Below are 144,179 nucleotides of genomic sequence, written 5' to 3'. Positions count from 1 at the left end.
CCTCTACACGTGTACACAAACACGTACAGCACACACATGTATGCAACACCACCGTTTTATGACACTTTTGGGAGAGGTGTGAAGAAATGTCTACTCAACCCAGATAGGGAAACGATAGACCAGAGTAAGGATACCGCCGAAGCCCAGTGTGGTGAAGCAGTGCATTTACCGGGTGACCGAAGAGCCGCATCACCAAAGCTCGAGCAGCATGGACAATGTTCTGGAGTCTACGCAGCTAGCAGGCAGCCTGACAAATCCGTCTTGTCGGCATTTCTCACTGCTGTTGTTGTGCCTGAGTTGCAAGACCTCCAAGCAAGACCACCACAGAGCCAATATCCAATGCAAAACACAAAGGGGTTTATTGATAACCAGCAAGCTCGGGCTTGGTCCATGTCCAACATCTGACACAGCGGGTGGAGGAGAACGGCCCGAGCACTCACTGTGAGGGGTTTATATAGGAAAGGTTTGCATGCAGCTTAGGATTGGACCAGGGGCCTAGGGGTGAGGTAGTTCTTTGAAGTTACTGGTTGAACTATAAGCGTGAGGTCACTGATGGCTAACAGGATGCAGGGTATCTACAGAGACATACATTTTTACTCCCTATGTCCTGCTTTTGCTGAACCCAGAATATATACATTCAGATTTATTGTTCCAGTCCTATTCTACTCTGAGTTCAATTTCTGGTCAGTTGAGTCCATTACTCCCCATATCCTGTTTTACCAAGTCCAGGATATATAGATTTATTGTTTCAGCCTTATCCTCCCATGAGTTCAACTTCTGGTCAGTTCTAAAACTGCTGGTCAGCAAATACCTTTAGAGGAGGGGGGGAGGGGGGAGTGTCTCTCAAGATGGCTACTGATTTTTCCCTTTCACTGTAACCCTGGGGAGGAAGAGCCTTGTGCATCTGGTCAGTTCCAGGAGCTTGCTGAGATTTTTGAGTTATTTCCCAAATCCTAAAAAAAAAAAAAAAAAAAAAACAAAACCCAAAAAACCTCCCTTTAGAGCAGTGGTTCCCAACCTGGGGGTCGTGACCCCAACAGGGGTCACATATCACATATTTACATTACAATTTATAATAGTAGCAAAATTACAGTTATGAATTAGCAACAAAATAATTTTATGGTTGGGGCCACCACAACATGAGGAGCTGTATTAAAGGGTTGCAGCATTAAGAAGCTGAGAACCACTGCGTTAGTGCTTCCTGAGTCTTTTCTTTTTTTTTTTTTTTAAGATTTATTTATTACATATACAGCATATATGACTGAAGGCCAGAAGAGGGCACCAGATCTCATTACAGATGGTTGTGAGCCACCATGTGGTTGCTGGGAATTGAACTCAGGACCTCTGGAAGAGCAGTCAGTGCTCTTAACCTCTGAGCCATCTCTCCAGCCCAGCGCTTCCTGAGTCTTAATGAGCATCCCTCCGGTATGGAAGTTTTCAACGGGGGAAATTGAATCCACTCCTCTAGAAGGAACCAAGGAGATGGCACCTTGAATCTGTACAGTGAGTGGTCTCTTATCTAATGGAACCTTCTGTAATAACACCAGGAAATGGTTTCTCTGGGGAACCTCACTGGTGTGCACGAAGGTTTTCATTGTTTTTAAATGAGCTGCTTCAAACCGTGACACTCTGAGCACACATGCAGACACACCACCATCACCACCACGACTCTTGTCCCCACACAGGACCCTTTCAGCTGTGTCTTGGTTCTATTCCATGAGTTTTGATTGTCAGAAAAATGTTATTCTGTTTCAACCCAGGCCAAGTTTGTGGCTCTCGGAATCTGGAAAGCTCGCCACAGCCCTTCCCCCTTTTCTCTCTGCAGTTATGGTTCTTTTTTAAAGAATATGCTTATTTGCCTTGCTGGGGTCAGACCCTGGTGTCAATCAGAGCTACATCTCCAGCACTTAAAGCTTTGATGCTGGTGTAAGGAACTGGTCACAGCAAGGCTGTTTTGCCTACCACTGCCTCTCTGCTCAGCTCTTGCTGGGTGTAGAGCAGTCCCAAAGACATGGTGTTTTCACTGTCAGTTCAGAAGCCCTGACTAGATTCTCAGACTCAGAAATCTGACTTAGCCCTTAACTTTCAATGTCACTTAGTTACTGTAGGTGACCAGGTACTGTGACTGTGTACCCAGAGGGCAGCTCTCTAGAATTAAGCACTAAAAAACATAATAGGTATAAGGTAAATGATATTTGAAATTACTAATATAGTTATTAGAAATGACTATAACTGAGCCATGAATTAGAGTTTTAAATTTAAGTTTTTAATTGTAAGATACTTGAAGCCTCTTTGGAGCGGTCCACGTTTATAAACTGAGATATAATAGATAAGAATGTATTAAGTTGTGGGCTGCAGAGAGGGCTCAGCAGTTAAGAGTACTGGCTGCTCTTCCAGAAGACTCAGGTTCAATTCTTACTATCCATGTGGTAGCTCACAGCCGTCTGTAACTCCAGTTCCAGGGGATCTAATCTGTCTCTGGCGTCCTCGGGCACTAGGCACACAGGTGATTCAAGGCAAGGCAAAACACTCACCCACATAAAAGAAAATGATTCTTTAAAAGGAGGTATTAAGTTGAACCAAGTTATGTAGGAGGACATTATTACTTTTGCTCCCAGTATTAAATGTTATATATTCTTTAGGATTAATGAGGGAGATGGAGTATAAACATAGTTAATAGTGAGAAAACCAGGCTTTAATACTATTTATAAATATAAGGAACTTGACACTTAAGTTTCAAGCAAGCAGACACCTTTCTGAAATGGCTTGAAGAAAGGTTTATTGGAAGACACTGAGAACTTAGAGAGAGAGTTACAGGACATAGTTTCAAGGACCTCAGATGCTAGTGTGAGGGTCCATTGCCATCCTCCCTCTCTCTCACCCCCCTCTCAGAGAATTGCATGAGAGTAACACTTCCAATATTTGACAAGAAGAGTAAACATTACCATTCCAGATGGAGGCCAGATAAGATTGAACCACAGGCAGGTAAAAACCCAGCAGGGCAAATGCCAAACCATACAGCCTTGGGTTTATAGTATGGGGTTTGTAGTGGCATCATCTGAACTTCAGTGAGCTTGAGTAGCTCTATCCTTCTAGGTTTTCTACTTTAGTATAGTCTCTCTCTCTCTCTCTCTCTCTCTCTCTCTCTCTCTCTCTCTCTCTCTCTCTCTAACTTTCTTTGGTACATCTATGGTCTTGGCAACTACAACATTTTAGAATCTTTGTTGCAACTTAGACCTTATAGATTCATACTGTAGCCTCACAGGGCCTCCTTGCAGGGAATCTGACCCTGCCACATGTTAGTAATCTTCTGCAACCTTGGTGCAAGTCTCCACTACCCCTTCCCACTTGGATTTCCATGCATGCAAAGCCAGCGCCATGTAGACAGTTCTGCAGAGTTCTGCTACCAGGTCAAGATGTCTGGTTCCCTTCGACCACAGCTGCAGTGTAACACAAATGGTGCCAGTAGAGTCCTTGTTCCCCTCTGACACCTCAGGAGCCAGTCTTCCACTGTCTGCATTTATATTGGCATATTAATCTTCTGATCTCTCCCATAATAGCCCATTAAGCTCTGCTTACAGTATTCTAGGGCTTCTGTAGCTCACAACTCTAAGCTTTTTCACGTTCTTCCTAAAGACCAGTTCCAAAGGGTCATGAGTCACATGGTTTGGTTTCTTACGGAATGACACCATGTCTTGGTACAATTTTCTGTATTAGTTGCTCTTCTCACTGCTGTGATAAAAATTCCAACTTAAGCAACTTGGGGAGGAAGGGTTTGTTTTGGCTCAGAGTTTGAGGGTGCAGCTCATCATGTCAGGTGTATTAGTGACTTTTCTGTTGCTTTGATAAATCAGTATTGCCAAAGGCAAGTTAAGGAAGAGAGTTTATGTTGGCTTATGGTTCCAGAGGGAATAGAGTCATTCATGCTAGGGTAGAGAATGGCAGCTAGTGGCAGGCATGGAGTCAGAGCATGAGGAAGCTGAGAGAGCACATCTTTAACCACAAGTACAAAGCAGGAAGTCAGCTGAAAGTGGGGCAAGGCTTCAAACTCTCAGAGTCTCTCCCCCATGTCCCCAGCGACATTTCCACCATCAAGCCTGCTCCTCCCCATAACTGCTCCAACCAGTGTCATTACCAAGTAGGGACCAACCAATTATTCAAATATCAGGAGCCTATTGGGCACATTTCTTATTCAAACTACCACATTCCACTCTCTGGCCCTCATAGGCTCATGGCCATATCATAACATGCAGTTTGTCCTACTTTAAAACTTTCCATAGCCGGGGAAGCATGGCGGTGGCAGATGAGTGAGGCACCTGGTCACATTGTGTCGAGTCAAGCAGAGAACGATGGATTCTGGTTCCCACAGGATGACGCTACTCACCATTAACCATCACAGTAGGAATCTCTTGTATGTTTGAGACAAAAGGATATTTCAGAAATGATTCTTATTCAGTTATTTAATTTTGGGGGAAGAAGTAAGAAAAATAGAGAAGACAAATAGAGCAAGACTGGAAAATGAAGGTCATCAGGTCATGGTCACTAATTGGTCTTGAAAAGTAGGCTCTACTCTGGGTGTCCTGCTAAAGAAAGGGAGGAGGGATTGTAGGAGCCAGGGAGGTCAAGGTCATGACAGGAAACCCACAGAGACAGCTGACTTGAGCTCTGGGAGCTCATGGACTCTGGACCAACAGTTAGGGAGCCTGCATGAGACCAACGTAGGCCCTCTGCATGTGTGTGACAGTTGTGTAGCTTGGTCTGTTTGTAAGGTTCCTAGCAGTGAGATCAGGACCTGTCACTGGTGCTTAGCTGGCTTTTGGGAACCTATTCTCCATGCTGGACCTCGCCCAGCCTTGATGCAGGGGGAGGAGCTCGGTCCTGCCTCAACTTCACGTGCCATGTTTTGTTCAAGCCCATGGGAGGCCTGCCCCTTTCTGAATGGAGACAGGGGAGGAGCAGATGGAGAAGGAAGTAGATAGGAGGAGGGAGGGGAAACTGTGCTCGGTATGTAAAATAAATGAAAAAAATGTTAATTAAATTTAAAAAAAAAAGAAAGAAAGAAAAGTAGGCTTGATAACTCACGCCCAAACCAGGAAAAACTGAGAAGGAGATGTCTACAAATAAGTTTACAGTAAGGATGCTGGGTGGTGAGGTCTTCCTGATAATAGTACTCTTGTCAGTGAGAGAAGGTAGACGGCCATCGGTTTGGAGAGGAGCGTGAGGGAGAGCAGAGTTTTGAAAGGAACATAGTCACAGAAACTCCCATACGTTACTCTCTTCTATTCCTTGGGAACATTGGAAATAAACTGAACTTATTTAAAATTACTTTAAAAATTATTTTATTTTGATGTGTATGGGTGTTTTGCCTGTATATATGTCTGTGTACCGTGTGTGTGTGTGTGTGTGTGTGTGTGTGTGTGTGTGTGTGTGTGTGTATGTGTGTGTGTGCCTGTCTGTCTGTCTAGTGCCCAAGGAGGCCAGAAGAGGGTGTCAGATACCCTGGGACTGGAGTTGCAGAGCATTGTGAGCCACTATGTGGGTGCTGGGATTCAAACGTGGGTCCTCTGAAGGAACAGCCTATGCTCTTAATCATCTCTCCAGCCTTTACTTAAAATTCTCATGTGTTAGGTTTTTTATTGCTGACAAAATGCCTGAGCAAATTAAGATTTAAGAAGCTTAATTTTTGCTTGTGGTTTCCACGCCTGGGTAGTTGACTTGCTGCTTTTGGATCTGTGGCAGGGCAAATCGTTATGATGGAAATGTGTGATAGAGAAGCTTCTCCCCTTGTCATGGCTGTGAAGAAAAGAGAGTAAGAAAGAGACAAGGACACCAGTATCTCCTCAGGTGTGTGTGTCCTCTCCAGTGACCCAGCTTCTTCCTTCTAGGCCCCACCTCTTACAGGTCCTATCACCTCCCAGTAGTGCCACAGTCTGGCAAGTCTTTAACTCACAGGCGGTTGAGGGACACTCAAGATCCGAGCAGTCACATCCAAAAAGGTTGTACTGCTTTATTCCACTTACTTTGTAAATATTTTTCTTACTCAGTGTAATTTTCCCCTTTACAATCTATGCATTTAAAAACCACTTATTTTTCCAAATATTTGGTTATAAAAATTACCAAACAGAAAAGTGCTGGAAATTATATAGAGAGGATTTAGCTGCTCATGTGGATTCTACAATTTATTTAGATTTAGGTCAATTTCATTTTGAGTTGTCTTAGTTCAGGTTTTTATTGCTGTGAAGAGTCACATGACCATGGCAACTCTTATAATGAAGACTGGTTTACAGTTTCAGAGGTTCAGTCCATTATCATCATGGTGGGAAGCATGGTGGCATGCAGGTAGACATGGTGCTGGAGAGGTAGCTGAGAATCCAACATCTTACAGGCAGCAAGAAGTTGACTAAGACACTCTGCAGTATCCTGAGCATAGGAAACTTTAAAGCTCTCCCTGACAGTGACACATTTCCTCTAATAAGGCCACACCCACTCCAACAAAGCCACACCTCCTAATAGTGCCACTCCCTATGAGCTTATGGGAGTCAATTACATTCAAACTACTACATACCACTCACTGGCTCCCATAAGCTTGTAGCCATATCATAATGCAAAATGCATTTAGTCCAACTTCAAAAGCCTCCATAGTCTATCACAGTCTCAACAATGTTTAAAAGTCCAAAGTTCAAAGTCTCTTCTGAGATTCAAGCAATCTCTTAACTGTAATCCCCTATTAAATCAAAATAAAAAAAACCCCACATACTTCCAACATATAATGGCACGGGATATTCATTACCATTCAAAAATGTAGGGAAGGGGGCATAGGAGGAAATACTTGATCAAAGCAAGACCGAAAACCAGCTGGGCAAACTCCAAACTCTGCATCTCCATGTCTGATGTCAAAGCGCTCTTCAGATCTCCAATTCTTCAGCTTTGTTCAGCTTTGTTGACTGCCATCCACTTCTCTCTCTTGGGCTGGTAACTCCCTGTTAGCAGCTCTCCTCGGCAAGTATCCTATGACTCTGGAATCTCTAACATCTTGGGTTCTCCAAGGTAATCCAGACTTTAACTTCACAGCTCCATGTAATGGCCTCTCTATTAGGCCTCCATTCAGGGACACCCCTGACACATTCCTGGCCTCAGTGGCTTTATTCCATAACTTCTTTCTTCTGTCTGTAACTCTAAACTCAGAACCATGTGACTGAAGCTGCCAAGTTCTGCTGCTTGCCAGGGCTGGAACATGGCCCCCTCATTCAGTTACTTCTTCACTAGCTTTCTGTCTTTCAATGTCTAAGCTTGGCTGTCCTGAAACTGGATCTGTGGACCAGGCCTCAAACTCAGAGATTTGCCAGCCTCTGCCTTCCCAATGCTGGCATTAAAGGTGTGCCAAGCATACTCACTCTCTCAGGATGATGTGATCCTCTGCACAGTGATGGTGACACAAAATTGTCACCCCACCCAGCTCTAAGCTTTTCTTTAGTTTATTTCCTCAAGCTGGAAACTTAGCTGGGTGGGATCTTGCCCTGAGGTCACCACCTCCTTTACTTAATTTCTTAATCCATTTATCTCCTTGAAAACAGGATTTAGCTCCATTCCACTTCCTGGTGCTCTTTTTGTAGGGAAAAAGGGCCAGCCAAAGAAACCCACTCTGGCCCCAAGACAATGAAAGAAACAATTTAGCCCTGAACCCAGAACCTAAGAAACACACGCTGACTCTGAGACCAGAGCCAAAGAAACACACTTCGGCCTTGGAACCAGAGTGAAGGAAATGTACCATGGACCTGAAACTAGAACCAAAAGGTTAAAAATGGCCAGTGAAAGAAACACACTTTGGCCCTGAAACCAGAGCCAACTCAGCCCCTGACCAATGAAACCAACCAGTCCCTGAGCAGGGAAACCAACCAATCCCTGAGCAGAAAATCTTCTCTTTGGAGAAATTCTGCCCCTAAGAAGCCCTATATAAGCCCCTCTGCCCGTTCAGCTGTGGGCTGTCCTTTCCCACCCTGGCAGAGGCAGCCACTCTCCTGGACTCCTCCTTCCCAAATAAATCTCTTTCTTAAAACAGTCTTGGGTGAAGATCTTCATTTGCCAGCACAGAACCGAAAAACCTTGCTGAGATGTCCCTTAGGGGACTGAGCAAGGCTGAGCAGAAAAAATAACAACTTCTTGCCAGAGCCAAAGGAGATTGCTACACTTCTGCAGGACTTTCTCCTTTAGCAGAGTGAAGGCAAAGAAGCAACATCTTGGGCCTGTGAGAAGAAGCAGGGCTCTGCTGGGAAGTCCCCTTAAAGTGGGGTGGATCAAAGCTCAGCTTGTAGGAGAGGAGCAGGATTGTTTTATCCTGCAGGGAGACCATCCCCCACCACACCCCAGCTTCAGATATAGCCTGACTTCCTGACAAGTCAGGATACCTTTCCCTACTGACAGAGCTGTAACACACTTTTTCTTCTCAAAATCCACATTGTGAAATTTACTGTGCTCAGCTTGCTTTTTTTCATTATAAATCTTCATTAGAGTTACCACTAGTATCCACATAATAGGGTCTATACCAGGCTGTTTTGAGGTTTCTTCTGCCAATGGAATTAATCTAATACTCTGCACTTTAGGCAGACTCTTTCATCACAAGAATGATCTCTAGGCAACATACTAAAATTCTTCTCTCCTGAAATCTCTTGAGGAAGCCTCCCACTGTTCATCAATTGACACTCAGCATCACTATCTTCCATGTTCCTACTAGCATGTCCCATTAAACAGCTCTTGAAGCATTCCACTGCTTTCCTAACCCAAATTCCCAAAGTCTAAATTACTCCAAACAAAATCATTGTTAGGCCTATCACAGTAATACACCAGTCCCTGGTATCAACGTCTATCTTAGTTAAGGTCTTAATCGCTATGAAGAGACACTGTGACCATGGCAAGTCTTATAAAGAAATCATTTAATTGGGGTGGCTTGCTTACAGTTTCAGAGGTTCAGTCCATTATCATCATGACGGGGAGCATGGTGGTGTGCAGGTAGACATGGTGCTGGAGCTGAGAGTGCTACATCTTGCAGGCAGCAGGAAGTCAACTGACTCACTGGGTAGTATCCTGAACATACGAAACCTTAAAGCCCTCCTCTGCAGTGACACACTTCCTCCAACAAGGCCACACCCACTATAACAAAGCCACACCTCCTAATAGTGCCCCTCTTTATGAGATTATGGGGGCCAGTTACATTCAAACTGCTACAGTGGGGAAGGTCGGCTGCTTTGTTCTGTTGAGGCCTTCAAGTCCTGGATGAGCCTGCCTTCGTAATGGAAGCCAATCAGCTTTACTCACCTTGATGCCCTAAAAGCTAATGACATCCAGAGCATACTCACACTCTCGGGATGATGTGATCCTGTGCACAGTGAGGGTGACACATAAAATTGTCACCACAGCCTCGAGGTGCCATGCCATAATCACTGCAAACGGCCCCTCTCTGCTTCTCCCACCCCACCTACAGGAAACAAGAAATGTCCTCAGTAGCTGATATTAGATTTAACTTCATGGAGAGGAGAGGTGGTAGGTTCAAGGAGGAGGTGATGAGGTGAATTGTCCTTTGTGGAGAGAGCTTTATTAATGCCACATAGTGCAGAGGGATCTGAAGAGGGAGTTTCCAGTCTCCCTCTTAAAGGTTTCCAAAGGAGAGGGGAGGTCCCATATCATGAGATAGCAGGCATGGTTACTAAGTAGCCTATACTACACTGCCTACGGTCAGGTTGCCTCTGGTTCCAAGACACCAGGGGGAAGGATTTGTCACTTCATGACGGTGGGCCAAAGCAGCTTGCGTCTCTCTGGTAGCAGGTAGCACCTTTGCAGGGGAGAAAGACTGGGGACACCAAGTGGCTCAATGTGTGAGGCTGTGACCTGTGACTTGACAGTTGTAGGTATTGACACAAGTGGACTTAGTTTTTATACAATTGTATCTTTTTTTTTTTTTTTTAGGTATCTTTAAATTTTTTTTTTAAATTTATTTATTATGTATACAGTGTTCTGTCTGCATGTATCCCTGCAGGCCAGAAGAGGGCACCAGATCTCATTACAGATGGTTGTGAGCCACCATGTGGTTCCGGGGAATTGAACTCAGTACCTTAGGAAGGGCAGCCAGTGCTCTTAACCACTGAGCCATCTCTCCAGCCCCAACAATTGGATCTTTTTAATACAAATACAGAAAGAACTTTCAAATCCCCAATGGAATAGAATAGAAACATACATACACTGTTAATATCAATTAAATGTTTAAAAATTCTAACTATTGTTCTTTTCAATTGAAAGCTGTCTTTTAGATCTTAAATTGGTTGGTGGGTTTTTTGGCTAATTCATCCTCAATGTTTTATTTCCTTTGTTTATTATTATTATTATTATTGTTTTTTTGAGGGTTTTTTTGTGTAGTTTTGGTGTCTATCCTGGATTTCACTCTGTAGACCAGGCTGGCCTCGAACTCACAGAGATCTGCCTGGCTCTGCCTCCCGAGTGCTGGGATTAAGGGCGTGTGCCACTGCTGCCTGGCCCCCTTATTTATTTTAAAAGATTTACTTATTTTTATGTATGTATGTGAGTGTCTGCATGTATATATGTGCACTATGTGTGTGCCTGGTGCTAGGGGAGGCCAGAAGAGGGCATCAGATCCCTTGAAACTAGATCACAGGTGTCTGTGAGCTGCCATGTGGGTGCTGGGAACTTAACTCACATCCTGTGCAAGAGCAGGCAGTGCCTTAACCACTGAGCGTCTCTCCAGCTCCTGTCCTTACTTATTAGTACAACAGGAAAGGCTTGGATGGTTCTTAAAGTTTTTTTTACTTGTTTTTCATTTCGTGGTTTGAAAGACAATAAGCACACACCAAGTCCAATGAATCTCAAGGCTTTAAAATTCACTTTGTCATTTATTTCACTAATTTATTCATTGTGAATTTGGGATAGCTGGGAAACAAAGATGAATAGCAAGTGGTTCATGACTTTAGTGGAGTCTCAGTCTTTCAAAAGAACTGAGCTAATCCCGAAATGTCAGTTTAGAAGATCTTTCTTTCTGGTCACTCACCCTACTTGCTTCTCCTTCTACAGGTGGAAATGGAAACCAACCAGTTGGGCAGACTATAATGAGTGGATCGCCCGGCAAGAAGGACTCTATCCAGTTGACCACATCTGTGAGTGTGTACCTGGCTCCAGTACAGCCTCAGAGAAGAATGCAGCTGGGCACACTGACTGGCACTGACCCCTGCATCACCTCCAAGCCTCCCAACAACCACTGCATTTTATTTTTCTCTTAAATGTGCGTGTGTGTGCGTGCGTGTGTGTGTGTGTGTGTGTGTGTGTGTGTGTGTGTGTGTGTGACACACGCGCATGTGTTCACACAAATAGAGGTCAGAAGAGGGCATCGGAGCCCCTGGAACTGGAGTTGTAGGCATTTGTGATCCACTCAACATAGGTGCTGGGAATGGAACCCTGGTCCTTCACAAGGGCATCAACCTTGCTTACATGTTGAGCCATCTCCCTAGACTGCCCACTGTGTTTTAAAGTCACTCTTTTTTTTTTTTTCCTCAGCAAGGAATGTTTCAGATATTTCTCATGCCTCCAACTTCATTGCTTACCTGTCCTTAATCTTCATAGGTGACTTTCTTACCTCATACCTCCCTTCCCCTGCTTACCTACCTCCAAAGGACTACATGCCCAAATACTCTGCCACCTGAGAGAATTGAGCAGATGCCATAACAGGCTGCTCAATCTTCTCTCAGAGATCAGGTCTCAATTTCAACTTCCTGGGACTTAACAAGCAGTTTCTGAGGGAGCCACAAACAAAACACAATCCATCTTCAACGCCCCTGACAGCAGGGACAAGGGAAATAAACATACCAGGCCTGAGCCAGCCCCCATAGTCCGCATGCAACTAGGCTAGCAAGCCTCCACAGCAGCTCAAGGACAGGGCTTGGGACTTGTCCAGGACTTCCCCAAAATGGAAAATGGTAGCCCTGACCAGCCCCTGACCAGCCCTGGCCGATTAGAATGTGCTAATATTGCCACTTGCTTAAGCCAATCTTATCTAAAGTGACCTAATGCTCTAGGAGCTCCCTGGGCTGTGCTTAAAGGGAGCCTGAGAGCACTCCTCTCAGAGTCATCCCCATTTTACCTTTGTGTAGAATGTTGCTCCAGAATGCTCTTGTTGATTGCATACATGGATGGTGATCTTTTGTGGGACTTCTCCAGGACCCTATCACCACCAAAAGTGCTTCTTTTCCCTTGCAGAGATCATCTGTGAGATGGTGTGCAAGGTTGGGTCTTACACCTCCCCAGTTGTCCACTCTTCCAGCCAGCACATCTTTCAGATAGTTTTACTTTCCCGTAGTTCATTTCTGTGAACTGAAATGTACGGCTAGCCACTGGGGTACAATGCTCTTCATGGGGCTGGGGGTGCATAGTTAGATTGGATGTGCTGACTAGTTTTATGTGTCAACTTGACACAAGCTAGAGTCATCAGAGAGGAAAGAGCCTCAGCTGAGGAAATGCCTCCAGCTGTAGGGCATTTTCTCAATTAATGATCAATGGGGGAGGGCCCAGCCCATTGTGGGTGGTGCCATCCCTGTGCTGGTGCTCCTGGGTTCTATAAGAAAGCAGGCTGAGCAAGCCAAGGGAAACAAACCAGTAAACAGCACCTCTCCATGGCCTCTGCATCTCTTCTTGCCTCCAGGATCCTGCACTGTTCCTGTCCTGACTTCCTTCAGTGATGAACAGCAATGCTGAATGAAGTGTAAGCCAAATAAACCCTGTCCTCCCCAACTTGCTTTCTGGTCATGGGGTTTTGTTGCAGCAATAGAAACCCAAACTAAGACAAGAAATATGAGTCTCTTCCAACAGGCTGTCCCAATTTTAAAACTGGAACTACTGTGTGGAATAGAAAAGGTTTAAAACTTGCCGGGCGGTGGTGGCGCACGCCTTTAATCCCAGCACTCGGAAGGCAGAGCCAGGCGGATCTCTGTGAGTTCGAGGCCAGTCTGGGCTACCAAGTGAGTTCCAGGAAAGGCGCAAAGCTACACAGAGAAACCCTGTCTCAAAAAAAAAAAATTAAAAAAAAAATTAAAACTCTGCACTGAATGGGCTTTGAGCTCTCTGTAGCCTTCTTTGCCTGAGGGCTTTCTTGCACCCTGGGAGCTTGCTTTGCCTCACATTGGCAGGGTGCTGGAATGAGTGTGGGTTTACCCCCAGAAGGCATGTGTGAGAGATAAAAATCAAACTGTTCCTTCTCAAAGGTGACTTGAGCCAACTTACGTCCAACTACAAAAAACAGAAAACACAGACCCTTGCCAATGCCTTCTCTTCAAGTTATTTCCCCCACCCAAACCTAGAAGTCTAGAGCAGAAACTTACAGCCAAGCTCACCTGCATCCAATGAACTATAATATAAACAGGATGTAAGTAAGAATGCAGAGATGAAAACACACACTGTTTTGTTGGGGGAAATACAAACAGAAGGAAAGATAAGAGCTAGACGGTGTGTAAGATTGTCTGTCCTGGTTATTAAAAAGGAAGGAAGGGCCGCACATCGTGGTTATGAACCTCTCTGCACTCAGCATATCTGCCGTTCTAGGCTGATGCCCAACTTTGCAAGGGCATAAACTGCTCTGGGTCCCACAGCTCTTATGAAGTGAGGGTGGTTGTTTCTCACACATGTGGAAGTGGACTCAGTCCCAGCTGTGTTCTGCTTGGCTTCAGAGGACCTACGTTCAGCAAGGTTGGTTCCCCATCACCAAATGGGGCAGCCAACTGTGTCTAACATGCTCCTCCCGGGCGTCCCTCGCTTCCTGCTTTCTCCATTCCTACATCTGTCCTTGTCAAAATTACCGAAAAAAGTAAGTGTTATAACTTCAGTCCTTGACCCAGATTCTTCTTCTCTTTTTCCAACAGAATTTTCCTGGGTACATTAACCACACTTAGGATAGGCCTCATGCCCAGAAGTACATGGTAGATGGCCAACACAAAATGAACTCCATGATATTTTTGTAGACATTTTATCTCAAATTGCTTTGTTTGGCCATTTTTTGTCTTATTGGTCTTTTGCTTTGGTTTCGGTGTTTGTTTTTTTGTTTTGTTTGTTTTTATTTTTAAGAGAGAAAGAAAGGGCATGGTTGGTGGAGAGGTGGGAGGATCTGGAAGGAGTTGGGGGAAGGGAGAGTTGTCATCAGAATGTACTGTCTGAAAAAATTGTTTTCAGTAAAAAAAATAGGACACACAGTTGAGTAGATGGGATGGGGGCAGATCTGGAGGAGCTGGGAAGTGAAGATGACCAAAATACTACATACAAAAATTTCAAAGAATTAATAAAAATATTTTACAAAAAGAAACTCAAACTAAGACAACACTGAAAATAGGATTCTTTGGGAAGGGTATAGTGTTCATGAGTTCTAGGCTAGCCAGGACTACATAGTTAGACCAGATCTCAAAAAGAGAGGAGGAGGAGGAGGAGTCCTCTGATTTGAGAAATGGATCCTCAATATGAGGTAATATTGGGAGATGGAGAAAGGTGGGAGGCAGGGCCTAGTAGGAGGATTTATTGGGGGTGTGTCTTTGCAGTTATATTTCATGTTGACCACTTTTCATTTGCTACAACTTTCTCTGCTTCCTGTCCGTGTTCCCGGTGCCATGATATTCTGCCCAAGCACATGGGGATAGGTGGTTTTTACGGCGCTCTTGCCCCAAAGGAAAAGTCATGACACATAACAGAATCCACTAACAAGAGTTTTATCAAGACAAAGAAAAGGGATAGATGTGATCAGGCCTGTGGAAGGACATGTGCAAGAGAGAGGAGGGAGGGAGAGGGAGGGGGTGGGGAACATGACGCTACCTTATAAAGGCCAGGATGTACCTGCGCACACAGGCCCACGCGCAGAGATCACAGGTCACTTCCACGCAACTACGTGACCATGTAACCATGGGGTGTGGGTCACACAGGACATGTGACCCGGAAATGACTAGGCAGAGATGACTAAGTGTCCTGCCAGGCATGCGTGACCATGCCTGACTGTGGGGTCGTGGTGGGAATTTATATCAATAGGACCCTCTGGAACCGAAGGCTAAAATAAGCCTTCATTCCCTTGAGTTGTTCTGTCATATATGGGGTCACAGCAACGAAAACCAAACGATAGAAAAGGTTCTGTGTAGCTGGAGTCCCGGAGACCCTAAACTATCGCTCCTGTTTTCAGGCCTGTTTTTGTGTTCAAAACTCACAAACTGAGGCTGGGGATGTAGCTAAGCAGGCAGAATGCTTGCCTAGAATGTGTGAAGCCCTGGCTCGGATGCTAGGACCTCAGAAGCTGGGTGTGGAGGTACATGCTTATAACCTCAGCACTCAGTGGTAGAGGCAGGCAAAGTTCAAGGTTAGCCTCAGCTACATAGTGAAGTTGAAGCCAGCTTGGGCTAAAAAGAAAGATATTCCAAACTGTTTCATAGCATCATGCCCCAGATTTAATTCCAGCCACGGCCTCAGTTATCAATTCTCTGTGGATCAGTCCAGCTTCCTCCAGATACAACCTGATCAACTTGGCCCTACTTGAGTCAAATCACCTTCCACCTTAGGTTGGTCCATTGTGTTCTCTCCCAACTGGAAAGAGCTTTTCAGCAGCTGGGGAACTGGATGATGATGATGATGATGATGTAGCAGTAATTTCACTAATGAATAATGGACACACAATTTAAAAAAAGAGATTCTGCATTTAATCTCTGATTTTTCACGATTAAGGCATTTTTAACCTTTTTTTGAATTTATGTATGTATTTGTGTGTGTGTGTGTGTGTGTCTGTGTGTGTGTCTGATGAAGGTATTTTCTCAGTTGAGGTTCCTCTTCCCAGATGACTCTAGTCAAGTTGTGTTAAGCTGATGGAAAACTGAACACACTTGGCTCATGATTTTCATTTGTTTTGGAGTATGTGGCAATTAGCTCACCATGGTGAGAGCATGTGGCAGAGGAAGCTGTTTAAGTAATGGAATCACAAAACAGAGAGGAGGGAGGGAGGGAGGGAGGAAGAGAGAGAGAGAGAGAGAGAGAGAGAGAGAGAGAGAGAGAGAGAGAGAAACCAGGGTCCCAACATCCCCAATAACCCTTAAGGCCTCCAACTAGGCTCCACTTCCTGGAGTTCTTACAGCCCACCGGTTGCACCACAGGCTGGAATCCAAACCTTTCTAGGCACACCATCGAGGACCACGAGTGCTAAACTATGACAGAAAGTTTTTCATGAGTCCGCATCTAAGTCCACCCAAGGACACCGTGGTTCAGTTCCCTCAGCAGAAGATTGGTAGTAACCACAGTGTTCTATTGAGACTGTATACACTCATCCATCTTTTTGGATAGAAGCACATGGTCCTGGATGTGTAGAAACTAGGAAGTGAGTTTATGAAGTACTGTGGGGGAGAGTTCCTTTCAGCCTGGTTGAGGGTGTTTGGCAAGAGGAGATGTCCAGAAGCCGGACAGTGTCTGGATGTAAGACAGAACTGAATTTGCCCCTTCGCAGGGACGGCCTGCGCTTGGCCGAGGCACACCAGTGGGCACTGACTTACCCTCCCTCAATTTCCATGGTATCTAAAACTGGGGAGTATCTGTGTGTCTAGTAAAAAGTTACAGTTCTTATAACGGCATCTGAAATGTATACTGAAAAAATAGTAAGTAAAAAGATGCTTAACTCTCATTTAAAATTGAAAAGCTTATTCCATTTTTGTGTTATCTAACCTAGTTGGTAACCAGCTTAGTTATAACCCAAATTAGATAACACACATGGAAACAGTATGCAAAATGCTACATGGGAACTCTTCTATTTAAAAGCTTTTTTTTTCTTCTCTAGAGGGAATAATTTTGAACTGCTAAGCTTTTTTTTTTTTTTTTAACAATTTTTTATTTTCATCCACATAAATTGAAACCTAATTGGCTAACGGGCAGACATAGCCCCAAACTGATCCAATCTGGCACATTCTCCCACCAGGCCAAACTTTCTGCTACAGGCTGGTGTAGGCCTCACTTATTAGGGTTCTAGCTTTTAGACATAAGGAACACTGTTTATTACTTGCTGCAGTATTAGGCTCAATCATGTTAGCGTTCTCAGTAGTGCTTGAAAACCCTAAGAAAGGATAACTTCAAAATTATTCTAGATAAGAAAGAACATTAGCTTACTCTTGGGATCTCCTCCAGAGGAAACAGTGTGACATTTTAGGTTCTTGGGAAAGATTCTTTCTTTCTTTACATCAGATATTGATGACTTCCTAACTACTTACCAGCAAAATTTGTTACCAGACTCAGTAGCCCACTATCTGCAAACTTTGGGGTAACTTTTCAAAAATTAACATTTATTTATTTTCTTGAGAATTTCACATGAGTACTGTATTTACATCATGTTCATGCTCCTTCTCCTCCAGTTCTTCCTATGTCCCCCCTCCTCAAAAATTCATGACTTCTTTATTGTTTTACACACACACACACCTACCTTACTGAGTCCATTTGGTATTGCTCCTTTGTACATGTTTAGGGCTGACCACTTGGGACTGACTGGTTAAATCCTGTTTGCAATTCTCCCACAGAAATGTGGATTGAAGTAGGCATGTCATGTCATAACAAATGTGCATTAATTGCTTACCTGTGTCAGTTTCTGATCTTACAGAGTTTGTGTCTTAGGAGAACAAGACAATAAATTATATATCTCTCATCTTTTCAAAAATGTAAATGAACTCAGGAGAATAAAACAAGCCGGACACAGGAAGACAAATGCAGCCCACTCTACAGATGTTGAGTTTGTGGAAGTGAAGCATACGGTGTTGCAAGTTATCTAAGACTGGGAAGTGAGGAAGGGAAATGGGAAATTCCAGTCAAAGGATACAATGTTTTAGTAAAGTAGGATGGGAGGAATATGTTCAAGAGCTCTGCTGTCCAACATGGTAAGTGTAGTAAATAATGATACACTGTTGCATGAGACCAAATAACATTATGAAGGAAAGAGATTCACTTTCTTCATAGTTCCTGAGGCTTAAAGGCACATATGGTAATTGCCCTTTTTCATTTTAAGATTTATTTATATGCTTATGTGTGAACCTTAGTGAATATATATGTACCACATATGTGCAGGAGCCCACAAAGGCCAGAAGGGGGCAGGGTCCGCTGGTACTGAAGTTACAGACAGTTGTGTACAGCAATGTGGGTGCTGGGAACTGAACTCAGGTCCTCTGTAAGAGCAGCCAGTGCTCTTCACCACTGAGCCAATCCCCAGACTCTGATAGCAACCTTCTTGCTGGCAAATTCCAAGCACAAGTTATCACATGCTAAAGGGATTATTATGGTCATGTCTGGGGAGGAGCTGTCTTGGTTGCCTTGTACTGATGTGGGAAGATCCACACGAATTGTGGTCCACACATTCTGATAATGGCCAAGATCAAAGTCATGAAGGACGCAAACTCGCTTTTTCTGTTGCCTGGCCTTCATTCTTGCAGGTGAATTCAGTGGCTACCCTGGTTGTTCTGTCTATTCTAGTGAGGGGTCCTAGATGAGTAGGGTACAGGAAACAGAGGATGGACCTGATGGGGAAATGGATTGTGGTACAGATCACATCTCCACTCAGGAAGCAGAACGAGGGTGGGAGGGACCGGGCTTGCACCTTTTATGACAATATCTCATCAGACCTTAAGGGGTCACACGAGAGCTACCAAGGGTGCATGTGAATACATTATACTACAACTGACCTAAAGATCACCAGGATGCCTCATCCCCTAAAGGTTTCACCATCTTCTGGTGCTACCACCTGGGAAACAAGTCTTTGATAGCAACTACATAGCCCTTTCTCCCTCCCTTCCTTTTTCTTTCCTTGTAGCAGGAATCTTTAAAGTTCTTATTAATAAAATCAAACCTGAGGCCAGTTATTGGGGTGAACACTGGAAAATCAAAGAGCCAGAACAAGCCACAGCTACCTTACCTCGCCGGATCCTCAGCTGGTCTTGTTTCTTCAGACTGGAGGCCTCCGAGTCCTCATCCAGAATGGGTCTCAGCTGAACTGTGCTGCTAGAAGCCTGAAAGCTTAACCAGCGAAATGCTTCTAGTTTCTGGTCTCCACGCCTTATATATCTTTCTGCTTTCTACCACCACTCCCTGGGATAAAAGGCTCGCTTTCTGGGATTAAAGGCATGTGTCACCATGCCTGGCCGTTTCCAATGTGGCCTTGAACTCACAGAGATCCAGAGAGATTTCTACCTCTGGAGTGCTAGGATTAAAGGTGTGAGTGCCACTATTTTCTAGCCTTTGTATCTAGTGGCTGTCTGTTCTCTGACCCCAGATAAATTTATTAGGATACACAATATTTTTCTTTCTTTTATTGTGAATTACTGAATTTAACTAGGGTTGCTTACAAGAACATGAATGGAGGGGCATTATTTACAGAAGCATAAGCACCTTACCTGTGGTTAAACCATGGAAGAAAATATCTCTCCCTCCCCTATCAATCATTAACCGCATTATGTCCTCAGGGAGAGTGAGGCCTTCTCCTCCTCCTCCTCCTCTTCCTCCTCCTCCTCCTCTTCCTCCTCTTCCTCCTCCTCCTCAGTAAGAGAGTGTTAATGAATTGCTGAGACCTTGAGAGTATAAAGAGCATGTCATGCCTGTAAGAAAGTACTCCACAGCCCAGCACCCCTCCTCTAACTCTTCCATTCTCCCCACCCTTCTTCTGAGATGTTCCCTGAGCAGTCTTGAGAAGGTGATGACCCATTTAGGGTTCTGCTTTCAACATTCAGTTATTCTCAACATTTTGGCCAGCTCTGAGTCTCTGCAGTGACCATGACTCACTGCAAAATAATAAGCCTCTCTGGCCGAAGATGACAGTAGCTCTGACCTATGGGCACAAACATAATTTTTTTTTTTGGTTTTTGAGACAGGGTTTCTCTGTGTAGCTTTGCGCCTTTCCTGGAACTCACTTGGTAGCCCAGGCTGGCCTCGAACTCACAGAGTTCCGCCTGGCTCTGCCTCCCAAGTGCTGGGATTAAAGGCGTGCACCACCACCGCCCGGCAAACATAAATATTTAGAAGGCAGTTTGACAGGTATATCCTGTCCACTTAGTAAAACAACAGCGACGGTTGGCAGTGGTGGCACATGTCTTTAATCCCAGCACTCGGGAGGCAAAGGCAGGCGGATCTCTTGTGAGTTTAAGGCCAGCCTGGGCTACATAATGAGTTCTAGGTCGGACAAGTTTACATAGTGAGACCCTGTCTTGCAGCTCAAATTCCTAATTGGTCTTTTAATAAAAAAAAAATGGGAGCCAGATATTGGGGTTAAATGCTGAAAGATCGGAGACACAAAGGATCAAGCCACTGCCACGTCTCACCTCACCAATTCCATGAATCCTCTGTTTGAAAGCCTCTGAGTCCTCAGCTGAAAAAACTCTCTAGCCCAAAGGCCTCTAGCCAGAAAGGCTTCAGCCCAAAAGCTTTAGTTCCTGTCTCCTCATGCCTTATATACCTTTCTCTGCCCAGCCATATTACTTCCTTCCTAGTGCTAAGATTAAATGTGTGTGCCACCACTGCCTGGCTCAGTTTCTCTCCTAGACTGAGTCAATCTCAGGTAGTCCAGGGTGGCTTTGAACTCACAGAGATCCAGAGGGATCTCTACCTCTGGAGTGCTAGGATTAAAGGTGTGTGCCACCACTGCCTGCCTCTGTGTTTAATCTAGTGACTTGTTCTGTCCTCTGATCCTCAGGTAAATTTTATTAGGGTACACAGTATGTCACCACACTGTCTCTGAAGGAAACCAAAAGCAAATGAACAGCAGCAGCGGCAGCAGCAGCGGCAGCAGCTTCAGCAGCGACATCCCAAGCCAGGAGTTTTTGACCAGGTTTACCTCGTCAGATATGAACTCCTTCTTGTGGAGCAGGGGTCTCAGATCCAGTCAGAAAGCAACTGGTTACTCCCATGACCCACTTGTACTACTGCACCAGAGAGCATGTCCGAGAAGCTGCTCCTGGCTTCCGCAGCCCAGCCCTTAGACAGGGCGTATTCTAACAGTTACTTTTCGAAATGCCATCAATAGATACCTCTGTACACACAGACACATGAAGGTTCTAGTCTGTGGTAAAAACAACCTTCCCAGAGAGAGGAGGCAGGTAGACTGTAACCGCTCTCCTCCCTGAGTGCCACCAGGCTGTGGTGGTGCCTCTGAGACCCCAACTTCGCTGGGCTGTGTGCCTCCCCGCCGCAGGCTGCTCCTCTGCTTTCTTGCTGGTACCGCTCCTTTTCTTCTTCTTTTCATGGTAACTTTTTTATACAGCCCGAACGATGAAATTTCTTTTCTCCTGCTCTCTGCTCAGCACCTCCTGTCCAGTTGCCAAGGGAAACCAGATAAGCCCTAAGTGCAGTGGTAATTTAATATCTTGGGCATGATGTTTGTGGCATCTCTTTGGCACTGGTGTCTTCCTGCTTTCCATGCAGGCTCTTATCAGGCCCTCAGATGTTCCACGGTTGAGGTTCCTGGGGTCTGTGCTTCAGAGGTGAAGCCTCAGACAAGATTTCTGAGGACCAGACAAAGCAGCAAGGCATATTTAAGATGGTCCTAATTTTGAAAAGGCTTCACCACGAGTATGGCTGGGCCTGAAGTTATTTGTCACTTGTCTGAACAGCTTCTTCTATTCATTCCTGGTTCTCAAAAAGAACTTGTGGAAACACAGGCTGAATGAAGTCCTGAAACTCTGTCCTGTCCATCCTTCCCCTCAGACACCAATTACCAGTATCTCTCAGTCCTGGGATTTTGATTTGCCTTTTTATTTTGTGACTTAATAATTTCTGTCCCAATCTCATTGTCCTGTCTTGTGCCCTGTGTTGCTGGACTGTGAAAACTACCAAGTTATGATAATATGGATGCTAGAGGGAGAAGGCAGGGCTAGAGGGAGCCCTTGCTCCCTCTCTTCACTGGGGCACCCCGCGGAGTCTTCCTCTCCATACAGATAGTTGAAGCTTGGCTAGCACTGAGCACCATTTGAGCTGTTGGTGATTTTGTCACATCACCTTTCTATGCAGCTCCAACCCTGGCACCAGCTGACCCATGAGCATCTCTCCTGGGGGCCCTGGTTCCAGACTGTGCATTTTGTAAATGCAGCATCTCCCTTTTGTTCCTACACCAACAGTTTGCTTCCTGCAGTGACTGTCCAGCTTCCACAGTTTTTCAGTTTTCAGTTCTCTGTCTTCTATGTTAAAATCTCTCTTTGAAGTAACTTTTGTAGTTTCTCTTTGGAGCTGGACCCTGACTGATGCACACACGCTACTCTAGACAAGAGCTACTGTTAGGTTTATGGTACCCAGCAGCTGCACAGAGGGTGGCCTTCATTTCTGTCAATGAATCAGAGTGCTCGTGTTCTAGGGGGAGGAGAATCTCTGCTGCACAAGGCTTCCCTGTTCCCATGGGAGCAGAGCAGTTTGTGGAAACTGGTCTGGAACATAGATTTCTGAATGATAATCCTCCTGGTGGAAAAGGTGCGGCGGGTCATGGCCCACTCCATTAAGTGTCTTCCAACATTTCAGCTTGTTCCATGAAGCCGGGTAAGCACAAAAGCTAGGACATAGAGACAAGAAGCAAGTAGATGGAAGGAGAGAGGAAAGGATGGAGAGAGGGAGAACAAGCCACCAAAAGAGGTCAGACGTTTGCCACTTTATCATGGAAGCAATATTCTGTTAGCTTTGTTGTATTCTATTAATTGGAAACAAATAATCGGGTGTTCTGGTTTGAATATGAAATGTTCCCCCAAAGCTCATGTTGACTGCTTGGTCCTCAACTGTTGGTTCCAATTTGGGAGACTGTGCAAGCTTTAGGAGGATTGTACCTGGTCAGCAGACCTACCCCCTGCTTCCTGTCTGCTGTGATGATAGATGCTCCACAGTGTCCTGCCCAATCTCATGGGGCCAATCAACCATGGACAGACCCTCTGAAGCTACAAGCTCGAGCCAACGTTTCTTCCTTTGTGTGGTTTATGGCAAGTCTTTGCCATATCGACACAAAGACAAATACAGTTGGTTCAGCCTACACGCTGGAGCAGAGGGTGGATCAACGGGAGCCGTGACTATGGATGTCTGGACATGGCTTTCCTTGTATTTACTCTACTTGGTGTTTGTTGAGTCTGTAATTTATGTTTTTCACCAAATTTGGGAAATTTTGTTGCCATAAATTCCTCATATATTTTTTCTGCCCCATTTCTCCTTTTGACTTTTGTGTTTCCAGTTGCCTGCATGCATGTCCTTCTCACATGATCCCTTAGCACCTAAGTCCTTATTAACTTTTAAAATACGTTTTTATTCATTCTTTGAGAAGTTCATACATGCATACAATGTATTTTATCATATTCACCCCTTTCCCGAATTCTATCTCCTGGGTCCCCCTCCCTACATCTCTCTCCCAACTTCATGCCTCTGTGTTTGGTTTGTTTCAATAACCTACTGAGTTATTGAATAACTGATTAGTGCTGCCCATACATGGATGAGTATGGGACCATCACTGAAGTATGGTCAATCTACCAGGACCACACCCCTAAAGAAAATGAAGTTTTCCTACCCTAGCAGGCATTAGCTAAAGCCAGAAATCCGCGGAGTCTGCTTAAAGGGCAAAAGGATTTATTTAAAAAGGAAAACTCACGACAGAACAGAGGAATTATTGTGGGTGTCCTGGAAAGGTGAGGCATGGTCCCATGCTGCTCTTCTGCCTGGAGACTGTCCCAGCATCCAAGTCCCAGGAGGGAGCCAAGAGAGGCCCACGGTGTGCACTTCAGGTCTTAAAGGTAGCCCTGAGCCATGCCCCAGAGGCAGGTGCTTAGGGCAGTTACCTGCTACATCTCTAGGGGTGGTGCTTCAAGATCATAGACAGAATAGCTATCTACTACATCTCCCCCTTTTGTCTAAATAAGGAAGTTCTAACCTAATACAAACTACATAATAGGAATAACATAATAGGTTGTTAAGTGTTGTTTAGGAGAGGGGAAAGGCAATAACATAAACAAAAATAGAAATACAACCAGTAAGAACAACATCAAACAAGAGACACATACTAAAATTCAGAAATGTCCAGAACATACGTAAATGGTATGTTATAGAGATTACTCCAATAGCTGGACTATCCTGAAGAATCTAACTTTAGTATCTAAAATGTTCTTAGCTAAGATATGAGAGGATTATAACTGTAACTATCTAAATCTTCAACCCCATTAAAGACCTGAGAAGGAACATAATATTATCTGAGACAACAGGAAATGCAAGCAAGCAAATTCTGAAAAATTGAGAAAATAGACAGAGACAGCTGGCACCCTCGACAGTCACCTAAAGTTTCTCAGCACCATTGGGACATTCATTTTGGCTGTAGGCCTAGAATATCTGACAGACCATTTTCAGAAGCAGGAATTTTGAAAGACCATCTTACCCTGTCTTGGTAAGTTTCAGTAGTCACTTTTCCTTGTGTCCTGCTCATCCGGAAAGCACAGCATTCATACTGTCAGCAGTCGAGGCAAGGGAAGTTCTTTGCCCAGCAGGCCACTTTGTGTCAAGAAGACAAACTTCCAAATGGAATGTCTAGAATATCTCTCGAGATCAGATCAGTGCTGCCAGGAGCAATTGTGTCTCACATCAACAGAATTCTAAGTTATCAAGACATTTAAATGCCACATTCCCTAGGTCTATGAAGTGTTTGAAGATTACCTGTCCATCTGACATGTTTCTGTAAATCTGAGAACCTAACAAATATAACTATAGAGATGACAAGCATGGATGACTATAAATCTGTAAGTCTTATCTACCTAAATGACCTAAGGACTAAGGCTTCATATTAACAAAGTAAACGGTCTGTAAACAGACATATAGTATAAGGACAATGACCTCAAAATTGTGACAATACACAAAATATCTTAAATGGAGGTAGAAATGTATAGCGCAATATGATAACAATATCCCTAATATATATCAATATATAAAATTTCCTAAATGGAGGTAGAACATACATACAATATGGTGAATATAATTTTACATTTGTATCAATATACAAATTATCTTAAATAGGAATATAAAAATAGTTTACATTTTTATCAATAGACAAGTACCCATATCAGTACAAATTATCTAAGGCTGATAGTTTGTTAAATTAGTTTACTAGTAGATACACGTGTACACACACAAACCCATGAAAAGAAAAAAATGGAAGCAGTTAAGCCTCATAACATTTGGAAAAAAAATCACTGTCTAGAAGATATTCAACAATGTACAGTTTTCTAGGACCCTAACTAGAAATGCCATTTACTGTAAAAGACGTGTCTTAACACCCTGTGTAACCTGCATGACCCATGCTTTTATCTTATAAGACACAGTTCTGTCCAAGGCACTGCTGGAGACAGCTTCTAATATCACTGTCTACAAGGGAGCAGAGATGGTAGGGAGGGGGAGGGGGTGGGGGTGGGGTAGTCCCTTAGAAGCAAACTGAGCAATTCAGTTCCAAAAGCTCCCAATATACCATTGATACTAAGATACTTGGGTGTGTCGGGGTCTCTCCTGTGAGGCCCGCACCCTTCTTTAGCGTGCCTCATCCTTCCCTGAGCACCTGTCTTTCTATTAACCTGGTGTTTAAACCTGTTTTAAATTTCCTTCTTAATGAACTCTGCTTCAAAAAGCTTCCCCTGGGCGGAGGGCTTTGTGGGGAATTTCCCGGCTGCTGGTGGCAGTTCTCAGCTCTGTCTCCCATTCAGGGAACATGGAGTTGTATGGCTAGATTCAGATACGGAGTAACTCCCTGACTTTTAAACATTTGTTTCTCTTTCTACTTTGATAGCTGGGCTTTGAGTTTGCTTTGACTTCCATGGGAGAGCAGAGTCAGGCTTCTAGAAAAACCAGAGACAAGCATGATTCCCCACTCTGGCTAAGGAAGCAGTGGGGAAAATAGCTATTGAGAACTGGGGTTGCTCAGGAGAGGAGGAAGAAGATGTTTACAGGCTTTGAAGGGAGCTCTGGGGAGGAGAGAGAGAGAGAGAGAGAGAGAGAGAGAGAGAGAGAGAGAGAGAGAGAGAGAGAGAGTAAGGGAGAGAGAGAGGAGAGAGGGAGGGAGAGAGAGGGAGGGAGAGGGGGAGAGAGAGAGAGAGGGAGAGAGAGAGAGAGAACAAGCTTAGTAAGTCTGACTCAGAGGGCAGACTCAGGGCCACTGACAATTCATCTGGCCTGTTTTCAAATCCCTCTGTCATACAACCAAAGAAGCATGGGGTGTGCAGGGATTGCAAGGTAAAGCCACTTCCCCTCAGGTGTTGCGTTCGTAAAATGTGCTGAGGAAAACGAATCAACCAAATCAGAATGTACAAGAACACAGATTTCTAGTACATTTCAGGGACTGGACATTTCTTTTCCAGTCTGCATCTCAAACACACCTCTTGCCCATCTTTGGATGGAGACTTGTACTCCAGGCTGTGAAACACAGAGTCCTGTCAGGTACAAGGCATCCCAATTTTAGTTGCAAATTTGACCAATTTGTTCCTTGTGTGGATGATTAAGAGTGCCAAGCAGGAAGTGCAGAACAGCTTGAAATGCGATGAGAATTACAAGAAAATCAGAGTCACTGCCCCAGTTTGCTTCTCTGTTGCTATGAAGCCCCACAAGCAAAAGCAATTTGGGGAGAAAAGAGATTATTTCATCTTCCACTTCCGGTCACAACTCATCATTAAAGGAAGTCAGGGCAGGAACCTGGAGGCAGAAACTGAACCAGAGACCACAGGAGCACAACTCCTACTGGCTTACTCCCTCTGGCTTGCTCAGCCATTTTGCTTTTATAACCCAGACCTACCTTCCTAGGGATGGTACCACCCACAGTGGGCTGGGTCCTCCTACATTAATTGGCAATCAAGAAAATGTTTCCATTTACTATAGTAAAAGAAGGACCACAGTGCCTTTCTCCTAAGAACTCACAGGGTGAATGTAAATGAGCTTATTTATGTAAAGTGCATAAATGGCTGGTACAGAGCACAGAATCCACAAAAGCACCAGCTGAGGTGGCTGCTGTCATTAACCCATTCATCAATAGTGCAGTTTGCATTCTCACAAAGTGACAATAGTGATATCATGGGTGGTCCACGTACCAGGAGTAGAAAGAACCTCTGCCATACAGATTCCAGGTGCTGCCTTCCAGGGTTTGTCCCTCTAGACTCTCCCTTTGCTTTAATTATTAATTAATTTTTTTTTTTCAGAGCTGAGGACTGAACCCAGGGCCTTGCGCTTGCTAGGCAAGCGCTCTACCACTGAGCTAAATCCCCAACCCCTATTAATTAATTTTTGAGACACAGTATTGCTATGTCACCCCAGAGGCCTGGAACTCCCAACCCTGCCTCCTGAGGTCTGGAAAGCAGGTGTGCACTGTCGTGCCTGGCTCCCCACAGTGTCTTCCTTCCATGGCACTGCTGTCCTGCCTGATGCCTCATGCAGTGAACATGCCTCCCCACCCTAGAGGGTGCAGTGGGTTGGAGGGGATGGGGCAGCTGAGCGACAGAGCTCAGACCCCAGCCAGGATCCTGAGCTGGGCAAGGTGTCCCCTGCTTCCATGGACTCTCACCACTGGCCCTGAAAACCGTTATAGCCCCGACTTTAACTGCATTAGCTCTTTTCTCATCCCTAAATCTAACGAGGCATTTCATTAAGCCACGCTACAGTGCGTTCTGGCTGGTTTTCTGTCAACACAAGATAGAGTCCTTTGGGAAGAGAACTCAATAGAGAAAATGATCCCATAAGGTCTGTCTGTGTGTAGTTAAGTGAGTAATAAGTTTTCTCAATTAATGATTCATGTGGGTAGGCCTAACTCATTCAGAGTGGTGCTGCCTCTGGGCAGGTGGTCCTGGGTGGGATAAGAAAGCAGATGGGACAGGCAATGGGGAGCTAGCCAGTAAGCAGCACCCCTCCACAGCCTCTGCTTCAGTTCCTGCCTTGAATTCTGCCCTGAGTTCCTTCTGTGATGGGCAGTTGCCTGAAGTGTAAGCATATAAACCCTTTCCTCCTCAAGTTTCTTATGGTCATAGTGTTTTATCACAACAACAGAAACCCCAACTAAGACACAGTAGAACTTAACAAAGGGATTCTATTTTCCTTTGAGACAGGGTCTCACATTACAGTCTAGGTTGGTCTTGAACTCCACATGGAGTGGGACAATTCTGAATTTTAATCTTGTTGCCTTATTTCCTCCTCAGTGCTGGGATTGCAGGCAAGCACCACTACACACAACATGTGAGGTGTTGAGATGGACCCCAGAGCTTTGTGCATGCTAGGCATTCACTCTGCCAGCTGAGCCACCTCCCAGCCCCACAAATTCCTTAGGAGAGAAAAAAAGCAAATGATGTCTCATACACACTTACATAGATTTGAGATTTATTTATTTAAAAATTGTATGTATGAGTGCTTGTGTATCTGTGTGTCTGTATGAGGGTTTGTGCTCCTGCATATGGCGACTGCAGAGGTCAGAGACATCAGATCCTCTGGACCTGGAGTTACAGGCAGTTGTGAGCTGCTGGATGTGGGTGCTGGGAATGGAACTTGGGTGCTCTTCAAGAGCAGTATGTGCTCTTAACCTCACCGTAGTCCTGATCTCATGTTTTTAAACTTAAAAGTTGTTTAACTTTAAACTCTTGTTATAAGTTAATTTCTGTGAAAATGTAATTTTAAAGCCATAAAATCACATATATAAAAATCTATATCATACATTGATAATTTATATATACAAATCACACACACACACACACACACACACACACACACACACACGAAGACACTTGGGTGTGACTCTTCTTCCCTGGAAGCCCACACTTATGCCCTGGGTTTGTGTGCTATTGTTTCTTCCCTCTTCTTTCCCTCTTCTCCTCCCTCCCCAAAGCCTCCTTTTTAAGCCCTTTCCTTCCTCCCCACTTCCTGCCCCCCCCCCCCGTGGTAGTTTGAATGAAGATGGCCCCCACAGGCTCATAGTGAGTGGTATTATTTTAAAGGATTAGGAGGTATGGGCTTGTTGGAGGAACTGAGTCACCGGGGTGGGCTTTGGGGTTTCAAATGCTCAGGCCATGTTCAGTGTCTCTCTCTTCCTGCTGCCTGCCATCTTATGGATGGAAGCCATTTTGTTGTAAGGTCAGAACAAATTCTTTACTGTTTGCTGCAAAGTTCCAGTTGATTGTGCTTTACCCTGTCTCTGGAATTTGACGTGGTCCCCACCCTGTGGAGTTTGACTCACACCTTGGATATATCCTGGTAGATAAGATGTTCTGCCAAACAATTTAAAAATGTTCAGCCAAGTTCTCATGTAACCAAAATTCCTCTGAAAGTCCCCTAATCCTTGAAAACCCCTAGCCTTGCAAGATTTTTTAAAAATTATTTTTAATCCCACTGGTCGAGAATAAGACCACCACCACAATTTAAAGCCAACTTTGAATCAAGCTTTAATTAAATGCTGGCGAGGAGGATGGGCTGGCCAGGTCCATATCTGGATTTCCAGAAAATGGCCAGGAGTCATGTTTTGCAGGGGCTAAAAAGGCAAAACCCACAATTGACCGTATTTCCCATCAGGTCCAATCAGGGGCAAGTATACATCCTGATGGACCTCCTGCCCACATGTGATCAAGTGTAAGTGTAAGTGCACATGGGTTAAACAAACTTGGTTAGGGGAGTAAAAGCATGAATACCCTCCAGCATTTAACTTTGGTCCTCACACTATATAAACCCTACCTCTTCCTGTGTTCAACGCTATATTTTCAAACCCCACTCTAGGGAGATAGTTCTGTCTGGCAGAAAATAAAGCTTGCTTAATTTGATCAAAGAGTTTGGGTAATGGTCTTTACTCTTGTTTGGTGAGATTAACACCAGATGTAGAACTCTCAGCTACTTCTCCAGCAATATGTCTGTCTGCATGCTTCCTGCTATGACGAAAATGGACTAAACCTCTGAAACTGTTAAGCAAGCCTCAATTAAATGATTTCTCTTATAAAAGTTGTCATGGTCATGGTGTCTCTTCACAGCAATAGAAGCCCCAAGTAAGATACTCCCTCTGCTGTGGGATGTTTTGTATGGCAAATGTGTTGCTCTGATTGGTTAGTAAATAAAACACTGATTGGCCATTGGCTAGGCAGGAAGTATGGGCGGGACAAGGAGGAGAATAAAGCTGGGAAGTGGAAGGCTGAGTCAGAGAGACACTGCCAGCCACTACGATGACAAACAGCATGTGAAGATGCCGGTAAGCCACGAGCCATGTGGCAAGGTATAGATTTATAGAAATGGATTAATTTAAGCTGTAAGAACAGTTAGCAAGAAGCCTGCCACGGCCATACAGTTTGTAACCAATATAAGTCTCTGTGATTACTTGGTTGGGTCTGAGGCTGTGGGACTGGCAGGTGAGAGAGATTTGTCCTGACTGTGGGCCAGGCAGGAAAACTCTAGCTACATCCCTCTGTCCACCTGTGCTTACCCTGGAAGTTTGTACTACCCCTTAGATCTGTTAAACAAACACAGCAACTTTGCTTCACTCTGGTTTGTCCTGAAATTCTTTTCTGCAGTGTGCTCAGAATCGAGCTTTATCTCCTCAAGGGAGGACTCCTCAGGCTGATATGGGCAATGTCTCCACATTATTGTTGATGTGTGTGTGTGTGTGGGGTGAGATGAGAGAGCCAGCCAGAGAGAGAGAGACAGAGAGAGACAGAGACACACAGAGAAAGAGAGACATAAAGAGAGAGATAGAAAGACACAGAGACAGAGACAGACAGAGAGACAGAGACAGACAGAGATTTCCGGTATGGGTCAAGCTTCCTCCCCTTCGTGTCCCTTATAAGCCTCTCCACCTTGCTGCATTCTGAAGTCAACAAAGCACTGTCAAAGGATTTGAAACAAGCACTTCTGCATTTTTATGCTGAGTTGTGTGTTTTCAAATAACTGTTTGCAGCCCGCAAGGACTACAGTTGTAGGTCATACTGAACACTGGCCCAGAGGGCTTATGGGATTTTCTTATGATCATCTGGAAAATTCTGAGCTTTTCTTCTTGCTATCAATCAGTTGTTAGACTTTAGCTCTTGTCTGTTTGCATCTGTTTTTAAAACTCATTTGGGAAACCTTCTCTGGCCTGAGACTTATTTATGCATATTATTGCTGTGTCACTGTGAAGAGCAGATGGCAGTGCATTTTCATTTGATTTAAGAACTCAAATTTCTGTTGCTTGTATAGATTGTAATTTTTAATGCTGCCATACCTTTTAAAGTTGCTTGCTTGTGACCTCTGAGAGCATATGATTCAAGTCTGTTTCCTACATCTGATCTAGCACTTATGGCCAAATATAGATATTAGCAGATAGAGTGGGAGCTCCCAAGTTAATTACAACTGGCTTAACCCCTGGCTCTTCAAGAAATAGCTGAAGGTGTTTGGGTACCTTTTTTTGTCTGTGAAATATTGACTGTCCTCTCACCAAAGACCACCAGAACGCAAACAAAACCAAACAAATCTAAGCATATTAGACTTAACTGTAGTAAAGGAGCATATATACTTGAGAGAGACTTAGTGATGTCACAGATGGAAGAAGCCACGGGAGGATAATTACAGAGTGTGGGCTAGGACATGTGTGTTGGTTAGCTCTGTCAACTTGACACAATCCGGGGTCACCAGAGAAGAGAGTCTCAGTGAGGAATTATCTAGATCAGGTTGGCCTGTGGGGCGTTTCTGTGGGGGACTGTCATGATTGTTAACTTATCCAGCCCACTGCAGGCAGCACTATTCCCTATGCTGGACCCTGAACTGTGTATGAATATATAAAGCTGGCCAAATATTAAGCAAGCAGATAGCACAGGTGCCTTCATTTTTATCTGCTGTTGTCTGTGAATATGGGGTGACTAGCTGACTCAAGGTCTTAAATTTTTTAAAAATTATTTTAGGTATGTAGGTGTTTGCTTGAATGTATGACTGGGCATCATGTGCATGCCATGCCCCAGGAGGTCTGAAGAGAGTGTAGGATATCCTGGAAGTGGAGTTACAGATGGTTGTCAGCCAACATATAGTTGCTGGGAATTGAACTCTGGTCCTCTGGAAGAGCAGTCAGTGCCCTTGCCTGTGGAACCACCTCTCCAGCTCGCGGTGTCAGGCTCTTGCCACTGTGACTTCCTTGCAATAATGGACTGCAACCTGGAATAGTAAGTCAAATAAACACTTTCCTCCCTAAATTGTGTCTTATTATGTTATTATATCACAGCGATACAAATGAAGCTAGAACAGCAGGGTCAACAAGGCACAGAGCTGCTTGAGATTGGGCAAATGTATGACATCAGAGCTTTATACTGAGGCCAGCATGTGATCACACGTAGTGGCTCATGGTCTGGTAGCTGGGTATTTTGTTTGTTTATTTGTTCACAGTGTTGACTACAAATAGGGGTAGCCATCTCTGGATTCTTTCACACAGGAATGGGGAATTTTTTCTGATTTTAGTTTTTATTGATTGTATTATGCTGAGATTACTATAGGCATGAAATACAACAGTGTACTGGCAGTGAATATGTGCTCATTATGATATTGGCATCCTTTCACATTTTGTTTTGTTTTGAGACACAGTTTTATACTGTATCCCAGGCTGGCTCAGAGCTATGTAGCCCAGGCTGGCCTTGAAATCATAGCAATCCTCTGGTCAGCAGTGAGGGGACAGAGACATGACTTCACATTCTTACTCTGACTATGAACTTGATTCTTCTAAACTTGTTAATTTATTGTCTTACTAAATGCAACTTTCTCATTAACTACTGCTAGATGAAGACAGTTAAGTTCTGGGAGTTTAAAGAAGTTTAGATTTAGATTTCAAATATTTAGATAAGTTATTTACCTTTGTTATTTCTCGTGATGCAACAGGCCCCCAGACTTCAGCACAACTAACGCCATGTTGGAGGCAGCATTCTAATCTGAAATCCCAGCTCGAAGGCCTCAATACCTGCCCAAATAGAAACAAAGACCTAATCCATCAGAGACCTAGTCCACAGTTTTGGATTCCAGGAAAGTCCTTAAGCGTACCAGTCCTGCTTTTTGGGTTTTGCTTCTTGCTAACTGCTCTTGCTAACTGAAGTGTGTCAACCAGGATGTTTTTTTTTGTGCATAAAAGAAAAAGAATGGCAAGGCTCAAGGCTATGTGACTCGGGCAAGTTCTCCGTGCAGCCACAGACTTTCTGTTTAGCTCTAAGAATGTCTGTGTGTTCTCTGGTGGACCTACCTTGCAGCAATGGGGGAAAGTTAGCCCAATTAAAGTTTATCATTTAAAGAAACTAAGATGTTGTTAAGATATCACAATATCAGAACAAAGTGGGGGTCTAAGGTAGGTATTTAGGGGTCCATTTTCTTCTTTGAGCCTATAGTCTTTGCTTCTTAAAACCTAATATTTTATATTTGTTCTTTAAACATTTCCTACATGCATACAACATACTCTGATCTTATCCATCCCCTACTACTTGCTCCAATTCTTCCTGGAATCAACCAAATCACCATCCTTCAACCCATGTCCTCTTTAAAAATTATTGTTATTATTCATTACTCTCCAACTCTAATCAGTGTTGGCCCTAAATGTATGAATGCAGGGCCATCCAACATGGCATAGACAAGCTGCAAATGGTCATGTCACCAATGAAAATTGGCTCACCCTCCCTCATCAGCTATCAGCTGCCAGTAGCACCTCAGCTAGGGGTGGGCTTTGAGCCTTTTACCCATCTATGCTGGGCTTTTGACTGTCTTGATCTTATGCAGTCAACTAGAGCTGCTGGGAGTTGATGTATGCACTAGCCATGTCATGTCTAAAAGACAGCATTCCCCAGCACTCCTCCAGATCTTACATTCCTTCTGCCTGCTCTTCCACGGTATTCTCTGAGCTTTGATGGAGGGAGGCTGAATAGATGATTCTCCACAGTTGAGCACTCACAGTTGCTGTTCTCAGCTCTTTGGCCAGTTATGAGTTCCTTGCATTAACCATTTCTTGCTGTAGAACAAAACAAAACAAAACAAAACAAAACAAACAAACAAAAACAAGAATATCTCTGACCAAAGTTGAAAGCAGTGCAAACCTATGGGTATAGACATAAATATTAAGAAGGCGATTTGGCAACAGGATTGTTAATGGAACATCACCAACAGGTTCTCTTTCATTAGAAAATAATTTCAAAAAAATGATCATTCTGTTTGCTTCTGAAGAGCCAAGTATAATTAGCCAGTTTTCTACATTTATTGATGAACTTTCTTATATCCCAAACTCACTCTCTTCTATCTCTGTCTTATCTCTGTCTCTGTCCCCCCCCCCCACCACCACACTGAACAATGTCTTCTTAAGGACATTTCAACCCAGAATGGGCATGATTTCGGAACCACCCTTGGTCCTCACACCAAGTGGAATTGCTTGGATGATTTCTCTCTGTCGCCACTAGAGTTTTCAGAGATGCAAGCAGTGCATGTCTGGTTGCAGATTTGCTTCATGAATTGCAAGGTTAATGGAACTGTGACTTTCTTCCAGGGATAGTAGGAATGGTAAGATGAACAACAAAGGGAAACTGAGGACAGCAAGTTCTGTTCATATGTTTCAGAACTAGAACTCCCTAGTCATTCATGTGCACCAGGTGAGGAGCTCAGGTCTCAGCTGGCAGCTGATTAGAAACACCTCACCGAGGACGTCTGAGTGCCCTCAGAGTTCAAAGGGTCAGACTGTTCTAATCTATTCTAGTTTCCAGGCAGGAGCTTATGCTTACAGCTACTATAGCCCTTTCTTATTCTTTCATATGGCATTGGTCTGATAACAGCTATCATTTCTGCACGGGTGCCATGTGCAGAGAACAAATCCAGCATTTTCTCTGCCTTGGCTTATGAGGCCTGTTATCTTCACACTGCAGAGGAGAGACTAATTAACTGAGCAAAGGCTAGACCACCTAGTAAATTGCAGAGCAGCACTGGGACGCAGGAGTGCTAGCTGACAAATGCCTCCTGAAGGCAGCACACCACAGTGTAGGAATACAGACTATGGGCCTCCTGCCCGAGCTCAGACTAAAGTGGGTCTTGAGGACACTGTGGAGCTCCTCTATGCCTTTAATAAAAGAACAGCCTTAATAATATTCTTCCCAGGGGCCCAGAAGAGAAACTACAAATGGTGAGAATTATTTTCGGGAAATGAATCTAAGTACATCAAGCCCTTTGTCCGTCTACTTTATTCCTCTGGGATAAAATCCTATATATACAGCTTCAGTTCTGTTCTCATGCCTAGCTCCTTTCTTGCCTGATTTCTCTCTATATTTATCTACTGTCCCCTCTAAGTTCTATCTTAATTCTCTCACCTTAGTTCTGCCTCATCTGGGTTCTTCTCATCTCTTTCTTACCCAGCTAGTACTTCCCCATCTGGCTCTTCCTCATCTTCCATCTCATCCTCAAGTTCTCCATCTAGTTCTCCCATTCTCTTCTCTCTTCTCTGTCTAGTCGTTCTCTGAAAGTAAAACTGCCTTTTTTTATTGCTTTGACTTTTATCTCTCCAAACTATCTCTGCTCCCACCATTTCTGGTGAGTGTGCTTGGTCACTGAGCAACTTGGCTAGGCAACTTCCATCACAGCTAGACGTACTTGTAAGTTGGAACTCTTAGTTCTGAGTTAATTGTTAAGGGTGGATCTAAAACTAGAGATAAGACTTTGGAAAGGAGAAAGTTAAGCTCATCTGCCAGGCCTTCTCAAACAGATAGTCTGGATGCTTAAGTCTGTTCTTGAGAGTACAGAGTTTTTTCTGATAAGGTACTTTCCTCCATCTGGGGATGGACCTGGCCGGATGTTGCCAATGGTGATAATTACAGGGAGGCTTGAACTGGGGTTCTGGCTGTGCATAGGTGTCAGCACAGAAGGTTATCTAAATATTCTATTAGTAGAGGAAAAATGATGCCTAATAAATGATCAGAAAGCTACAATAGCACACAAGAAACTCATAGCAGGAAATGGCTAATAATCAAAAGCCAAATATCACCAAGGCTCCTTAAGCATTGGCTTGATCTTTGGAGGGACTTTGGCTTCTTCCAGGTATTAGCTTTGTCATAATCAGCTGAAATCCTACTGTATATATTTTTACAGCTTGCAGCACTTACCTCCTTGAAGAATGAGATGGTTAACTCAATTAAACTGGGCAAAAGATCTGGACCAATGGTATGTAAGCCTATATGCAGATGCTATGTGTCATTTTCCCTCAGAGAATTCCAAACTAAAACAATGAAGAGATGCTCACATCTGTTAGAATAGCAGAAAGCCAGGGTAGTGGTGTAGGTGTAGAGAACATAACTCTTATTCATAGCTGGAGGGAAGGCAAAACAGTGTAGCCATTTTGGAAGACAGTTTGATAGTTTGTTGTAAAAATAAACAGATTTAGCAGTTGTGGTCTTTAGTCTGTGCTCAAATGAGTTGAAAGCATCTCTATTAAAACACTCGTGCACCCATGTTTATAATAGGTTAAGTCATAATTACCAAGCCTTGGAAGCAGCTGATATGTCCTGCAATAGGTGAATGTGTCAACAAGTTTGTGTACCCATACAAAGAATTTAATCCACAAAAGACATAAGGGAATCGTAAGTGCAGATCGCTAAGTGAAAGGTAAAAGGCGCCTACTCGTAATTTCAGCCACTTGACATTCCAGAAAAGGCAAACTAAAGAAAGCAAAGGAGATCCCTGGTTGCCAAGGACTCGAGGAGAGGGATGGATGGGTACGGGAGTTACAGAAGTGGGGAAACTATTTTATGTGATGCTGTAGTGGTAGATACATACCCACTTGTTAAAATTCTAGAACAATGTATATTGTGGAATTTAGTTACTAGTATATCAATAGCAGGTCAGGGCTAAAACTCGGTGGTAGAGCACATACCTAACACACATGAGGTCCTGGCCACCATCCTCTGTGCTATGGGGAGAAAAATCAATATTGGGTCATTAGTGATCACAAAAACACAACTCCAGTACAAAATGTTAATAACCAGGGAACCAGTGTGGGCAGTAAGATTGCAAGTAGTAAAGGAAGGAGTGTGGGACCTATCTGTATACACAATTTTTTTATAAACCTGAAACATCTGTAAAAGGTGAAAGATTTATATGATCTGAAGAGAAACCAGAGCATTAAAATACCTGTAAAGAAGAAAGTTTATAATGAGTGAGTGCAGTGATGTGTACATGCTAATCCCAGCACTAGAGACTAAGGCAAGAGGACTGTGGTGGTTTGAAAGAAAATGGCCCCCAAAGGGAGTGGCACTAGTGGGAGGTGTGGCCTTGTTGGAGGAAGTGTGTCACTGTGGGGGCAGGCTCTGAGGTCTCATGTCTGAGTTCAACTCCTATTGGCTGGGTAAGATGTAGGACTCTCATCTTCCTCTCCAGCACCATGTCTGCCTGCATGCTGCCATGTCCCACCATGATGATAATGGACTGAACTTCTGAACTGTTTATAAGAGTTGCCATGGTCAGTGTGTCTCTTCACAGCAATAGAACCCTAACTAAGAGAAGGATCAAGACTCAGATGCCAGACTGGGATACATAGAGATTTCTAGGCCAGCCTGAGCTACACAGTGAAACTATGAAGGTGAAGCCTGGTTTGCCTTGGAGACCCCAAGATATTACAGATGCCAGAGTCAAGGGATACCTGCCCAGGAGAGCTGTTAACAGGGAGTAGAACCAGACCAAGAGATAAAAGTACATCTGACATGGAGATGCAGAGTTTGGAGTTTGCCCAACTGGTTTTTGGTCTTGCTTTCATCCAGTATTTCCTCACCATGCTCCCTTCCCTACATTTTGGTTAAGAGTTGCCATGGTGATGGTGTCTCTTTACAGCAATAGAAACCTTAACTAAGACAGTAAGTGTATATGAAATATTAGCTACCCAAACAACAACTGCTTCAAGTCTGTCTCACGGCCTTTGCACTCCATGGAACCCTGCTCAAACAACCCCCTAATTGTTTTGTGCCTTTCCTTGTTTCACATTAGCTCATAAGCCCTATTTCTTAATTCTGTCTTTGGCCTTCCTGTGTCCAGGGACCAGAGCACAGGGAGAAGCTGGGCGGATGACTTGGCAAAGCTCCAGGAAAAGAGCCTGGGAACGGCATTTCACTCGCAGGGAGATGTGTGGTACATAGCGCCTTGAGAGTGGGGAGAAGGCTTAGTTACAGGAGTCCATGCCGTGTTAGTGCCGAGTGCTGGGCTTCCCTTCCTCCACATCATGTTCCTTTATTACTGGCTCTCTGGAGCTTCAACATTTTCTTGTTTCTTGGATCATGCTAGCACTTTGGTACATTCTCTCTAATACACTTTCCTCTCCTTCTGGGGTTTCCTTTCCAGACTATCCGGCAATGAGTATTAGCAGGATGATCAATGATCATCCAGAGGCTGTAGCTTTCTAGCTTAATGCTTGAACTTGAATTTAAAAGTATCTTTCCGATAGGTTGACCCCAACTTAATTAAAAAGGAATTTATCTGTAGTATAACTTAAGAATTTTAGATTTCAAATACCTTTAATAAAAGGGACAGAACTGTCATTTCTTCTAATCTCTGAACATGGCGGTCTTTGCACCCCAGTCATCTCTGTGGCTTTCTGTCATTCCCAAGATCAAGTCAAAAATCTTCCCACTTAGTTTGTACCACCCATGAGTTGTGCTGTGGATCAGTTACCTATTGAGAGCTGATTTAGGTCACCTCAAGACCTAGGAAGTCTACACTCCCCTCTGTAGGGAGCCTCTTTTACATTAGTGCCCCAACTTTCGGTGCTGGATTTAGTGGGCTACCTCTGTAGTAACTCAGATGGGAACACCTGTTCTTTGTTAAGCTCCTTTACCAACAGATATTCAGTCCTAGAGAATTTCCCCATATAATCAATGAGCTGGTTCTGGAAGGGTTTACGCTGCGTCAGTACAGTGGCTTCATGCTGAGCGGCAGGCATCCCTTTTTTGAGCTGCTCTTTGGCTACTCCATCATTGAGGCTCCTTACTGGCTCTGCCATATGAATCTCCAATTGCACATTACATCCCAGTTTTCCTCTGTCCTCCTCGAGTGTTAGCCTTAGGCTGTGACAACCAGGCCTTGCCATCAGCCAGCGGATCCCAAGTACAATGAACAGTTACAGTAACTTCTCTACAGGAAAGTATGGCACAGCTATTCAGATGATGTGGGTTTCACTGCTGTTATATCACAGGGTTGTCTTGACCTAGCCTCTGCCATTCTGAGTTTCACCTCCTGTGACACTTCGGATCTAGAATGTTCTCCAAGGCCTCTTGTGTTGGAGACCTGGTCTCAAGTCAGTGGTGCTTTTTGGAAGTGGTGGAACCTTAAGGGTGGGTTTCCGTGGAAGGAAGTCAGGATGGAAGGATGTTTGGAGGATTCCTTCCCTGGGGAAACAGAAACAACATCTCCCTCTCCTGATAAGGTTAACCAAAGCACCCTGCCACTAATGTTTACCCAGGAGAACCAATGGGGTTGTTGGGTTTACATACAGATTATGGTTCAGGGATTACTGGCAGGATCCTGGTTTAATGGGAAGTCTTCACACAGTGTGGACCATGCCTTCCCCATAGCCACAGGCCCTTTTCAGTTAACCTCCCCCAGCAAGTATTCTCCAGCACCTTTGGAATCCCTGAGCTCACATGAAATTAGGGCAGAATTGCATACAAATGGCTTGGAGACATGGATGGAACATCAGGTGAGGGTCCAAGGATCCTTTCTACCTCCTTCTTCTGTGAGGTAATATCAACAGTTGATAACCTAATGTGATGGTCTTTTGAAAGCAGGTACAGCTGATCTGATCTTGCTTGGAGGATAATGAATATACTACAAGACCTCTGAAATCTCTTAAAGGAGGTACTGGGACCCTGACCTCTTTCTGCCTCTCTTTTTGCCTCTTAGCTGTCCTGAAGTGAGCAATTGCTGCTACCACATGCTCCTTCTGTGACGAGCTGCTGCTTTGCCATAAAACCAGAAGCAATGGAGCCATGCAGTATGTATCAGTTACTTTTCTGTTGCTGTGACAAAACACTATGAACAAAAGCAGCTTATGGAAGAAAGACCTTCTTTTGGCTTAGGGCTCCAAAGGGCTAAGAGTCCACCATGGTGGGGAGATGTGGTGGCAAGTGGCAGGTTTGGCTGGAGGAGCAGGAAGCTGAGAGATGACATCTTCAGCTACAAAGCAGAGAGAGAGAACTGGGGGTGGGGAGAGGCTGCAAATACTTAAAATCCACCCCCAATACTGCAGTTCCCTCAGTGCTCTTAAATGCTGAGCCATCTTTCTAGTCCCTCAATCTTCTTTTTTTACAGAACCCAGGACCACCAGCCCAGAGATGACATCACCCACAATGGACTGGTTTCTCCAACATCAGTCAGTTATTAAGAAAATGCTCTACAGGTTTGCCTATAGCCTAATTTTATGGAAACATTTTCTTAATTGGGGTTCTCTCCTCTCAGATGACTAGCCCATGCCAAGTTGACATAAAAATTAGCCAACACAGTCACTATACCTCTGGGTATGAGCAACTTCCATTTTTACTAGTTGCCTACAACTTACAGGATTGTGTCTCAGAGGCCACGGCACACACGAAGATCCCATAGCACCAGATGTTTGCAGGCTTGTGTTAGGCACCTGGAAGACATCCTCTGGCCAGTTCAAATGTACTTTTTCCTATCCTCTGTTCCTCTAGATCTCTTTTAATTTGGTTTATTCATCCTGGTTCCCAGTAGTTAACTTTTACTTTTTATCTCTTACTTCGAGGTTTCAACCGTCTCTAATAACCCATCATCAATTTATCTAGAACACACACCAATTTAAACTATGATTGAAAATAATTGATTTATTATATCTTGTGCTGGATAGTTTTATGTCAACTTGACACAAGCTATAGTCATCTGAGAGGAGGGAACCTCAGTTGAGAAAATGCCTCCATAAGATCAGGCTCTAGACAAGCCTGTAGGGCATTTTCTTAATTAGTGATTGATGGGGAGGGGTCAGCACATTGTGGGTGGTACATTTCTGGGCTGGTGGTCCTGGGTTCTATAGGAAAGCAGGCTGAGCAAGCCATGAGGAGCAAGCCAGTAAGTACCCCTCATGGCCTCTGCCTCCAGGTTCCTGTCCTGACTTCCTTCAGTGATGAACAGCAATATTGAGAAGTAAGCCTAATAAACCCTTTCCTCTCCAACTTTTAGTCATGGTATTTCATTACAGCAATAGGAACCCTGACTAAGACATCCCCTTTGAATAAAGCCAGAAAAGCATACTCTTGTGTTTAGGCCTCTGGTACCCCCATCTTTCTGTTTATCAGGGCTGGGGAGCTTGCACTAACTTCAGCTGTACAGTTTTTTAAATGTTTTTTTTATACCATATTTTAGGCTTCAGTTTCTTTTTATTATGATGGAAAGTCGAGGTGTTTATGTGTTCTCCTTAACAGTGGAGAGGAAGGCCCCAGGAGCTCTGGGAGTCCACGGCCTTGGCTACTCGCCACATCGCTGTCTGCCAGCTTCCCCACGTGGAGCTCCTCTGCTTTACTCCTTGTTCTGAGAATACGGTTTTGGTGCTGCCAGCAGCTCACAAATCTCAGGTCTCACGGGTTGGTACTCCTTTATGACTTCTCCTTTGTTTCTGCACTTGTCCTTCCAAGGAGGGATGGTTCAGCGGGTCTGCGTGCTCTGACTGCTTCGTCTGGAGCACTCGAAGGCCTGTGCTGCCACAGCCCAGCATTTCTTCACACAGGTAGATGGATTGAGGCTCTTGATCATTTCTTCCTAAAAGGTGAGTTTACTAAGTGAGCTGATGGACAGGGGGCTTTGAAGGTGGGAACAGTATTGGCCAGGAAGCCTGGCTGTAGTGAGCAAATGAACCAGCATCAAAGAGCAGAGGTCAGCAGACCTCTCAGGCTGTTCAGAGAAATCTTGTGACAATGTGTGATATGGACACACCTAAGCAGGTTCACGGGTTGTGTATACAAAGTAGAATTGTTATTCAGTTCTGAATCTTTCTCCATGCTAGGCACAGAGGAGGAAGGCCTCTTCTGTCCTGGATTCTCTACGCCAGATGGACAATCCTCTGCGTGGTTCAGCTATAAAAACTGCTGCTTATGAGACTGTGGAGGACCCAGGACCCTTGGTCTGGGGAGGAGGGAGAAAAGGACCTGCCTGGGGGAAGCCACACTGGACAGAGAGCAAGGTAAAGAGGGTCTGTCTGGCTTTACGAGGAGGGAGTGCATTTTCATGTCCAAGGGAAGCTTCTAGTTCACACATTTTCTTTCTCTTTTGTGCTGGGTCTTCTCCTACAGAGCCTTCTTTCTCCTTTTGCTGGATGTGGTATGAAAGCCCCGAGACCACCAGGCAAAGGGCCCAGTTCTTTTAGCTCTTGCCCTTCAGGGCAGAACACTGTGGAGGGAGGAAAAGAAGGAGGGAGGAAGAGAGAGAGAGAGAGAGAGAGAGAGAGAGAGAGAGAGAGAGAGAGAGAGAGAGAGAGTCTGGCAAAAAGCCCACCCCCAGTGGCACACCTCCTCCAACAAGGCCATACCTCCTAGTCCTTTTCAAACAGTTCCACTAATTGGGGATAAAGTATTCAAACATATGACCCTATGGGACCATTCTCATTCAAACTAGCACAATATGTAAACACATATATGTTCCTAAATAGAACCTTTTTAGTCTGTAAAATGCTGCCTGTATGTTTGATTTTAGGGCTGACTGGCACTGCACAGCCAATTGTTATGCTCTTCTTAGCTGAAGACTGCCCCTTCATTTCCCAGCTTTCCTTGATTGCCTGTAGTTCCTGGAGCCCAGTCTCAATGGATACATTTACAAAACACTTGTGCACCAAAGGCTCAGGAAACATTGTGGAAGAGGGGGAGGAAAGATCAGAAGAGCTGGAAGATCAGCGACTTTGCTGTGAGTTTTTTTTTTTTTGGTTTTGTTTTTTTGAGACAGGGTTTCTCTGTGTAGTTTTGGTCCCTGTCCTGGACCTCACTCTGTAGACCAGGCTGGCCTTGAACTCACAGAGATCCACCTGGCTCTGCCTCCTGAGTGCTGGGATTAAAGGCATGCACCACCACTGCCTGGCTTGAAATTTTGTCTCCCAGTAACATCAGAAGCTACACCCATAAAGTCTCACCAACACGACTGCGCAGATGTGAGCTGAAAATGGTGACATCAATGAACATCACACCTGGCAGAGAAAAGCCCATGAGGCCTCAGCTTGGATATCTGTCACCTCTAGGTGCAGACTCCAGGGCCTCTGAAGCTAGTAGGAACCTGGCCAGGCAGCAAAGCTTGTTGGTACCAGCAACAGTTCCCAACGTGGAAAAAGGGAAGTGGATGTAACTGGAGGCTGACAATACACCATTGATGACTCTGTCCTGCATTACCACAGGAGCAGAGCAGGGCTGCAGCCGACTTCAGGTACAACACCCACCTCTGAGACTTGGTAGATTCCTACATTAGCCATCCTGGATGCTTCTTCATTTAAAAAAAAAAAGCTTTCTCTTTTTACTATTATTTTTCAGTATTGTTACTTATTCATTGAAATAGTCTGAGACAGGATCATGATCTACAGCTGCCATGAACTCACTGTGTGGCTCAGGCTGGCCTAGAACTTACAGATCCCCCTGCCTCCTAAGGGCTGAGATTCTAGGTGTTCACAATCACACCTAGGTTAATTAAAAAATATGTTTTTATTATTATTTCCCTTTTTATTTTATTTGCCTGCATGTATGTCTGTGCACCTTGTGAGTGCCTGGTGCCCTTGGAAGCCAGAAGAGGGCACCAGATCCGCCGGGACTGGACTTACAATGGTTGTGAGCAGCTGTTTGCAAGCCGGGAGTCCAACCCAGATGCTGTGCTTGAGAAGCCAGTGCTCTTAACCTCTGAGCCATCACTCCAAGTCTATGTTTCATTTTTATTTGTTTTCTTACTTTTATCTAATTGTGTTTGTATTTTCATTTACTTGAAATTAGACTTCTAATTTATTATTGTTTTCTTTCTCATATTCTTCCTCCATTTTCTTTTTCTTTTTTAAAAATCATGATTTTTTAAAAATTTTATGTGCATTGGTGTTTTTGCCTGAATGTATATCTGTGTGAGGATGTCAGATCTTGGAGTTACAGACAGTTGTTAGCTGCCATGTGGATGCTGGGAATTGAACTTGGGTCCTCTGGAAGAGCAATCAGTGCTCTTAACTGCTGAGACATCTCTCCAGTCCCCCTTTTCCTTTACTTTATTCTTTTTTGTATTTTTGTGGTGTGTGTGTGTGTGTGTGTGTGTGTGCATATGTGTGCATACATATGTGTATGTGTGTGTATGTGCATGTGTATGTATGTGTGTGTATGTGCATGTGTGTATGTGTGCATGTGTGTGTGTGCATGTGTATGTATGTGCATGTGTGTATGTGTGTGTATGTGTATGTGTGTGTATGTGTGTGTATGTGCATGTGTGTATGTATGTATGCATGTGCATGTGTGTGTGCATGTGTGTATGTGTGTGTATATGTGTATGTGTGTGTATGTGCATGTGTGTATATGTGTATGCATGTGCATGTGTGTGTGTATGTGTGTATGCATGTGAATGTGTGTGTGTGCATGTGTATGTGTGTGTGCATGTGTATGTGTGTGTGCATGTGTGTATGTGTGTGTATGTGTGTGTGTGTGTATGTGTGTGTATGTGCATGTGTGTATGTGTGTATGCATGTGCATGTGTGTGCATGTGTGTATGTGTGTGTGCATGTGTGTATGTGTGTGTATGTGTATGTGTGTGTATGTGTGTACCTCCATGCTATGGAGGATTTATGGAGGGCAGAGGACAACCTCACATGTCAGTTCTCATTTCTCATCTTTTTTGAGATGCTCTCTCTCTCTCTCTCTCTCTCTCTCTCTCTCTCTCTCTGCCACTGCATATGTTAGAGGGCTGGCCTATGTATGGGTTTCTGGGGATTCACCTGTATCCACCTTTGCTTTGTCCACGGAGTTATTTTCCCAGATCCACCTTTCTTCCCCCACACCTTTTCCCCTTTATTTACTTTACTCCTTTTATTTTTGAACAAGTCTCACTGTGTAGCTCTGGCTATCCTGGAACTCTCTATGTACACGAGGCTGGCCTTGAACTCAGAGACTCACCTGCCTCCTTCTCCTGAGTGCTGGGATTAAAGGAGCCCACCACCATGCCTGACTATAAAATTAGGAGTATTTTTTTTATCCTTATTGATCTAAAGATCACAGTTTATTCTCCATTTTTTTTTACCTTTTTCTTTTCTGTGGTTATTAATGATATAGTAGTTACCTTTTCCTGGATTTTGTTGTCTAGATCTGGTTTGTTTTAATGCTGTTGCTGTTATGGAAATTTGTTTTCTTTTTTTCCAAGTGATACTGGGGATTGAGACCTCCAGAGAAAGGCTTTCATCCTACCTGATACACAAACTGCAACATAGAAACACAAGAAACAGGAAAAGGTAAACACACAGCAACATAAAACACAACTGCACAAGCTCACAGCTCTGCAGTAACCCAACTCAAAGACAGTGGGATGATGGAAATGATGTGCAAGTGTAAAGCCTTGTTTTAGAAGATGTATAACCCCAAAAGTATTTAGACAAACACATGAAATCAAGTCAAGATATGACAGGAAATTTAGCAGCTCGAATAAGAAAGTCTACAGAGGGGTAAAATCATGAAAAACGAGAAATCTTGAAAACAGAGTGCTCAATAAACAAAATGAAGAAACCCAATGGAAACCTTACCAATAGAACAGAGAAGATAAAAGAAAGAATGCTAGGGACTGAAATGGGCTAGTAGAATCAGATACCAATAACGGAAAAGCTAATCGTGACTGCAACATGCAAGACCCTAGGACACAATTAAGAGATGAAACCTGGTGCACACCTTTAATCCCAGCACTCGGGAGGCAGAGGCAGGTGGATCTCTGTGAGTTCAAGGCCAGCCTGGTCTACAGAGTGAGTTCCAGGACAGTCAGAACTGAGAAACCTTGTCTTTGAACAAACAAACAAACAAACAAAGAGATGGAACCCACAAGTCTGTAAAAGAAGGGGCATGAGATCCAGACTAAAGGGACTGGAAACCTATTTACTGTAATCTTAGCAGAAACATTCTAAAATCTTGGGACACATGCGGACTGCCAAATAAAAGAGGCGTGTAGAATCTCTAATACAGGGGGCCAGAAAAGAACCTCTCTGTGCTGTATTTAAAATGACCAGAGTGCAGAACAAAGGCAGAATATGGAAAGCTTCAAGACACAGGTGCCAAGGCCAGCGCTGCAGTAACAGGCCTCCCGTCAGAAACTCTAAAGGTAGGAGAGCAGAGACTGAGGAAGTTCAAATCCTGATGGAAAGTAACTGCTAACTAAGATGACTCCATCCACTAATGTTACCTTTCCTTTAACATCAACGGGTAGGACCAACAAGACAGTTCAGTGGGTAATGTGCTTACTGCACAGGGCTGATAGCATGAATTCAGTCCCTGAATCCTGTAAAGATGGAAAGAGGGAAGGACTCTATAGAGATGTCCTGTGACCTCCACATAGGCACCTTAGCATAAGTATGCTCTCACACACATCAGATATACACAGCTATTACACAGATATTAAACTAGAAATAAAGACCTTCCAGATAAGCATAAGCTAAAGCAATTCATGACTTAAATATTGCTAAAGCGATAATGCCTACCACGACAGTGCCAAAGATGTTTACAGGAGTATTACACACAGAAGGGGAAGAAAGGTGTACACAAAGACAGCAGCTTCGGATGGAATAAATCTCAGTTGAAGGACTGATAAAAACATGACGTCAGAATCACATATTATTAACAGTAGATCAGCAAGTCTCTATGATGAATAAGAGAGAGATTAACACATACCTCCAATAGTAACAATAAATACAAACGACTTTATTTGTAAGTCATAGAATGTGACCCCCGGCTCTACCAGAAGGCACTGCTGACTTGCTATTTTTCTATAACAGACCTTCCAGCACCTGAGCCTTTTAACAACCAAATGCAATATCCCTCAAATCTTTTAGGATGCAAAGAGGGGCAGGGTAGCATGTTATGGAGCATGAACTTCACATAAGTGGGGAGAGCGGGCTTGGGTCTGCAGTGGCATCCCAGGAGTCTGCCCCAGCCGCTGGCGTCTAGTTCCTGGGCAGAATAGCTATTCTCCTAAGAAGTGCCATCTCCTAGGGTAGAAGCAGGGCTGTCTTTCAGTGGGGAGAGCAAGCTGAACTGTAGTTTACTTACAAAGAGAGAAAGACAGAATAGCAAAGAAGGAAAGTAGCTGAATGCAGAGAAGTGAGACAAGAGCATTCATTAAATGTGTGCTGAGTTTTCCTGAGAGTAGATGTCATCATGCCTCTCTACTTCCTTAAAATCTACTGTGTTTGGTACAAACCAGACTCTGCATATATAGTTTTGAAAATAAAATGTAACCCTTGTAAGTAGCTTTAAATTATTTTCTAAAGGGCAAGCAGTGTGGTTGGGGGTGGAAGTGGTGTGGTGTGTTTGGAGTAGGGGTGAGAAGGTCTCAGATGTCAGTCTTCAGGCACTGTCTACCTTGTTTTTTTTCTGAATCAGGGCCTCTGACTGCTCTGAAGCTTGCCTGGATGGTGAGGTTGGCTGGCAAAATCCCAAAGAGCTGCCAGTCACTGTCTTTCCATTGTTAGGACCGTGTGTGTGTGTGTGTGTGTGTGTGTGTGTGTGTGTGTGTGTGTGTATGTGTGTGAGTGTGTGTGTGTTTCAAGACAAGGTTTCTTGTGTCCAGGCTGGCTTCAGATTTGCTGTGTGGTTCTATGAAGGATGCGGTGCACAGGGAGCAAGAGCAGCCTCCTTCAAGTAGGGAAGAATGAGACTATTCCTCCAGGCAAATGAGCCAAGGGCCAGCTAGACACAGAGAACACTTTGGGTGTGCTTTTAAAGACCCAGAGAACCATTACAATGTGGTTAAAGATGGTCAACTTTTTAGTGTAGTTTTTGTGTACCATGAAAATTAGTCTCTAAGAAGGTGCATACAAACAGTCTGCATTGAGAAAACACAGAAATGGTGCATTTAAAATGGGAAGCTTATCTCTGAGCTCTTTTTGTTAAACATTTAAGCCTACCAAGGCTCTCACCCCAAACAAATGCCATCTGTTTCTTTTTATCTAAGCCACAAAGCATGAGAGAAATTTTATGGTCTCTTTATGATAGGTACCCCCCATTGTTTTCTCTTCCACAAACAGGTGCATGAGGTTGATTGAAGGGTCTTTATATTATCATGTAAAGTTGCCCTTTGTGAATTTTCCACCATAAATAGCACAGCTGTAAGGTCTTGCTTTATTCAAATGAACCTAATCAAACGAAGTGGGTAGCCATCAAGCCCAAGTTCATTCTTTGGGTACCATGGCTACTTCATTTGTAATAGGACAGAGGACCACTAGACGGAGCTAGTGTTTAAGAAATCACAGCTCAAACCTGGGGGCTGATGTTATCCAATGTGAGAAATCCAGCATTATCTTCAAGTCACAGCTTATGCCAGTCTTGCCCAGCCATCTTCTGCTGGCAGGAGCCATTGCTTGGGCTGTGTCCTTGCAAGTAGATGAAAGGTGACATTTATAATGGCCTGATTCATCTAGTCACTCTGACAATGACATTTGACTTGGCACTTAAATCTTTCCCCCAGATTTATTTTAGAAGTATGAATTTTGCCTGCATGTATGTATGTGTGCCATATCTGTGCCTGGTGCCTGATGGGGTCAAACAAAGGCATGAGATGCCCTGGAGATGGAGTTCCAGATGGTTTTGAATTACTGTGAACTAAACCCAAGTCTTCTGCAAAAGCAGCCTGTGTTCTTAACTGCTGAGCCCCCTCTGTAGGCCCCAGCACAGAACTTTAAAAGGCAGTATCCTGCCCTCTGTCTAATTCCTCCAGTGCTCCACAACTCTGAGAGAGTGCTTGGACAGAATTAGCTTTTGAGATTAAGAGTCTGAGACAGGGTGTCTTTGCAGCTCATTGAGATGTTTCAGGATGGTGAACCTAGGCATTAGAGGTCCCAGGGTCGGTTTTGTTCTTGCATTTTATGTTGGATTTTTTTTTTTTTTTGGTTTCTCAAGACAAGGTTTCTCTATATAGCTTTGCGCCTTTCCTGGATCTCGCTCTGTAGACCAGGCTGGCCTCGAACTCACAAAGAGCCTCCTGCCTCTGCCTCCCGAGTGCTGGGATTAAAGGCGTGCGCCACCACCGACCGGTTTATGTTGGATCTTTGTCCAATCTGAAACTAACCAGTTAACAACCAATCCATCCTTCTGTGGGCACAGTCACAGTCCCCTGCCTCACTCACAGCACAAAGACAGATGCAGTATGTACAGCTGGAACACCCTTCTTTTCAGGGAACAAAAGGTCTGAGCAGTTTCTACCTGGGGTCTGCCCTGTGGATGCTCCTCCAAGCCACGGTTGTGGCTGTTTAATTAAAGCCTGATGTACTTTGGGAAGCCGTCAGAGGCAGCCCACTTCTTTGATGCTGGACAGCCCGCTTGTTCCTATTTTTAACCTCATACACGAATCTTAAGAGGTTGTGTTTTAGCTGGAAACCACAATGTGCTAACTCTTGTTTTGTTGTTCTTTCTTTGGTAAAATGCTTGTTCTGTAAGAGCGGACAACCACCAGGTGGAAAGGGCCATTTATCAATTGAGGAGGCTGCACCCCGAAAGGGCTTCTGGGAGCTGAATCTGTCAGTCATCCTTCAAGTTGGCCCCCTTAGACGCTTGGTTGATTTCTGGGGAAGCTGGATAGGCAGGCTAACAAAACTTGTAGAATGCAGGACGCTGTTTGCAGAGCCTAGAGGTCCTGACTCCGGTCCGAAGCCGCGCAAAGGAAGAGTCTCACCCTCATGTCCCTGAGACTCCTTGTAACCTTTTCAGGGGTGACTTCACCAAGAAAGCTGCTCAACTTGCTCAGCACCCAGTCCCAGGCGCACTCTGGACACACTTCCCGCTGCGCCCAGAGGGTGCCGCTGCAGTCCCAGCCTTGCCCCGCAGCTCCCGGCTGCGACTGGGTCCCCGCGGGATGCGCGCTCGGTAGGGGGCGCCCTGGACCGGCTGGCTCCCTCCGCCCACGGGAGGCGGCCGCGGCGCACCAAGCCCGGGGCACTAGAGCGCACAGCCCGGCGGGCCGCAGCGGGGAGGTGCGGAGCGCGGCGAGGGCGGCTGCGGGACCGCCGCCCCTGCGCTCCGGGGCTGCGGGGCGCATGGGGCGCGGGGAGCTGGGAACCTTTGCGGGCTGCGTGCCCGGCCGCCTGCTGCGGTGAGACGCGGCACCGGACACCCCCAGAGCCCGGGCAGTCGGGAGGATGACCATGGCTGGGGGCCGGCGGGGACTGGTGGCCCCGCAGAACACGTTTCTGGAGAACATCGTGCGGCGGTCCAACGGTAAGCGCTGCTTCTGGATTTCGGTTGCCCAGGCGGGTTTGGTATTTATTTATTTTTTTACGAGTACGGTGGTTGCAGACGCCTCCTGCTCTGTGCCGGCAGATGCAGGGGCATCCCGGAGCTCCTCGCATCGGCCTCTCCCGCCCGCCGGCCCGGGAGGTGGGCAGGGCCGGAGGAAGGCTTGTATGCCCCATCTCTAGAGGAGAGATACCTAGGCGACGCCTTTGGGGCCTTTTCCCGCGCCCTCCCGCTGTCCTCTCCAGGAAAACCTGGCAGCTGATGAGCAAAGTCCTGGGAAAAGTGGCTGCAGGCTGGCCACCTTCGAGCACTGCGCTCCTGATGCGCACTGTCCGCCTCCCCGCGGAGGCTTCCCGGAGTCCCAAGGTGCCAGGGAGGCCAGAGCTAGCTGCAGAGCCGGGCCACTCAGGTCCTGGCCCTATTCGGGTTCGGGGATCCATCCCCTAAGCAGGAAAGTCTGACCAGCCAAAACGCTTTGGCCGAGAGCTGTCTTATTCAACCCTGGCCAAACAGCTAGAGCTGATGGCTCGCGAGGGTCCGATGGTTTTCCTGAACTCAGCTGGGAAGCAGAGGGCACAGGCAGGAGCGAACTAAGTGGTCCCAGGCACACATCTGATATATTTCTTTTCTTTAAAACCCGGTCAGTCTTGTCTTCCATCACCCCCAGACTCTCCAGTTTATCCATTACCCAAGAAACCTGAGCACAGCAAGAGGTTTCCCTGTCTTTAAGGACAGCACGAAGCGCAGGGAGGAGAGAGTCCTACTATGACGGATAGAGAGGGAACAATTTCCAACACCTTTAAACGCAGGGTTTACAGTTTCCTTTGGTTTAGCATAAAACCCGGGAAGCCAAAGTCCTTAGGAATCCAAACGGAGCAATCCAAACCTTTCCGACCTGAGCCTGCAACCTGAGCTAAAGCCCGCGCGCGCGCGCACATACACACACACACACACACACACACACACACACACACACACACACACACACACTGGCATTGGGGAGTTGCTACATACACCTGTTCACCAGGCTACCCAAGACGCTCCACACAGACTCCTTGGGCCCCTTTCCTTCCAGAAGCAGGCAATGTTCTCCTGTGGAGAGGCTGTGAGGACCTAACTTAAGAGCTGGGTTTTAACCATGTAAACATCATGGCGTGGAGCCTTGGAACTTGGCTTGAAAATGACGAGCTTCCAGCTGAATTCAGTTAGGGATTCAAAGAAAGGGCGTGAAAAGTGACCTCTGCCTCTTAGCCATTCTCTTTAAAAAGCAACTTGCTTCTATAAGAAAAAGCCTGTCTGCTACAGTAGCAAATCTTACATGCTCCTTAAGTGCTTTCTTAGAAATGATCCCACCTTTATTGTGCGCCCCTTAAGATAAGAGTACTAATTGGCAGTCACCTTTTCCTCCAGGGTTTAAAGGGCTGTTCAGAGAAAGGTCACAGTCATTACCTCTCTCTCTCTCTCTCTCTGTGTGTGTGTGTGTGTGTGTGTGTGTGTGTGTGAGAGAGAGAGAGAGAGAGAGAGAGAGAGAGAGAGAGAGAGAGAGAGAGAGAGAGAGAATTGATTGCTAACTGGGCAGCCACAAGGAATGCTCCTGCCATAAAAAGCTGGAAGTAATCGTGGTTTAAGTTAGTGTATTATTATGGCTTTATTAACTGTCCTGGTATGGGCACCATCTTGAAGATTAGGGGACCCCACTGTGAGTGACATATAACTTTTGCACAAACACCATGAACATTAGTGAGAAGTCTATCTCTTGGAGAGGAAGCGGCATCCTTGTAAGTTAGAGGGGAAACTATCTGTGGTGCACTCTGTGGGCTGGAACAGGAAGAGGATGCTGCAGGCTACAGCTAGGACTGCCTGGGTTTATCGGGGAGCTAAAACTCCTGTGACTGAACTCCTGGTTAGTGGATCTCGGTGCCATTCCTCTGTGTGAGTATAGGTAGAATGTCGATAAAGCAAGCAGCTTGGAGTATTTTTAGCTCTGGACCTTTTATCTCAGCACCTGTTCCAACAGCTTGATTCCCATCAACTAAAAAGGAGCAACACAGACAAGCTGAAGATCCCCGGGGGGTGGGGGTGAGGAGGAGATGGGCTAGAAGACCTGTTAAATACTCTGTTTTAGGGTAAAGAGTGCTGACTTGAAATATGGAGTTTACAGTTTTGGGTGATCATTTTCATAACAGTACCCGAATGTGAATGACTAAACATTGTGAATGCTAAGAAATACTTCAATATCTGCCTGCATTGTATTTTACCTTTACATATTTGTTGTCAGCTGGGAGGTGGTGGCGCACACCTTTAATCCCAGCACTGGGGAGGAAGAGGCAGGCAGATCTCTGTTAGTTTGAGGCAATCCTGGTCTACAGAGTGAGTTCAAGGACAGCCAGGGCTACACAGAGAAACCCTGTCTTGAAAAACCAACACACACACACACACACACACACACACACACACACACACATACGTACACACATACAGTTTCTTGAAACCTGGCAACCTATTTTTGGTCATCACAACATTTAAATAGCATTTACCTTTAAATAGCAATACTCTATAGTCACCTTATTAGGAATTGATGTTTCTATTTCTCGTCCATAGAGCAGCAAACTGAGTCCTATACTAAGTGGCCTGTTCACTGCTGGTCGGAGGTTCCTGCAGCTGGTGTTTGCTAGAGGGTAGCATGGCTTTGGTCAGTGTTAGAGATCAAAGCCAGGGCCTTGAACACGCTAGGCAAGCGTGTGCCACTGAGCTGTACCAGCCTGCAGGCGGCTTCTTGTGTTTTATTTATTTATTTTTTTGTCTGCTTGATGAGCCTTGGCTGGGAAATGTTTTTGTTGTCTCTAGAAGAATGGCTAAGAGAACGTGCAAAGGGGTTAGAAATGGCCCCGTCTGGGGTGCCTTGAGTATGTGGTGTTTGGAATGTGCCAGAGCTGTAGATGGCACAGGGCTCAGACACCGCTTAGTCTGGCTGTTCTTCCTCACCACTGTGGATGGGGACCATTCCGGCAGAGCTGAGGAGAGCCCGCCCTGCCGCTGAAAGGGCACCAGGAAGCCTCGTTCCCTGTGTCACTGCTGCTCTCGCAAGAGGCAGATTTCCCAGTGGAGATGAAACAAAATGTCATATCAACAGGAACAGCGTCCATGTTGGCCGGCAGCCACACCACCACATCCAAACAGAACAACAGGGCAGAGGAGAGCCCAAGTACACCTAAGAAGCTCGGGCCTTTCCACCTTTGTGGGCTGAGGGGCTCCTGTGTGCATGCACCCCTCAGGGAACCCCGGGTCACTTTCATGAGCCTATGCACCTCAGGATCCAACAGAAGAAGGACGGGCTCCCCTGTAAAGTCAAGGAGCCAGGAGTTCTGTGAATAGTTCTCAACAGTGAGAAGCAGCCTTTGCGGAATGGGTGGGTAGTTTGGGGTCCAGGCAGCAGGTTGTAGCGATTTATCATTTATTGATGATTTACAGGACATGGTCATTGAACCCTGGGGATAGATGGCAACAAGAAACCCTCGGACTCTTAGTGAGTTTGTTGTGTGACTTTCCTTGGGGACATGATAGGTCCCGACAACAGATCAAAATCTGGAGCCTATTCCAGTCTCCGAGTTTATAGGTGCATGGAGTAGGGGTTAATTACTAGAGCAGAATCCCAAAGGCCCACCCCATGGGTGATCATGTGAAAACTGCTTCCCTGAAGTCCCACCCCAGTCTTCCCACCTATGGACTCCATGTTCAATGGGGATAGGATGCCACAGCTTGATTGGGCACTGAGTGGCTAGAAGAGTAGGTGAGGCCCTGATGCCCCACACTGCTTTCTCTGATGGAATATTAATAGGTTGGATCGTGTGAGGGTCTGTGGGGTGGTCACACCTGCTCTAACTTCAGGACAGGGACAGCCATGCGATGCCTGGAGGGAGGAGTTCCGCAAGAAGGCCACATCCTAGCCAATCTCGATCTAAGTTGTTGCTCCTGTTCTCCAGCAGTGGCTGGCAGCAGTGGTTACTTAGGCCTCTCGGTATATTAAAAAACAAAACAAAACACTTTAAGGTGTTCACTGAAAACTAGTTTAACTTTCTTGGTTTGCTTCTGAGTAGAATATGAAGGAAAGATTTGATAAGTATCTATGCTTTGGATTGTTAGCTGTTAGCAGGAAAGATTAATACGCCACACTTGATGAGAGTTTGCTCATGATTACGTCAACCATCGTTTAAAATCCTGTTGGTGAGCTTGCAAGATGGCTCAGCAGGGAGAAGAGCTTGTCAGACAAGCCTGACAGCCTAACTGGACCTGCGTGGAAGGAGAGAACCAGCTTCTAAAAACTGTCTCTGACCTCCACATGCACTCTGTGGTACACACACACACACACACACACACACACACACACACACAGGCACACACAACAGACTGAGACACACACAGAGACACAGACAGACACACACATAGACACACATACAGAGACACACACAGACAGACACACACACAGAGATATACAGAGACACACAGGCACACGCAACAGATACACACACAGACACACAAACACAGACACACACACATACAGATACACAGACACACAAACACAGACACACACATACAGACACACAGACACACGCACAGAGGCATACACAGAGACAGATACACACACACACACACACACACACACACACACACACACACACACCCTATCTGCTCTCTCTATTCATGGCAGGAAAGTGCTCTTCCACAACACTCTTGACGATTGCTTAAGCCTGTAGCGCCTGTTGTCAGAAACTCACTGAAGCAAAGAAGAGATCTGTCTTAGAAAGGCTGGCAAACCGAGGTGCCAGGAATCTCCAAAATTTTGCTCTAGATGGGCCCATTCTCAGCAGAACGTATGTTTTCGTGTTTGGGAACCTACAGCTAACGGTTGTAGATGCCTGGGAGACTCGGTCCACATCAACAGGAGCGAGATGCAGCACATTCTGGTACAGATTTATGTACATGTGTAATTTACAGACTGCTAAGTCAGCTGTGTTTGTGTATAGTGTTAAGATGGCTCAGGTTGTTGATATAATTAGTTAGCAAACAGGATAGGCACCGTGGGTGATGTTACGTCTCCTCGTGGATGTGTGGAGCCATGGCAATAGTTGTGAAACAGAAGTCAGGGTAAAGTGTATGTCTGAGAGGGGGCCTGTTTCTCCGTACAGTCGGTGCTCAGGTAACCTTCAGCCGCCTTCCTCTAAAGTGTTAAAAACTTGACTGTAGCGATTGATGTTAGCTAGGAACTAAGAGCCCGAAGTCCTGTGATGTAGCCAAGGCAATAGAGACTCCCAATGCCACGGCTTTAATAAGCTCCACACATCTTAATCACCCATTTCAAAACAGCATGTGCGTCTGGGAAGCACCATGGGAAATGGAGCCACAGGCTTTCTTCTTTCGGATATCAGGCCTTCACTGCAGCAGGACCTCACATCTGGCTCCCTGAGCATTGCCTTGGAGCTGCCCAGTTCTTTCCCTCTCAGTCTTTAGTTAATGGCTTAAGAAATGCGTTTAGAGTCGGCATTAGTTTTTATCCAAAGGGAACCTTCTCATGGGTGGACACGTCATCTGTGTGTGCTGGTAGTTGCTTTGTTCCCGTTTCTCTAAGTGGCCACGCCGGTAGTTGAGGAACATGAGATTTAGACTCCTGGGATCTTAGTTCTGACAGACGGTCTGCTGAGCTCCTCTTCAGTGTTTAGTTCTCTCCAGGACATTCCTCCTGCTGGGTGTCCGCCATCAGGGAACATTCACTCTTTCCCAAGGAATATACTGTTTTTAAGCAACGACCACTGAGAAGTTCTTGCCCACCCGCCCTTCTCCCCTGCTCTCTCCTCCTCCTCTTCTGCTGCTGCTGTTTGAGTTCACTTGACAAAGTCTCACCATGTATCCCAGGCTGGCCTTGAACTCATGACTCTCCAACTTCAGTGTCCCCTTCCTTCTCCAGGGTTGGGATTACTGGTATGCATTTGTATGTCCAGCTTAAATTCTGCCCTCAGTGCTTCTCCTCATTCATAGCTGGTCCTATGGTATAAAACAGATCCAGCCCACAGCTACATATATATCATTTGAAAAAATCTTTATTCTTAAGTATTTTAAAAATGGTTCAATACAATAATTGAAATGCACACAAAGCAACTTTGTGTGGCTTGTCAACATTTCTTTGCAGAGTCCTGTGCCATCATTACCTGTGTGGGGAGGCAGATCAGCCAGTGGTGATCCACAGACCCTGAGAGCTTTCCTGGCCCCAGCTCCCCTCCCCACCATAGCAACCACCCCTGAGAGCCTTCCTGGCCCCAGCTCCCCTCCCCACCATAGCAACCACCCCTGAGAGCCTTCCTGGCCCCAGCTCCCCTCCCCCATATAGCAAGCCCCCCTGAGAGCCTTCCTGGCCCCGGCTCCTCTCCCCCACATAGCAAGCCCCCCCCCCCCAGAGCCTTCCTGGCCCCGGCTTCTCTGCCCCTTCCCATAGGGAGCTGTGTCCTGATTTTATGGCTGCTCTTTCTTCCTTTCCCTCAAGTTTCACCACTTCAATCTGCCTTCTGATCAGGGCAGCTTAGTCCCTCTGTGTTGGGGGGTGTTGCATGCATGGGTCGCAGGACACATGTTCTTTGGTTAGCTGTGGGTCCCTCGGGGTTGCCTGTCCGGTCCCTTTTTGTCCCTTGCTCTCTGACACTTCATAGGGTGGCCACATTTTATGTGCCTGTTCTGATGCTGAGGACATGTGGGTTTCCAGTTTGGGGCTATCGTTCTTGCACCAGCGTTTGGGACCTGTGACGTGTGTTTCTCTTGGGGATATACCCTGGATGTGTATGCTTCTCTGTGGTAGATGCTGCCAGAGAGTTGTGCAAAGAGTTTGCACCAGTTCGCACACCCTTGCCCCCTGCAGTGGGCGAGGGGTCCCACCGCTCCAAGTCTACAGCATTTGGTATTCGCTCTGTGTTTTGCTCAATCTAGTAACAAATGTCTGGGGTCATCTGGGGCTATTTTCCTAGTGAGCACGTGGCCAAATGAAATGAAAACAAAACTTGTTCTTGTCCTGTGGGAAGCTTGGACATGGAGTGATTTTAAACATTCTCATGTGTGTGTGTCCTCACACAGATGTGAGTGACCTGGAGACGTCACACTAAAGGTTATGTGCAAAGGGCGCAGACAAGGCTTGTGGTGTTTGCTTTGCTTTCCTTTGTTTTTGTTTTTAGCATGCGTGTGTTTAGGACATTCGTTTTCTCGTATTGAGATGCATTAAACTCAGGGGACAGAGATTGCATAAGAACTGGAGCTGAAGGGTGAAGGCACCAGGGAGCACCACTCAGGGAGCACCACTCATTTACTCACTTCCTCTTTAAGGACGTCTATTGTCTTCATAAAGTTTGTTTTAAGGTTGTTTTCTTGTGCTTCAGCTGTGTTGGATTATTTAGGGCTTGCGTGGTGGGATAGCTCGACTGTGGTGGTGATATATTGCCTTGTCGGTTACTGATTATGTTCTTACACTGTTGTCAAAGCACCTGGGTTTGGGGTGATTATAAGTCTTTCTTTTCCTGAAAGAAATAGTGAGAAGTGAGGACAGGAGGGGTCGGACTCAGTGGAGGGGCAGCTGGAGGGGGAGAGGGCTCAGGAAAGTGATGGTCACATGAGCATGAAGACCTGACGTCAACCCCCAATGCCAGCATAAAAGCCCAGCACAGTGGTATGTGCTTATAATCTCAGTCATGGTGAATACAGGAGGATCCTGGGTCTTCTGGCCAGCTGGTGAGCTCCAGGTTCAGTGAAAGACTCTGGGGGTGAGGAGAGAGAGAGAGAGACACCGACCTAACATTGACCTCTGCCCTCTACCTCTATGTGCATATACAGGTATACACACACACACACACACACACACACACACACACACACACACACACACTCTCATACCCCATATGCATATACACACAGAAAATAATCTCAAGAAAATTAAAATGCAAAGGCTAGCTTGTGACTCGGTTTCATAACTGTGGTGAACCTCTCATGAGCTGGATTCTGTGCCTGGGAATTTCAGCATGAGGGAGACATTTGTGCCTTTGGGTCTCACTGAAGAAGCCACGACAAAGCCGGACACGAAGTATAAATCTCTCCAGAGGTCTGAGAGATGCTCTGCAGACTCCACACTCACTACATTTTCCTCTCCAGCATGTGTCTCACTCGGGAGAATTCCAGCACGCGTCTCACCCAGGAGTATTCTTGGCTCTTATAACTCATTTTTGTGAGGTTGGATATGTGATGGCCAGATCATGTTAAGTCACTGAAGAAAAGGTGGCAGAATGTGGAAAGATTTGATTCCAAGGAGTTGTAGCTTCCTTTGAACACTTCCTGCCTCTGGCCCACCGCTGCCCTGCCTTTGGGGTGCTCATCTGGAATTTGTTTAGCGCTCTGGTTGTTGTCTGTGCTAATAGAGAGCTGTCCATCCAGCTTTGGCATCCCCCTGGGTGCTCATGGCCTCTGCTGTAACAATCAGATTGTGTATATCAATGACAAACCACTTAAAGTCCTTCTGATTGGATGCCACTGCATTATGCCAGTCATCGGTCATCTTACTCACACTCAGGTGACAGCTCTTTTGACCATGTTGATAAAACTCATGTTCTGAAGTGAGCGGAGTCAATCCCACCATTATCAAGGGAATTAGTGAGAAAGAAAGCAGGAGACCAGCACGCCCACGGCTATCCGGCTCTGCAGTGGCATCGGGTGTTTCATTGTTTTGTTTTGGGACACGATCTTGTTACATAGGCCGCCATGTCACCGGCTATCTGGTGCAGGTGCTTCTGCAGGAAGAGAGGGCCTCTGTTTCTTCTCTTTCCTTGAAGCCTGGATGTTCTCAGTGTGCTGGGGTCGGCGGTGGAAAGATAAGATACTAGCACACGTCGCTCAAGTCCACGTCTTAACTTTACCTTGTATTAAGAGTTACTTAAAAAAATACATCTTAGATCAGAGCTTCACTTCTCAACCATGACAAAGAAAACGTGGTTAATTTGAGTGGTAAGACTATTCCAGCCAATTGTGTCTGTGTGCAAATATTTAAATTTTATTTACATTTACTTTTGTGTGTGTGCATGTCTGTGCACGTGTGTGTTGTAGTGCACATGTGGAGGTCAGAGGACAACTTTTGAAAGTCAGTTCTCTCTCTCTCTCTCTTTTTTTTTTTTTCAAGACAGGGTTTCTCTGTGTAGCTTTGGAGCCTGTCCTGGATCTGGCTTTGTAGACCAGGCTGGCCTCGAACTCACAGAGATCCGCCTGGCTCTGCCTCCCAAGTGCTGGGATTAAAGGCGTGCGCCACCACTGCCCAGCTGGTTCTCTCCTTTTACCATGTAGGTTCCAGGGATCAAATTCAGGCCAGCCTTGGTGGCGAGCACCTTTACTCCCCGAATCAGCTCGCCTGCACAATCGATTGTAATTTTAGGTTTTTATTTTACTTTTTTTGTGTGTAGCTGTCCTGAAGGCTTGGGGTTTCTACATGGACCAGAGATCTGTGTAATGTTCTGTTTGGATTGACAGGTCCACTGTCCTTTGTTTTCCCAGCCTTTCTGTGTCTTGGGAGGCTGGCCTGTGTAGATTACAGCTGCTGGCTCTGTCGTTGGCTGGCAGCTGGCTGGCTTCATCTAACGGAGTATTCCATGCGATTAGGAGGTACTGACTCTCTGAGACTTTTCTCTGCAAATGCACAGTGAATGGCTGCTTTCCTCTGGTTAATGGTTACATCCTTGCATTTGTGGGGTTGTCTCTCCAGGAGCTCCTGGGTGGGGTTCTGCGAAGACTACACAGATGTGCACAGGGTGCAGCTGTGTGCTTCTCTTCTCCACTCCTGGTCTGCCAACTTCATCTTGGTGTTTGGAAGCTGCTGTGGTGGGCACATTTACACCTTCGGAGTTGGCAGAGGCTGTAAACCACTTTCCCTTCCCAAGGGTCATCTTGCTGCCATTCCGCCGCCTCCATCTCATGCCTTGCTCCTTTCTGAAACATTTCTAAGCAGCCATCAAGCTCGCTGTTGAGTGGCTCAGTGTTCTTAGTGAGACTGGCCTAAGGAACCAATGACTTGTTCCGTGGCTAAGTCAATTTCTCAGCCTTTGTACGAACCCGTATGTGCTGTGTGGGTGAGCTCGGTGAGAGATGCGCCCTGAAGCGCTCCTTTCTACGTACAAACACTCCAGTGTTTGGCCCCACGAAGGCTCCATGTTCTGGCCTAATGAAGCCCTTTCACACTCTCTTCCATATTTTCTCAGCTTTATAATCTCACATGTCAAAAAGAGCAAAAGTGGAGAGTTTATCACAGTCACCAGATGCTAACTAACATGAGTTATGGTCACCTATGGCAGTTAATAGTTATCATCTAGACTGTGGGCCACAAAAGGTAGTCTTTCATAGCTGTGTGCTGAAGATTTAATATGCATCTTCTTTGATCTTCCTTACAATTCTATTCAGTGGGCACTGCTATTATTCCCATTTTACAAGTGTAGAGACTGAAGTTTGAAGACATGACCTAAATCGATGTGGGTTAATTTCCAGCAGTAGACTCTAGAGGCTTAAGAAGCGAAGTCTCCCATCTCACATCTTACTTAGTGTGAGGGTTAGTTCCAACTGTCAACTTGACACACCCTAGACTCATATGGGAAGAGGGTCTCAATGAGGGACTGTCTAGATTAGGTTGGTCTCTGGGCATGTCTGTGGTAGGTTGTCTCCATTGTTGAGGTAAGACGATCCAGCCTGAAAATGGGCAGCGCAGTTCCCTGGGTCTGGGCCTTGCACTGTGTAAGAGAAAGCTAGCTGAGCACCAAGTGAGCATGCATCCATTTCTCTCCTGTGGATGTGAGGTGACCAGCTGTTTCACTCTCCTGCTACTGTGACTCCCCTGCTGTGACTATAGCCCTAGAGTGTTTTATCACCTCAACACAAATGAGGAAACCAGAAACTCTGGAGACAGGGCCCAGCTTCCTGTACTTCAGTGAATCCTCCAGGCAGCCCTGCTTTAGTGACAACTCCATCCGTTTCTTCACGTGTGAGGTAAATGCTTGGCTTCCAGGCATGTGTGGATGGAGGAATGGGCATGTTGGGGTGAGAGTGGATGCTTTCTCTGTTGACTTTCAGTATCTTGTCCTACCTACATTTTATTCCTCTCTCAGTACTGTGAGTTTCGTCTCTGACCTACCCATCAACCCCTGCTGGGTGTCCCTGGAATTTTATACCTGACTTCCTCTGTCACTCAGCTCTCTTTATTCCTTCATTTTGATGAAACTGGAGAGTCCCTGTCTGCAGGAGGCTCCCTTTTCTATATATTTCTCTGACTTTTCAGTCATCATTTGAGAGTGGAGAGATTGGTGTGTCTGCCATTTTGAAATGGTAGCATGTTTTTTTCTAGAAAGAGGAGGCCCTGGGTTCTAGTCTCCTGTCTGGCCCTTTCCCAGCCGTCCTGACACCCAGGGGTGCACCCACGCTCCACCACTCCAGTTACTTTTCCCCTGTCTATGCATTTCAGGTTTCTTCGTACCCTTCCCTTCCGCTCACCTGTCATCGTCATGCCTGCTCTCTGTGTCTCCCTGGGGAGCAGAGAAGGGGGCGATCACTTTCCTGCCCATCACAGAGGGTCGTGGCTCACACCCCTGTAACAGAAGAAATAGTTACGGGAGAAAAGCACAACAGATTTATTCATGTTCATGTGTACACAGGGCCCACACAGCACGTGAGACTCAAAGGAAGGACTGCATGGCAGGAACTAGGTCCTGTCTTTATGAGGAGGACAGTGTGGGAGAGGCCTGTTGGCAATTTCAGAGGGTGATATAATTTTTTACATTTATTTTAATGTGTATGGGTGCACACACATGCCATGCCGTATCTGTGGAGGTCAGCTGCAGGAGTGCGTTCTTTCCTTCTATCATCTGCGTCCTAGGGCTCGACTTTGGGTCATCAGGCCAGGTGACAAGCATCTTTGCACTGACCTGTCTTGCTGTCTCTGTAATAAATAACTTAAGGGGTAATAAATGAATTTCAGAGAAAATAAATGTGTCCAGAGAGCAACCAGTGTCCTAAGAAGCAGTTCCCCTGGCCTTTGGGTACAGTTTGGTTTTCAATCTCATTCTCTGTGATGTTTAATCTTCCTTGGTTAATGAAATTCCAGTAAGAAGATTTGAAGGCAATTGCGTTCCTTGTTCTGAGATCCAGTCTCCAGGCAAATAAGGCTTTTGTTACCAGAGAAAGTCTCTTCTTGCTCTGTGGAAGAGAGAGGATCAACAAAGATTGACTGGGGTGGTGGGTGGCTGGGGAGAGTCAGAGAGGCCTGATTCTGAGGTCCACACTCAGAGTGCCCACCTCTGGTCTTCCTGTCTGTCCTCAGTCTCCCGAAGACCCTCTCCAAAGGGCTTGATTCATGGCTAGGTCTCACTTTGGGAACCTGCTCTGTAAGTCTACCTTGTGTCCGTGCTTCCACTGTTGGCCTGTCCCCACACCTCAGACCCATGTCCCTTGTTTCCTCTCTCTCCATCTTCCGTCTGACTCCTGTCTCTGCCTGTCACCAACTGTGCCAGCTGCCGCCCCGTTTTGTCTCTCCATCTCCCTACTTTCTTGCCACTGTCCGCTAATTTGTCTTCATCACTCTCTCTGTGGTGTTGTCTATCTCTAATGTCTGTCTGTCCCTGTTTGCTGTCTGGTCCATGTGTCTGTTCAGTGCTCCCTCATGTGTTCCCAGTCTCAGCTCCTCTGTACCGTGAGTTTCCCATTACCGTCTGCTCATCAGCATGAATATGGTCAACTAAGTCTGTTCAGCTTGTAGGTCACTCAGACGAACATCTCACTCCCTGTTCTCCAAAGAAAACCTAGTTGGACTAGCCCTAGTAATGGCTTGTTTGGCCAACCACCACTCCTGGTTTAGTCTTCTGTAACTGAAGCCCTCGTGGGGGAAGTGGGATTTGGAGTTACATGGTATGCACAAGTGGGTGGTTTAAGCTAGATGGGCAGGCTGGTTGTAGCTGTCAAATGTACAGTATGTGCCCTCTGCTCCTACCAGGCCTGGGACAAAACACACACTCAAAACCTTGTCTTATTAAACTGAGCTGCTCTGAAAGCCCTCTGCCCACTCTAATGCCATGCTGTGTCTCCACTAAGAACTTTAAGTAACACAGCAGGAAAATAGAAAACTAGCTTTAGGAATTTGTTTCTAATACTATTGGATGTGTGTGTGTGTGTGTGTGTGTGTGTGTGTGTGTGTGTGTGTGTGTAGTCAGGAAGAATCATCCTTGATTACTCTTCTGCCTTATTCATTGAGGCAGAGTCTCTCAATCAAACCCAGAGCTCACCGATATGGCTAGTCTCGATAGCCAGCTTGTGTTGAGGAATCCAGTCTTCACCTGCCAAGGCTGGCATTACAGGTGGTCACCACACCCACCTGGCATTTTACATGGATTCTGGGATCTAAATCTGTCCTCATGCTTGGGTGGCAAACACTTTGACCACCGTCTTATGGCTTCTATTGCTGTAAAGATACTCCAGGACCAAAAGCAATGTCGGGGAGGAAAGGCCTATTTCATTTTGTAGCTTGTTGTCCATCTTCTAGGAAACTTGGGGCAGGAACCAGGAGACAGGGACTGATGCAGAGGTCACAGAGAAATGCTGCTTACTGACTTTCTCCTCATGACTTGCCGAGCCTGCTTTCACAACTCAGGACCACCTGCCCAGGGTAGTACCACCCACAATGGCTGGGCCCTCACATTTGTATATAGTGGGTATGTGCACATGTGTGTGGATGTTTGTGGAGGCCAGAAGGTGTTGGATATCCCAGAGCTTGAATGACAGGTGGTCGTCAGCTGCCCAATGTGGGTGCTGGGACAGAGCTTGGGTCCTCTGTAAGAGCAGCACACACCTTTAATGTCTAAGCCATCTTTCCAGTCCCAGTAGTTCTATTCGGACATACATGTATTAAGAAGCCACTGGTTGTAAAATGAGAATGAAGCCTTTGATTATGAAGCTATTGAGCTGTTTTTAAATGGCTGACCACATAAACAGATGTTTCTTAGTGTTTGGGCGGGGCACTCACCTCTAGTTCATTACATATGATCCAGTAATAGAACACACTCATGCCCTCCCGACACACTTCTGTTCCCTTCTGCGCTGCTTGTGAGGTGGAGTCATCTGTTTTTATTATTTTTATTTGATGCTGGATGAAGATGCCTTTGAAACCATGTACTTTGGGGTAACTACTCAGTCAACGAGTGCTTGAGTTTGCTTTGGAAATTGAAAGCTCTCTCTGCACTGTAATTTACAGACTTAATAAAAAATGTGTTTCTGTTGAGTATTAAAATCACAGACGAAGCAAATAGCTCTCAGATCTCTCCGGTGTTCAGTTTGTTTTATGCAAAGATTGGGCCCATGACGATTTAGATTTTTAGATTTTATTTTTAGAAAACATGAGAGCAACATGTGGCCTTTCCTATGCGAAGTCTTTACATGTGTGACTTAGGTAGACAGGAGGGGTTTGGTGTCAGTCTTTCCATCCCACCTATGCATTCTCCCAAATGTCACCAAAATTTGACCAAATTTTTCCTCCCTCCCTCCCTCCCTCCCTCCCTCCCTCCCTCCCTCTCTCCCTCTCTCCCTTCCCTTCTTCCCTCCTTCCTTCCTTATTTCCTTCCTTCTGGGGGCAGGAAGATGGCTAGTTAAGAGTATTTGTTGCCGGGCGGTGGTGGCGCATGCCTTTAATCCCAGCACTTGGGAGGCAGAGCCAGGCGGATCTCTGTGAGTTCAAGGCCAGCCTGGTCTACAGAGCGAGATCCAGGAAAGGCACAAAGCTACACAGAGAAACCCTGTCTCGAAAAACCAAAAAAAAAAAAAAAAAAAAAAAAAAAAAAAAAAAAAAAAAGAGTATTTGTTGCTCTTGCAGAGGACCAGGTTCCATTCCCAACACTTATCTGTAGCCCACAGCTCTCTGGAACTCCAGTTCCTATGGATCAGTGCCTTCTTCTGACCTCTGTGGGTACCAGTCACACATGTGCTACACCATACACTTGGAAGCAAAACACTCATACATATACAATTAAAAATTAATCTAAAAAGATTAAAAAGTAAAGTCAGGTGTGACTTACAGCTGTAATCCCAGTGCTGGGTGGGGTGGGTGAGTCGGGGGATTTGATTTCTGTGAGTTCAAGTCTAGTCTGAACTTCACAGGGGCACAGTGAGTTCCAAGCCAGCCCAAACTACAATGACGCCTGGGCTGTACAGAATGAGACTATGCCTCAAGATTTCAAACTATAACAAACAAAAAGTAATTCCTGGTATGGACTTTATGAGGTTCAGGAAAACAAAAGCCGTTACTTTCTGCTCTTTATTTGGGCTTTATTACGTAATTCCTGCTCTTGTCATTTTTTTGCCATTATTATTTTTCTGTTATTTTATTGTCCTCAGAGAAAGACAAATGTATTTTTACTCAGTTTCCTCGGCACGCCGATGCCCTTCGCAGTGTTTAACCCTGTGGAGTTCCTGTCCACGTGGGGCTTTGAGTTGCTGGATGTGCCTTGTGCTGTCATTACTCACCAGTGTTGGCAGGGAACAGTGAACCTGTGCAAACTGAGTCTGGATGTGGTTTTTATCTGCGTACTTGCCCGCACTGAGGCACTTCTTTGTACCACTGCTTTACTGAGTTTCTTCTTTGTTACTTGTGGTAATTATGATGAAAAGCAATTTTCTAATAATTTCTCTTTAGAATGTCTCTGTGTTATGCTTTATGTGCAAATGGTAGGTTTGGGAGGATTGTGACGATCATTCCTGCCCATGGCTGGAGGGACTCCTTGATGGGGGGTGGGGAGGTGATGGGGCAGGGAGGTGATGGGGGCGGGGAGCCTTTCCAATAAACCTTTCCTTTTGGAGACTATTGGGTTTTGTTGGTGAACTGGAGGGAACTGAGGGCAGAGGAAAGCTGAAATTAGGGAACCTTGCATTTAGTTGTGTGCAGTCTTGTGGCTGTGTGGAAGTGTGGAAGGAGGCAGTACAATCAGGGTAATTTTCACAAAAGGTCTAGAGACCCTGCAGACTCTCAGAAGACAGCCTGAGAATGAATCATGCTGCAGGCAGCCAGGTGGAGCCCACATGTGTACTGAGCCATGGCATGATGGGCTCAGTCAGGTCAGAGAGTGACCTGGGAGGCGTGTTTGGTCCTCAGTGTAGACAGGCAGCTGACAGGAACTTATACATTCTGCTTTTAAGACACCTGACATCCTTCTGTGTGCATGGGCACACATGGGAAAACAACTATTTACACACCATTTACACTGTTAGGTGTTAGGAGTGGTCTAGAGATGCCTGCAGCGTGTGGGACATGTAGAAGTGACGTGCAAATACCATGCTGTTTTAAGGGCCCATTTTTAAACTCTGGGGGAGCTGGGTGGTGGTGGTGCACGCCTTTAATCCCAACACTCGGGAGGCAGAGGCAGGCGGATCTCTGTGAGTTCGAGGCCAGCTTGGGCTACAGTGAGTTCCAGGAAAGGTGCAAAGCTACACAGAGAAACTCTGTCTCAAAAAAACAAAACAAAACAACCTCTGGGGGAGGAGCCATCTGCACCAGCATCAAGAGTACATTTCTTTTCTTTGTTGTTTTGAAAGAGGGTTTCTGTGTAGTCCAGGCTGGCTTTGAACTGGCAATCCTCTTGCCTCAGCCTCCTTGGATATTTAAATTACAGTGTAAGCTATATGTCCAGCAAGGGCGTGTTTCTTGACTGGATTCCCAAGAACACATTTAGGCATCTTCAGTGCACACACTGGATACCAGCAGATAGCTGTCTTCTGCTTTTGAATTCTTAGACAGTCTTGTAATTAATTGCCCCTCACCTCACTCCAGTCCAAGCAGTTCCACTGAGCAGAAACCACATGGAGTGTGGTTCACTCAAGCGAGTTCCTTTGAAAGTTTTCTCTGCTGGGCAGTTCAGAGTGAAGCAGTAGAGAGGTGACTTTCTGGGTGGCGGCTGGCTGGTGACCTTGCACAGTTGGGCGACTTAGAGGGAGCCACCACCTTAGGACTTGTTCTTTGTTCTGAGCACAGTGATCCAGAGGCACATCTGTGGTTTCCAGCTAATTCAGGGTCTCTCCTCTTCCCCAGTTCCATAGAGGGGTAGGAACTTCCCACAGGGCTTGTGGAGATACAACCGAAATTAGACCCTAGCTGTCATCTGTGTTGTCCTTTTGAATAAGTCCAAGGGAAGAGCAGGGTTGATTGACAAGCTGTCTTCTTTTTAAGCTTTTACTTTTAAAATATGCTTTTAATTGAAATAGAATTATATCACTTCCCCCCACTTTCCTATGTCCAACCTCTCCCAGCTATCCTTCCTTGAACCCGCCATGTCCCCTCTCAAGTTGATAGATCTTTTTATTATTGTTACATACAAATTGATGTATGCATGTGTTTGCACAAATATATGTAAATACAACCTGCTGAGTCCATTTTTGTTGGTGGTGTGAATAGTTTCAGGGCTGATCACTCTGCATTGGATAGCCAATACGCGGTTGTCCTCATCCCTAGGAGAGAGGCTGATTCTCCTCCTCCTAGCGTTCATTAGTTACCTGCAGTTCTTTGTCTATGGGCAAGACCCTTGAACATTTCCCTCCCACATTAGAACGTCTATTGACATTGCTTTGTTCCAGTCTTGTTTATGCCGTGCAGCTATTTCTAGGAGAGACTTTCACGGCGAACTTCCTGGGGTTCTGGCTCCCACGATCTTCCCACCCTCTCCTCTCTACTGTTGTTTCCTGAGCCGTAGATTCAGGAGCTATGGCATAGGTGTGTGCATCGGAGCTGGGTTCCCACAGACTATTGACCTCTGCCTTCTGTCCAGTCGAGGTTGACCCTTTGCTGTAGAGAGAGGCTTCTTGGATGAGGGGTGGGAACTTCACCAGTCTGTGGGCATAAGGGTAAGATGCAGCATGTAGTTAGGAATTACGCTTGTCTAGCAAAGTGATGGTAGTAGATGTTCTTCTAAGATCCACGACCTCACTAGTCCCAGGAAGCCAGCTAGGTTTCCATACCAGGCGTGACTTCCCTCCTGTGGTGTGGACCTCAAGTCCAGTTAGAGAGCTATTGGCTGCCACTTCCCCCTGAGTGCCACTTACCGCACTTCGCTGCTTGTTTTTAAAGCTAGCATGAAGAGTAATGAATTCCACTCTGACTTTTTTATACACGTATCCCTCCCCCATACTCTTGCCTACTTCTTGCTGATAGCCTTCTTCCCCGCAAGTAGTCCCTGTCTGCTTGTATGTCATGTATGTTTCCTTACTCCCTTTACCTCTCCCTCCTTCTTACTATCTCTTCCTTTTCATTGTCTTCTTTCTACCTTCAACACACACACACACACACACACACACACACATACACACACACACCCCACATACACCACTTAAATATAGAGTCAGCATGCATTATTTAACTTTCCACATCTGGCTTATTTAATGTAACACAATGATCTCCAGTTCCATCCATCTTTCTACAAATGTCATGATTTCATTTTTATTTGCAGTGGCATGGAGTTCCATACACATTTCTTTACCCATTCATCTGTTGATGGACATCCAGGCTGGGTCCCCATCTTAGCTATTATGAAGAGTGAATCATGTGTAGGTCAGAGGACAGCTCGTGGGAATTGCTGTTCTCCTAATAACATGCAGTTCCTAGAGATCAAACCCAGCTTGTCAGGATTGGCAGCCAGCCCCCTTATCCCGTGAGCCATCTTGCCCACCTTCAAAGCCATTTTGATTTGTATTTTGGTAGGGTGGATTTTTTCCCTTAGTTTTCTGTTAGTTTTTATCATTGAGTAGATTCCTTGGTTCCTTGTGTGGTGTCAGGACCTCTGTTTTGCTAGCTGGCCTCTGTTTTAGCGTCTCCAGCGGTGTAGCTGAATTTCTTATATGACTGCGTAGGGCTCTGAAGATTGCAGAAGCAGAAATTTTGCAGAACTAGACACTGAGATATAGGACTGAGGTTGGCACAGCATCAACTCTCCTGCGGAGGAGGCATGTGATAGACCCAGCAGAGTCCAGGGGAGAGGAATACACATGATGGAACAGATGTAGACCCTGGGGACCGCCAGTGTCATCTCAGCTGCCTAAAGTGATGCCTTGATTGTGTCAGCTGCCACAAAGCAGCAGCCCTGAGGTGTGTAAGGTGCTGTTCTTTTTAAAGAAGAAAGCAAGCCAAAAGTGCTAGCAGAGGCTGGAGGGGCTCACACTGCCCCCCCTGCTGTGGGTGTTTGTGGGGATCTCCAGTGAGATCAGATAGTGCCAGGAGTCAGGGAAGTGGGTGACTTAGAGCCCTGGTCCTTGTTAATGTGTTAGAGCCCATTTTGTCTTCGTGTCTTCTGGGTTGTCACTCAGATGAGCTGTCTGGGGCAGCCGCATGAAGATCAAGGTATAGATAGCATAAGCGCATCACTGTTAGGTGAGAGTGGGGTTTTTAAAGAGCTTTGTCTTCATGGGATGCGGTCTTCATGGGCATGCAGCTGCACACACACACACACACACACACACACACACACACACGCACTCACACTTGCACACATGTACATATCCAGCAGAAGTGCACTGTAGTGCTGTATTGCGAGCTGTGTCGGGCTGACTACTGTAGAAGCTATGCAGAGGGGCATTAGCTCTCATATTTGTGATACTAATTTTATGAGTCAACTTGACTGGGTCTTGAGTTACCCACTCTTAGGTATAAGGATATTTTTGGATGAGCTTAACAATTCTGTATGATTTTTTAGATTATCTTTATATTTCTATGAAAATGGCGTTAGAATCTTGATTGGGATTACATTGAATCTGCAGGTCACTTTGGGTGATGTGGTCACTTAAGTAATGTGAGTTCTTCTAGCCCAAGAACCCTGGTTGTCTTCCCATTGATTTGTGTGGGAGGTGGTGTGTCTTTGATGCTCTGTTCAAGTAGTGGGCTGCTTTCCTGATGAGGTTTTGCTTGGCTTCAGGTTTTGTTTCCATTCGCTGAGCTGAGAGACAGCACACCGTAGGGTGGCTTAGGTTTGGCTGTGAGGAGAGCGCCTGTGCTGTTGCTACCTTGTAATCACTCTCTTGTTTGGCTACGTGGCCAGCCAGAAAGAGGGCTGGAAAGCCCTTAGCTGAGCACGGCTGCTGTCATGGAGTCTTGCCCACACTAGCATTGAACTTTGATTTTATTTTTTAGATTCTGTCTTCCTGAGCCTGTTTTGTGGCAGACAGACGTCTAGACTCCCCGTGCAGGAATTATTTGGGTAAATGAGTCATTTTTTGGGTTCCCATTAGTCCTAGTTAGGTTTCTGTTGCTGTGATAAACACCATGACCAAAAGTGACTTGTGGAGAAGAGTTGATTTCCCTCACAATTACAGTCTGTAATCAAAGAGCAGTGAGGGCAGGAACTCAAGTCAGGGACCTGGAGGCAGGAACTGAAGCAGAGGCCATGGAGGGCACGGCTTACTGACTTGATCCCATGTCTTATCTTCTATCCTTTTTATATAACCCAGAACCACCTCTTCCCAGGTATGGCACTGCCCACAGTGAGCTGGGCCCTCCTACAGCAATCATTAACCAAGGAAGTGCCTCATAGGCTTGCTTACAGGCCAGTCTGACTGAGGCATTTTCTCAGTGGAGGTTCCCTCTTCCTAGATTTGTCTAGGTGTCTGTCAAGTTGGCAAACACCAAGCAGCACACCGGCCTCATCCTTCCGTTCTTCTCCCCACAATCATGTCCACATAGAGCAGGTAACACTCGCAAGGACTCTGGTGAGTCACGGGCCTCAATGCAGACCCTTGTCTTCCTGCCGCAGTCCCTGGGTGCTTGGGAACTGTTGGGACCACGCTTATACTCATCAGCTCTAGCTCTGTTCTCTAGAACTAAACAGAACTTGTCCCCCTGCCCTGACTCTGATACGCCTTTCTTGGTCTGTTTCTGTCTCTCTCCGTTCTCTCGGTGTGATTTATTGCTCCTTCTGTGTTTCTGTCCCTCCCTCCCCTCTCTCCATCTTCTCACTGTTCTCACTAGACTTTCTGATCACCTACAATATTTATTTGCCCTTCCACTCTGTTGGTCCTTGTCTTGGGCAGCCTGACTATAGCATCTGCTATAATAACCATCCACTTATACAAATCCATCAGCCGTGGGGAAGATGGCAACTTCCTTGTCCCTCCCAACACCAGGGGAACTGAGACAGGTCCAGAAGTGTGTCACCCAAGGTGGAGCTCTCTCCCACCCCCAAGAATCAAATAGGGAACCAGGCACATCCCTTTCCTTCCCATCGCCTGTCTCTCATCCCATCTGTCCCTTCTGTGACTGTGTGGAGGCAGGAGGAATGTTCTGGAAATAGATCAGTATTCTAAGTTCTAAGAAGAGGTTTTCAAGCAAGGGAAGAGACTGAACATCGAGGAGGCAGATGGAGAAGCTAGTCTCTGGAGGAGGAGTAGCTTTTGCCCACGTCCTGAGGGCACCCTTGTGCATTATGACCGATGATGGCAGGAGTGGACTGCTGATTCATCGATTAAAAGTCTCATTATATCCAGAATTTCAGAGGCAGATAAATCACAGAATTGGTTTGATTTTAATACTTAATGGAGTAAGGAGACTATGTAATAAAATAATGAAAAGTGTGGACTTTGAAGTCACGTGGATTTTTTTTTTATTTTACAATACAATTCAGTTCTACATATCAGCCACGGATTCCCTTGTTCTCCCCCCTCCCGTCTCCCTCCCCTTCCTCCCAGCCCGCCCCCCATTCCCATCTCCTCCAGGGCAAAGCCTCCCCCAAGGACTGAGATCAACCTGGTAGACTCAGTCCAGGCAGGTCTAGTCCCCTCCTCCCAGGCCGAGCCAAGTGACCCTGCATAAGCCCCAGGTTTCAAACAGCCAACTCATGCAATGAGCACAGGACCCAGTCCCACTGCCTGGGTGCCTCCCAAACAGATCAAGCCAATCAACTGTCTCACCCATTTAGAGGGCCTGATCCAGTTGGGGGCCCCTCAGCCATTGGTTCATAGTTCATGTGTTTCCATTCGTTTGGCTATTTGTCCCTGTGCTTTTTCCAACCTTGAAGTCACGTGGATTTAACTATCTATGGGGTATCCAAAGAGACTCAGTTTCTCCACGAATCTGATGATGAAATCTGTGATGCTTTGTTAGTAACACCACTTCATAAAGGTTGCTGAAAAGGTTGAAAAATCTCATCTTATAGTAAAGCATGACTCAGAGCAAATACCAGTTAAAGGCGCCTGCCCTCAGCAATGCCATTGACAGGACTCCCTTCATTCCTAATGATGTATGGCAGATCACGGGGTTGTGTGGGTACCCCTAACATACAAACACACTGTGCTGGATAGCAATGTTCAGGTCGTTATTTACAGTTAGGGTTAAAAGAGAATGTATGTGTTAGGAATGGAGGGAACAGGAGAGGAAACAGTGCCGTGCTTGTTGGGGGCCTTGGGCTGAGATGAGAGCTTCCTTCCCTTCTTTCCAAGTCCTCTGGAGCTTCCTAGACCTTCTGCACCCAATGGTAAGGGGGTCCTGCTTCTAGGGAGATAAGAGCTCTTACAGGGTGTCTTAGTTACCTTCCTGTTGCTGTGATGAAACACCATGACCAAGTCAACTTATAAAAGGAAGTATTTAATTGGGGGCTTGCTTACAGCTTCAGAAGGTGAGCCCATGATCATGGCAGGGGTTTGGCAGTAGGCAGGCATAGTGTTGGAGCAGTAGCTGAGAGCTTACATCTGATCAACAAGCTGGAGATGGGAAAGGGAGGGAGGGAGGGAGGAGAGAGAGAGAGAGAGAGAGAGAGAGAGAGAGAGAGAGAGAGAGAGAGAGAGAGATGACCTGGCATAGGCTTTTGAAACTTCCAACCCCAACCCCAGTGACACACCTACTCCAACAAGGCCACACCTCCTACTCCTTCCTAAACAGTTCCACCTAACTGGAGACCAAACATTCAAATATATGAGCCTATGGGAGCCATTCTCATTCAAACCACCGTGCAGGATTATGAGAGGAGGGATGCATTTGGGGTTTTAAATTGTTTGTGTATGTCTGAGTGTTCATGTGTAGTGTGGGCGCTTTGCTGACTGATGTGTGTGTCAGGCTGTCTGGTCCAGGGAGTCCCTGGCCTCTGCCTACATCTCCCCACCTGTGTGCTGGCATTCAAACACTACTATACCCAGCTTTGCACGGGTTTTAGGGATCTGAGCTCTGCTTCTTGTGCCTGAATAGCAAGTGATTAATGTGCTGAGCTACCTCCTCAGACTCCTCTGTTTATTATTCTGACAGGCCTTATAGAGCCAAAGCTGGCCTTGAATGTGCTTTGTGGCCAAGAACGTTGAGCTCTGGATCCTCCTGCCTCAGCCTCCTGAGTGCTGTGATCATGGTGCTCACCGTCACTTTGGGCCTTGTTTTGTTTTGAGACAGGGCCTTGCTGTATAGCCATGGCTGTCCTTGTATGCCAGTCTTTCTGCTGGATCTCCTGATTGCCAGGATGACAGGCGTGTGTCACCTCCTTGCCTCCTTCTTAGGGGTCGTGACCATGTCCATTTGTCTTGGCATGTCCTTGTGTTGAGGGACCATGACTCACGGTCGGATTGCCCTGCAGTCCTGTCTTGTACTTGGTACGCAGAGACAGTTAAGAAGCACTTATGGAAGTATGGATGAGATGGAGCGAGGAGCTGGTTGTAAGTTTTCATTAGAAGCTAACCTGTGAAAATAGCAGGTGTACACCTTCATTTCTTGAAAGCCGTATTTATGTCCCTTTTAAGGAGATCAAACCAGGGCCTTGGTATGGCTCAGTGGGTAAAGGGGCTTCCTACAGAAGCCTGGCAACCTGAGTTTGATCCCCAAAAGTTCATGTTAAGGTAGAAGGAGCAAACAGACCCTATGACATTGTCCTCTAACCTCTACAGGTACTCCATAGGATGAGCGCCCATACACACAGCATGCAAACAACAATAATAATAATGACAGTAATAACAAAAATAATACTGAGATTAATAATGATAGTAATAAATAAATAGAGCTATTCTCAAGGAAGATGGACCCTCGCCAAAGGCCTTGGCTCAGCATGGCCTCTGGCGTCTCTCACTCCTTGCCTTTTCCATGAGCGCTAAAGCATTCTCTGTCTTTGGTGTTTTCTTTTTTTCCTTTTATGAAATGTAATAATCTTTACAGACCTGCCAAATAAGAAATAAACTCACCTTTGGAGGGCAGAGCAGCCTGTCCGACTCCTTGAAGACAGGAAGAGTGGTGACCTACACTGAGTGATTATAACGCTGTCCTGGGGGCTGAGGGGTGGCTCAGTGGGTAAAGTGCCTGCTGCAGACCTGGGGACCTGCATTTCATCTGCACCACCCACGCGAATGGCTGGGCACAGTGGCGCATACCTGTGACTCCAGCGCTGAGATGGGCAGAAACGGGTGGATTCCTGGAGTTCACTCACCAGCCAGCCTAGCAGAGTCTATGAGTTCCATGTTCAGTAAGAGACCCTATCTCAAAAACTAGCTGGAGAGCAGTCAAGGAAAACACCTAGCATCAAGCTCTGACCTCTATATGCATATACACACACATGCACACATGTGCGCACATCCACTACATGCACACACACATACACACATTCATGTACATATCTACTACATGCACACATACATTCATGCACATGTGCACATATCCACTACATGCACACATATACTCATGCACACATGTGCACACAGACAGGTACATACACACTTAATGAACTTGCTTTGTATTATTGGTGTGCATTCAGTGATATGGAAAATTAGGGATTGACTGTGTTTCATAGTAACTCACTGATGCACACATAAGCATAGAAATGCTATTCTAGAACAAATTAGCCTCCCCATTTGAAAGAGCCATTATTTCACTATATGTATGCACACTTATGACATATAAATACTCTCCAATTTATAACAGAAAAGAGTATGTATGTATTTCTTTTAGGGGGTGAGGTGAGTGGGAATATGTGGAGAGGAGGGAGTCAGGATAAAATAATGGTTACATCAAAGACTCCTATTTTATTTGCTTAATTTAAATTACTGAGATCAAAAGAGGGACACTTGATTTTCTGAGCACAAAAGGTACTGACGATAACTTGATTTTTCAAAACATTAGAACCATGAAAAGACAACTCAACCAGCCTGCATGTCTGCCTCCCAAAACCCTGGCTCCCAAGTGAGAGGGAGGCTGGCCACTGGCATGCATCTCTGTGACTGCAGGATTTCTGACTCAGAGGAGGTTCTGTGGTGAGAGCCCCTGACTGCTCTCTACAGCAGTCTCAAGAGGAGGGTCTGCCACTGTCCTCATGAGGTTTCTCTCGTGTGTCCTGTGAGGTGGTGCGCTACCCACTTCCCTTGCTTCCATAGAAAGGCCTTGTAGAATGGCCAAGGCTAGTCAGGGCCAGTAAAGCCGATCTGTGTCTTTTGGCCAAGAGAATAAGGCCAAGGTGCCACACAGAGCTCAGAAGAAACTGCTCTGACTCTTGTGCTTTGTATTATGGTTGTGCATCCAGAGGGATGAAAAATTAGGGCTTGACCCTGTCTCAGAGGAATTCAACAGACTCCTGTAGGTTCCTGGGTTGGTGGCTGAACACACTTCCTTTCCTAGGATACACTGACCTTGGTTAGCATTTACATTCATAATTCTCAGTTCTCCCCATTCCTCCTGGGAACGTGGTTCTGTATGAGAGACTGTACCTAGAAGCATAGGACTACTGACATTACTCATGTGGACTAATGTCTTGTCTCATGTGCTCTTTCTTTTTCTTGAAACAGATACTAATTTTGTGTTGGGGAATGCCCAGATAGTGGACTGGCCCATCGTGTACAGCAATGACGGATTCTGCAAGCTCTCTGGCTACCACCGGGCAGAAGTGATGCAAAAAAGCAGCGCCTGCAGGTACCGTGAGTGCAGCTCTCTGGGGAGTGTGGAGGGTGTTTCTGGGAAACGGGAAGATTGCCTTGATCACGCTCCTCTTTGTTTCTGGTGAAATTTTATCGCCATGGCTCCTATAGTTTGTGCATGTGCTGGGAAAAGCAATGGAGATGTAGAACACGGTTCCTAAACCTGACAAATCAGCAGTCAGTAAGATGGGGAATGGAAAACAGAAAAATCTATATGATGTCTCAGTTAGGGTTTCTATTGCTGTGAAGAGACACCGTGACCACGGCAACTCCTATAAAGAAAACATTTAATTGAGGGTGGCCCAATTACAGTTTCAGAGGTTCAGTCCATTATCATCATGATGGGGCGCATGGCAGCATGCAGGCAGACATGGTGCTGGCTACATCTTGCAGGCAACTGGAAGTCCACTGATTGTTACACTGAGGGAAGCTTGAGAAAAAGAGATTTTAAAGCCTGCCCCTCACAGTAACACACTTCCTCCAAGACCACACCTCCTAATAGTGTCACTCCCTTTAGGGGCCATTTTCTTTCAAACCACCACTCCCTGGCCCCCAAAGGCTTATAGCCATATCATAATACAAAAAATGCATTCAGTCCAACTTTGAAAGTCCCCATAGTCTATCACAGTCTCAACAATGTTTCAAAGTCTAAAGTCTCTTCTGAGACACATGGCAATCCCTTAACTGTAATCACCTATAGAAATCAAAATCAAAAATCATATCACATACTTCCAACATATAATGGCACAGGATATACATTACTATTCCAAAACACAGGGAAGGGAACATAGTGAGGAAATGCTGGACCAAAGCAAGACCCAAAATGAGCTGGGCAAACTCCAAACTGCATCTCCGTGTCTGATGTCAAAACGCTCTCCAGATCTCCAACTCCTTTTAGCTTTGCTGACTATAACACACTTCTCTCGTGGGCTGATTCCACTCCCTGTTAGCAGCTCTCCTCAGCAGGAAAGCCCATGGCTTTGACATCTCTAACATCTTGGGTTCTCCAAAGCAATCCAGGCTTCAACTTCACAGCTTCACACAAAGGCCTCTCTATTAGTCCTCCATTCAGGACTCATGCTTCCCTGACACATGCTTGGCTTCAGTGGCTATCCTTTGGCATGGAGGTAACTTCTATAACCTGTTTCTTCTATCCTTAACTCTAAAGTCAGAACCATGTGGCCGAAGCTGTCCAGTTCTGCTGCTTACTGGGGCTGGAACATGGCCCCCTGTTTAATTACATCTTCACCAGCTTTCTGTATTCTTTCACTGCCATAGCTTGGCTGTCCTTGAACTTACTCTTTAGACTAGGCTGGTCTCAGGCTCAGAGATCCATGAGCCCCTGCCTTCCCAGTGCTGGGATTAAAGGTGTGCCCCAGCACACCCAGCTCTAAACTTTTCTTTAATTCCTTTCCACAAGTTGGAAACTTAGCGGGGTGAGATCTTACCCTGAGATCACCACTCCCTTTATTCCATTTCTTAATCTGTTTATCTCCTTGAACACAGGACTTAGCTCCCGTTGCACTTCCTGGTGCTTCTTTTCTCCTCAAATATTTCTCCTTGCTCAGCTTGCTCCTTTTCATCATAAATCTTCATTAGAGTTAACACTAGTAACCACATGACAGAGTCTACACTTGGCTGTTTTGAGATTTCTTCTGCCAAATGTAATTAATCCAAAACTCTTCACTCTAGCCTCAAGCAGACTCTTTGGACAAGGACAAAATGCAGCCACTTCCTTCACCAAAATATCACAAGAACGATCTCTAGGCAACATACTAAAATTCTCTGAAACCTCTTGAGTGAGCCCCCCACAGTTCAGATAACTCCTAGCACCACTGTCTTCCATGCTCCTACTAGTGTGGCTCATCAAGCAGTGCTTAAAGCATTCCACTGGTTTCCAAACCCAAAGCACCAAAGTCTAAATTCCTCCAAAGGAACAAATGGTCAGTCCTATCATAGCAATACCCCAGTCCCTGGTACCAACTTCTGTCTTAGTTGGGGTTTTTATTGCTGTGAAGAGACACCATGACCATAGGAATTCTTATAAAGAAAACATTTAATTGAGGGTGGCTTGCTTACAATTTTAGAGGTTCAGTCCATAATGAGCATGATGAGGAGCATGGTGGTGTGCAGGCAGATGTGGTGCTAGAGCTGAGAATACTACTACATCTTGCAGGCAACAGGAAGTCAACTGACTGTCACAATGAGGGAAGCTTGAGCAAAAGAGACCTCCAAGACCACCCCCACAGTGACACACTTTCTCCAACAAGGCCACACCTCCTAATAGTGCCATTCCCTTTGGGGGCCATTTTTTTTTCAAACCACCACAGATGTGAACTCCAAAGTTTATGAGGTTTAAATAGAATTTAATATAAAATTTAGAAAATTAAACAATTTAATGTAAATAAAAATGCAGCTTTTGATGATTACATTACAAAATTTTTAATTAGTTAATTAAATCAAGACAGCCAAGTAGCTCAGACTGGCCTCAAACTTGCTAAAATAGCCAAAGATGACCTTTGAGCTTCTGGTACGCCTGCCTCAGACTCCCAAGTGCTGAGGTTACATAGAGTGTGTGCCAGTATGCCCTGTTTATGCCAGTCTGGGAATTGAACCCAGGGCCTTGTGCTTGTTAGGCAAGCAAATATTCTACCAACTGAGTTACATCCCCAGCCCAAATTTTTAAAACTTTATGAACATTTTATAGGGAGTAATCCCAAGGTAAGGCCTCATTCATAGATCTTTTCCTCAGCCAGAATTCTTTAGAGGAGAAGCCATCCTGTGTCATTTTCTCTGTTACGTGCACAGCTGTGTGTTTGATACAAATACCTCAGTGCCCTTGAGCCTGGATGTTAGAAAAGCTGTTTTCAAGGTGCTGGCTGGCATGCAGCCTGGACTCTGCCAGGCATCCCTCTGAAGTCCTGCCTGATCTTGGCTCAACACAGCCTCTGGATACCCCCAACCCGTCTTCTGTGGTGTACTCATGGAGTGGAACCATCATCTAAATTAAGAAGCAAACTCATCATGGAGTGTGGAGATGTCTACCCTGCCCTGTGTTTTCATGTGTTAGGTCAGCCACACAACTGTTGGCAAACTGTTAAATGTTTAAACAATATTTGAATTTTGTTAAATTCTAGGGTGTTGAGCCTGATAAGTGGACAATTTGACCTTTTTTACTGTTACAGATTTGGAAATCATGTGTCTAGTGTACGTGGATGTCCTGCATTCTCTGTGTGCTGTTTTCTGTCCATCTCCATCTGCAGATTCACAGCTGACACACCTCGAGTTAGCTTCACTTTTTACATGGCCAGAGTGGTGTTCCCCCTTTTCCTTATTGGCTGCAATGCCTGTAGGACAACGGACGCATTCCCTTGATGACTTGGCCAGCTTTTCTACATTTCTAAGCAATTTATTCAGGTGTAACATCCAAGAACTCCCCTCCTGTCCATTCCCACTGCATTCCTGGTAGATCAGGCCTGACCTTTTTCTTATTTCTGCACACTAGACATTTGCATTCTAATGTCCAGTAAAGGAAATGTTCACCTACTAGTGAGCTACAGCTTGGAGAAGTCTGTGAGCCTCGTACAAATGAATGTAACTCTGCACCTCGTCTGTGGGGACCCAGATGCAGGTTCTGCTTGCCTGTGAGGAGGCTGCAGCTTGGGTACCAGCATTTCCTTTAATGAAGGTCGCTGGTCCAGGAAAATGAGAGAGAAGCCATCTTGATCCCAGGTCGGCATGATTTAGTCTTGATCGGTTCTTCTTTGTAGAGATGTCTCCCAGCTCCCTTTTCCAATTTCCTGGCATCTAGGTCGTAAGTACAGTTCCAGAGCCTAAAGCACTACATGAACGTCTAAGTGCACACAGTCAGCTACACCTCTCAGTGGCTAGCAGGAACATAGATAGAATGACAAAGTCACACCAGAATCAGAAAATCAGCACCAAGGACTCTTCTCCTCTGCTTAAACCCCTTCCATGCCCTCCTGCTGGTTATATGCTAAAATGTCCATTACCTTCATAGCCGAGAATCCGTAGTCCCTTCTATCATCTCCATGTTGTCTATGGCAACATTTCCCTTCTCTGTTTGTAGTCAGTCACAAAACTGATGCACACCCAGGTTCTGGAATGACCGTTCACAATTGTAATTATCACACGCCAGGAGCCTTCCCCATGAAACAGAGGGCCTAGTGTGCTAAGGCACTCATTCTTCTATTTCTGGATCTACTGATTTCCCATGTATGTCTGCCATTAGAGGCTTAGTTTTTAGGGGCAGAAATGGAAAAATGGAGGCTTTTTTAAAAAAAAACAACACAGTCAAATCAACAAGTCTTCTTCAATTCAATTAATATTTTCACTTTGTGTACATGTGTGTTTATATGTGTATGTGTGTGTTCATGTGTGTTTACATCATGTGTATGTATTTGCATGTGTGTATGCATATATGTGTGTGTTTGTGAATGTTTGTGTGTGCATGTATGTATGTGTATTTATGTGTGTATTATAAGACTAATTGCTAAATGGTCTTATTAATAAAAAACCCAGAGCCAGATATTGGGGATAAATTCTGAGAGATCAGAAAAGCAGAAAGAAGCCAACCACGTTCTTACCACTTGGAAATCCTTAGCCAAAGAGACCTAGTTCCTGTATACCCATGCCTATATGCCTTTCTGTTCTGCATCTCACTTCCTCTCTCTGCCCAGCTACATCACTTCCTGTCTGTCTGTGCAGACCTCCAGACCTCTATGGTTAGTGCTGGGATTAAAGGTGTGTGCTAACATTGCCTAACTTCTATGTTTACTATAGTGGCTGGCTTTTCCCTCTGATCCTCAGATAAGCTTTATTAGGGTGCACAATATATTACTACAGTGTGTGTGTGTGTTCAGTGCTTGGTGTGGAACAGATATTTAACATGCACTTGCAGACAAATGAATACTTGCTGAGTTGCTAATGAGCTTTTGGGTTGACTTTCAGTTTTATGTATGGAGAGCTGACCGACAAGGACACGATAGAGAAGGTGCGCCAGACCTTTGAGAACTATGAAATGAATTCCTTTGAAATCCTGATGTACAAGAAGAACAGTAAGTATCAGACAGCTCCAGCTCTCCTTCTGTGTGCTGAGAGTGGAGAGTGGTTTTTCCTCTTTCCCCTCATCTAGGTACCGGAAGTAATTGTGTGTCACTAACAATTAAGACTTCATCTGTTTTCCCCCTGAGTTAGAGTTTTTCCTCTTGGTTTATTTATGAATTGCTGGTGGAAGGCGCCAGTTCTCCTGTTGACCCCAAGGCAGCGCTAACAGCAGGGCATGGCGCATTTGCCTTTGTTTTGGCCACAGTTACTTCCACCAATTAGGTAATGAAGTCCATAGCCGTGCTCAAGTGTAGAACTTGTTTTTCTCTTAGGAGGCATCTTGCTTGGCAGAGTGAGCTGTCCCAGGAAGCGAGGAAGGTGGAGCACGCGACAGGGCAGGACTCCTTGGTTCCATTGGGGGTTGTGCTATAGATCAAACCCAGAGATCCGCGTGTGCCAGGCAGGCATTCTACTCGCTGAGCTACACCCCAGACCCCTGGTTCTGTTTCTAAGAACTACTTTGTTTATAAATAATTCTATTCTTCTATTGAGGAAGATACCTCATGTCACCCTCTGATCTGCTCCACACCTGTGTACACACATGTGCACCTACACACATGTATATACACACAGGTAAACATGCATATGCACAATCCTGCTTTTTACAAACGTAGGGTTGGTTGGTTATTGGTTCAATAACATTTCAGGAGTGGCTCAGATGGGGCACTAGGGTGTGTGTTTAGGTGGTGGTATTCCAGGTGCAGTGATTGACAGTTGGCTTTAGAAAGCAAAGGGCATCTGGAAGAAGCTGGGGCTCTTTCCTGTCGGTGTGGAATGCGGGGTCAGGCAAATGAGGGAACTGTTCCCTTGGTGGTCATGCAGATGTCGCTCTGGTCATGAGCAAGTTCAACAGCACTGTTCCTGCAGCTCGTCCTCACGCCAGCTTAGCGGTAGCTCCCCTGTCTACCCCTCTGTTAGCAGGAGGAATGAGGCAAAGGATTTCAAGGGGCTCTAGGCATGCCCACGGCAGCCTTCTTATGGAGGAGGCATGGGCTGCACATGTGCCCCGAGCTAATAGAGTAAAGGTCGTGGTTTTCTACACCGGAGCCTTTATGTACTGAACAGTGTGACTTGCCCCATGGTACAGAACGCTAATTGGTAGGCTTATCACATAAAGAATGCCTTGCTTTTCTGTTTGCTTCAGTTTTAAAGCCTCATTAGACTATGCATTCAGCTTGTCCAAATTCAACTACACATTTGAAAGAAAAGGGAAAGAAAAGGAGACAAAGTTTAAATTGTTAAGTGATTTCAATTTTATTTATTTATTCTATGTGTTTTTCACATCATGTGTCTTGATCCCATTCATCCCCATCCCTTTGCATCCGCCCTCCACCCCTGCATCCCCCTCCCCAATAAAACAAAATTCAAGAGAAAAAAAAAGGAAGGAAAAAAAATGAGAAAAATAAAAAAGGGAAGAAATTAAAAATCTCGTAATGGAAATTGCAGTACGACCCGTCACACCATATACCTCTTTGTCCATACATCTCTACTTGCAAGTGTTCATTGCAAAGAGTCGTTGGTCTGGTTCAAGGCCCCTGGTCTCCACTACATGTTTGATGCTGGGCCCCTAGGACTCTTCTGGGACATCCTGATGCTGCCCTGTGTTTTGGAGATCCTGCAGCTTTGGGTCTGCAGGTCAGGTCCCTTCACGTGCTCCAGCAGATCATAGATGGGGTGGATGTTGGGGTGGGCCAAGTCATAACCTGGGGTCTGGGCCTGGGCAGTGGTAGGGTTGGTCCACCAGATGGGAAATAGGGACAGCTCTCCCATGGTCACAGTTTTGGGGCTGGCTCACCTACACTAACAGTGTTGGCTCTATTGTTAGCACCAGTGAGACTGAATTGCTTTTCTTCCCATCTGTCCTTGTCAGGGTCTTATTGCTGTGAAGAGACACTATGACTATGGCAACTCTTACAAAGGAAAGCATTTAATTGGGGCTGGGTTACAGTTCACAGATTTAGTCCATTATCATCATGGCGGGAAGCATGGTGGCATGCAGGCAGACATAGTGCTGGAGAGGTAGCTGAGAGGGCTACATCTGGATCTGCAGGCAGCAGGAAGAGAGAGTGAGCCAGTAGGCCTGGCTTGAGCTTCTGAGACTTCAAAGCCCACCCCCCAGTGACACACTTCCTCCAACAAGGCTGCTCCTCCAATAATGCTACTCCCTATGAGTCTATGGGGCTATTTTCATTCAGACCACCCCTCTATTCATTAAAATCACCTTTTTAATGTTACATGTTCAGATTCTAGGTCTTTCTATTCTGTTTAATTCTAGCGATTTTTCCCACTGGTATTTATAAGCCTTTTAATGTTTTTGAACATGTATGTGTATACATGCCTGCATGTGTAGTGTGTATGTGTGTGGTGTGTGTGTGTGTACATGCATGTGCTCGTGGAGACCAGAAGCTAATGTTTGGTGTCCCCCTGTTCGACACTTTGTTTGCTGAAATAGGGGCTCAGATTGCTCTGGGGATTCCCTGTCTCTGTCTCCTGAGTGCTGGGGTAAAAGTGCTTTGTGTGAGTTCTGGGACCTGAACTCCAGTCTTCATACTTGCTTGGCAAGCTCTTTACCCTCCAAGCCAGGTGGACAGGCTCCTCGGAGCATTGTGACTTTTCTTTCTCTTTCTCACATGTTAGTGTTTATGGGGATCTTCTACTCATAGGCACCTGCTGAGGGATGTCTTTCTGTACACTGGGAATATATGTTGTTCCCACTGGTTAATAAAAAAGCTGCTTTGGCCTATGGAAAGGCAGGATAAAAGCCAGGTGGGAAATCCAAGGAGAGAGACAGGAAGGAAGAAAGGCAGAGGCAGAGAGATATGAGCCTGCTAACAAGATGTCAGCAGACGGGTAATGCCATGGCCATGTGGCAACATATAGATTTATAGAAATGGGTTGATTTAAGATGAAACAGCTAGCTAGCAAGAATTCTTCACCATAGGCCATACAGTTTGCAATTAATATTAAGCCTCTGAGTAATTGTTTTATAAGTGGTTGCGGGACCGTGGGGCCAGGCAGGACCGGAGAAAACTTTGACTACATGCACCAGCTTTTTGTCCACCTTTCTGGGGAGCTGGGGGTGAGTAGCAAAAGGCTTCAGTGGGGTGGTTGGGAGTGAGTGTGGGGTTTTGTATGTTGGGAGATGGGTTATTCTGATGCTTTTCCATCTGTTGGTTGGTCGGAAAACCTGGCATCCTTAGAGTGCTGTATCTTTTGTCATGTCACTGCATACTCAGGAGGCTGTGCAGTTTTCTTGCAATCATGGAAATTATCGTTGAATGAGCTAATTCAGCAAATATTTATGTGCTCACTCTTATGCTGGCCTATTAGTTTCCTCATTTTTTCAAACAAGAAAATCAAGAAACCTTACCTCTGAGTAAAAGCCATGCAACTCTGACCAGTGTCTCGTCCTCTGCCCCCCCCCCCCGCACCTGCCACCCCACAGTGTGTGTATGACTCCATATTTGAGGATGGTTGGTAGCTGCGTCTTTGAGCTTGGAGCAGCTGTGCAGTTAGAGATGCCCAGGGACAGGTGTCCTGCAGCAGTACCACTGGGCCAGTGCTTGCAGAAGGAGCTGCTGGCCAAGGGACTGTTGATTCCCACAGGCAACTCAGCCCTGACGGTAGCTGAGCCGAGACCCTCACAGGAGGCACAGCTTCTGCCTTTCAGGAATGGGTGGAGACAAACATAAGTCCTGAAACAGTCATATTTTGTCCATTTTCTAAATGGCTCATCTTTTCTTTATTCTGTGAAAGAGCTGCTGATGTGTTGTGGCTATCAATCTCAAATCAAACACACATTGAGGGCTGTTTTCCATATTAAAATTCTCTTTTATGTTTAGGAACTTAAAAAAAAAACACATAGAAATGAATAAAATTTTGGAGACAGGATCTCACTGTGTAGCTCCAGAGGGACTGAATCTAACCCTGTAGACCAGGCTAACCTCAAATTCACAGAAATCTGCCTACTTCTGTCCCCAGAGTGCTGGGTTTAAAGGTATGCACCACAATGTCTGGTGGATGTGAATTTTTTCATCTGTTTTTTCATGTTTCTGAGTTTTATAGAAGGTTTTCAGGAACTTTTTTCCTCATCCAAGTAATAAAAGTACTCTTCATTTTCTACTCCAAATAGTTGCGTTAAAATATTCTTTAGAATATTAAACAATTTGGAATATTTTTTATATATTATGTGAGGTTAGTATTTAAACTGATTTTATGCATTGCTCATTGAATTGCCACAGTATTGTTTATTAAATAGTTCAGTTCTTCTTGATTTGAAATTCCCTTTTCTTCTTTTGTTTCTGTGTGTTCATGTGTGTGAGGGTGTATGTGTGCATTTGTGTGCACATGCTTGCTTGTTTGTGTGTATACTTGCATGCATGTGAGTATGAATGCATGTGTGTGTGCATGTGTGTGCAGGCCAGGGGACAATCTCCATGTCATTCTTTAGGAGTCATCCACTTTATATTTTGAGACAGGGTCTCTCATTGGCCTACAGCTTCTTGAGCAGACTGGCTGGTCAGTGAGCCCTTGAGAGTTTCCTGCCTCTTCTCTAGTGCTTGGATCACATATGTGAACCACTATGGCCAACTCTTTTATATGGGTTGTGGTGATTGAATTCAGATGCTCACACTTGTACAGGTTTCTCTCCTGAGCCCTCTCTGCAGCCCCACCCTTTTCTTTATACAGTAAATCCTTGTATCTGCGTGTGTGTTTCTGTCTTCTTGATCTTCTGCTGTGTGAGTGGGTGCAGCACCCACTCTCTTGGGCTTTCCATGCTTACTACAGGGTTAAAGTTACAGTAGCTATCCCACTTCACAGCACTGTATAAACTGTATCCTGTCAGAGCCTGGCTCATTGCAAGTACTCAGTAAACGATGATGTTTTCATAGTTGTTTGTCTTGCAAACAGTGCTAGTGATGCTTAATTATTACAGTAGGTAGTCACTGTCATTATCTTTTTTTCCCCTAAGGCCACCTTTATTTTTCTATGTGAGTCGAATTCCAATTTATTAAGCTCTTAAGAAAAGCACACAAAGCCCCACCGTGACTCTGACAGAAATTGCATTTTATTTATACATTAAGCAGGAGGTCTGACATCTTACTGGGTTGTACTGTCTTATCTACAAGCAGCTCCACTCTCCAATTATTTAGGTTTTATTCTATATTCTTTAATTATGTGGAGTCCTAAGCATTGATTTTTCTAGCTTCCCCCTTGCTGTGGTTAAGATGGGCCCTCTCACCTCAGAACAGGGTGAGTTTCCTCAAACACTTTGAGATACATTTTGTTTTTAAGTCCTTGAAATAGCCCCGGGGGATTTCAGGCGTGAGAAGAAGAATTGGAAAGGAAGAAGGAAAGGGAAGTGGTGGTTTCGAACACCCATGCATTACGTATGTTTATTTTTACCTGATCCTAGGGAAGTTAGTTATCCCTGTTTTGTGTGTGGGTAATTGATGTTGAGGGAAACTAAGTTGCCATGACCAGGGCTCATAGTAAAGAGAGAAAGGATTGAGACTTGGGCTTGGGGAGGCCACTCCCCCTGCCCCATGCCGCCTCACATTTCTGCATTCAGCATTTGTCTTAGTTGAAGTTAACCCCAGACCAAATGGTCTGTTCCTGGGCCAGGCTGCTTTTCCTAAGTCCCGTTTCTGAACCTAGCAGCATGGCCAGCATGATGGAACCCTTCCCAAGAGCTGGCCAACATAGGTTGGTCTGTTCTGCTGTTGTTTAACATGATCTGATGCCCAGAGGTCTGGTTATATAAAGTACCTGGGGGCGGGCCTTAAGGAAGAGTGATGGAGGCTTAGACATTTCTCATACATCCACACCTTGTGTCTTGTTTCCTCGCTACCAGAGTTGAGGATGTGCCAAGGGCAGGCTAAGTGGTAGGGACATGACTCCCTTAGGGATGAGGATCAGAGTGAATAGAGAAAGGTGTCTGACCTGGAACTTACCTCCTATTGACCATTTTTGGCTGCGAATGGACCCCTCTCCCAGCAACAGCAGCTGCCTCTCCATCAGCGACTGTCAGGTACTACCTTCCTAGGTTTATACATCCATCTTCCTCAGACACAGAATGGGGCATCACACGCTTACTCTTTTCTGTGTGTGCATATCTGGGCTCATCGCTAGCCTGAATCATGATGGAATAGTCTTGCTGCAGTTCTGGGTTCTGAGACCTCTGGAGTTTGTCTGCTCTGACCTCTGCCAGCAGGAAGATCAATCCAAGAGCCAAAAGGGTCCTGACTCTCTTTAGGACCTCCAGAGAGGGAGATGTGAGATTGGATGGTGGGGGTCCAGACTGTAGAATGTTCATGTTCACTTGAAGCAATTCTTTCATCTATTTAGAGTCTGAAAGATGGTTCACTAGGTCAGTGGTTCTCAACCTGTGGGTCATGGCCCCTTTGGGGGTTGCATATCAGATATCCTGCATATCAGGTATTTACATTACAATTCATAACAGCAACAAAATTACAGTTATGAAGTAGCAATGAAATACTTTTGTGGTTGGGGGCCACCACAACCTGAGGAACTAACTGTGTCAAAGGGTCTTGGCATTAGGAGGGTTGAGCACCACTGCACTAGATGTAAATGCTTTGCTGTGAGGAGGATGGGTTGAAATCTCTGGTCTGTACTGGAGGACTCCCATTCTTGCTGGAGTATTTCCAGGGATGGAAAGTTGATCTGTTCCACTTGCTTTCTTAGTGATAGTTTGGGATGGAGGAAGGCCCGAGTGTCTGGGAAGACACTGCCGCAGAATTGATGTCTTTGACACATCTACCAGCAATGACTACCTGGTACAGAATAGGCCACTGGATGGGCACTCAGGGTAGTAAGACAGAGAAAGTAGGTCGAGACTCTTGTCCATAGACTGGACTATGAGCTATTTAAGGAACTAGTCCTCAGTTATTAATGCTTTTTTTTTTTTTGGTAGGGGGACAATTCCTTGTCCATTATCAGAACAACTGATATGTAGGAATCAAGAGATAGAGATGAAAATGTCACTGTTACGATTGAGAAAGCTAATCCTTAGGGTATGGTTTGTATCTGTGGGAAAGCTTTCTAAAAGTGACCCTGCAACACACAGACTTATCCACCTGCCATGGGGAGCACCCGAGAATCCTAGGCCTCTCCTCCCATCAGCCGTCACCCTGCGCTTTGCATTTCCTCCCACCATTTTTAAAGCAGGGGAGCAGAATGGAGCAGAGTTCTTGTCTCCTAAATTACCAGCCCACAGGGAAAGGCCTTTGGGGTCACATGGAAAGATGTCCCTCCAAAGGAAGCTGCACACCAGGAACAGAAGGTTCCTGCCTCCTTACTAGCCCTGGGGACCACCTAAAGATGAACTCTATGGCAATATGAACTTTTGATACCAGCTATCTATTTAGACAGAAAGGAAATGATCAGAATAATATGTGTTTAATCAGGGAGCATTTATTTCTAGAAATGACAGTGAGCGGAACTGGGCAGAGGGAGGCGTGCAGCTTATACAGATGGCAGGCACTGCTGAAATGTGGGGAGTTCTTGATGAGCCAGAGCTCTGGAGAAGGGACAGAGGCTCCCCAACATGAAGGGTGTGGTGGTTCTCAAGACCTCAGAGGAGTGGGCTCTCACAAGCCTTGGCAGTGGAATATAAACAGGCAGTGCGGCCCTACTGAATGTGCCCTGAGGCATCGGGCCCAGCTGCTTCCTGCAGGGCAGGGGAGGAGGCTCTGAGGACTGGAGCCCTGTAGGAAGTGGGGCTAGGAGGATGGGAGGTGAGGCTCCTGGTCTCCACATGGGTGTGGCTCCTCCCATCTGGTTTAACACGGGGGGGGGGGGGGGGTTTCTTTGCAGCCAAGAGAAGGTGTTTTCCTGGCGTGTTTGCTCTATGTTGTCGGCTAGACTACGGCCAGGTGTGGCCAGGTGTGGCTTGGTGCCGCCGCACTCTTTTCCGTTCATTCTTGCTTGCTTTGGTGCAGAAGGTTTCAGGTCCCACAGGTTCTGCAGAGGCCCCCTAAAATGCAGGTCCCAAAACCTTCCAAAAACAGTGGACAATTCCAAGGTCACGTTTTTTTTCTTGGTTTTGAAATGCTGTTCTTCTGAACTGTGGATTTTCTTTCAAAATGTGCTTTTCTTAGGGTGGCATTATAATCCATTGGCTTTCTCAGAGCATCCCAAATCTGACAGTTAAAATTATGCAGAGGGGAGGAAGATGAGCATTAACCATGGATGTGTATTTCGGTAACCAAGATTTAGGGGTGACATATTTTCATTTGATCTATTTTCTGACTGCTTATACATTTTAGGGTTATTCATACTTACACAAATTCAGCTTTTGGCCCATGCTTGCTCAAGCATGTGCACAGGATGATAGTTTCACAGGCTGCATGTGGACAGTGGGACTCTTCAGCTAGGGACAGAGTCTGTCTGTGGTTGGCAGTATCCACCTCGGCCTGCACTTTTTACTCTTATGCTGAGCTCTCAGAAGTCTTTAGTTCTCTGTACTTAAGTTTCTTCCATGAGTGCTGGTGAGATTTTTAAGCTGCTTTCTGTTTTATGAGGTTTCAGACTCTGTGACAATAAGAAAGTCCCTGCTGTGTGGTCACTCTAAGTTTTCATCCCAGCAAGAAAAAAGGACTGTGAGATATGCCCGTGCCTGAAGTAACAGTGAATTAGTATTTGTATCTGTTCACTCCCAAGTCCTTGATTCTCCAGGACCTCAGATGAGGTTAGCAAACAGGTGACCACCCTTTTGATGTTCCTTTCAGGGACACCCGTGTGGTTTTTTGTGAAGATCGCTCCCATCCGGAATGAACAGGATAAAGTGGTTCTGTTCCTGTGCACATTCAGTGACATAACAGCCTTCAAGCAGCCCATCGAGGACGACTCGTGCAAAGGTTCGTAATTCTGGTTTGTGCAAGTACATTTATATGTTTTTTCCCCCTGTGCAAGTACATTTATATGTTTTTTCCCCCTGTGCAAGTACATTTATACGTTTTTTCCCCCTGTGCAAGTACATTTATATGTTTTTTCCCCCTGTGCAAGTACATTTATATGTTTTTTCCCCCTGTGCAAGTACATTTATATGTTTTTCCCCCTGTGCAAGTACATTTATACGTTTTTTTCCCCCTGTGCAAGTACATTTATACATTTTTCCCCCTGTGCAAGTACATTTATACGTTTTTTTCCCCCTGTGCAAGTACATTTATACGTTTTTTTCCCCCTGTGCAAGTACATTTATACATTTTTCCCCCCTGTGCAAGTACATTTATACGTTTTTTCCCCCTGTGCAAGTACATTTATACATTTTTTTCCCCCTGTGCAAGTACATTTATACATTTTTCCCCCTGTGCAAGTACATTTATACGTTTTTTTCCCATGCAAGTACATTTATATGTTTTTTTTCTTCCCCTGTGCAAGTACATTTATGTTTTTTTTTTTCTCCCATGACTCTTGATTTTGCTACAGAAAATTTGAGGTTGCCAAGGCAATCTTGTGCAGAGATCAAGACTTAAATCTTAGTTTGTGTCGGGTATTATGTTATTCTGCGGTGTGCTTGGGGAAGAGAGAGACAGAAAATGTTGTTTGGTAAAGCATTTAGAAATTAACCCTTTCACAGTTACAGTTTGATGACAGGAAGCAATCAGACACATCTGACTAGGACACTTCCAGGTGTCCTTCCCTTTTCCCTCCATCCCTCCCCTACTGGAGATTAAACGTGTGGCCTTATGCATGCTAGGCAATCGCTTTCCCGCTAACCTATTGCTCTTGACAGGTTTTCAAGGTCACCCACATGCATAAGCATGGCCATGTTTATGACGTCCATGTATAGTCTTTGGGTCTGACTTGTAGATTGTTGCAGCCTCTTCAGATTAAAACTAGAAATCAGGCAATGATGAACCTGAAAGGGGAGATGCCAGGAAAACTGAGATGTTGGTAAAGGACTGTGTGTTTGCCATGGTTTTGAAACCAAAATATGCGCTGAATTCATTCATTTGAACCGTCACACAATTAGGAAAAAGTTAGATACACTCATACACCCAGCACCAAGCCCTGAACCCCATGTATGACCCCCATAATGTGACTTATGTGTGTCTGGTCGCGTTGAGTCTGTGGCTGGTTAATTGATTTCAAATGTGGCATTACTGAGGCCAGGGACTCAGCAACATTTCTGTAGGGGTCATTGATCAGCTGCATGGCCTTAGGTTTTAGCCAGATTGTAGGTGTGCATTGTTTGGATAACAGTGGAGGCTTTGGAAAGGAGATGGCAGGTTGGAGTCTGAGATCACAGGGTATCAGAGTACTTCTTTCACCCCCTCTCCTTCGGTTTGCACTCAGTTAACCAAGAACCCAGCAGCTATTTCGTGTTGCCAGGCTACCTGGCTCTGTGGTTGGCTTTCTGCTCCAGAGCTGTGCTGTTGAGGATCCCTGGGCTGCAGCTGAGAAATGCCAGTGGAGTCCAGGGGAGAGGCAGGCTGGGGCATGTCACCCTGGATGTGACAAAGACTGTTAAATGAGTGTCATGGGGTGGTGGTGGTAAGAGGCACCAGTGTGTGCCCTGGTCTGTGTCTCTGAGGGTGTTTAAAATAGCGTCACATTTAGACACATTTATGAAGTTCGGATCTCAGCGCTGTGTGCACCAGCGTGTGCCACCCTTCTCCAGGGTGTGCAGCTCAGAGAGTCAGTTGCAGATAGACTCCTGGTTAAGACCCCGCAGTGTCTCCTCTCTTTTCAGGCGTCTCACTGCCTTGTTTCTAGTTTTGATTTGAAGATTCCTCAGAGTAGCAGATAGTGTACGGTGAAAGGCTTAGAAAGGCTGTTTGCTTCTTTTAACCTAACAAACCCAAAAGTGATGTTTTAAGGGAATTCAGCTATTTTGACAATTACTTTTCAAGTGTTTATTTGAAAATTTAAAATAACGCGTGGTTTGGTCATGTCAAATGTTTTCTGCTGTGATCTAGTGGTATGTGATGATTATTATTATTGTAAGAAAGGCATAGCCTTCTGAGTGTGTTTCTTATCTGGCTCATAAGTATCTACTTGATTCTCACAAAACCTGAAAGAAGTGATGAATCAGAGTGATGGTGTGAGGCTTGTTTGGGTTTATTTTCCAAGAATCATGTGCTCCACTTACTTAGCCTGACCTGCCCCCACGGTGCATCTTGTTGCTGATGAGAATCTCGGTGCATTCTCTCCCTCCCTCCCTCCCCGCCTCTCCCTCCCTCTTAACTATTTCCTATTAGCCAAAGTAACTTCTTGTTGTGTATTAATTCTTATTGTCAATGAAATAACATGAATAACATGTGGCTATTTGTAGACAACTTAGAACACACACACACACACACACACACACACACACACATATATATATAACACATATTTACATATAGACACCTGTGCATATGCAGAAACATACTTGCATACATATACACATATGCATATACATATGTACACATATATACATACATGTGTATATACATGCACACATATATGTATAAATACATCTACATGCTCACACACATTAGCTTTCAATATGAGAATACTGGTAGGGATCCCAGCTTAATGCCACCTCAAAGACATGACTTTCTAAGTCCAGTGCTGGGTGATGCTTCTGCTTTCCTGGCCCACTGTGGTAGCACGGTGATATGCTCAGGACAAAGTCAGATTTTATATTAGTCCTTTTATGATGGAAAGGCCTGGGAATTGGTGTGATCTGATTTAGATGGGAAAAGTGCTCGCATGTGGCTGGATTGCTCTGGCTTGCCCTTGCTTCCTGGATATACTCTTGGTTATTTTCAACTGATCCTGCGGGGTTCACAGTTTAGCACCACCGTCAGCATCTCCCTGGGCCTGTTTAGAATTCAGCATGAGCTAGAATGGAAGCAAGAAGACAATACATGCAGAAAACTCCCCAATAGCTTTGGGGTGTTCCTACTATCTGATTAGCTTTTTTAACTCACGTGTGTTCAAATCGCATTTCAAATTACTTGGCTTTGATCCTGTGCTTCACGTTTTGAGTGCCTGGGTGGTGTGGGTATATCCGGAGAGTGGTTGAGGAAGCCTCCCTGTGCCTAACATCTTTTCTCTGAACAGCTAACTCAACAAAAGGCCAACAACTGGATGTTAGAGAGTTGACCATTCTAGTGTGGAGCCCGGGCGCTGCAGCTGGGCTCTGGGATACCTCCTCAGCCCCTCTTCACTCTCAGCTCTCACTTCCATTTCACTCTGCTGTCCCCTTTGACTAATTCCCTGACATTGACTAAAGTGCCACATGCATGTCACTGAGCAGGGACTGAGAGTCAGCAGGGTTTTCTGTCTGGTAGCAGGTGGGTGGGCTACAGTGAGGCTAAGATGAAGATGCATCACGCTCGGCTGATGGGTCTTTATCTCTTTACTTCTTTTATGGAGGGCAGGCAGTATGGCTTTTGCTTTCCTCTTCTAAGCTGAGAGGCTGAGCATGTGGGGAGAGGAGTGCGAGGCTTTGACCTTTGACCTTCACCTCTACATTGCTCACAAAGCATGAGTCACCCTCTTCTTTTCTTGAAACTTGTGGCAAAGGTGCAGACTCACCGTGTGTTGAACTTTACAGTCGGAAGTGAGCCTGACCAAAGGTGGTATACAGATGAAAGGGAGAACTCCAGGGAGGATTTTCTAAGGGCCGGGATTAGAACACTGGAGGATGAGGGCTCCTCCCAGTGCTGACGGATCATCTCTGCCCAGGGGATAATGGGAAGTCATTAGTGAGTGAAGCTGCTGACATAGCCACTGTAGATTTTTTCATGTTTGCACACTGATGGGGAAAAGACTGGAGTGTTGCACACCAGCCACTTGTGTGGGTTCATAATTCACGGACACACAGGCAGTGGTTCATGCTGGCCACCTGTGCATCCGCTGCTCAGTGTCAGAGCTGCTCTAAGTTGAAGGAGAACCTGTCTTTGGGGGAGATTTTAAAAAGCACATTCCACTGAGCACTGTCAGTAGTGGTGTCCATAGGAAGATGTCAACACCCCCTGCAGAGTCTAGGCTGTCCCTCCTGCTGACCCCAGTGGGGCTCCAACCGTCACTGTGCACTGGGTCTGAAAGTCACAGAGTTCCACATCTCTCTTCCTAGCATGGGGTGTGGGGAATGAAGGTGCCACTGGTGTCCCTTAGAGCATGGTGCTTCTGAGTGAAGTCAGCTTAGAGCTGATCTACTGTTCTTGTTGTATTGAGCAAAGCTTATCAGATGAAAAATTCTACAGGTCATACAAAGACCAAGCCGTTCTCCCTAGTCTGACAGTCCTCTGGATTCTAGATCCGTCTTGGGAAGGTGCTCCACGGTAAAACATAGAAGATGAAGTTTCTCAGAAGGCACCAACATCTCAGCATCATACATGATAATAGTTGCATGCTCTGTTTATTTGCTGCGAGCCCATGTACATGTGTATGGAGAGCCTGGTCTTGAGGCCTGACAAGCTTTCAGAGGTCTCATGGGTCAGCGGTCTGGTCAAAACCTTGATTCAGATGTTGTCTGTTGAGTGTTGGAATATTGTATCTAGGGGACTTTAGGGCAGCAAGGATCATGTAGACTTCTTAGATTCTCTGAAAACACCTGCTGTCTATGACCTTCCCCCTCCCCACACTGATCAAATCAGCCAGTGCCTTTCTTCACACACCCAGAAGTCGATCATTCAATTCTTGGTCTTGGAGAAGACAATGCAAACCTGGCTAGTGGCATCATTTACAAACTCCACTTTGCAGCTCAGTTGCTGCAAGCTCAGAGGATGGAGGAGTTGAGACTAGCCTGAGGCAAGTCACCCAAGGCAGAGAACCATCTCCATCACCTGATGTGAGTCAGTGAAAGAGCCTTGAACAGAGAAGTCTGGACTCCAGACACTTCCTCCAATGTCGGTGCACTGGGCCTCCTCCTTATGTGTGTAAAGTTCCTGACACCTGCCCTGCTGTGTCAAGGCTGTGATCAGAATGGAGCTCAAGTATGTTGGGAAAACAAGTTCCTGCCCCAACCTCAAAACTTCAGGGTGAATTGATGGACTCATGGGAGCTCCAGAGGACACTAGGCATTGTCCTGTGGTATCGCTGGGTGAGAATGCCCATGTTTTTTGGTGTATGGCTGACTTTGTCTCTGTGCTCTTCTGCCTGCTTCAGGTTGGGGGAAGTTTGCTCGGCTGACCAGAGCTCTGACAAGCAGCAGGGGCGTCCTGCAGCAGCTGGCCCCTAGTGTACAGAAGGGAGAGAATGTCCACAAGCACTCGCGCCTGGCAGAGGTAAGGTTGGCATAGCCCACCAGCCTCACTTCCTGGGAGTGTGTGGGCTGGTATGCTGGTGTCGCTTCGTGGGGGCATGTGGGCTGGTATGCCAGTGTGAAAGGGGACCCCTGGGGAGCCCCGCCCAGCTTTTTGGCTGGGATTTGGTTTGTCTGGACTCTATAAACTGTGCTATCTAGCCTGCTTTGGTCATCACACTTTGCCGTGTATGAAGGCAGGCTGGAGACAGCCTTGGATTCAGACTTGCATGTGATTACAGGTTCAGTTACTTTTCTTAGGACACAGTAAAGAGCTGGAATTGCCTTTTATTTGTAAAGGAGGCCTTTAAAAAAACAAGTCATAGACGATTTTGCTATTTTAGCAATATATACTATTCAAGGAAAACATGATATAGGAATCAAAGGGAGGAGAATGAAAATCTGCGATCTCTGGCCGTGTAGCATTATTTGGTGCACATTTGATGCTTTCCTTTGGACACACCCTACTTCCTTAAAGAGGAAGAACTCCACATTTAACATTTACGGGGTTGAGATGTACCTGAGAATGGCCATGTCTTCCTTTCTTTACTTTATATATCCATGAATCCTTCTCAGGTTAGTAAATGTTCTTAAAGTTGTTGATTCGATAACCTCTGAAGTAAGGACAATCTGAAGTGGTGGCATTCTCCCGTTTGCTGGGATGTGTGAAGGGCTGGAAGCCACGAGAAGTGAGAAGTACCTGTCAGGGTTAATGCACCCTCATCTCCATACACCACCTTCAGTCAGGCCTGGTCTTCAGATTCTCTGTGAGGTGAGGGTGGGACCTTCTCAGGACACATCACGCCTCACTCAGCAAACCTCTGTTAGCCAAATGTGTCAGCACAAGCTCTCAATTTGCTCTGACATAGCCAGTCAGCTTTTGAGCATTGGTAAAGGTATGGCCCTTCTGGCCTAACTTCTGGCTTCTAGTTTTCTTAAGGGAGAAGTTCCCAGCATGCTAAGCTCTAATGGGTGTCCTGCACATGTGCAGTGCATGTTGGGTAAGCCCCAGGAGCTCTTGTAGCTTTTGCCAACAACTTTTTTGTTGTGTTTGTTGTTCAGGGATAATCCTAGGCTTAGAACCACAGGTAGCACTTAATAGCTGTTCAGCAGTGTTATTTAATTTATAGAAATTAATTTAATGAAGGGAAGAAGGAAATGACCTAGTGTTTTGTCTACCTGTCTGGCCCCTTGATTCCAAAATGAGGCAAGAATCTGGGACTCATCCCAGGGCAAGCTTCCAATAGTGGCTTGCTGATTTTATGGACCTTTTCAGAGTACTAGTTTTTGGTTTTTGCTGATTTCTCTGTTGACTTTCTGTCTTCCATTTTATTGGTTTCTGCCTAGATTTAGCTATTTATCTTAGCTTTCTTACTTTTGATTTAATTTTCTCTTCTTTGTCTAGTATCTTAAAGTAGATGTTTAGATTACTGATTTTGGTCTTTCCCTCTATCGAAACATAACTTTTGATAAATTATAGTCTTAGTTAAATTTTTATATACTCAGTTAAAATACGTCTTCATTTATTTATTTGTGTGTGTCTGTGTGGGTGCACGCACCCATGCACACTCAGAGGTCAGGGGAGGACATCGGGTGTCCTGCCTTATCACTCTCTGCCTTGTTCCTTTGAGACAGGGTCTCTCACTGAACCTGGAGCTGGGCTGGTGACCAGCATGTCCCAGAAGCCCTCCTGCCTCTGCCCCAGGCAGTGCTGGGGCTACAGGTCGGTGCGTGCGTGGCCACACCTGGCTTTTTATATGGGTGCTGTAGATTTGAACTGGGGTCCTCAGGCTTGCAAAGCAAGTGTCTTACCCACTGGGCCATCTCCCCAGCCCTCCTCATAGTTCTTCTCACAGACTGAGATGCTGTGTGGCTGGGCAGCATTGTTAGGTATCCTCGGAGAGCTGGCCCCTGACTCTAAAGCTGCCTTTATCCTTGATACAGTTGTTTTCTCCGAGTCTGGTCTGTTGGAAACAAATGTCGTTACCTTGCTTTCATTTGATTAGTGCTAACACGGCACACCCTTCCCCATCTCGTCTCCATCTCATATTTAATACGGGGCTGCAGATAGAGTGCGGCTGGATTTTTTTTTTTTTTTAAACCAGTCTGGCAAGCTATGCTTAACGTGATTATGAAGCTCAGGCTGCTGGCTGTCATGTTGGTACTTCTTCTCTGTTCACTGCCCTTGGTTTTCGCCCCTGTGGTGTGGTCCACTCTTTTTCTTCTTCTTCTTCTTCTTTTTTTTTTTGGAGACAAGGTTTCTCTTTGTGTAGCTTTGTGCCTGTCCTGGATCTCACTCTGTAGCCAGGCTGGCCTCGAACTCACAGAGAGCCGCCTGCCTCTGCCTCCTGAGTGCTGGGATTAAAGGCGTGTGTCACCAACGCCCGGCCCTTATCTTGTTTTTAATTGAACGTTTTTATATTTCCATTTTGGATTAGATAAAATGTGCTTTGTGTATGAGTGTGGTGTATGTATGTGTCCATGTAGGTGTGGGTGTGTACATATCTAGGGAGGCATGTTCATGTGTGTGTATGTGTAAGTTAGAAGTCAAAGTCAGGTGTTGTCCTCGATCACTGTGTGTGGTGTTTTTGAGGCAGGGTCTCTCCCTGAATTGGGAGCTCACTGACTCATCGAGGCTGGCTGGCAGTGAGCTCCAGGAACTCACTCTCTCTGCCTCCACAGCGCTGAGATCACAGGCATGGCACAAAGCACGCAGCTTTTTGTGCAGGGGCTGGGGATCCGCACGCAGGCCCTCAGTGTTGGGGGAGCTATCTCCGCAGGCCTCAGTATGCTTCTTTTAATTCTTTCTTTAGTGGTTGCCCTCAAGTCTGTTCACATGTTCACACACTGTACTGCTTCATGGACAGGGGAAATACGTTCTAATAACAACATAGCCCCGTGTTCCAGTCCATGGGCCATTGCTTCCTTCATGTCCTTTATAAATGTACGTCTACATGCACATTGTCACTGTTATTTCTACTACATGTATGTATGCATGTATGTCTGGATGTATGGCAGTCAGAGGACAACTCATGGGAGTCAATTCTCTCCCTCTGCCACGTGGATCCTAGGGATCACACTCAGGTCATCAGTGGCCAGTGCCTTTACCCTCTGAACAGTCTTGCCTACCCATGCTGCTATTATTTTGGTTAAACTTCTATGCTAGGTACCTAATAATGACAAAATGGAACTCGCTTACCTTTGCTTTCTCTCGGAGAGTCTTCCTGTCTTTGAGTATGTCAGAGTAGGACCTGCACCATTTTCCTTCTTTGTAGTGAACTCCCCCTCCTCTGGTATGTTTTGTGAGACCCATCTACTAGCAGCACGCTCACTTGATCTTTCTTTGTCTGAGAAAATCTCCGTTTCCCCTTCACGTTGGGGGGTGATTTCATGGGGTGCAGATATGTAGGTTGGTGTGCATTTTCTGTCTGCACACTTTGTTTTTGAGATGTTGGGGTGATCCTTATCTTTTTGTCTCTGAAGGTTAGTGTTGATTGTCAGCTTGATAGACTCTAACTTCCCCAGGGAGGTCTGTGGGGGATTATCTAGATTGTGTTAATTGATGTGGGAACCTGTCCACTGTGGAGGGCATCATTCCCTGGCTGGGATTCTGGCTGTGTAAATGGGAACTGGGCAGCAGCGGGCACCCAAGCCCTCTCTGCTTCGTGATTATAGGAGCTGTGTGATGAGCGGCTTTGAGCTCTCGCTGTCTTAACTTCGCTGGCACTGTAGACGGTGCATTTGAGCTGGGAACCAGAATAGCCTTTTCTCCTCAAGTTGCTTTGGTCAGAGCATTTCATCACATTGGAAAAGATGCTAGGACAGTTGGGCAATAGTTTATCTATGGCTCCTGTCATGGTTGTTGTTGCTTTTGATATTTGTGTGGTTTAATGTGGCATGCCTGGGTTTGTCTTGTTTTGTGGCAGCATCCCGCTCCTGGTTGCTGAGATCTGTGGCTGACTCCAGTCTGGTGAAGCCTCAGTGCTTAGTATTCCTGGCACTTCTGTGTTTACACCTTCAGTACTTGTCCTGGTTTTTGGATATTCTTGTAGATGTAACCAACCTTCTTATTAAATAAGAAACACAGAACCAATGCAAAGAAGAAAGCCAAGAGGTCAGAGCTAAGAGCTAAAACCTTACCCTTCCTCCTGCAGTGGTCCTACCTCTCCAAACTCACTACCCCTGTGTTAATGTCTTTATATAGAGTTCCTGTTCTGCCTTCTCATTGGTTGTAAACCCAACCACATGACTGCCTTGTCAAGGCCTGTCTGTATAGGCCTCCAGGTTTTCCTTGCTTGGTATTGAGATTAAAGGCATGTGTATCCAATAATGGCTGTATCCCTAAACACACAGAGACTTACCCAGCTCTGCCTACCAAGTGCTGGGATTACTAGCATATGCCACCACTGCCCTGCTTTCCTATGGCTTGCTAATAGCTCTGACCCCCGGGCAACTTTATTTATTAACATACAAATAACATTTTAATACAAATAAAATATCACCATATATTCTACTTTGTTTTTTCAGTCTTTCTCCCTCCTTTGCTTTCCAGCTTCTAGTATTTCTAGTGGTTTGTACTGAAGCTCAGAAATTTGGGTTTGCCTCTTTTGAATCTTGACTCCTAACGATCTCGTCAATTTGGTTTTCATTTTGGTTATTGTGTTTTTGTGATAGTCTTTCCATTTGGCCCTTTCTAGACTGGCCCTCTCTGAGTTCACATTGCCCATCTGCTCATGCATGCTGTCTGTGTTATCCACCAGCCCTTAGTGTTTTAATCATGATTACTTTAAACTCCCAGTGTGATAGCTGGGTCGGATGTTTGCTCTGCCTCTTCAAAATGGGCCTTTTCCTTCTTTATTTTATCATATATTTTTTTTCTTTCTGGCTTTTGGTTGAAAGCAGCCATGGCTGACTAGGAATAAGGAACTCAAGGAAAGGTAAAGGTCTATCAGCCTTAGTGAGGCAGCCTACAGCGGGAATGGGGAAGTGTCCTGCATTTCCCGACTTTGGTCGTTTAGTGAGCCTGGACCATGGACTGTGCCCTGCAATGGCTGTGTTACAGCCTCTCCTTCTCTCTTAGGAGGCTTAGGATGAGGAGAGAGTGGTGCTGTTGGGTTTTTCCTTCCAGGACCAGCAAGGCCCAGCCTAGTGAAGTGGTTTCCCTGGAGCTCAGGCCTTGTTGAGAACAGTCAGAGCAAGATGGCCCCTGTCTGTCCCCTCTTGCCAGACAGGTAGAGGGATTTTCCTCAAATCTTCCTCATGGAGGAAACACTCAAATGTAAAGGTCTGTGACTGGGTCCTGCTGGAATGTTTAATTCTGATGAGTCCACCTAGCAATAGCAGTTCTCCTGTGGCAGTCTGGGTGGGCTGCCAGCTTTATTCCCTCCAGCAGCAGAGTCTGCTCAGGCTCTCTTCCCTGGCAGATGGCGACTCATGCAGTCACCTGGGTCTTCACTTCCCTGGTGAGGTAAGAGGGGCTCCCAACTTCACAGACATGCAGTTTTGCTGTGCTCTGAGGACCCAGTAAGGACTTCCACACTTCCCATGCAAGGCTGGAAGTCAGAAGAGCCTGTGATGCTTGTAGCAGGACGCCGAGGATGGTGTTCTCCTCAGCCTGTAGTTTTCTCAGTCAGATGTCATTGGTAAAAGAGGAAAAGGAGCCCAGGGAACTCCCTCTTGCCTCTGTGGGAGCAGACACAGTATAGCGGGCGCAATGGCAGCCTGTATTTCAATGAGCTGTGTATGTTGTTCTTGTCTCTGAGCTCACCCAGCCTCCGTTCTCACTGTTGTCTTTATTCTCATTCCCCTTGCACAGACTCTAAAACAGGAGATCCACCAGGGGCCAGGCTCTGTGTGCCTCACCACTTTCAGTGCGCTAAACGCCTTGGGTGGGTTTACAGAGCAGGAATCTGGGGCAAGGGGAAGTGTGCTGACTTTTCTGAGGTAAGGGGAAAAGGGTGGACTGTAGTTTAAGCGTGAGGCTTATCTGAAAAGCCAGGTGCATGCTTGTGATCCCAGAGCTGGGGAGTAGAGATAGATAGATTCCTGGGACTTGCTGATGAGCCAGCCTCACCTATTGTCTTAGGGTTTCTATTGCTGTGAAGAGACACCATGACCACAGCAACTCTTATAAAGGAAAACATTTCATTGGGGCTGGCTTACAGTTCAGAGGTTTAGTCTGTTATCATCATGATAGGAAGCATGGCAGTGTGCAGGCAGACATGGTGCTGGAGAAGGAGCTGAGAGTTCTACATCTTGAGTCACAGGTAGAAGAAAACAGACACACTGGTCAGACTTGAGACCTTAATGCCTGCCCCCACAGTGACACAATTCCTCCAACAAGGCCATAGCTCTAATAGTGCCATTCCCTGTGACCAAGCATTCCAACACATGAGTCTATGGGGGCAATTCCTATTCAAACCACCACACCTACCAAGTGAGGTCCAGGCCAGTGAGAGACTCTGACTTCAAAACAAAACCAGGGTAGGAGCCTAGAAAGATGGGTCAGCTGTTAAGAGGATCTGATGTTCTTACTGAGGCCCTGAGTTTGGTTCCTAGCACCCACATTAGGAAGCTCACCACTGCCTGTTACTCCAGCTCCAGGGGATCTGACACCCTTTCCTGGCCTATGTAGGCATCTGCATGTGTGCATAAATACTTGCATGTACACACATGCACAAAAACAATACACCCAAGGTCTGTCCGATTTTAACCCAACTTGTTTCCCACTTGGGGCCATTTCTTCTGGATATGATCTCTTCCCAGGCCTGGGCTACACTTTGTACCAGAGTGTGCTGATGACTTCTTTCACCTTGTGACAGAATTCTTGACAGCTGAAGGGAAGAGGGATTTATTTTGACCCAGGGTTCAGGGTGCAGAGTCCATGGTAGGGAATGAACAGTGGCTGGGGCAGCCTGTGCCTCTGGCAGTGGGAGCACAGGTCAGCTTGCTCCTATTTCTCAGACCAGGAACCAGACAGAGAGCCTGGATTGGAACTGGAGCCCGGTGTATAACTTCCTAAGGACTGCCTTTCAGCAGCCTGCCTCCTCCCATTACACTCACCTCCTAAAGACTCCACACCCTCCTCAAACTGTGCCACCAGCCAAGGATCAAGTGTTTGAACACATGAGCCTGTGGGGGACATTTTACATTCAAGCCACAGCCCAGGGTAACTAGGTAAATGCTCTGGATTTAGCTGGTAGGGGCCTGTGAGTTCCCTCTTCTTGGGGGCAGGAGACTACATTTACCTTCTGCTCTTAAAATGATTTTATGTTAGTGTACAAACTGTGCTGGGGTCCTTTATCACAAGCAGGAGTCCCTGACTGCAGAAACTGAGTAATGTTAAGGGGAAATGGTGTTGGGCAGGGGAGGCTCAGCTCAGAGAGGGTCCTCCAAGTAGGATCAGAGTGCCAATCTGAGGGGTTCCATGGGGGCATGTTGGGCAGGAATGTTTCCCAAAGGGACACTTTCTTGTTCAATCACTGGCCCTGTTCACCAGAAACACTCCTGTCTATTTTGAACTAATAGCTGGAGGCTGTCAGCTAACCCTTCTCCCTGTAGCTGAACAGAGCATCCATGAACAGGAGTGTGAGGGGGATCTCTCTGAGTCCCATGTCCTCTCATCAGCTGCAGCTTCCTAAGAGGAATGTGCAGTTTGTAGAGGAGAACCCTGGCCCTGTTCAGCTGGGCTCACTGCATTGTCTTCACATGGGGGTGACCTTGCTGCAGTGTATCTGCCTGGGCCCACTCTTCCCTGGCCTTTCTTTCTGTGGATTCTCCAAAGGGAATATGTACGTAGGATCCCACTTCCACCCATTGTTCCCTCTCTGACACCTTCCTTGTGCAGACCAGGTCAATATGCAACCTGAGGTCAGCAATAGTGATGGCTGGGGCAGACACCTGTGGTCAAGGTGAGGGAGACGTGAGTGCACCCCCACCATGGCTCATAGTCCTCCAGCTGCACCCCGAGTGTGTTCAGGCAGTACAGCTGGCAGCTGCCATTCAGAAGTGCACCAGGTTTCCTGTAGGTGACGGAATCTGCCCTTGAAGCAGTACGTAAGGTCTGTCTGGCAGCTTAGTGGTATGGCTGCAGGTCGTTTCTCCAGAGAGGGTGTCCCTCTTAGTTCTCTTCAAGTAGGGAGTGAGTTCATGGCATTCTAGGAGAGCCATGTGGTCCTGTATGTGAACGCCTGTGTGTCCTTACACTGAGTGACACATCTTCTTTAGATCATGACTTTTGGTTTTCTGTACCCTGTTTTGGAAACTTTCTCAGTCTTCCGGGATAAAACATGTTCTTTATGAGGTTTTAGAATAAGAACTAAATGGCTGGAGAGGCTCCCCCCCCCATCCTGCCTTCTAGCTGAAGCTTGGTATCCTTTAACCCACATCCTGCCCCCAAGTCCTCCTCCACTATCCTGTGAGTTTAATACTTTATTTAAAATGAAATTTATGTTTAAGTAAGATCATGCTATATCTGTCTTTGCATGTCTGGCTCATTTCATTTAATTAATGTTCTCCAGGATCAACCATTATGTTAAAAATGACAGAACTCATACATTTCTCTCATTATTTTAACATATATTTTCTCTAGTGCAGTGGGCTTCGTTCCACCACATTCATACCTTTAGCTTTGAGGTATAAGCTTTAGAGTGTGGTCTCTGATCCACGTACTTGATCGTTTAAAAGGAGGGGGTGGGGGTCACGGCCTCTTCTTCTTCTTGGGTGCATTCAGGTGACTGGATCCATTTGCTCCTGGGCAGAACAGACAGCAGCTCTGTATCTGGTTCTGTGTTCATGAGTGTATCTTTCCATTTATTACTTTAATAAATCCTTGTTGTTCCCTTAAACAGACCCACGTGCGTCTCTTGTAAGAAGTGGCGCCCAACATGGGGCATGAACCCACGACCCTGAGATTAAGAGTCTCATGGTATACCAACTGAGCTAGCTGGTTGGATCCAGTCATCTGAATCCACCCCAAGAAGAAGAAGAAGAAGAAGAAGAAGAAGAAGAAGAAGAAGAAGAAGAAGAAGAGGAGGCTGCGATCCACCTCCCTTTTAAGCAATCACATACATGGATCAGAAACCACACCCTAAGGCTCATACCTCAAAGCTAATTGGTGGAACAAATTCCCACTATACTTAGTGTGTGTGTGTATGTGTGTGTGTGTGTGTGTGTGTGTGTAGTGTGGCATGTGAGCTGCAGTGTGCACATGGAGGTCAGAGGACAGCTCAAAGGATTCAGTCCTTGCTTTTAACCATGTACATTCCAGGGATTGCACTCAGGTAGCAAGCACCTTGCTCAGTGAGACACCTTACTGGCCCAATTTCCTTCTTTTTAAAGTCTGTATAGAATTTCATATTTTGTGTGTGTGTGTGTGTGTGTGTGTGTGTGTGTGTATGCATGTGTGTGTGTGTGTGTGTGTGTGCATGTGTGTTTAGCTACACCTGATGCCTTCTTTATTCCTTCATCTATTGCTGGACACTTAGGTTGTTTCTGATCTGGGCTATTATGACAGATGCTGCCGGGAGCATGGGAAGGCAGGTGACCTCTGACCTCTGACCTATTGATCCATTTGCTTGACTCCATACCCTGCCACATGGTTGTTCTATTTTTAGTTTTTATGAGGACCACTGAGTTGTTTTTCACAGTGGGTGTACAAACCTGCAACTCACTAACACTGAGGGGTTCACTTTCCACTTCATTCTCACCAACACTTCTTCTCTTTCACCTTAAAAAGTTATTCTAACAGGTGTGAGGGTCTCTCTGATTATATTTTATTTCCATTTTTATTTTTTAATATTTTGGGGCTAGAGAGATGGCTCAGTGGTTAAGAGCACTGGCTGCTCTCTGAGGGACCTGGATTCAATTCCCAGCACCCACATGGCAGCTCACAACTGTCTATAATTCCAGTTCCAGGGGGTCTGAAACCCTCATATCAGTGTACATAAAATAAAATTAAATAAAAAATATTTATTTTATTTATCTTTAAAATTGTGTCTATATGTGTGTCTGTGCACATGAGTGCAGGTGTCCACGGAGTCTACAAGAGGGTATCAGATCCTCTGCAGCTGGAGTGATCAGTAGTTGTGAGTCACCTGATGTAGGTAGTGGGAACCAAACTTGAGTCTTCTGTAGAGTAGTAAGTGATCTTAACTGTTGAGCCACCTCTCCAGCCCCCTTTGGTTTAAAATTGTTAGTTATTTTGAGCATATTTCCTTATACTTGTGCCATATATTAGGATGCTTTCTTTTGAGAGATGTTGGCTACTGGCCAATCAGCATTTTATTTATCAACCAATCAGAGCAACACATTCACAGCATACAGAGCGATAGCCACAGCAGTCTGTCCCTTTGCTCATGTTCCACTTGAGCAGTTTTCATGCTGTGCAGGCCTATGTGACACTGTTCTTGGGGGAACATGAACAAATATCTGTTCACCCCAGAGGTGATAGAAACCAGCAACAGACCAAAGTAATGATACCACCAAAGCCCAACTTGAGGTTGAGCCTAGTGAATCTGGTCACTTTCAGGGACTTCCTGAAGTTTTCGCATGTTTACTTGCTGAGTCTTGATGAGCCTTCCCTGCAGGATCAAATGTTTCACCTCCCTGTAGAACATCCAGAGTCTCCATGAGCTTCCTGTCAAGGTGGGATTTTTTATCTAGGAGGAAATTGCTGCACATCAGTAGTTCTTTATGTACTGTAGATATTTTGAGCATGAACCCCTTAGCAGATGTACCATGTGCAAATAAGCCTCCCCATCCTTCACTTTTACTGAGTGCAGATGCTCTCTAGTTTGATGTCATGATATATGTGATGTGGAATAATTCTCTTGTACACTATAAAGATTTGTCACTCGAATTGGTTTAATAAAATGCTGATTGGTCAGTAAATGGGCAGGAAGTTAGATGGGAAAGCCAAACTCAGAATGATGGGAAGAAGGAGGGTGGAGTCAGAGGGTTACCAGCCAGACACAGAGGGAGTAAGATGAGAATGCTGTACTGTGAAAAGGTACCAAGCCACATGGCTAAACATAGATAAGAATTATGGGTTAATTTAAGTTGTAAGAGCTAGTTAGTAATAAGCCTGAGCTACTGAATGAGCATTTATAATTAATATTAAGCCTCTGAGTGTTTATTCAGGAACTGGTGGGTGGGAGAGAATTGTCCATTTACATATATGTGTGTGAAATATATAATATATATTATATACACATATATAATAATAATTATATGATATGAATAATATACATATATTTATATCAAGGTTTTTAAACAAAAACATGGTCCATTTTTAATTTTTTCCCCTCACTTAACATTTATCTTATTTTCCTCACTTAACATTACTAAGCATTAGGTATATCTTCCAAAGAGTATGTGTCTCCTTCATTCTCTTTAATGGTTGCATTGTTTTCCATGGTACAACTGAATCTAGACCCATTTCTCTCCTCTCCACTAATAGACATTTAGGTTATTGTCAATTTTTGGTGGTCACAGGTAACACTTCATGGTATATTTTTTTATTTTGATTTAGAAACTTTTCAAACTTGCAAAGTAGCAGAGAACAGCTAACATCCGGTTAGAAATACTATCTAGAGATTGTAAATGTTGATAGTTTCTCATTTCAATTAAAGCCAGATTGAAAAACAAGTAAAGTAGAGGTCCCTTTGGGACTTGTTCCCATAGGTCATAGCCTGAAGCTGTGGTCTCCTTCCTAGAGACACTTCTCATGTTTATATAACTCATGCAGTTGTTAATGAAAAGCTGCAATAGTTAATATGTGATTTTTATGTACTTGAACAAATAATGTATGATATGTTATATAGTAAAATTTACAACCAATATTGATTTTTTTAAAGCTTTAAAAAACTAGAAATACTCACTGTTAGCAAGAAGTTGCAAAAGCTACAAGTATCTTGTACCTGTCCCCTGGCTCATCTTAAAAGCCTTAAAACTGCCTCATGCCACTGGACTCAACATGAAGTCACAAACAGGAAACTGACCCATTGCTGGTTAAATGAAAAATCGTATTCAGATTTAACTGGTGTCTATGTGTACTCATTTTTCTGTATGTGTAGCTTGTATGTGCAATTTTTTTCTTTTCCTGTCTCTTCTATTCTTCCTCTCTCCCTTCTTAGTCTCTTCTTGATATCTCTCTCTCTCTCTCTCTCTCTCTCTCTCTCTCTCTCTCTTTCTGTGTCTATCTGTCTGTCTGTCTGTCTGTCTGTCTCTCTCCCCTCCCCTCTTCTTTTTTCTCTTTCAGTGTTTCACTTTGGGAACTGAACACGCGTCTTGCACATATTCAACACTTATTCCATTACTATATCATAAACACACTCACACACACACACACACACACACACACACACATACACCATCCCACTTTATTAGATACACCATACCTAATTGTTCAGCCTTATTTCATTTATCGATTTATGTGACCCACCACAAGAGATAAATCAGTTCTTTTCCCACCATGGAGCCTTTAAATAACCTGATTATAGTTACAGCCCTGTCCCTCTCCCCTGGAAACATTAATTTATTCTTCACCCCATGGCTCTGCAGTGTTACAGGGACACAGGCCTTCATTAGCACCTCTCACCATTCTGCCTGTGCCAGTGGCTTCACCCTCTTCCACTGTGCGGCTGTGCCAATTTGTGTAACCATCCACTCACAGAAGCACAACATGAAAACCTCTCTCTCTCTCTCTCTCTCTCTCTCTCTCTCTCTCTCTCTCTCTCTCTTTCCCCCTCTCCCTCCCCCTCTCTCTCCCCCCTCTCTCTCCTTCCCTCCCTCTTTCCTTCTTTCTTTCTATATATGGCTTGGGTTTTGTGTGAATGTATGTTTTCATTTCTCTGGGATAAACTCCCATGAATGTGTGTGCTGGGTTTTGTGTGTTTATGCATACATGCAAAGGTAGATTTACATTCATAAGAAAGCTGTCAGCTACATTCAATTATCCATTTCATCTTATATTTTTTCTTGTATTTCTTATATTTTCATCTTATATTCCACCTGTGACATATGAGGCTGGTGTTACCATTCTTAGATTAAAGCCACTTTACTAAGTATGTAGTGATGTTGATCGTGGTATTAATGTACATTTTACTAGTGTGTGGGAGACCAGCTCCCACATTTATTTACCCCAGGGACTCTTGAGGAATGAGGGATAAGAGACTTAGATAGAAATAGAGGGCAGAGAAACAGAGAGAACCACAGGATAGACTCAGGTGGGCCTGGATCCTTAGCCACTGACCCGAACTTTATTCCAAAGGTCTATTTATAACAATGCCAAGGGGAGGGGCAAAAGATCTCCTCCTTGCTAGTTACAGTCAAGTGTAGACCCTTAAAAACACCTGGTACCCACGCCTGTGGTCCAATCATCCTCTTATGCAGTCCTGCTGGGTAAAGTCACTAGGAAACCTTGGTGAGCTCCAACACCAGTGGTGAAAAATGTTGAACACTTTAAAAAATGATCTTATTTTCCAAATGCATAGCCTCTGTTTTAAAAGGTTGGTTCATGTTTTTTTTATCCATTATCTAATTGAGTTCTGTTTTTAATCTGTCTTTAAAAAATGTGTGTGTGTGTGTGTACGATGTGTGTTCATGTGTTCATGTATAGGTATGGTTGTATGAGTACCACTGTGCATGTGTGGAGGTCATGGTACAACCTTGGGTATTGGTCCTGACTTCCTGCCTTGTTTACCAAAGTATAAACCAGGCTAGCTGGCCTGAGAGCTTCTGGGGTTCCCCTATCTCAGCCTCTCGTTACACCCACAGCATGCTGGGATTACAGACATAAGCTCCTACATCCAGCTTCTAAGTGGGTTTTGAGGATCCAGACTCTGGTCCTCATGCTTTTGTGGCAAGCACTTTCCCTATGGAGATGTCTCCCCAGCCCGTTTTTAGCTCTGGGAAAGGGGCATGTTGTTTACTCTCTTACCAGAAATGTGTGAAGACCATCTGCCTTCCATGTTGCTGTGACCACTTGGCAGGGTTAGAATCCTAAAGTTTTCTCAATCTGGTGGACAACGGTATTTCATTTTGGTTCCAGTTGGTTTAGATGAAACCGAGGTCTACTTCTTCGTAACTATTTGCCTTTCAGACTCTGCTTCTGTGTGTTTCTTCCTCACGTTCTTGCCCATTTTGCTGTTAGGTGATTCATCTTTGCCTGGTAGATTGTTTGATCTATCAGTTAGTCTTTTTTATTTTTAAGTATTTCTTTTATTTTTGAGAACTATAATATAATCACACCATTTTCCTCTTCCCTTTCCTCCCTCCAAACCCTTCTATAGACCCCACCTTGCTCTCTTTCAAATTCATGGCTTCCTTTTCAGTCACTTGTTGTTACATGCATATATGTATAGATTCCTAAATACATAAATACAACCTGCTCAGTATGTATAATGTCATTATTGTATGTATGTATTTTCAGAGCTAACTGTTTGGTACTGGGTAACCAATTGGTGTGCTCATCCCTGGGGAAGACCATTTCTCCTGGTCTCAAAATTCTTTAGTTGCATGCAGCTCTTTGTGTAGGATTGAGACTTCACGAGCTTTCCCCTGTCCATTTACCTTGTCAACTGGTGTCATCCTTGTTCAGCTATTGTTTAGGCAGCCATGTTGGTTAGATTGTAAGCATGTAGCTTCTGACATTCCTAGAAGACATAATCTCACAGCAAACTCCCCCTTTCTCTGGCTCTTACAGTCTTCCTTCCTGTCTTCAGCAACAACCTCTGAGGGAGTTGTGTTGTAGATGAATCAGTTGGGACTGGGTTCTACAACTCTGCATTTTGATTGGTCGCCATTTTCTGTAATGGTCTCCATCCATTGCAAAGAAAAGTTCCCTTGATGAGGGTGAGGATTACACTTATCTGTGGGTATAAGCACATATTTAGCATGTAGTTAGAGATGATCTGATTTAGTAGAATGGTGGTTGTAGGTTCTCCTCCAAGATCCATGACTTTACCAGGTCTGGGTAGTTGACTATCTTTCCAGTACCAGGCGTGATTTCCCTCTTGTTGAGATGGCTTTATGTATGATTAGAGAACTGTTGGTTACCACCAAAGCTTGTGTGCCACTACCACACCTTTAGAGTTATCATGGCCATGCTGGTTCTTGTTGTGGTTCATAGACTGTTATAGCTGGGGAGGACTGTTGGTTGCTTCTCTCTTGTGGAAGCATGGAGCCTTCTAGGTAGTCATCTTTTATATGTATAAAGTTTCCGCCTAAAGTATTATTGTCCTTAGTATTGTGCCTGATTCTTCTGAGTTAGCATCTTCCTGGGATATTTTTTCTATTTGTTTTGTAAGTCTTCTATCTCTCGGTTTCTATATTCCTGACTCTTACTTTTAACAAAATACCTCTGCCACAAAAACCTCTAAGTCTTACACAATGTGTAGTTCAGCACTGTAATACTCTGCAAGCAAGGTATTAACTATACATGTGTTATCCTAAGCAGTCCTCCCAGCTTCCTATGAGGCTGATAAAGCTGGGCCCAGAGTGGCGAGGTGCCTTGTACTTAGTAAGTGGTAGATTTGGCTCCTCTGTGATAATATCTACCTCTTTGTGAAGAGTGTCATCTTTTATGCCTTTGTTCTTTCAGACATATTCAGACTTCTCGGGATCTGATTTTTTGTGTTTTCTGCTTACTGCTTTCCTTTTCTCCTTCTACCTCCTCCTCCTCCCCCCAACTTTGATCAGCTTCATTTCTTTCTATTGATTTAAAGACACGCTGTTATTTTTCTCTGTTCTTTAGGTTATATCTGTATATTTTTACCATGCATGCTCATCTTGAAGTTAATCGTTTTAAGGGACTGCAAGATGGCTCAGAGGGCAGAGGTGCTTGCTGCAAAAGCCCGATGACCTGAGTTCAAGTCCTAGAACCCAAGGGTGGAAGGAGAGAACAGATTCTGTAAAGTTGTCCTTTGACCTCCATGTGTAGTATGCCATGACACCTCAATGCCCACACAAATATGTCCCCTACAGAATAATAATAAATAAAATGTAAAACACTAATCACCACCTTACACCTGTCAGAATGGCTAAGATCAAAAACACTGAAGACACCTTATGCTGGAGAGGATGTGGAGCTAGGGGAACTCTCTTCCACTGCTGGTGGGAATGCAAGCTTGTACAACCACTTTGGAAATCAATATGGCGATTTCTTAGAAAATTGGGAATCCATCTCCCCCAAGATCCAGCTATACCACTCTTGGGCATATACCCAAGGAATGCTCAATCACACCACAAGAGCACTTGTTCAGCTATGTTCATATCAGCATTGTTTGTAATAGCCAGAACATGGAAACAACCTAGATGCCCTTCAACTGAAAAATGGATAAACAAAATGTGGTACATGTACACAATGGAATACTACTCAGCAGAGAAAAACAATGACATCATGAGGTTTGCAGACAAATGGATGGATCTAGAAAAAATCATCCTGAGTGAGGTATCCCAGACTCAGAAAGACAAACATGGTATGTACTCACTCATATCAGGATACTAGATGTGGAACAAGGATGACTGGACTGCTACTCACATCACCAGGCAGGCTACCTGGAAAACAGGACCCCAAGAAAGACACAGGGATTGCCCAATGACAGAGAAATGGAATGAGATCTACATGAACAGCCTGGACATGAGTGGGGGTAGTGAAGGGCGAGGGTCAAGGGAAAGAGAGCTTGGGTGAGTGGGAGATCCCAGCTGGATCAACAACAGAGAGGGAGAACAAGGAATAGGAGACCATGGTAAATGAAGACCACATGAGAATAGGAAGAAACAAAGTGCTAGAGAGGCCCACAGAAATCCACAAAGATACCCCCACACAGACTGCTGGCAATGGTCGAGAGACAGTCCGAACTGACCTACTCTGGTGATGGGATGGCCAAACACCCTAATTGTCGTGCTAGAAACCTCATCCAACTACTGAGGGATCTGGATGCAGAGATCCATGACTAGGCCCCAGGTGGATCTCTGGGAGTCCAATTAGCGAGAATGAGGAGGGTTTATATGAGCGAGAATTGTTGAGACCAAGGTCGGATAAAGCACAGAGACAAATAGCCAAACAAACGGAAACACATGAAATATGAACCAATGGCTGAGGGGTCACCAACTGGATCAGGCCCTCTGAGTGGGTGAGACAGTTGATTGGCCTGATCTGTTTGGGAGGCATCCAGGCAGTGGCACCGGGTCCTGTGCTCACTGCATGAGTCGGCTGTTTGAAACCTGGGGCCTATGTAGGGTCCCTTGGCTCGGCCTGGGAGGAAGGGACTGGACCTACCTGGACTGAGTCTACCAGGTTGATCTCAGTCTGTGGGGAAGGCTTTGCCCTGGAGGAGATGGGAATGGGGGGCGGGCTGGGGGGAAGGTAAGGGGGGCGGGAGGGGGGAGAACAAGGGAATCTGTGGCTGATATCTAGAACTGAATTGTATTGCAAAATAAAAATTTAAAAAAAAAACTTTCTCCAGAAGAAAACAAGGACCTTAGAATACCTCAGTTCTGAAACCCTCCTATCTCTAATTTCCTTTGTTCTTAACTGCCTTGTTGGCTGTTTTTTCTTTGTAGTTAATGCCTCACTTGATTTGTTAATATGTGTCTTACCAGTTCATTGGCTCAGCATAGTCCTTTGCAGCCCAAGACTCACTTACCAGCTGCTTCCATCCCAAGGAAGTACCTCATAGTGGAATCTGAGGATAATGGACTCTCTACTCTTTACATGCTTAAATATGCCTTTAGACCCATATCATTGCTTAACTGAGTATTTACTTTTACTTGACGTTTGTTCCTCTTGCTTACTCTGTTCATTGAGTTATTTATGTTTTCTTTTTAAAATGTCTATGCCTTTCCTTCCTAGAATTCAATTTCACTTTCAAGTCTTCCTCTTTTTTGAAAAACAATGTCTTGCTGGTACACACCTTTAATCCCAGCACTTGGGAGGCAGGTGGATCTCCATGAGTTCAAGGCTAGTGAGACCCTGTCTCAAAGCCAAAACCATAATAATGTTTTGTTTCCTTACACTAACTCCTTGTCACCGCTTTGGAAATACCCTGCTCCTCTCATGCCGTTTAATTTCATCCTCTTTGAACTTGTCCACAATGCTGCTTTTGGATGGCAGTCCCTTGGCTCCCTCATGATGTGACAGCAGAGGCAGTGGCTCTGAGTTTATTACAGGAAGATGCTTCATCTGGTCCTGACCGACTCTTTTCCGAAGGCTTTGGCCCGAGCCATGGGAATGGTATTAGTTTTGGCTCCCTGCCTGCATATGGCACAGACTGGAGCTCCAGCCTCTCCCAGCATCAGACTCAGGTGACTGGCTTTCTTTTCACTTCTCTGAAGCATGGGGTAGAGGACTAAGGTACAGTCTCTCTGTGTCGGCAGCCCCACAAGAGCGGGTGCCTTCCACAGGGCAGGTCTGGTTCTGAATAAGGCCCGGGGACTTAGGCTTCCCTCCTTCAGACTGTCTTAGCCTGGGTTCCTGTTACATGTCTGCTTCCCAAGACAGATTAGTATGTTTATGAAATGTTTCCATCATTATCCATCATTTTGGTGTGTCTGTAAAAACAAATGGTTTGCCCAAATTTACTCTAGCGATCTGCCCATTGGTTCTTTGAATACTGATGCTGGTGTTAGTGTGAGAGGCAGCTAGTGTCAGTTAGGAGACAGGGTGTGAACAGTTAAAACTGGATAGATACTGCTCAACACCAGGATCAGCTCAGCTCATCCTGCCCCTTAGTGACACAGGCTGGCACTGTTCCCCCCACCATCCCTGCTGTTCAGTGCTAGCAGATGCTTAACTTAAGCTTAACATTTTAAATTAATTTTTAATGAAAGGCATTTAATTCTTGTGAAGTACACAGGAGTTGAGACAGCTGAAAAACAATGCCTTGTGTAGGCATGTGAAGGAGCTTCTTCCAGCTGTTCATCAGTAGGGCTCTCCCGAAGATGTTGGGAGCCAGTTTGTTATGTAACAGTTTCCTGCAAGATGAAAACATTCCGTCCTGCAGGCAGCTCCTTAAGTGGGAAGATGAACATCTCAATAGTAGCTTCAGGAAGTCCCTGAAACTGACCAGATTCACTAGGTCCCTCCCTGCCAGAGTAAGCAACAAGAGCCGAGACTGCGCCCCAGATGGAAGGAGGCTGAGCTGCAAAGGCTCAAACCAGCCGAGCTGCCTGCAAGAGGATCAGACCAGTCACTTGGAAAGGACACAACTGCTGAGCTGGCTGCAGGCTGTGCGGTGTGTGCCAGGTTCCCAGCTTTGTGAGCTGTCACCCATGCTGGGATGCACCTTGGTAGTGCAATTCTTTGAGTCATTTCTGCTCCTGTAAGTGACCCCAATAAAACCCATTGGTTCTCCAAGTCAGACTTTGGTCCGTCATGAGATCCCTATCTGGGTGAGAAGATGTGTGTGTTATGTCTCTCCAGGAAAAGTCTTGTCACACAACACAATTCCACACAGCTGGCTGCACAGATGCCCTGAGAACCGGATGCTATTTTGTCACTGAACACACATGTCAGGCTTGTTCTTCGATGTTGCAGCTTCTGTGACAGGAAGCGGGAGGTTCTAGGTTCAGGCAGAAGCCAGCCAGGGTCTTTGTTCTCTGGTCCCAGCCTGTGCCACAGTGGAGGCCACCAGGATCTGTAGGAGTCAAAATGTGGACTCTTTTCTTGAAAGAAGCTACATTGCTTCATAGTCTCTAAGGAAACGGATATTCCCTGCTCTGTCTGATTTTGGGCATTGGCTTCCTTTGGTTGTGGAGACTGAGGATGAGTGCTAATAGTCCTGGGTTCTCTCTGCAGGAAGCTTGGGAGAGCATCATCCTGGTAAATGGAACTTCAGCTACAAGTATCTGGGTTTGGAGGGCAGTGTGTGTGTGTGTGTGTGTGTGTGTGTGTGTGTGTACACATGTATATGTATATATGCACATGCATATGCATGTGTGTGGAGGCCAGAGGTCAGTGGGCCTGGAGCTCACTGATTTGTCAAGCTGGTTGGCCAGTCAGCCCAGGGGGTCCTGGCTCTGCCTCCCTAGTGCTGGGACTGCAAACTTTCAGGTTCTCAACCATTTACCCTGTAGTACTTTACCCTCTAAGCCGCCTCCCTCGCCCCACAAGCTCACTTTGCTTGTTACATGATTTATTTTTTATTTTTTATTTTTTTGAGTAGGGTAAACCAATTTATTAAGGAAAGTGAGGAAGAACTCTGGATAGAGTGGGAGGAGCTTCAAGGACCCCTAGAGAATCTTTGGAATGATTCCTCATTTTCTGCACATGGACAGTGGGGCTGTGCCTGGTAGACGTGCCGTTTTCTGTTGGCATTTGAGAGCGTAGAGATGGCCACCTCATGGCCTGCTGGAGGTGAGCTTGGGAAGTGGCTTGTACTAGAGGCCTTCGTGCCTCCTGACCCTGAAGGTGGTTTGTGCTGCGGGCACCTCTGCACACGGGGTCACAGGGTCCGTCAGACTTGGGGGATGAGTCTCTGCCCTTCTCTGGACATGCTTGTTGTATTTGAATGAAGGGGAGAACACAAAGGCCAGTGATCGAATCTGTATTTGAATTTGGCAAAAAAGCCGTAAATATTCAGCTGACAGCAGACTCAGGGATTTCCTGTAGCATTCCCTGCTTCCCCTTCTTTCTTCTTTTTCTGATGGAGACAGGATGATGTAGTGGAAAGAAAGAAATCTGGAGTCAGACTGACCCACGTCCTCCGGCCAACCTCTGCTGCAGCCGGCCGGCTGTTTGGTTCTATTAATCCTCCCCAATCCTCTGGCAACCAGGACGTCATTGGCCTTGAAACATGTTTGTGTGCATTTGTGGTGCTTTAAAAGACAAGTTCAATTTAATCACACACTTACCGATCTTTTAACATCTTGTACTTTAGGCAAATTTAAGTTTTACGTGGTGACTCCAGGCTGAAGTCAGCCTTGCGCGCTCATCTGCCTCCCGCCCCACACTCAGTGTCGGTCGGCACCTCACTTTCCTCAGGCTGCTCCCTGGGCCTGGGAACATGGCCTCCCCAGTCTGGTTTCATCTCTCCACAGGGACTTTCTTTCATCCTTTACATCTCTGTGTAGGAGACACATTTCTCACACACCTTCCAAAGGTTTTGTCGCTTCCTATCCACCCCAGGCTGGTGACATGCTCCACAGACCCTGAGTATGAGTGACACCAGGATGTGCTGTTTTCTGTCCACCTCACCTTCTCCAGTGGATCAATGGTCTTTGCAGGCTGGGTCCTGTTTCTCTGTATGTGTGTCTTTACCACCTGCCCAGCCCTGGACCAGGGAGACGGCGCTAGGGAAGCACAAGGACCTGAGGACAGTCTTAGAAACTCCTTCACAGGAGCCTGGAGTATTGCATGCTTATAATCCCATCCTGAGGAGCAGAGACAGGCAAGTAGATCCCTGGGGTTTGCTGGCCAGCCAGGTTGGCTGAATCAATGAGCTTCAGGCCAGTGAAAGCTCCTGTCTCAAACAAACAAAACAAACAACAATAAAAACCCAAAATGGATGGCCCTTTAGGAACGATATCTCAGGCTGTGCTGTGGCCTCCATGGGTATGCACGCGCATGTGCGCATACACACACACACACACTCACACTCACACAGCCAAATACACACATGCCACCATGCTAAAATATGTAAATATGTAAGTGCCTGGTAAATGTTTGTTATATACAATGCCAGTTTGCCCTCACACAAGTGTCCGTCCCCCCCCCCGTGACAGTTAGTGTCTTCACTGTGGACACTGGAAAATGGTCTGTGGCTGATTTTACCAAGGAGACATCGTTCTCTGACTAGTGTACCTCAACTCTAAACCATCCTAAAATTTAAAAATATACCTGATGTTTTCAAAATGGTGTTCTAAGAATGCAGCTGAAGAACTCAGCAAACTGGGCAGAAACCAAGGTTGTTGCCCAGCTGCTCCTGCATGTGAGGTTTGATTTGAGAGGGCATCTCACTGTGGTGCCCAGCTCTGCAGTGTCTATGAGTTAATACTCTAATTGCTTCCTCTGCCTTTATTTCTTCCGTTAAAGAGCAAGTGCATCATGGAAAACCCTAAAAGTAGCACCTGCCCAGTTTATGGAGCAGGATGTAACAGGAATGAAGCCCCTGTAGCTCAGGATGTCTGAGGCCCCAGACCAGGCTGCCTTCTTAGACGGAGCTCTGCCCAACCTCGTTAATGCCCAGCATTCTCTGTTTCTTTGAGCATGTGGATGAGTTTCTTCTCATGCTGGAGCCAAAAACACTGAGGGCATCTTTATGCTGAGGAGCCTTTTGAAGCAGCTATGGAGAAGTGGAAAGATAGGAACACACAGGTCAAGGGTGGTGTATCTAGAATAAGGACAAGAGAGCCAATGTTTCCTTTCCACTCACAGAGGAGGACATGTGAGGTGGTGTGATGGAAGTGGAGAGTTTTTCTCTTTGTCTTTGCATGTCTTTTATTTTTATTTTTATTTATTTTTTTTATTTCAGACAGGGTTTCTCTGTGTAGTTTTGGTGCCTGTCCTGGATCTTGCTCTGTAGACCAGGCTGGCCTTGAACTCATAGAGATCTGCCTGGTTCTGCCTCCCGAGTGCTGGGATTAAAGGCGTGTGCCACCACCGCTTGGCGCTATGTGTGTCTTTAAATGATGAATTAAGCCGGTTTACTAGAGTGGGGAGTACTCTGGGGTCAAGGCAGTTCTTCATATGACTCAGGTGCTTCCTGTTGCTTATGGGTATGTGTGCCACATGGTCTTCCTAAGCAGATCCTTTCAGAGTCCATTGAGATCTCAGGAAGGATCATGAATCTAAGCCTGTGTCTTCTCTTCCTTGGGGTTCTGAAGGAATTCACGGCAGACCCGTTCCCATGCTAACCGTCCTGTATGTGGCCGTGGAGTTCCCTCCTCAGCCTGAGATGTGGACTTTCTGGACTTCTTCCACACTCCTGCCCAGTGAGCCTCACAGATCTTCAGTTAGTGTCCTGTACTGAAACTCGTCACCTGTATGCTACGGCCTCATCAAGTTCCACATGCTCCCTGAATCCAGCTTCCTCTCAGGATTGTCCTCCCTGGTGCCTGAAAAACAGTAGAAATCCACCCTCGTGCCTCAGCCACTCTGGATTCTCCTCACAGTGAGCTCCTGAGCTTCCTGCCTTTAACATGTGGCCATTCACACACAACTCTGTGTATCAAAAATGCTGCGTGTGAGCATTGGCCTTGTGGCTCATCTTTGAAGGGAGAGCTTGACGGCCCGTCAGCTCAGCCCTTCCGATGTCTTCCCCCCCCCCCCCCAACATGTTGCCTCTTGTTGTATTGTAACTCTCTGTTTATGCATCTGGGTTGTGACAAACCACCGGTTCCTTGGGGACAACTTCTCATGGTCAGCTGCCCATCGGACACTTAATCAGTGGTTGTTTTTATAGAATAGAGGGTCCACAGATTCTGTAGGATTCATCCCCTCCCTCAAATAGACTTTATCAGCCCTGTTTCACTTCTGCAGTGATGGGCCTGGTTCTCGAGGAAGCCCAGGGCTTTCTGAATCACTGCAGATTTATTTGGAGGGATATATTTCCAGAAGATTCCACACACCGTGAATCGACAGTGGGAATCTCCTGAACAATATTTTTCTTCCTTGCCTGAAGCACTAGTTTTCCAGTGCAGCCTCAGCATTCACAGGGCTGCACAGAAGCCCCCACACCCGCATCTCTGCTCCCACTTGATCTGGGTAGCACTGCTGTGATGTAGACAGCATTAGGTTTATTGTTAAGATGGGGAAACCAAGGCCTAGAGAGCTTGCCTTGCCCGAGGTCGATCACCTGTGAAACCCAGGGCAGGGTTCCTGGCTGCGGCTCAAGGAGGGGCCTGCAGAGGCGGTATTGTGACCGACTTACCGTGTGTGTGGTTCCTTCTCAAATGGTGTCCCTGAACTTCCCCTCATCCTCCCTCTCCTCTTGTCCTTCAACCTCAGTGTCGTTCATATATCTGCACATGATGTGCTTGCCTTCAGTGCACATTTTTAATTCAGATATGTATATTTTATCCATTATGAAGGGACTCCCGAGCAGCGGGGTCTCCCTTCCAGACCCTGGATTAGGTACAAACCACACCCAAACACCTGTTTTCACAGAGAGATCCTTTATAAAGTGGGGAAGAAAAGTTAAAGTGGCTGCTTTCTGACTCAGGCAGAAAACAGCAGCAAATGATCTTGCTGGTGTCAGTCTTAAGAGGAGAAGAAGGGGAGGTCTGGGTTGGAATGGGCTAGGATGCTGTGGTAAAGGAGATAGGGAATGAGGGAGAAGGGGAAGGGGGAAGGGAAAGGGGGAAGGGGATTTGTCCCAGGGGGAAAAAGGACTCTGGATAGAGAGGAGACAGACGTGGCCCATAGGAAAATGGCGGTTTATAAAGGTAAAGGAGAAACTCCGTGTTAGGATGAGGTGTTTAATTTTAATTGGACATGTTAATTAGGTGAACTAAATGGGGCTTCAGATAGATAGCTGGATCTTGGTAGTCAGCCTTGGGAGGAGGAAGTGGACAAATAAGGGAATAGACTTTGGTGGTTTAGCTTTAGGAATGTTATCTAATGGTTTTTAGCAGGGTGGAGGGAACTGGGGGGAAGGGCAAGGCCTGCCAGAGCCACACAAGTGGGCTAGTGTCCCTTCACATTACAAATCTACTTTTGAGCAAAATACCTGCGTTTGTTGAACCCAACTTAGGATGTTCCTGTGGTGTGGTCCTAGTCCTCGATTTGGACCTGTGTTGCCCAGGATGCTGAGCACTGACCGTGCATGATAACTGAGTAAAGGGGATGTGGTGTCCCAGAATTGAAAGGCACTATAGATATAAAATAAAGATGAATTTAGTGTGAAGAAAGGTAAAAGAAATCTCACCGGTCATATGTTGATTTAGTGTTGAGATAATATTTTGGATATACCGAGTAATTAGAATGAATGTTACTATAATTTTATCTGTGTTCCATGACTCCCTTTTAATGTGCCAGCTAGAACATGTAAACTGCCTGAGTGTCACGCATGTGGTTTGTGTGATTTTCCACTGCTCCCTGCTGGTTTAGTTGATGGGATTTTGAACCTTGCCCTTTTGACTTGGGTTTCTGTCTTAGCTTCTCCACTTAATCAGCTTCATATTTATCTTCCATGAAATAATGTTTTTTTCATGAACCAGTACAGACTAAATTGTATTAAAGCACACAACCCAGGAGCAAACGCCTTGAAAAAATTACGCTGGAGTTCACCTTGACTAGGGTTTCCATGCTGGCTGCACAGCTTAAAACTTTTTGGTTTGAGACAAATTCATTTACTATTCCACACCGTAGTTTCTTCTTGGTTACAGAGGGTGCCTCATGGAGTTACAGGAGTTGAACGACATAAAGAGAGTGACTTACTCATTTCTGGTGGAGCTTAGAGCAGACACACAGTACAGGGCAGCCATCACATAGTACACCGTTCCCAGGCTCACGCCCCTGTGAAAACCTTCTGGTGGCTAAGGGTGCCTTCTAGGGGCCTCAGGCAGGGAGGGCAGAAGGGGTAGGCTGACAGATACAGGTTCCAGGTACACAGTGAGTCCCAGGGATCTACCATAACTGTGTCCATAGCTGACTATACTGAATTATGCACTTTGTGTTTCTAGAGAGGGTGGAGCCTGGGATGGAGTTGTAACTGGACACAGTGAGTGGATCCCAAGTCACATTTATTTGGTGACAGAGGCAGCAGCACTTCCCGACAGATTGGTTCTCATGAAGGGACGTCTGAGCTGCACATCGTGGTGCAAGAGCTGGAGAGAAAGCCAAGTGGGCAGTGTCCAAGAAGGAAGACGTGCGGCCAGAGAGATGGCCCAGTGGATAGAGTTCTTGCTGTACAGGAGTGAGGGTCAGAGTTTGGATCCCCTGAGTCCACGTAAAATGTGGGCAGCTATGGTACCTGCCTGTAACCCTAGCGCTGAGGGGGCAGAGAGAGGATCCCCGGGGTAAACTGACTACAACTAGCCAGCTGGTGAGCTCTGGGTTAAACTGAGAGATCCTGCCTCAAAATAGAGCACGATTGAGGAAAACACTCAACAGAAACTCTGGGATTCCAAATGCATATGCATCCATGTATGCCCATTCTGCACACTTACATGAACACACACACACACACACACACACACACACACACACACCTACCTTTAAACAACAGAGAAGAGAAAAAATATCCCTAGAATGCCTCCAAGAGAGAGAGAGACAGAGAGACAGAGAGACAGAGAGAGAAGGTGATGAGAGTGCATTTAACAACATGGACATCACTGGCGACCTTGGCAGTCTCTACATACTGGAAGGCAGCAGTCAGATACGATGTGAGGAAGCTACTTGAGTGCCAAAAGTGAAGGCACCAGCTTTCCTTTTTGAGAGTCTGGCTACAGGGGAAGGAGCAGGAGAAGGAGTTTTTGTCTAAAGATGTGGTGGAAAGAGCCTGTGTCCACAGAGAGGTTAAGGGGAAGAGCAGAGGGGTGTCATAGGAAGGCATAGCGGTAAAACACTGGATCAGGTGGGAGAAGAGGAGGCTCAAAGCAGGCGGAGGGTTAGCTTTGACAGGGATGACACACCCTCTTCTGAAGCAGGAGGAGGTGGCAGGGTGAATGTGGAGTCCAGCTTGTAGACCTGCGACTGCCGGAAGATGAGGGTCTCTTGTAGTTGAGCTTTTAGCCAAATCCGTGAACCCAGACTGAGGGGTAGCTGAAAGGCTAAAGAAAGAAATCACAGCCTCTGATCCATCTCAGCGATGATGTCATTTCCTTGTCTCAGTTGCGTGTGGGCTGATGCTTCTGAAGGGGCACAGACTCGGGCCATCCCGGCTGGTTTGGAACTGTGGTGGTTAAGTTTCAGTTGTTAATTTGCCAAAACCCAATCTCTCGGGAAGAAACTTTCAGATGAAGAATGATCTAGGTCAGGTTGGCCTGTGGGAATGTCTGAGGGAGATTGTTTCGATTGTTAACCGAAGCAGGAAGTCTCATGTCATGGTGGATTCCTAGACATAGGCTCCTGTATTGTATAAAGGACAAAGCTAGATGAGAGCCAGCAGGCAGCGTGGGGGGAATTCGCTTCTTTTTGCTCTTGACTCTAGATGTGGTGTGACCGGCTGCTTTGAGCTCACAACTGTGATGGACCATAACCTGGGGTTGTTAGCCCCATGAACCCTTTATCCCATATTTTGCATTTGGTCAGATCTTTTTTATTCCAGCAACAGTAACGTAGCTAGGACAAGGACCTCAATGGAAAGTTCTAGAGAAGGTTGACGCTGGGAGATGGCGCCTTCAACTGGGAGCTGAGCTTTCTTGGCTGACAGGATGACATATTGTGTTATCCCTATGGATAAGTCAAGCCAGCTAGAGTTGGCATGTAATACAAGAAGAATATTGAATCAGGAAACTGGATTTGGGGTCAATGTTCTCTCTGTAGTGTGCAGTAAGGCTGTGAGCAAACCCTTTGCCTTTGTGATCTATTTCCCAGCCTGTAAGTAAGTGAAATCCTTTTTGTCTCCTGGGGGTTCAGGAGACATGACGACGTGTGTCACCGGGCTGTGCGAGGTACCTGTACACATGCAGCAGTGGTGACACTTGGGTACTTGGAGCTGGTGTATCTCCTGGGGGGTTCAGGAGACGTGACACCGTGTGCCACTGCCTGCTTTTCACTCCCAGCCCCTCTGCTTACTCAGCCTTGTTGTGACTTAGGGTGAGTCATTTTCCCTCCGTTATGCGGAGCCTCTGCTTCCCCATCCATAGCGCTCTCACAGGCTGACTAAGAATTTTAAAATGCAGCAGAGGACTTTGGAAGGGAGAGTGTTAGAGACATGTGACTGATGGGCCGGTGTGGCTTTCCAAGCACCATTTCCCTTCAGAGTTAGTGTTGATGGGGAGCACCCCAGCCCCGTCAATCCAGGCCTGTGGAGAGCACCTATGGCAGAAACCTGCCTTGCTCGAATGTCCTACAGAGACTGAGGGGGAGCAGGAACAAGTGACACCAGGCTCGGAGAAATGCCTTCTACCTTGGGGGAACTCAGCTTGGCTGGGGGGTAGATTAGACCCAAGTCCACCCTTAGGAAGTGTGCTGGGTAGTTTTATGTCAACTTGACACAAGCTGTAGTCATCTGAGAGGAGGGAATCTCAATTGAGAAAATGCCTCCATAACATCTGGCTGTAAGTAGGCATGTAGGACATTTTTAAAATTAATGATTGGGGGAAGGCCCACCCCATCGTGCGTGGTGGGCCTACCTCATCGTGCGTGGTGCCATCCTGGGCTGGTGGTCCTGGGCTCCATAAGAAAGCAGACTGAACAAGCCATGAAGAGCAAGCCAGTAAGCAGCTCCCCTCCATGGCCTCTACCTCAGCTCCTGCCTCCATGTTCCTGCCCTGTTTGAATTCCTGTCCTGACTTCCTCCAGTGATGAACAGTGATATAGAAGTATGAACCACATAAACCCTTTCCTCCCCAGGTTGCTTTGGTCATGGGCTTCATCACAGCAATAGTCACCCTTCCTGGGATAGGAAGTGTGTGTAAAAGGGCCACTAGCTCTCTGCCTCCCCAAACTTGGGTTGTACAAGACCAAAGGAGGAAACTAGAAATACCTGCCCATGCTCTGAGGGTAGAAAAGGAGTTGGTGAGATCACTGTGTTATGGTTCCAGGATCTGCAGACCAGCTCGTTCTCCATGAGCATCCTGTTTTCCACACCGGGTAAGGCTCAGTTCCTCTGCCAGCTTGCGAAGAGCACTGAGCATGGAACTGGGACACACACTTAAAGCTGGGCAAGGTCTGTATCAGGCCTGCTTTGACTCTGAGGCCTGAGGACCTGGCCCTTTGGAGGACACCAGCCCCTGTCTCTGTGTCTTTCTGTCTCTGTCTCTCTCTGTCTCTGTCTCTCTGTATCTCTCTCTGTCTCTGTCTGTATCTGTCTTTCTCTCTCTGTATGAAGGCCAGAGGTCAACCTCAGTTGTCATTTCTAAAGCACTGTCCTCTTTTTCCTGATAGGCTCTCTCATTGGCTTGGCTCTGAGTAGGCGAGGCTGGCTGGCCAGCAAGCCCCAGATCTCTCCATCTTCTCCTCTCCAGTGTTGGGATCACATGCGTGGTCCACCAGGCTTGACTTTTCTGTGAGGGTTTTGGGCCCTGAACTCCAGTCCTCATGCTTCTGCAGGAGGCACATTATAGATTTCCTTATCTCCTCAGCTGCCATAAGCCCTATTCCAAATAATGATATACTGAAGGTCCCGGATAAGGGGAGGCATTTGATGGAGCAAAGCTTTACTACCCTTCCTGCTGGGAATCCATCGTCATGTTCACTTCCTGAGGAGGAGTGTAGTCCATCTCATGGGAATCTTTTCTGATCAATATGAATAATCAGTCATTTGTCACTGTATTTACTATAAACGGTGATTGTAGCCAGATAGTTTACTGGAGGCAAAATGGTCTCTCTTGGTCAGGAAATTTTCTTAAGGGTATCGATTTTCTGTAAATAAAGCACTTACTCTGCAGAATTCCATGTTATTTCTGTTTTTCACAATGTCATGATGACGCCAAGAGTTCACAGCAGAGTCACATCTGCAGGAGCTTAAGTCAGACTCTCAGATCTGTTCTTGTAAAGAGAATGTTTCACGTTTGCCTGGGAGGTGGCTTAGCAGCTAAGTGCTTGCCTTTTAGTCCCCAGGGATCCATGCAAAGGCTGGGTGTGTGGCAGCCTGCCTGTGTTAGCCATGAGCTCTGGGTTTGACTGAGAGACCCTGACTCAGTGAATAAGATGGGAGGTGAGCAAGGTTGATTTCTGATGTCAACCTTGGGTCTCCACATCCACATTCATGTACCCCCACACGTGTGCATCTACACACACAAAAAAACATGCATGCACACACATAAATCATGCACACATGAAAAATGGACAGAAGGAAAAAGAAGCCCTAGCATTCAGATTTACTTCTAGATCGCTGGTGCGTGTGGTTGAAGCGCGAGAGGCAGAGTCTCGGAGATGGGAAGAGGGAAACAAACGCCTTTCTCCACCAACCCCTTCCGCCTGCCTCGGGGCCTCCATCAGTTCCTCTTGAGTACTCCTGTAAGGAGAGCTGCAGGAGGAGAATGTGGTCAGTCTGGCACTGTGGAGAGATGGGAAGGTGCCATTGACCCAGGCCCCCTCCCTCAGGCAGGGCCTCAGAGTGCCCAAGATTTGGGATGGAAAATCCATTTAGAAATAATTGTGGATTTTATCAAATGGTCGCAGGCACGGCCACTTCTCTCAGAAAGGGCATCTCCTCCTGAGGGTTTGTTACCCAGAACTAAGGAGCCGTAGGTGGCTTCAGTTTGTAAGCAGCTTGTGGCTGCTTGCTGCTGGATTCTTGAGAGGTCTAGCTGAGTAGTGTATCACTCAGACTGTGTCTTGAAAAACACAACAAATCCTAAGACCTCATCTCCCTTCTACCTGCCTTTCCCTTCACTGGATTCCTGGGGCCCTTTCTCCATAGCATTCATAACCTACATTTGGTTGATATTTAAAAACTAACCTTATTTGAGATGACTACATATCCACAGATAGCTCTAAGTAACAGAACTAAATGAGCCCACCCACCCACATTCTCCTCTCACCCCTCTTCAGCCCTGGCAGCCATTTATTGAGCTATTTTTTATAATTTTGTTATCTCAAGTATGTTATATAAATGGAATAATAAACCTGTAGTAAGAACTGGGGTGATAGACAGCACAGTCCACAAAGTGTGAGGACCCAAATTTGACCCCCAGAACACTTGTAAGAATGCTCGGTGTGTATTCCTACTATCTCCAGCGCTAGGAGATGTAGACATGTGGCTCCCTGGGCTGGCTAGCCAGCTTGGCCTAATTGGCTAGCTCAAGGCTAATGTAGAAACCCTATCTGAAAATAAAAACAAAACACACACACACACACACACACACACACACACACACACACACACACACACACACCAGCACGTATAGATGCATCCACATATGCACACTAAAAGTATGTTTATGAATCATAAACCTGAAATTCTTTTACCCTGAGGGCCAGTCAAGTAATGCCTGTATGTATAATGCACATGTTTGTGGTGCTGCTTTGAATTTCCTGGTATAAATGTATTATAGATTGCTTAACTGAAGGCTACCAGGGGTACTGCTGATATTTTGTCTATGGTGAGTAAAGTGTCTGTAAATGTTTTTGCATAGGTTTTTATGTGAGCATGTTTGGACTGAGTATGATTACTCAGCTGTATGATAGTCACTCTTTGAGTGCCATAAACTGCCACCTTCTTCCAGGATGGCCATTCCATTTGACGTTACTTCTGGCAGTACATGAAAGGTCCAGTCATTTTTCTTTTCACCTGCGTTTGGTACCCAGCACTGCCTTTCCCTCTCAGATGTTTTGACAGGTGTGCAGGAATGCCTCCTTATGGTTCTCTGTGCTCCCCTATGGCTAATGTTCTCATTTGCTCTCTGTACCTTTATGGTGAAAGGCTGGTCATGCCTTTGACATGTTTTCTGATAATTGTTTTCCTCTTGTTGAATTTGAGATGGTGTATTCTGTGTGCCAGGTCTTTGTTGATGCTGCTCTGCAGGCATCCCCTCCTGATCATGCCTGTCTTTTCGTCCTTGTAAAGTCCAGTGTGTCTGTTCTTCATTTACAGATTGTGGTTTTGCCATTGAGTTCAAGATCCTAAAGCTTTTCTCATACATTTTCTCCTGAAATGTGGTTTTACATTTACATCTGCATCCAGTGAAGTTTGAGTTCGTTTTCAGATAAGGTGTGAAGCATAGGTAAGGGTATGTTTTTTGGCCTGTGAGTATTCCCCTGCCTCGGTGGTATGAAAGTCACTTGGACATGTTTGTGCAGGCCTTTGCCTGGATCCTCTGCTCTGTTCTGTTTTCTGTGTTTAATCTTCTGCAATAGTCGGGTCTTAAATACTGCAGCCGTAGTTATCCTGAAATCAGCTGTACCAGTCCCCCACTTACTTCTTTACTGAGGTATAATTGATACTCAACTAATGCCCCCCAAGCGGGGGAGAAACAAAACCAAGAAACCTACACGTGGTTAATGTATATAACTTGGCAAGTTTCAACTACTTCATTCTTATTGAGAATTACTTTAGGCGTTCTAATTCTTTTGCCCTTACACATAATTGTGGCATGTTTTTGAGCATATGTATCTACAAAGATTCTCGCTAGCATTTTGATAGGAACTGTGCTAAACTTAGATGTCCATTTGGGGAGAATGGCTATCTTTAGTGTGTTGGGTCTTCCAAGTTCTGAGCACAGTGCCTCCTCACTTCTTGGCTCGGTTCCATCAACATGTTGTTGTTTTCGACATTTGAGTGTGACACGTTTTTCTATATTTACACCTACGTGTTTTTTCAGCAGTTATAAATGGTAGTGTAACATTTCGGTGCTCGTGTCTGTGATATAGGGATGCGATGACTTTCGTATGTTTCTCCTCTCTTGTTGAACTTGCTAAGTGTCCTGTTCATTCTGCAGGTTTCTCTGTGGATTCTCAGAACAGCTCCACAGAGACCACCGTGCTCTGTGGAAATGGGCTGGTTGGGTGGCTGCCCTTCTGATCTGGATGCCATCCTGTCCGTCCGGCTTTACTGTGGTGGTGGCACAGGGCTGAGCACGAGTCAAGGCCTGGGTCTTGCCTGTTGTCGTCTCAATGGGATAGCTAGCACTTGGGTTTTTCCCGTTAGCTGTAGATCACAGGGCCTGTCCCCCCTCCCCCTCCCGCCATCTCTCTCTTTCCTACCTTCCTTCTCTATCCCTGTCTCCCTCCTTTTTGACAAGTTTTAGAAATTCCCTCATATTCCCATTTCCAAGGTGTTTTTAAAAATATCATGAATGGGTACTGAATTTTGTCATTCACTGATTTTTCAGGTATTGAATTAGCTTGCACTCCTGGAATATACTGCTATAGTAATTGATTTTGAATACTGCTAAGTGCTCTCTGCTGCCAGCTGTTAGGGACTTTGTATATATGTTTATGAGGGATATTTGTAGTTCTCTGTGCAGTCTGGGAATCAAGGTAACACTAATTTCACAGAATGGATTGAGAAGTATCCCTTCTGATTCTATTTTCTGCAAGAAACTGTGTAAAATTGCTGTGAATTGGTCTTTAAATTCGGAGATGTTCTCATGAAAACCACCTGGGCCTGGAGAGTTCTGCTTTGGGAGTTTTAACAGTAAGAATGTGGGTCTAGAGCCCCTGGTCTAGGCTGTGAGTTGCCACACTGTGTCTTTGGGATCCATTTGTTGAAGCTTCTGAGTACCGAGCCGTGACCACCCTTCCTTGCTGTTTTTCCTTGTCTCTGGAGTTCCCATTGATAATCTGCGACTCATTCATCATCATTTCTCTTTGCCAGCCTATGCCATGTTTACTTCATATTCTGGTGCTGGGGAGTGAACCCAGGGCCTTAATAACCGAGCTGTAGTTCACCCCCTGCCCCACCCCAGTCCCAGAGTCCTCTCTTCCTTTGCCTTGGCTTCCGTTGGCTGTGTTTATGATTTCCTTCTTCCTTTTGTTTTTTGTTTTTTTGTTTTTGTTTTATTTGAGACAGGGTTTCTCTGTGTAGCTTTGCGCCTTTCCTGGAACTCACTATGTAGACCAGGCTGGCCTCGAACTCACAGAGATCCACCTGCCTCTGCCTCCCGAGTGCTGGGATTAAAGGCGTGCGCCACCACCGCCCGGCATGATTTCCTTCTGCTTGCTTTGCTCTAGCTGGTTCTCCACAAAGTTTCTTGGGGTGAGAGGTTGATTATTGGCTAGAGACCCTCACTTTTATCTCTGCACCATTCCCTTTCAGCTCTGCCTCAGCAGCATTATAGAAATGAAGGGGGAAATGCATCCATGGCACATCTCTCTCAAAGAATGACGGAGCACTAGATAGAAAATTAGCAAGGATGGTGGAAGATGTAGGTAGCTCAGTGGTGGAGCGCTTGCATAACACTTTGAGTTTCATCCTCAGCAGCGTTCCACAAGCTCTGATGTGTTGAGGTTTTGTTCCCTTTGAAATCAACGTATTTTAAATTGTCTTTTGATACTTCTGTTTGGCCTATGGATTATTAAAGAATGTGCTGTTTAGTTTTCAAGTGTTTGTATATTTTCCTGCTGTCTTTCCATGATCGATTTACAGCGTGTGTGGGTGGAGGACAGGTGCTGTGTGGTTTTACTTAAGTGTTTGGGGTTGTCTGATAGACAAGCATTAGGCTCTCTGGGTAATGCTCTGTGTACCTTTGAAGAGACTGGATGTTCTGCTCCCGTGGGAAGAGGGTTCTATCAGTATCAATTCAATGGCATCTTGGTGTCATCAAATTCTATGTCCTTGGGAATTCTCTCCCTCTCTTTTCCTTTCCTCTTTCTTACTTCATGTGAGGATGGAACTCAAGGTCTTATGTAAGCGCTCCACCACTGAGCTACATCTACCATCCTTGCCATCCTTTCTACCTAGTACTCTACCATTCCTGGAGGGAGATGTGCCATGCATGCGTTCCCCCCTTCATTTCTATAAGTTTTTGCTTCGTGCACTCTGAAATTCTTTTCAGTGCGTTCACATGAGGGTCACCCCGTCTTCCTGGTGGTTTGGTTCTCTTGTACTGTGCCCTTCTCTCTGAGTTGCTGTGGTCATGTCTGTCACAGAACAGGAACTGCAGGATGATTCCAGTTGTGTTTTATCTTCATATTACTTACTCTTCCACTCCCCGGAGGTTCCATTGCTGAAGCTACCCACTGGATTTTTTTTTTTTTATCAGCTACTGTATTGGGGGCGGGGTCTGAAGCGTCCATCTGGCTCTTCTTTGTATCTGCTCTTTCTATGCCAGGACTTCCCATGTTTCCATTTGTTTTAAAGCGTGCCCAAGGCATCTCATGTTGGATGCTTCTGATGTCTTTGCCATTTTTGGTACTGGTATCTATGATGAACTACTTTTCATTCAGTTTGTTCTTCTTGAGGTTCTTTGTATAATGAATGGCATTTGTGGGCCTGGACGTTTTTGGATATTGACTTTAGATCTCTCCCAGAGCTTTGGTTTGGGGTAGCTTCCCTCTAACACTTACACAGCAGAGGACAGGGCAGGCTCCTCCCAGTCTCTGTCCAGCTTGGGTCAAAGAACACTTCGTCATTCTGTCTCTACTGACACTGAGGGATACACTATGTAGGCCAGGCTAGCTTCAAACTTGCAATGCTCCTCCGGCCTCAGCCTTCTGGCATCACAAGTATGTGCCTCTTTGTCTAGCAGGGTGCTCCTTGTTGTGAGGTGAACAGGGTGGTTCCTCCTTCCAACTCTTTCTTCTTGCATTGATACCATTCTGGGCTGTGGGGAGCAGGGGTGACCTCATACTGCTGGGGTATGGTGAGGGCTCCCTCCTCTGCATGATTTACCCCTGCAGGGAGAGAGGGTGGCTGCTTCCTTGGAACTTTTGGGAAGGGAAAGCAGGCTTCCAAGAGGACTTTTGCCGCAGGGCACAGTAGTCTCTACAGCGCATGGCGGCTCCAGCAGTTATTGTCTTGCAGCTTCTGTCTTTGGGAGCTGCATGATGCTGGTCCTTTAGCTGGAGAAACGGGAAACGGGCTTCTGTGTGGAGAGTGGTATTGTCTGAGTGCCCTGGTATTTCCAGGTTACTTCTTCCTTTCTAAGACCAGGCACCTAAGGAACAAAGTCAAGGGAGCATCCTGCTGTGTCTTTGTTAATACTTGGTGTTTTCAGAAGCAATTCTATTTGGTTGGTTTTGTTTGCTTTATTCTTTGAGCCCAAGCTCCCCTTTTTTGGTGGGAGGGGGATAGGGTCTCATGTGTCTCAGGTTGATCTCAAACTCACTATGTAGCCAAGATGACCTTGAACTTCTGATTTTTTTTGACTTTCTCGATCCTTCTCCAGTGTTGGGATTACAGGCAGGGTCCACCATACCTGGCCTCTGTGGTGCTGAGGATCCAACCCAGGCTTTGTACATGTTAGGGGAGTACTCTACTGAGCTACCTACCCCTCAGCCAGCCCCCAAGCCTCCTTAATTGCTCTAGGAAGAGGTCCTTTTCATAGGAAGAGAAATTCTGCCTCAAGCTCAGAAGAGCTCTGTGCACAGGTGGAGGATGGACTATCTTACCCCCACCCTTTTTCTCAGGAAAGGCATCAAATCAGCCCTCAGCACAGTTTGAAGTGATCCTCCGCATGTTGTAGCTTGAGTTTTCCTGCCTGGCCCACGGTCAGGGCAAATCTCTCTCACCCGCCAGTCCCACAGCCGCTTAGACCCGACCAAGTAAACACAGAGACTTATATTGGTTACAAACTGTATGGCCGTGGCAGGCTTCTTGCTAACTGTTCTTACAGCTTAAATTAATCCATTTCCATTAATCTATACCTTGCCACATGGCTCGTGGCTTACCAGGATCTTTACATGCGGCTTGTCATGGTGGCGGCTGGCAGTGTCTCTCTCACCCAGCTTCCTGTTCTCTCAATTCTCCTCTCTGTTAGTCCCGCCTATACTTCCTGCCTGGCCACTGGCCAATCAATGATTTATTTATTGACCAATCAGCAACACATTTGACATACAGAACATCCCACAGCAGCATGTCTATGAGACTGAGCTCCAAGCAAGTACGGCTGTGTTCTCTCTTCATTGCCGGATGCCCAGGGCCTACACCACACTGTCCCTGGGTAGAACAATAAATATATAAATGCTGGTTGAATAAAGTTGCTTAATTCTCTTGTTCAGCGTCTCACTTGTCATATAAGAAATAGTCTAGAGGGAAAGAAACAAACAAGGTTGTGTTTAGAAATGAGCGAGACAATAAATGCAGTTGAAGTATTTAGCACACTGCTCAGCTTACAGTCAGCCAGACGACAGGCTGCCATCCTTTCGGTATGAGCACTTCCGTTACCATGCTCACATAAATTCTCCCATTCTCCTTCAGCATCTGTTATCGTGGCTAATGATCTGTTCGAAGAGTTGCTAGCATTTGCCGTTAGCAGATACCGACTGGTAAGATGCTTCTGTTAAACCCTAACCCTGTCTCTCTTGGCCATGTTTTTCTGGACAGGTCCTACAGCTGGGCTCAGACATCCTTCCCCAGTACAAGCAAGAAGCGCCAAAGACACCCCCTCACATCATCTTACACTACTGTGTCTTTAAGACCACGTGGGATTGGATCATCTTGATCTTGACCTTCTACACAGCTATCCTGGTCCCTTACAACGTCTCCTTTAAAACCAGACAGAATAACGTGGCCTGGCTGGTGGTGGACAGCATCGTGGACGTCATCTTTCTGGTGGACATTGTTCTGAATTTTCATACCACCTTTGTCGGGCCAGCGGGGGAAGTGATCTCTGACCCCAAACTTATCCGCATGAACTACCTGAAGACATGGTTTGTGATCGACCTTCTGTCCTGTTTGCCCTATGACGTCATCAACGCCTTTGAGAACGTGGATGAGGTTAGTGCCTTTATGGGTGATCCAGGGAAGATTGGTTTTGCTGATCAGATTCCGCCGCCCCTGGAGGGGAGAGAGAGTCAGGTACATCCCTCAACTCTTGGACCTTGTTGTCATGTCTTTAAAGCTGAATGAAATGCGGGCGGTCAGCACCAGAGTCACCAAGTGGGTGGGAGGCAGCATGAGCGATGACCGCAGCAGAGGGAGCATGTGTCATGGATACCCTGCCTGCCATTCCTGTCCTTTGGAGGCCCAGAGGCCCTGCATGTCAGTGAGCGGGTGCGGAAGAGACCGAAGGCTCACTCTTCCTCCGTGTGGAGTGCAGCTGCTGGCTCAGGGAGGGGAGGCTGCAGAAGCAGCCATGCATGGTCGCTGCACCAGGGAGCCTCCCCTTTGGCACTCAACTTCTGGGTGTATACCTGCTGGATATTCTGAGGGTGGAGCCTTCTCTTATCTACACCCGACGCCACCTGTTCCATAGGCTATTAACTTGTGGTGACCCATGTGTTTCCTCTTGTTTTGTTTTCTGGGTGAATATTGCAATGGGTTTGGAGGTGACTGTTTGCTGGGCTACTCGGGTACATGCTGGGGTTGAATGCGGTAGGTGTGGGGTCTGTTGCTTTGGAGTCTTAGTCTTGTAAACACTCTGCAACCATGTTGGGATTAGGATGCGCTCAGGTAGATGCTGAACGGGTGCTTGTGGCAGGAAGGGACCCTGGGCCAGTTAGGAGCGAAGATCTTTTTTGAAAAGGCTAGGATGCCAATCACTTTGAGAGCAGATATAGATTCCTATGCGGCTGGTGCTTAGTGGGAAGTTCTCCTCCATTCTGGATTAAGATAAGGCAGCTTGCTTGATAAGCCAGTGTGCTCAGCACTGGGACCTCACTGTCTTAGATAACAGAGAGGTCAGGAGGATTGACTGTGGGCATCTAGGCAGCCATCTGGAGGCTGGGCTGAGACATGACATGCCTTCTAGGGAAGGGAGAATCTACTCCCATCCCTGGGAGGAAGCCCTGGCTGATGGCATCCCTGTGCCTCTGCATTTGCTGAGGACACCAGCTGCTTCCTGCAGGGAAACCAAACAGCCACGTTACTCTTTGGCTGAGGGGTAGCTTCCCTACCAAATGCTGCCAGGGTTAGAGTACGGAAGACAGAGCTTGGATGCGCACATGCGTTAGATCCAGACCAGCCCCTGCTCTGTTGGTGTGCTATGTTTTAAAATACTTCATTGTTTTTGAAACAGGGTCTTGTGCTATAACTGTAATTAATGAGGCAATTCCACGTAATTTATCTGGTAATCAAGAGAGGTTTATTTCTGGGGTAGCTTACAGCCAATAGGGGTTGGTTACAGGATCCGGGAGAGACGAGGTACCATCCAGCGGAGAAATCTGGCTTGGTCTACCATCCAGCTTCCAGGACCACGAGGTATCCAGAAGGGGCAAGCATATCAGCACCTCAAGTCTTAGGAAGATCCCTCTCAGCCACGCCCCAGGGGCAGGTCATAGGCAGGTGTGGCAGTTACCTGCTCTTACACTAGGGGCAGTGTTTCAAGGTCAAAGCTGGAACAGCTACCCACTACATTGTGTAGTTAACCTGATACTTGTAATGTAGCTGGCTTTAAACTTAAAATCCTCCTGCCTTGGCCTTCTCAGTGCTGGCATCACAGGTGTGTGCAAGCATTTCAAGGGCTAATTCCTGGATGGCTTCTGAGTTTTGCCAGGAGATTACATGAGTCTGGACAGACCACTTGCAAGCTCAGAATCACCTCTGAAGAGGATGTTGGCATTCTTCAGTGTGAGTTGCAGAGCATATTAGGAGGTGTTTTTAAATCTGGTTTTATCATGGAATGTTTTGTTTACTCTGTCTATGTTGATTGAGAGTTTTGCTGGGTATAATAGTCTGGGTTGGCATCCATGATCTCTTAGTATCTGCATAACATCTGTCCAGGACCCTTTGGCTTTTAGAGTCTCCATTGAGAAGTCAGGTGTTATTCTTATGAGTCTGCCTTTATATGTTACTTGGCCTTTTTCCTTTGCAGCTCTTAATATCTTTTCTTTATTCTGTATGTTTAGTGGTTTGATTATTATGTGGCGAGGGGACTTTTTTTGGATCCAGTCTATTTGGTGTTCTGTAACCTTGTATTTTTATAGGCATTTCCTACTTTAGGTTGGGAAAGTTTTCTTCTATGATTTTGTTGAATATATTTTCTGTGCCTTTAAGTTGGTATTCTTCTCCTTCTTCTATCCCTATTATTCTTAGGTTTGGTCTTTTCATGGTGTCCCAAATTTCCTGGACATTTTGGGCCATGACTTTGTTAGTTTTAGTGTTTTCTTTGACTGATGAATCTATTTTTTCTACCGTATCTTCAATGACAGAGACCCGCTCTTCCATCTCTTGCATTCTGTTGGTTATTTTTGCATCTGTAGTTCCTGTTCATTTACTCAGATTTTCTACTTCCAGCATTACCTCAATTTGTGTCTTCTTTATTGACTCAATTTCAGTTTTGAAATCTTGAACTGTTTCCCTCACTTGTTTAATTGCTTTCTCTTGGCTTTCAAGGGATTTACTGATTTCTTCCCATTTCTTGTTTGACTTTTCCTCGATTTCTTTAAGGGAATTTTTTATTTCTTCTTTTAAGATCTCTAATATCTTCTTAAAGTCATTTTTATGGTAGATATCATCCATTTCTTCTGTGTTGGTCTATTCAGGTCTTGCTGATGAAGGTTTTGATGGAGCCATATTGGTTTTTATGTTGTTGACTGTATTTTTGCACTGGCGTTTTTACCCATCTCTTTCTCCACTTGGTGCAAGCGGTGTCTGTATCTGAGGGAGTCTCTCTTGGTCTGATTGATACTCTTGATCCAATGGGAGCTCTTGGTCTAGTCGATGCTGATGGACTTTTTGTCTTAGGGAGCAGTTCTTAGTCCAATTGGTGCTGGTGCGCTCTCACGGAGTAGCTGCAGTCTTACTGTGTGGTAGATGGTGGTGTCTGACCTGTCTGCAGGAGTTCTGCCTGCCAACAGGCCTCTTAGTCCAGTTGGGTGCTGGCAGGTTCTGTCTCAGGGAACAGTTGCAGTCTCGGAGGGTGGTGGGGATTTGGGGGAGGTGGGGCTTGGGTTACAGGGTCTGATGGGGGATAGTGGTGGTCTGTCCTGTGTGCAGGAGGTCTGCCTGCCAACTGGCCTGAAACTGGAACTGCAATGGGTGGGGATGTAGGGGCGCAGGGTTGTGCCCCTGGGCCCAAAGCCTAGGGTCTGGGGTGTTCGGGTATGAGGATAAAGACTCATTTCTTAGTCCAGTTGAGTGCTGGCAGGCTCTGTCTCAAGGAACAGTTGCAGTCTCGGAGGGTGGGTGGGATTTGGGGGAGGTGGGGGAGGTGGGGCTTGGGTTACAGGGTCTGATGGGGGATGGTGGTAGTCTGTCCTGTGTTCAGGAGTTCTGCCTGCCAAGTGGCCTGAAACTCTTAGTCCAGTCGGGTGCTGGCAGGCTCCATCTCAGGGAACAGTTGCAGTCTCCAGGAGGTGTTTTTCTGTGCAAATGCGTCTTCAAAAAAATTTGTGTCATTGGCTTGGATAATTCAAATGAATTATTATAATCTAAAAGAGCATTTCATATACACATGGGAAATTAAATTTTATATTACAGTGAACAAATAATCCAACTCTTGAGGGGCTGTGAGAGCTCCATGAGCAAGAGTGTTTGTGAAAACAAAAGGACCTGAGTTCAAATCCTACCACACAGGTGAAAAAGAAAAAACGAGGTGTAACTGCATGCCTGTAGCCCCATTGCTGGGAGTGCAGACATGCGAATCCTGGGAGCTTGCTGGCCAGCCAGCCTCGTGGGAACTGGGCTTTGGTTTCAGTGAGAGATCCTGTCTTAAAACATAAGGTGGAGAGTGATAGAGGAAGATGTCTTCCTCTGGCTTCTGTGTGCTGTGGACACCTGTGTACATTCACACATACACATATACACCATACGTACATGTACACACACACACACACACACACAAATGCATACCATATACACATTGTCCACACATGTCCACACATACATATACAAACACATACATATATATACCATACACATACCATACACACATATCTACACACACATACATATATACAATACACACACCATACACACATATACACACATACATATAAATGTACACACTCGCACATGTACACACACACACACACATACACAGCTACTTAGGTTAGTAAAGTAAGCCATGTGCTATTTATAGCAGTGCTGCTGGAATTTTGCAGCTAATGGAACAGGTCTTCAGCTTCCATGGGCTCACAACAGGAGCTGGCAAACACATATGGAATTGTGGCTCCACAGCCTGGAGACTAGCAGGACAGAGAGCTTGTCCTCAGGCACTGTGTGTGCTCGGTTGGAAAATCTTCAATTCCGAGCACCCAGTGATGGCCTCTGATTTCCGGGTTTGTGGGATGGATTGGTGATAGGAAAGGTGTCTATTATCTGTAGCTTTATGTTGGCAAAGGGCTTGGACCAGCGCTCTTACCAACTCATGATCATAAGTAGTAGTTCCTGGCTGAAGGGATCCTGTCAGGGCACATTTTTAAAGCTTTGGATGACTGTTGAAAGTATGCCTTTCACATCAGCTGTGATGTGAGGAGGAGGGGGGTTGGGTCCCAGGTCCTCCTGGCATCACTGTGGTCACAGCTGCAGCCTGGTCCCTGCCACCCTGAGTTTCCTACCAGCCCTAAGCCCAGTTTTTCTGGGCTCTAAGTCAGTTCTGCATTGGTCTTACCTCCAGAAGCTCTTTGCAAAGACCAGAGGCCCGGCCTCTGCCCTTTGCCCCAGAGCGCCATGGAAAGTGAAGGAGGTAGGGCGTTTAGCAGATGATGAATGGAGGTCAGAGATGGAAAGGACCTCCTGAGCTCACAGGTAAGAAGCACGGGGCCTGCTCCACCCGTGACCTCAGATCACCTGCTCACGGAACTGCCGACGCCCCTCCTGCCCTCCCTCTGTTCTCCCCGATGACAGAGCTGATGAAGCAGGAGCACGCCACACTGACTTCTAACATGTGTGGCTGCCCCTTGGCTTGTAAAAGATGGAGGAGAAGCTGGGCATTGGGTATGGTGGGTATGGTGGTGGGAAGGAGGCAGTTGTGATATTTATGTGATTCCCAAGGAGAGGCAGACCCACTGGTCCCCAAGGCCGCCCTTTTGGGAAAAGCTACCATTAACATAATGGGAGGGAAGGGCTGGGCCCGTGGTGGGTAGAGGAGGTTGGGGGGCCATGAGGGACATCCCACTACTTGAGTTAGTCTTGGGGAAAGTGGGGTGAAGTCCATTTAGGCAGTGCTCTGATTAATGGTTTGGTGGCTCACACTCTACACCCACTCTCACCTTACCTATGGATGAGTCTGTAGCGTTACTGACTTAAGACTGTAATCACCCTCTGGTCTAGATTCTTATTCTGGGAGAGTGTAGGAAGAAGGAGGAAACTACTGACTTGTCATTAAAAAAAAAGTTCATGATGTTTAATTAATTGTCAATTATGCTAGTGGGCTGTGTGGCAGTGGAGACCACCAAAGAAGAGGGGACATGGCTGCAGTATTTTTGCTGTGTGTGTGTGTGTGTGTGTGTGTGTGTGTATGTGTGTGTGTGTGTGTGGTGGCGGCAGGGAGTCTTGGAGGGAAGAGATTGGACCCAGCTCAGGTCTGGATCGAGAAAGAGCTGGACAGAATCGCTAGTGCCTGTGGTCTTGAATCCAGCTTGTGGATATCACCCTCTTGGTGGTTCAAGCCGAAAAATGACCCCTTTGTTTCAACTTGCTTCGCTTATGTAGATGGCCTCCACTTACGTCATTCTCCGCCTGTGGGTGATCATCTGCTCGGGAGCCTGCTTGGGAATATGTCTGCACATTAGTTCAGTGGGTTAGAGGACAGAAGGTCTGGAAACTGGGTGAGCCAAAGCTTGGAAAGGGCATGTTGGAGCCCTTGGCAGATGCTTGGCCTGGCATGCTTCCTGGATTAAACTGGGGTCGTGAGGGACGAAGCTTTCCCTCTCCTAAGAAAACCTTGGTGCAAATTTGCTCTTGCAGTGTGAAAGTGTAGAGGGGAGGAAGGGGAAGAGGGGAAGGCTGTGTCTTTCTGGGTCACTGTTTCGGTGTGCTGGCCAGAGGCATCACCTTTCTCCTTGGCTAGGTAACATACAGCAGCCCAACCAGCTGGTGCTAGCGATAGTCATCAAGAGTGAGGCATGCTGATGGTGGCGGGTTTCCTTATCTTCTAACAGCCCTAAATGCTTTGCTCTGTGTGTGGGGGGTGATTTACCACCCGGGTGTGACCCTGTACCTATCACTCTGCCTCCTTGGACTTGGTCTGCCCGACTCTGTAGAGTAGGTGCTGTCCCTGTCTTGTAAGTAGGGAGAGAGGCAGTCTGTCCTTTTCCCTGGTTCCTGCTGCCTTGAGGTGATGAGATTGACCTGTGGGCTCCCGACTCCTAAGCTCTGCTTTCTCATGCTGCCTCGTTGGAGGGTTGGGTGACCAAGAAGACCATGTTTTAGTCCCTAGACCCTTGTTACCTTCTATCACTGCTGCCACCTGGAAACCACGATAGGTCAGCTTTCTGCTGTTAAAGATGCTGGCTACAGTGTGCCATGCCAGTGTAGGGCTAAGGCAGGGGATAGTGAGTTCAAGGCAAGCCTTGGATACACAGTAAAACCTTGCCTCAAAAACAAAAGAAAACAAAACAAAAAACCAAAACCACACACACACACACACACACACACACACACACACACACACACACACACAAAGGTCTGGCTTTGTGTTGAAGGTCTCCAATCTCAGCTACTCTGGAGGTTGAAGCAGAAAGACCACGAGTTTGAGACTAGCCTATATCGTGTAGCCTCGGCTATATAGTGAGACCCTGGGTCAGCCTCACCCCTTCCCTCAGATTGTTTCCTGACCCACCCTGCCCACCCCAGGTTTTGCCGTACCTCAGGCCCTGTGAAGGCCACGGCACCTCCAGTCTTCCACCTGAGTCCCTCCTTGAACACATCTCCTCTGCAGTTCTTCCCACCCTCAGACGGAGAGTCTACTTTGGTTCTCAGTTTTGCCAATGTAATTGGGTAGCAGAAATCCTTTGTACAGACGTGAAAGGTACAAAGGCCAAGGAAAGGGGAACAGACTCATGAACACTGCAGTATGAGTTAGTGTCTGTCCCTTGTGCCTCCAGTCATGGTGACCTGCCTGAAGGGTCACTGATGTATACCAAGGAGCTATTACTGTCGGCTGCTGAGATGAGTCTGTCTGCATCCACGGGTCTCACCTCCGCTCTGCTGTCCATGTGCAGGGGACCCAGAGGAGGAAGAGATTCCAGGGCAGAGTCTGCACTGATCCAGGCTGAAATGACCAGCACTCCTCAGTGGTGATTTCCAAAAGTTGCTGTTACTAGGAAAATTGTGGTCTAAGCCTATCATGGAATATTTCAACAAGAAAAGAGATAGCTCATCATGGAAATATGTGGAGGAAACAGGCACATACTGCTAAATGAAAGAAATCTACATTCTCTCAGATCCCAGTGTTAGGGATTTCGAAAGAACAGAAGTGTGGCGAGAGGAGAGAGGAGCTTGCCAGGAATTTAGAGGGAAGGAGGACTAGGTAAAGAGGAGGTACAGGGCAGAGAGGTGATGCTGTGTGACATTGGGATGGTCACATGTCTCTCAGCACTAGTTTGAACCACACACTGTGCTAGAGAGACACCAGCTGTGGACCTGGGCTAATCGTAAGTGCCAGCATTGACTCAGTGGTTACATCGTGCTGGACCAGTGCAAGACATTAACAACAGCTGGCTGTGTGCACTCAGAGCTCCACTCTGCTATAAACTAAAAGTACTCTAAAAATAATGTCTGTAATTAAAAACAAAATACCCCTGTGGTGATATTTTGTTTTACTCATTAATAAATAAAATTTGCCTGAAGATCAGAGGACAGAGCCAGCCACTAGATTAAACATAGAAATCAGGCAGTGGTGGCACACACCTTTAATCCTAGCACTTAGAAGGCAGAGATCCATGTGGATCTCTGAGAGTTCAAGGCCACCCTGGACTACATGAGATTAATCCAATTTAAAAGAGAAACAGAGCCAGGCAGTGGTGGCACACATCTTTAATCCCAGCATTAGGAAGGTTGAGATAGGAAGTGAAATGGCTGAGCAGAGAAAGGCATATAAGGCGGAGGAGACAGGAACTCAAGGCCTTTTGGCTGAGGACTCAGGCATTCAGTGTGAGGATTCCTGGAGACAGGATCTTTTCTTTTTGGCTGAGGAGTTGGCAAGGTGAGAAGTGACTGTGGCTTTTTCCCTCTGATCTTTCAGCATTTACCCCGTTATCTGGCTCCAGGTTTTTATTATAGGACCACTTAGGATTCACGCAGCAGACCCCCATTGCTGTGATAGGATGCAGGGTTGGCCCGTGTTGCTGCAATTCAGAAAGAAAAGCCCAGGTGTCCACTTACACCTGCTTTCCCTGGGCAGCAGAGGAATTATAATGAGTGTCTACTGAAAAGAAAGGGCAGGTGAGGGCTGGGAACCAGCTACAAATGGATGCCACAGTGCACATCTGCCTCATGTGTGTCCAGAGTCTGTGGTGAGGAAAAGTGGAGAATAAGTTGAGAGGAACCAAGAGGTGTGGCTGTTTCCTGAGGAGAGACCATCGGACCAGGTCTTGGCGCTGCCACCAGCCCCATTATCACCAGCCAGCCCTGCATACTTGGCAGTCACTGAATCACACACACACACACACACACACACACACACACACACACACACACACACGCATGCACGCACGCATACATACACATACACACAGACAGACACACACACACATGCACACATACACATACATACATACATACATACAGACAGACACACACACACACACACACACACACACACACACACACACAGGCTGATCTGGCCCTTCAGCTCCAAGAGATGCCCACCAACTCAAAGTGAGCACTGGGAACCAGGCTGGAGAGGTTAGCAACACCCTGGCTGCCCCCGGAGCACCAGCATTTCTAGGATTTTCTCGTGGGTGTATAGACTGAGCAGTTTTGTTCTTGTTCCTGCTTGTGGAAGGAAGGACAGCAGGAGGGACAAACAGCTTCTTTAACAGGGGCTCCAGTGGAAGTGCCGGGTTCAGGTGCTGTGCTTGGCACAGGGCCCATGGAGTGATCCGGTTTGATAGGAGGGCATTGAGAGACATACTACTCTGTGGCCTGGAGTCCCTCCTCTCCTCCTACCCTCCTTCCCAGGCTCGTATTTGGCCAGCCCACATTCTAGTACTCTTTCCATTTTCCACCATGATCTCGGTCTCTGCCTCCTTCTCTGTGCCTGTGCCTGTCCCTGTGGGGTTTGTACACTTGTGAAGGGTCGAGCTGCATTTCCCAGCCCACATGGATGTGTATAGCTAGCTGACCTGGCCCATCTCTTTGAAATGCCAACCTTTCTTCATTCATCTTCAGTCTAACTTTCTACCTGCCACTCATCTATACAGGTGTGGATCTCCATATACCACATGTCTCTGTAAACATGGACCTCTACCAGTCACACATCTGTATAGGCATGGATCTTTACCTGTTATACATCTGTACAGACATAAATCTCCATCTGTCACACATCTGTCCAGGTGTGGACTTCCACCTGTCACACATCTGTACAGACATGGATCTCCACCTGTCACACATCTGTGCAGACATGGATCTCTACCTGTCATACTTCTCTGTAGGCGTGGATCTACCTGTCACATGTCCATACAGGCATAGATCCCTACCTACCACACATCTGTATAGGCATGGATCACACCCATCTCATGTCTATGCAGGAACATATTTTTCTGGACTCAGTTTAATCACTGATTTCTTCATATATATATATAAAATTTATTTACATTTCTTCTGTATAAGCAGCCTATTGTGATGTTTGCTGTAGTTTCATAATGAGTTTTAACATTGCCTCTGTTTCTTAAATGGACAGAATTTACCAGCAAGGCAGTTAGAGCTGGAATTTTCTATTTTCTCTTTTTAGATTTTAAAAAGTGTGTGTGTGTGTGTGTGTGTGTGTGTGTGTGTATGTGGAGAGAGAGAGAGAGAGAGAGAGAGAGAGAGAGAGAGAGAGAGAGAGAGAGAGAGAGAGAGAGAGAATTTGAGTGCCACATGCCACAGTGCAGGAATTAGTTCTCTCATCCCACTGTGGGTCCCGGGGATCAAACTAAGGCTGTCAGGCTTGATGACAAATGTTACTGGCCCTTATCTTGAGAGATTTTTGAATTACGGACTTAATGCATTTAACAATCAATGACCAATTCAAATTTCTGTTTTGCTCCTGAACTTGGCGATGCTTTTCCTCTTGCTCTTCATCTCTTTCCTTCCTGCTCTCATACCGATGTCCAAGGACTTTCTCCCTGTATTGTTAATGATTTTTGAACAAATACATTTGCTTTAGAATTTAAATTTTATATATTTTGGGTGATCTGAACCTTTTAACATTGTGAAATGTATCTGTCTGGTAATTTTTATTTAAAGCTTTACCAGTATTTTTTAGTGCTTATGTGCTGTGTGTTCCTGTCTATTAACATGAACCTTTGCTGTATTCTGCTATTTAGAGTCCAAATCAGCGTATTTTTATTTATTTGATTAATCTGTTATTATCATCTTTTAATGCCTATGGGTGTTTTGCCTGCATGTATATCTGGGCACCATTTGGAGTCTGGTGCTTGCAGAGGCTAGAAGAGGGCATTGGAACCCCTGGAACTAGAGATACAGACACTTATGACCAGCATGTAGGTGCTAGGAATTGAATCCCGGTCCTCCAGAAGATCAGCCAGTGCTCTTAACTGCTGAGCTATCTCTTTCTCTCTCCAGCTACATTGACCTTAAAAAAAAAAACCAACAACAACAAAAAAAAAAAAACAAAAAAAAAAAAACAAAACCAAGCAGCAACAAATCAATGAGAAATGCCCGCATTTCACC

At 45.8% G+C, this 144,179-nt stretch overlaps 1 protein-coding gene across 1 annotated transcript; it reads left to right on the top strand.

The window, feature by feature from the left end:
- Positions 1 to 76,327: 76,327 nt before the first annotated feature.
- Positions 76,328 to 133,671, top strand: LOC131925665 (potassium voltage-gated channel subfamily H member 1-like). The gene is made up of 6 exons (XM_059281028.1): positions 76,328 to 76,350; positions 81,327 to 81,433; positions 90,233 to 90,361; positions 95,610 to 95,728; positions 132,783 to 133,175; positions 133,654 to 133,671. The coding sequence occupies exons 1-6, from the start codon at positions 76,328 to 76,330 to the stop codon at positions 133,669 to 133,671; spliced, it is 789 nt and encodes a 262-aa protein (XP_059137011.1).
- The last annotated feature ends 10,508 nt before the right edge of the window (positions 133,672 to 144,179 follow it).

Source organism: Peromyscus eremicus, chromosome 15 (genome assembly GCF_949786415.1).
Source record: "Peromyscus eremicus chromosome 15, PerEre_H2_v1, whole genome shotgun sequence".
Lineage (NCBI taxonomy): Eukaryota > Metazoa > Chordata > Mammalia > Rodentia > Cricetidae > Peromyscus > Peromyscus eremicus.
Note: the sequence above shows the minus strand (reverse complement) of the source record. Positions and strands in the feature narration are given on the sequence as shown.

Excerpts from the sequence above, each read along its gene's own strand:
- LOC131925665 (XM_059281028.1), top strand. The coding sequence starts at position 76,328 with ATGCAAAAAAGCAGCGCCTGCAG. Across the intron at positions 76,351-81,326 it reads CAAAAAAGCAGCGCCTGCAG|TTTTATGTATGGAGAGCTGA; the intron begins GTACCGTGAGTG and ends GTTGACTTTCAG. Across the intron at positions 90,362-95,609 it reads CGAGGACGACTCGTGCAAAG|GTTGGGGGAAGTTTGCTCGG; the intron begins GTTCGTAATTCT and ends TGCCTGCTTCAG.